This window comes from Anolis carolinensis, chromosome 1 (genome assembly GCF_035594765.1).
Source record: "Anolis carolinensis isolate JA03-04 chromosome 1, rAnoCar3.1.pri, whole genome shotgun sequence".
Taxonomy (NCBI): domain Eukaryota; kingdom Metazoa; phylum Chordata; class Lepidosauria; order Squamata; family Dactyloidae; genus Anolis; species Anolis carolinensis.
Window position 1 is genome coordinate 18,762,007 of NC_085841.1, and position 104,659 is coordinate 18,866,665.

At 42.1% G+C, this 104,659-nt stretch overlaps 1 protein-coding gene and 1 long non-coding RNA gene across 4 annotated transcripts; one reads left to right on the forward strand and one right to left on the reverse strand.

Moving 5' to 3' along the window:
• Window positions 1–495: 495 nt before the first annotated feature.
• atl2 (atlastin GTPase 2) lies at window positions 496–53,334 on the reverse strand. Of its 3 annotated transcripts, none has more exons than XM_008102697.3 (14): window positions 53,179–53,334; window positions 23,494–23,753; window positions 22,076–22,210; window positions 18,331–18,435; window positions 16,171–16,221; window positions 13,692–13,748; window positions 11,393–11,485; window positions 11,046–11,184; window positions 9,800–9,927; window positions 9,057–9,113; window positions 6,491–6,562; window positions 4,136–4,567; window positions 2,413–2,427; window positions 1,605–2,317 (listed from the first exon to the last, which is right to left on the reverse strand). In XM_008102697.3, the coding sequence occupies exons 1-14, from the start codon at window positions 53,246–53,248 to the stop codon at window positions 2,210–2,212; spliced, it is 1,722 nt and encodes a 573-aa protein (XP_008100904.1). In that variant the 5' UTR covers window positions 53,249–53,334; the 3' UTR covers window positions 1,605–2,209. The 3 variants fall into 3 exon arrangements, with proteins under 3 accessions (XP_003216161.1, XP_008100904.1, XP_062826597.1); XM_062970527.1 differs by lacking the exon at window positions 53,179–53,334 and adding an exon at window positions 50,771–51,870; XM_003216113.4 differs by lacking the exon at window positions 2,413–2,427 and having other exon boundaries at window positions 496–1,816; window positions 53,179–53,331.
• Window positions 53,335–53,353: 19 nt separating this feature from the next.
• LOC134296232 (uncharacterized) lies at window positions 53,354–85,057 on the forward strand. Its single transcript, XR_010002849.1, has 2 exons — window positions 53,354–53,748; window positions 84,021–85,057. It is a non-coding gene; the product is annotated as an uncharacterized LOC134296232 (long non-coding RNA).
• The last annotated feature ends 19,602 nt before the right edge of the window (window positions 85,058–104,659 follow it).

The following is a 104,659-nucleotide window of genomic DNA, read 5'->3' on the forward strand; positions in this document are numbered from 1 at the left end:
CTGATTGATTTCCTCCTCTTGTCGCTCTAATTTTTTACTCTACAGCACCCCATCCTCAAAAGTCACATATTAGTGGTCAACTAGCATAAGCGTAAACATCTGCACGCCTTTTGAAGGTGTATTATTCACACATCCTTTTTCAAAGACATATGGATTTACTTCTGTTGTAGATATCCTTCCACCAGTGCTACAAACCAAAACTTTCAGTTACTTCAATTTCCAAAAGTGATGGTAGGAGGCTAACAGAGCTGCTATATTAACCGCACAAATTCACTAGCTCCTGCAGCAGAATGTTATTAGTTCAGGAGTACCTTAGTACATTTAACTGAATTATTTCCAAGAAATTCCCTAGAAGGCTGTGATTAAGAAGCACAGAACAGTCTTGAGCATTACAGCATCCTGCCTTGCAAAGAAAAACAAGTGACTCGTTTCCAAGTCTATTCTGTCTCACCAATCACAAACAGCTATGGTTAATATAGTAAAATACATCAGCAGTTATCAATAAAAATCATGAGTTTAATTTCATATATACACAATTGATTTTAATAATGTACCGGAAAATAAATTACAGGAAATAACTTTAAAATGCAACTGAAGACAAAGTTTCACAACAAACATTCCCACTGATTTCCCATGGGGCGAGATTGCAGTGCTCAAGGCAGGTAAATATCACAAATATATCAAAAACTCCAAATTGTTTCGATGCATTCACACATTTACATGAGCCACAAACATTCCTTTACAGGGACTGTACTTAGCCTATCACAGAACCAGGTTTTGCCATAAACTACAAAACTTTGATACAAAATTGTATTTATATATTTATATTTTATACATGCCCTGTGGTTTCTTAAAAAATAACTACACACGCTGTACAGACAATCCTAACTCATTGCTTTGTAGCTGTAGGCAACGGTCTTTGTTTTTGGATGGATATTCTCCCCCAGTAAGAGTTAATGGCATATTATATATACATAAAGGCTAAAACTGCAGAGAAAAGAACAGCTCTTTCTCAATATGCATATCCTTGTAGGACAAAGTCTCCAGATTTAAAAAGGCAAGACAATGTACACTTGAAAATAGCTTCCTTAGTTACAGTTGTTACCTCTAAATGTAATTTGTGGTGAACGACAGACATGCATTAGGGTAATACTGGCAGAAAAGGCAGTAAAGCAAGGAAGAGCGTAAATGTGGTGGCTCAAACATGACTTCGCAGCCGACTGCTACTGTCGATAGGTCGACCGGATTCATGTCAGTGGTTTACACATGTTCAGAGATAGGGACACAAGTGTGGCTACATACATTCTGTTAAAAAGATGTCCTTGTATAGGATTGATAATTACTTCCCTGAAAAACCCTTTACAGTGGATATGTTTTTATAAGACAAGAGGTCGCACCATCTCCCTCTGGGCACACAGTGTGCCAGAAACGTCACGAAGAGCCCCCTTTTCCTATCTCCATGGCACCAGACTGCATCAAGGAGCAATCCTTACAAGCAGTATACTTATTTTCCTGAGCCCACCCCCTCCCCCCTCCCCATTGTCCTCCCACAATACGATGGCAGCAAGTTGGAAGCCAGTCAAGACTAAACTACTTCTCTACAGTCAAATGTAAACTTTGGTTTATTGAGTTCTCATTGTACAGCAAGCGAGTCTACAAATGGGTGGGCAGGCAGGCGAGAGGAGGAGATGAACTGTCAGTCTGTCTTTAGCCTGGCATGCTGAGACATCTGTTCAGTCAGGCCTGCTTTGATAGAGTTTGTAACCGATTGTCTCATGGTATCCTCAATCAAATTATCCCCAAGAGGTTTTATCACCTGCAGCATGAAACATGTACAAAACAAAGGAATGAGAAAAATAATAACAAACATGTTTGAAACAATAAAAAAGGAGAAATCATAAAAAAACCAAATTGAAATCATGAAGTATGAAATGGATCAAAAGTGCATCAGCATGGAGAAAAAAAAGATGATTCTGTCTACCAGAATAGTTATTAATTTACAGAGTAAGCGCTTTCCTCAACACAGTATTTGACTGAACTCAAATCACTTCGTTGTTCCTAGAAGACTGGATGCCGTATTATACTGCTGTATCAAACCTCAGATGTCTTAAGAGCATTTAAACAACATGGCCCAGAAGGTCTTGCTTACTGTCTATACATGTTAAGTGTGAACGCTTCGGGTAAAGAAAGGAAAAGGTAAAAATACTGGCTAATTTTTCTTCTTGTTATTGTTGGATGGGAGCCGCTGCCGTTGCACTGAGGTATGAGCGCGGCGAACCATTCGGCGTCTAAGAACTTCAAAGAATTTGGAACACACCTAAAACATGAAGTAAGTTGTTAGAAAAGCAGTTGGCAAAAAGCAGGGGCGAAATATAGCCGGGATTTTAAGATAGTCCCCATCGATATTCTCACCTTCTTGGGACTCCTCTGAAGCAGAAAAGGGAAGAACAGACAGGTAGATTTAAAGAAGGTCAGTAGCCAAGCAAGAAAGTTAGGACCTGGACAAGAGCATTTACTTTCGGCTGCAATTGTGCAGCAAGGCTTTTCTGTACAATCACAGCCAAATTCCAGACAGCCAGAAGGGGGCAACCTTGGAATATTCTTTTAGTGCACAGTGTGTTCCAACAGAGATATAAAAACTTCCACTTTGAGGTCCCTGCGTAAGACGCCTTTGCTTCCCTTAGTATCATAACATTCACTGAACTCAATCCAAAAAATATGAAATCACTAACATGCTGGCCAACTACTGGCATGAACGGTATAGACTAGTGGCATCAAGAACATTTTCACTGAGGACTACATGAGCTTTATGGTTGCCTTCAAAGGGTTGTTTATCAGTGTAAGACGGTATAAAGGCACATAAAATCATATGGTGGGCTGGATTTGGCCGGCAGGCCTTGTGTTTGACATGTGTGGTCTATCTCAGGCATGAGCAAACTTGAGCCCTCCAGGTGTTTTGGACTTCAAGCTGTTCCTAACAAGCTGTTAGGAATAGTGAGCGTTGAAGTCAAAAATACCTGGAGGGCCCAAGTTTGCCCATGCCTGCTCTCTATTAAAGCTGAAGTTCAATGGCATAAACATTATTAATCACACAGAATTGCAGTAGAAGAGCTTTATCTTCTTGTTAATGAAAAGATTCTTTCAGCACCTTGAAAAGGCAATGCTGCAATTTGAAATGATTTCTATCATGCTTTATTCAACTAAACTTTTTACGTAAATCTTTGACCAAAGAACAAGGAAGTCCTGTTTGAACTGCATGTGCCCTTGGTATGTGTCAACAAAGTAGCCACTAACTCCCTGGCTCTTCCCCTCCATAACGGGAGCGTCTATTAAAAAACCTCTGTCACAGTGCACAGAGTTGAGGTTTCTAGGACTCATGCTTCTTATCATTTCAACTGCAGATCTTCAACAGACATCATTAGGTACTGACGGGATTAGCTGCAGAATTCCTGTGATCAGAAATCTACTCATACAATGCCCTTTTGCCAGAGAAAAACATGGAGAAGAGTTATTTTCCCTCATTTGCCCTTTCTTTTGCAGTCCCTGAAAAGCGGTTATGGAGGAACACAACACTCTCTGTAACTGGAATTATTGGGAGCTCTAAGGGAAATTGGTGAAAATGATCTTCTCCTCTGCTTTCAGCAGCATCTTTAGCAGGACAGCATTAGAAGGAACTTTACATGTGAAGGAGGAACACTTGGGACCCTGTCCAGATTCAGTATAATAGTATTCTATAAGAAAAAAATGTTCTATATGCAAAGGCCTTCTGCTTTCTGCCAATCATAAACAGACTATGCTAAATCCAATCTTCCAACAGGTATTTGGCCCAATCATCTTTCAATTCAGTGTCACGATTAACACCATAACGTTAATGATACAGATTTGGAACAGAAAAGCCTTTCAACCTTACTTACCTTTGGATACTTCTGACTCATAAAAGTTTTCAAAATCACCTATATGATTACTTGAAGACGTCCTGGATTACTGACTTGAGTAGCTATATATTCACAGGTTTGTACTTCTGTAGTTCCCATTCTATTCATACAAACTATGTACCCAAGTCAACATATCCCCAAAAGATAAGCTGGAAAATTTCTTCATGAATGTAAATTCTCTTAGATAAGAAGATACCAACCTGTTCCCATAGTACTTCAGCCATCTGATCGATGAGTGTTCCAACTTCTCTGAATTCCCCAGAGTATTTAACATATGCCCAAGTACAAAGGGAGACCAGCGCTAACCCCATCACGAGGTTGCACAGAGTGGCTATGGAGTTCATGCCCAGGAAGCCAGTCAGTCCTGAGATTATATACATGGCAAACATGACGGCAAAAAGAGTGGCAGGAGTACGGGCAGCATAGAAGATGTTTTTGCCGTCGTTGTGCTTCACAAAGTTTGCATAGACTTCATCTAGCTCCTCTTCGAGTTGGTCTTGGTACCGGCGACAGAACTCTTCGCCTCCCATCTTCTTCACTGAACGGAACTGCTTTATAGCCAGTGCTTTCAGATCGTGATGCTTGTGCTCCAAGTCTGCGGGAGCTATGTAAGGCTTATCTCCACCACAAACCTGTAAAGGAAAAGCAAAATTGACATAGTGGCTTATATAAGTGAATGAGAAAAGGTAGAACTGCTACAGATGTTAGGCAGCACTAAAGGAAATCAGCACAGTACTAGCACTAGGATAGGCATGGGTAAACTTGGAGTCTCGAGGTGTTTTGGACTTCAACTCCCACCATTCCTAACAGCCTCAGGCCCCTTCCTTTTCCCACTTAGCCGCTTAAGCAAGGGGGCCTGAGGCTGTTAGGAATGGTGGGAGTTGAAGTCCAAAACACCTCAAGGCCCCAAGTTTGCCCATGTCTGCACTAGGAGGAACAATTTGAAATCTTCATAAACACCAAAAATACTAAGCAGCCTTGAATCAGTTATTGCCTCTCAGTTTAAGGGTAATCTATATCATCATCATCATCATCATCATCATCATCATCATCATCATCATCATCATCTAGCTTTATCTCCCCAAAGGGGATTCAAAGCAGTTTGACATAAAAGCATTAGTATAAAATTTAAAATATACAAAAACGCAAACATTAAAATACAATTAAACACATACAGCACTAAAAAATTCGGAGTTGAAAACCATCAAAACAGTTAAAACAGTCATACTGTGGTATTAATGCAGTTTGGCACCATATTTACTGCTGTGGCTCGATGCTATGGAATCCCAGTAATTCTAGTTTGATGAGGCACGTGCACTCTTTGTAAAAATACAACTTCCATAATTCCACAGCTTTCAGCCACAGCAACAAAGTGGTTTCATACTGCACTGATTCTACAGTGTAGATGCAACCTAGAGCTGTAGTGATAAAACTGAAGGCAGAAGCTTCGTATCCAATCCTTGGTTCTTTGGACAATGTGCAATAAATTAAAATAGAACTGGAATAAATTCCATTTGCCGTGCCTTAAAATGGCAAGTCTGCTTCTAGAAAGAAAACTCGCTTGCAGCTAAATCTGATGGGCACATGTGGAGCAAGGGCAACCAAAGGGCATGTGTTCATTTCATATCACCTTTATATTTAGCACTGATATAGTTAGTCAAGGTCCCTTTAGCCTGTTAGCTAAGTAATTTATCTTAGGCATGCAGCAGATATAATAATTAACAATAAGTGGTAGGTCAGCTGGAGAAGCACACTCTTTCCTATTAGCCTTCACCCGCATGGATGTATTCACTCATCTTCCCCTTCCTTGACTATTTTTAACTGTGACTAATTCTGTATTCATCATCATTAACCAAAATATGGGCAATCTAAGAGGAAAAAATCAAGTTTTCAAGCAAACCTGAATGGTATTCATATAGTTAAAATTAAAAATTTGGATGTCCAAAAGGTTCTGATGGTTTCATTCTGACACCAAGTTAAAGCTTGGTTTTTTTAAATTAAAATTTGATTTTGACCAAATTATAATCTTCTAATTATGAAGTTCTTTAATATCATTTAGATCAGGCATGGGCAAACATGGGCCCTGCAGGGGTTTTGGACTTCAACTCCCACAATTCCTAACAGTTCCTAAGAAAAGGGCCTGAGGCTGTTAGGAATTGTGGGAGTTGAAGTCCAAAACCCCCACAGAGCCCACGTTTGCCTGATTTAGATTGTTCTTTTTTCCTTTAAATTTTATATCATTTACACTGAGTTTATTGTGAACTATGCAGAGAACTTGTGGGCTGGGATCCTGTTGAGATCTCACACATACCCTAAATTCCCCCATAGAAGCAGTTGGACATCTCTGTCTGATGAGGAACGCCCCCATATTCAATTCAAAGCAGAGTTGTGCAAGGTCTACCACTGCACACAGATATGTGCTGTTGTGCATGCACATTTGGTTCCAAACTCATTTGCACAATGTTACAATTCAATAACAAAGCAATATCACACAACAGCCACATAACTTGGCTACAGGGTAGGAGACAAATATTTTAATACAGTAAGTGCTATACCTGCTCCATTCCTTTGTTGTAGGTATCCTTTGCTCCAGCTACTGCGGCAAGGTTGTTGGCTTCTGCTGTTGCCTTAAATAAAGAAAAGCACACCAAACCTTGAAATTTTTTAAAAACTTGAACTTTGTAGAATCTTCCTAGCATCACAGGAGAACCAATAAATGCATCTTCACATTTCTGTACACCTAAAATCTTCCTGCAATGATGATTCTATGAATTCCAATCAAGCCATGCCAATTTGGAGAGGAGGAGATTCTCAATGGTACTCTTAGAAATAATTTTATGGGCTTCGGTGCTATAATATAACAGCAAGGTAAAGGTAAAGGTTGTCCCCTGACATTAAGTCTAGCCTTGTCCGACTCTGGGGGTTGGTGCTCATGTCCATTTATAAGCCAAAGAACAGGCGTTGTCGGTAGACTCCTCCAAGGACACGTAGCCGGCATGACTACACGGAGCGCCGTTACCTTCCCACCAGAGCGGTACCTATTGATGTACTCACATTTGCATGTTTTCAAACTGCTAAGTTGTCAGAAGCTGGGGCTAAAAGTGGAATCTCACCCTGCTCCCCTGATTCAAACCGCCTACCTTTCAGTCAGAAAGTTCAGCAGCTCAGCAGTTTAACCCACTGTGCCACTGTGGGCTCCTACATAACACCAAAGCTTGGTTTGAAAACATAATTCTTTAAAGCACGCTTTTCCAACCTGGTATCTGCAGGAATGTTAAAACTACAATTCCAGGTTAGTGAAGGCAAACTTCAAACTTATGGGATCTATTTTTCAATTGAACTATAAGTTCCACCAGCTGCAGCCCTGTAAACTTCACCAAATTTCTATCAGAGATGGCCCACCATATACAGTTAAAGATGTTTTGAGCGAATATAGATCCAAGTTTTCAAGCCCAACTAATCCTATTGTTGCATTCTAGCCTTGAGAACACCTTTTCACCCAGCACCACACCAGAGTCCAGTAGTTCTAACAAAAAATGTTTATTGTAGAAAACAGGTAAAAAGGGGAAAAGGGCATTTCCACAAGGGACCAGCAGAATAGCGGATACAAAATAGCAGTAATCCAAAAATGCCAAAGTACATAAAATCAAGAGAACCAAAATCCATAGCAGTACTTCAAACAGAAATCCATAAACCAGAAAGCAAGAACTTTTCCAAGGTAAACTCTTCAAAGAAACCAAGGCATGAAACAGAATATGAAACCTGAGAATACTTGAATCATGAACTTGAGAGCAGAGACAGGAGAGCAATCCCTCTGGCAATGTTATCTCCTCTGAAAGGCCTGAAGTCAGAACTCCTTAATTTAAGTTTGCCCAAGTAGCCATGAGATCATGCTGAACACACCTGGGCCTCAAGGTCTTCTCACGAATTCTCTCAGAGCTTCTAATTAGTATATTTTTCCCTCCTTCCATTCTCAAGACTAATCTAGCTTCTTGTGAAAACTCCCCATCAGCCGAAAGTCATTTCCCAAGGGACTTTAACTTTTCCCTGTTGCTTGGGAACGAATACAGGAATCCAAAACATTGGTCTCATCTGGCTGCCTCTTCTTACACTGAAATACTCTTCACTTTGGAACCTATCAAATACTGTCCTCTGGCATGTCAAAAATATCAGAAAAATCCTCAGCTGCTTGCTGAGCTACAACACCTATTGTTAAACTGTATGGAAACAGACTCCTGCAAATCTCAGAACCATAGAAGTTCCTGTAAAATTTCCATTCCACCTTGTGCTTTATAAGAAAAGGAACATACTCTGAAGATGCTTCAAAGGACAGATTGGAAAGACCAACGATCTTGATGCAACTTTACAAGAGCAATCTCACTGTCTAGACTTGTTACAATGACATCTAAGTTGGAGATGGCTGAAGCTCAGTAGCTGCAAAACACATACAGCCTTAGTTGAAAACTGGGAGGAGGCCAGCTTGGAGAAATGTCTAGGCAATTCCCTAGAACAGGTTGGTACTGCCTAACCAAGCCATTGGTCTAAATTTGTCAAGAACACAAATAGCTACCTCTAGATGGCAGCTGTATCTAAAGGAACTAATTAGAAATAATGCCAAATTGTATGGTGAAGCTTTTGATACAGAAAAACTTATAAGGATGTAAGAACAAACACGCTGGATTAGACTTAAAAGTTTATCTAGGCCAGTTTTCTGATTCATACAGAGTAACATTGCATTTTCTGAAAAACCCACAAACAGAACTTCTCATATGTTGTTACTTGGTGAGTAGCATTCAGTAGCTACAGGAATGAAAACACAGTGCCATATAAATTCCAAGGTTTGGAAAGGGTTTTTTTTTTTTTTTTTTTGCAACTACAGTTCTCAACATTCGTCAACCAACAGTGCTAGTAATCTTTTTAAAAGGTAACTTTAGTCTCTTATACAACCTAGGTTCTACAAATAGATCTAAAGCCTATAAACAGGACTGAAACCTACTGAACAGGAAGACTGATTTCAATCCACAATTTGTGAGGTAAGGAAATGTCCCTCTTAATCTGTGTTGACATGACAATAATGAACTCTTGACATCATAATTCCCTTATATGCATATAAGACCTTACCTGAAGCATTGACTTAGGATGAGGTAGTTCCTCTCCTTGATAGATTTTAATATAAGCCTGAAAATGAATGCAATAAGTAAGTTAATTGATGGGATCAAATAAGCCCATTGGACAATATTACATATAATCACTTTTAGTAATGCAGATAATTAAATTCACTGAACAGTCATAAAACAGAAGGCAAGGAAAACAATAGTGTTTTTACTAAATCTAGAGAAATGCCTTTCTGTTCATCAATAACTAATTCCCATATGCAAAATCAGAAAGATCCTCTGCTGTACAATATTGCCTACTTTGTGTGTTTTTTTCCAATTCGAATGCCGTCTTTATGGGTGAAATCCTGCAACTGTCACAGCTAAAACAGGTCATTACGAGTTCTAGGGCAGCAACAAATGACCCAAGAGCTCAGCATTTCTGTGACAACATCTGGAAATGATTCACATCATAAAGAAGAGCATCAGAATTGGTATGTGTATTGTATGACCCCAAGCCATTTCCAACGTAATACAAACCTAAAGAGAACAACATTTTAAATGGTTGTTAATTTTATTGATTGTTTGGCATTGAATCTTGCCAGGTGTTGTAAGCTGCCTTGAGTCCCCTCGGGTGAGAAAGGCAAGGTAAAAATGTTGTAAATAAATAAAACAACATATCATGAGGTTTTCTTGGCAAGATTTGTTTGGAGGGGATTTGCCTAAAACCACTCTATTTTAAAATATCAATGAAAGGTTGTAATGACTTACCTTAAAATATTGCACAAGATCCCTACAGGTCACCTTCGAGCCACTGATTTCTTTTTCCACCAGATTTTCAGGAGAAAGCAGCAATGGAACCAAATTCCGTAGCTCTCTCTTAAAGTCATCATCAATGTCTAATAGAATTAGTCAGATAAAAGGAGTATGAAGTTAGCTGCAGCTGACATGAAACTCTTTCCCTTTGGGATCAGTAGCAGCTTAACATTATTTGAACTATCCTAAGACAATAAACTGGACATCAAAAAATTAAAAAGCTTAGCTAATGCTGTGGATTATTCTTACTTTTAAACAGAAAACTGTTAAGCATTTACTAAGAGGCCGCCCAGCAACAGAAGCCCCTATGCTTTCAATCTAAATAGCACTGTTTAGTTGAAATAATCTTTTGTGTCAATGCACCTGAAAATGTTGGAATTACTAAATTTCAATTCAATTACAGGAATTCAAAGAATAATGAAGACATTTCTGGTCTGTTGGCTACTTGGCTGAGAATTCTATTTTCAAAACAGGAGTGAAAAAAATGTTAAAACCAAGCTCTTTAAAATGTAGAGGAGGGTGGCATTTCAAGTCCTTCCTCAAAACATCAGTATTACAATATACCACAAATGAAGGCAGTCACTATTTTCAATGTCAAAGAAGATTCTGCTGAATCTAGTCATTTTACTAGGCATTTCACGCCCACAAGTGTTTTTTCAAAACAAGAGTTTGTTTTCTAGATTAAGAGGAAACCATGGTTCCTAATCCTCATATTCTGAAAGTGAACAACACAGTTTTCACATTCAAAATATGAGGACCAGACCAGTCTAGCTAAGGGATTCTAGGAATGATAATCTAAAAATTAACTTTTCCTAGGACAAGGTATTCTATTCTGCCCAAATTAAACAAAACGATAATTGTTCTCAAATTAACTAACAAAACAGAAGAAATAAAATGCCTTCTTTATTACTAGCTTGGTGACAAACACTAATTTCATTCTACGTAGTCAGTAGCACCAAAAATCAGTATGAAATCCTCTTCACTGGAACCCTACCACAAGCAGTAGACATGCATATATAGGAAATTGAATATCCTATGGTTCACCTACAATAAGCTTCCCAATGCATCTCATCATCTGTACTCAACATTAGAAATATGTACACTTAAATCTACATGACTCTCTGCCCTCAGCACTCATATCTTGACATAGATTCTCAGCGGTGAGTTATCAAAACTAGTAATATAAACAGAAAAGCCCTACCGTTTAGCCTCCCGTCAAAGTTTGGGTTAGTTGCAACTTTAAGACCAGGATGCGGCAACAGGAAACAGCCAAGATTACTGAAACATGAATGAATATGCTTCCTTACGTTCTGGAGCTCTTCGTGCTGATGCAGTTTTACCTAGGAGCAAAAACGACTTTTCAGGACATTATAGGAATTCTTTTGGAACTACAATTTTGTGTGATTTTATTATGCAGAATGCTAAAGCAGGCCAAATCCAAAAACAAGTACTTTTATATACTATATAGCTCAGCTCTCTAGGAACAAAGCTTTAGTGGTTCTTTCAGAAGGCTGCAAAGCAGGTATGTTACTGCAGACTATATCTTACCTGCAACCGCTTTTCTAGAAATTGTTGTCCTCCTTCTAAGCCATATGGATGTTCATAAGGATAGCTCCAATCTCTAATTAAGAACATAAGTGTCTATATAGAGAACACAGTAGGAACAGTTAATCATAATTCTAGCAACAAGAATGCATGCTTAAATGTTTCTAAAGGCAAAGTGCCTGTTAACACCAATGGTTCAACAAATAGACTCTATAATCAAAATATAAGTGGCTTGAAAATACCATTACCTAGCCTCAGAAGGAGCCTGCACTAGCATACTATAACATCTACATAGACTAGCATACCTAAAGTTTAGTTTCACAAATCCAAAGAAGCATTACTAAGCTAGTATTAGCCCAGTAGTTTTCAAACAGTGGCCTGGGGCCACCAGAGGCCCTCTGATACTGGCTCATGCTTCCTGACTTGCCTGGCCCACAGCTTTTTGGTTAAACTAATGTCAACAGCAAGAGCTCCCTGAACATACAATAGCCACACATGGGGATGGATTAGAAAGCAAGGCAGCAGCATGCTAAGTGAAATAGGAAGAAAGAAGACGTGAAGGAACAAGGAGAAAAAATGGGGAGGGAAGAGCAGAGATGAAGGGAAAGGAGCAGAAATTGGCTTGCTCATATGCCTCCTGACCACAGTCAGAGCCATCTCCTCCTGGTGAGAAGAACCACCTGGCAGTGAACAGCGGCACCAGAATTGGAGAAGCAGGAAGAAGGTAGAACTGAGGCTGCTTCTACAGTGCCATATAAAATCTAGAGTATCTGTTTCGAACTGGCAATGAAGACTCATATAATCCAGTTCAGAGCAGATCATGTGGATTATCTGATTTGATAATCTGGATTATATGCCAGCGTAGAAGGGGCCTGAGTGAATGTGTGAGGGGGCATCTCTGTGAAAAAAGGTCCATATGAGGTTTTCATAGAAACCACAAAAATTTATCATTATAAATAACATTATAATAACAACGAAGTCAAGAAGAGAATAAAGAAGGACAGCTTTTTAAAAGAAGCAAACGAATGCAAAAGCAACAACAGGAAGAAAAAAACTAACAAATTTGAAGGAGGGCAGGATACAAACTAAATGCAAAAAGGGAAAAGGTGACACTACTTTGAAGAGGAAGGTGGGAAGGAATATAAAACAAATTCTGCCTAAAATACCACCTATACTGTCAGCCCTTCATATTGACTGGGGCCCTTTCTACACTGCCATATAACCCAGATTATCGAAGCACATAATCCACATTATCTGCTTTGAACTGGATTGTATGAGTTTACACTACCATATAATCCAGTTCAAAGCAGATAATCTGGATTTCATATGGCAGTGTAGGAGGGGCCTGGGGTTAGGGATGCAGGGCCCATGTAAAAGTGGGGAAACTGCAAACAAACATGAGAAGACTAGGAATCTCTAGATCCTCCAGCACAACTCTATGGGCAGCTTCCTAGACATTTACCAAAGAGCTGCAATGGAAGCCCTATAAATATCTAGAAAAGGTTTCTCGGTTGGAATCTAGATCCTCCATCATGAGTTTATGGACAATTTCCATTGGTTGCTGAGATTCCAAGACAGAACATATTTATCAAATCTGTGAATAATCAAATCTGAAAAAGTGAAGCCTACAAATGTGGAGAGCCAACTGTATTTAATGTAAGGAAAGCGGGATTAGAAAATTTACCTGGAACTGCTAGATATTTATGACCAATTTTGCTGTCATATTTTATCATTTGTGACTGGCTCAGCCCTGGCTGATAGGTCTCAAAATTTGTGCATTCTCACAACTAGGCCCTGAGAAAACATTGTTTGGGGACCTCTATAATTGCTATGAAGACTTCTATCAAATGCCCAGCAGAAGAGTTCACTGCTTTCACCTCACCAGCCCCTCAATTACTTTTCCGTGAAGATTAAAAAAAAATTCTCCTTCCTCCATGGGTAGCCCAGAAATAAAGAAACCTAATAAAGCCAGAACCTAATTCTCGTCTGTCAGCCCATTTCCTCATCTACAGGGAATTCCTTGTTCTCTGTACCTATAACAGATGCATTTAATATGCCACTTTATTCTAAAGGAACTCCTACTGCTGTTCAAGCAGCCTTAACTTTTCACAGCACATGAATGCTGTGAAAGAAATATTGGAGACAAAGAAAATAACAATCCTCAGATGCAAATACCATACAACTATATAGCTCTCTTACATACTGGGCTGTTTACTAGTTTCTACAGTCATGTATGAAACTATCCTAAGATAAACATACATGCAATAAGTCACAATTGTGGCAATAATAATCATGCTATTACCTGAAATGGCTTTTGGTAAATTTCTTCCATAGCTAGCCTTCCATATTCTGTAAATAGCTATAAAATGAAACTATTAAGAATGCATATAGAGTACAAAAACAAAAAGCACTGCAATATATGTGTTACAATCTGAGAGATTAAAATGGTTCAATATTGGATTTCAAGCCTTTGTTTATAAAGTTAGGCAGTTAGACTGAGAGAGTTTACAAAAATCTGATATTCTAATCTTTTATTAAGGTCTGCAGGACATTTTCTTCTACATCCAGCATTTTATGATGCTCAATAGCACTACTGTACAGGAAGAGCCAATCTGGGTCTCCTGGCTGAATAATGAAATGATTGCTGTTCAAAACATTCCCAATCAACATCAGCTTGCACTTTAAGAAGCTATTGCAACTGTGCTCTAATATGAACACTGCTACTCTCCTAAGAGTAAATGAAAAGAGATGATTAGTTAAATCAAGAATCCTCAATCCACGGCCAATCCAGGGAGCTCTTTGGGCCTCTAACTCCCAACAGCCCTAGCCAGTTTCTTCAATGGTCGGGAATTCTGGCAGTTAGAGGCTCAAACAGTTGGTGGGCCAGAATTTGGGGATGCCTTTCTTAAACAGTGCTCAGTTCCTGAACAATTCTGTGTCAGAGACCTCTGTCGATGCCATTTGGCTGTTAATTATGTCATTTCAGAAAGCATCTGAAGATGCATTTTAATGGCCAGACCTGCTCTCTTCTAGTGTTTCCACACTCTTTTATTAAGCAGCTCTATCAGCCTAATATACTTATTTATTTAGGCTTTGAAATCCCTCGCTGTGATCCTAGTAATTCCCAGTAGGAGCCCAAATTTAGCAGAGCTCATTCGTGCCAAATTTCAACAGTTGCCTAGTTAAACTATACTCATTTCTGACATAGACTAGATCAGGCATGGGCAAACTTGGCCCCTCCAGGTGTTTTGGACTTCAACTCCCACAATTCCTAACAGCCTAAGGCCCTTTCCATTTCCCAGCTTAAGTGGCTGAGGAGGAAAAAGAAGGGGTGTGAGGCTGTTAGGAATTGTAGGAGTTGAAGTCCAAAACACCTGGAGGGGCCAAGTTTGCCCATGCCTGGACTAGATAGTTCAACATAACAGGAGAGACTGGGGAAAGCTATATGTAGGCAGGAACTCTAACTGCGGGGTAGAAGCAATAAACTAGAAAGGAGAGGGTTTACTAATAATGGCTATGGGAGACAACATACCATGTAGTTTAAGGGAAACAAATTCTGCCTTCACATTAAAACAGTCTTCAAAGCTTCAACCCATTAAAAATAATCTTTGACAGGAGTGCTGAGAATCTGACAGTTTTTGTTATTGCACTTATATACTGTATATGAAGATTCAAGAATACGGGTGGTGAAACATCTAGAGTTAGACCCGAGGCAAACGTAACAATGGAAATCCCATCCTTGTATCTTCACCATTCCATACCTTCTTCAAACATCACTGCTCTGCAGTGTTTCAAGCCCCTTCATTTTTTTTAATGAGGTGTCAATTTTTAATATATTTAGATCAGCCAGAACCCAATTAATGCAAGAAGGTGGAGGCAGAACAGAAATACAGGAAGCTCTCTTTTGCAGAATTATATAATAAAGTGAAGCCCAATTGTCAGTAACTGCTTTCCAGGATTCCAGACCTAGGTATTCCTGCGCCTGGGCTGTGGCGCAGGCTGGTGAGCAGCCAGCTGCAGCCAGCTGCAACAAATCACTCTGACCAAGAGGTCATGAGTTCGAGGCCAGCTCGGAGCCTGCGTTTGTCTTTGTTCTATGTTAAGGCATTGAATGTTTGCCTTATATGTGTAATGTGAGTCCCCTGAGTCCCCTTCGGGGTGAGAAGGGTGGAATATAAATACTGCAAGCAAATAAATAAATAAATAAATAAATTTCTTGTCGTCTAAGTACTAACTAGGCCCAATCATGCTTTACGTTCCAACACCAGATGAGACTGGTGTGCTCAGGATGGTAGAAAACTGGCCAATTGTAGTGAAAAGTCTCATTAGCATGTTTAAATCAGAATGGTCAATACATACTGAAAATTAAATAATGTTTATTTATACTAAATAGTGTTCACATTTTCTTGTCATGGGATGATTTTCAATTGCTTTATTAGAGTCAATCTAATCCCAGTATTATTAAAATAGATACTACAGTATTAAACCATATGTAATAGTAGGAAGAAAAATTTGGCTACCAGGATTTTTAATGATCCAGACCAAAACTACTATCCACATTTTCCACTTCTGCATCAGGACTTAATCCCTCTCGCCCTACTTCTAAATGCAGGCCCCTGCTCCTCACAAAGAGCTTTCCAACAATCAACAACCATTCAGAAAAGAACCCTTGACTCCAAAAGTCATTTGATATCTGTGATACACAGATGGCCTTTGAATGTGTAACGAAATATTTAAGTGATAGCAGAAAGCCTTCACTTATGGTATTTGCATATACATACCTGCAAATGCTGAAGATCATCTTCTTGGATGTTTTGTGATAAATTGTATACCTGAAAAAATATTACATTTTAACATTTTTGCAATATGGATTTTGTATATGTATTTGTTAAAAGATACTTCAGGCCAGGCAGCTTTCAGTCATTAACTAGTATACACAGGTTACGTTAATATATCCTAAACCATAGCTAGAACACTGGTGAAACACCAGATGGAACTTCAGGAAGAAAGCAAGTCAAGTCAACTCTATGACATTCTTCTATGAGCCAAAACTGAAAACACACTATGCCAGTACAGGTACAGCAAAGCAAAACTGCAGAACTGAGATCCCATCATTTTTTTCAAAGATGGACAGAATTGGGCCCAGCCTATATCAGACTAACTACAACATCTTGGGAGGCCAACTCAAATGCAAAAAAACCTACACAAAAGCGCATCCACAATCTGATACAACAAGGATAATGATATATAATTAAAGTTACATTCTGACAATACATTTTTAGTAAAAAAAATCACATTTAGCCATCTTTTTGGCCATACTGAAGAAGTTAAAAACCCTCACAGCAAAGCACTAAATAGCAAGAGTGTAAACAAACAACAATAAATCCACAAAATGTAGGCATGAATATTGAAATAGGAGGTTCTAAAGTTACCAAACGCTAAGATATCCTTTTCAAAGACATACAATATTGGATCTGCCCTTTCAGGCCTGACAAGCCAAGTTTTATTTACATGCATTTACTGCTCTCATGGGATGCCTTGGATTTCTTAGGCAAGGAATACTTAGAGGTGGTTTGCTATTGCAGTCCTCTGAAATACAGCCTATAGGACCTGTTATCTCTCAGCAGTTTCCCATATAAGTACTATCCAGACCTGATCCTGCTTAGCTTCCATGATCAGACAGGACCTGGTGTCTTCAAGATATTTAGGTCCTATGAATATTTAGGTCCTATGCTCCATAACATATTATTTCAATCTGTTTCTGGAAGTATAAAACTTTTCTGAAATTGGCTTAGATCAGTGAACTATTAAGCAATAGCATATTTATATTATACAGTCCTGAATATTAGAGATTTCAAGGGAGTAAATAGCAAAAGAAGTAACTTTTCACACTGTGGATTTTCTGAAGAGTGAATATTCCGTTCTAAAAGGGAAAACCTAATTCAACCTTCAATATGTGATTTTCTTATTAGAAGGGTACTATATCTTCTATACTGCAGGAAAAACAAACAACGAATTGTGTGTCTGTGTGTATGTATTAACTGAAGATAACATGTTTGCTCTCTGAAGGCGTTTACAACACAGAACCATAGAGTTGGAAGAGACCTCATGGGCTATCCAGTCCAATCCCCTGCCAAAAGCAGGAAAATTGCATTCAAAGCACCACTGACAGATTGCCATCCAACCTCTGCTTTTAAAAGCCTTCACCACACTCTGGGGCAGAGAGTTCTGCTGTTGAACAGCTCTCACTGTTAAGGAGTTCTTCCTAATGTTCAGGCGGAATCTCCTTTCCTGTAGTTTGAAGCGGTTTTTCTGAGTCCTAGTCTCCAGGGCAGCAGAAAACAAGCTTGTTCCTCCTCGCTATGACTTCCCCTCACGTATTAATACATGGTTATCATGTCTGCTCTCTGCCTTCTCTTCTGGAGGCTAAACATGCCCTCACTCCTCATAGGGCTTATTCTCCAGACCCTTGATCATTTTAGTCGCCCTCATCTGGGCACCTTCCAAATATTCTAGCTTGTCAACATCTCCCTTCAACTACGGTGCCCAGAATTGGACACAGTATTCCAGGTGTGGTTTGACCAAGGTACATTCTACCTCTTTGTGTCTTCCAATGAACTGTGCTGCTTTCGCTTATGCCCCATTCCTCATTTTTACCCTCACAATCCTGTGAAGTAGGTTAGGTTGACAGGTAATCTGAGGATGATTAGAGGTTCAAACTTATGCCCCTCAGTTTTTAATCAAAATCATGCTGGTTTTGGCTTTTAAGATCACACCTCAGGTGAGAAAAGCTTATTGTAGTGCCCTGCGGCATTACAGTTTAGCTGCAGAACACAAACCATGCAAATCACTTTTTTTCCAATTCAATTTCCAAACATGCATTTGAAGTAGCCTTCTGAGAATATATAAAAGCTGTCACCACTTAGCGCAGTGAGCCTCACCTGAACTGAACTTGTCATGGTGCTCAGAGCAAATACCGTTGCACAGTCTTTGATAGTGGATTGGCTATCAAAGGCACCTTGGGTATCCATTAGTAGTACAGCAACCTAGATAATTGTGAGAGTTGTCAAAATGAAAAGGAAGAGAACAGAATGAGTAAATTTGTATGATTTTCACCTTGAGGCTGAGTGTTTTCAGCCTTATTATAAGTGTTTTCTATTAAGTGGCACTGATTGGTACAACACATATGTTCATGTTGCCGTGCAGATTTACCTCTATTGGCAACTTACAGGAAATTTAACGATCAACCTAATAACCCAACCACTCTTCTCATTCAGCCTTGAGTTTTATCACTACCCACAGCAACAAAGTAGAAGCTATCTTACAATTCATTGTTTATTTAAAGCATTGCTAAATGTCTTCTCAGCCCAACAAGGCTCCTGTGATAATATAAAACAGATAAAAACATTTGAAACATTTAAAACAAACACATAAGAGATAAAAGTACTATTCATGAAAAAATAAAGTAATTTGTTTGGAAAACAGTTTTTAAAAGCCCCGGTATTTTAAGAACCGACGGCTATGTAAAACTGAGACTTGGTTGCCTCTATAACGCTCAAGAGGAATAAAGACAGACTAATTTCCTTTGGGAAAATGTTCCAAGGCTGGGATGTTGCTATAGAAAAAGCACTGTCATGTGTCAACAGTTCAGTCTCTTGGGGAAGAGAAGCATGCCACCTGATCCATGTGCATGACGTATTGATGGGACAATTCAGAAGACCACAAGTTTGTACAGAACACTGAATGTTTACTAGAGCAAAGGTAAATGGTTCAGGCCCCGCCTATTTGAGGGACCACATCTTTTCCTACAAACCCGCACGAGCCCTGAGATCATCAGGAAAGGCCATTTTCTCGGTCCCACCACTGTCACAAGTGCAGTTGGTGGGAACAAGAGAGAGGGCCTTCTCGGTGGTGTCCCTGCAGCTCTGGAACTTCCTTCCTAGAGGGGTGTCATTGGCCCCCTCCTTACTGGTCTTTTGGTCACAAATTGAGACTTTTTCTGGGACAAGGCCTTTTCTGATGACCTTGAATAGGCAGTAGCCACAGTTCTGGTAATGTACATTCTTAATAGTTACTTTAGATCTGGCAATATTCCCATGTGGCCAAAAAGAAATGGAGTTATCTAGGAGCTTAACATAACTGTTTTTAAGAACCTCAGTGGACTGAGGTTTAGAGTATTTTTAAATGATGCTCACTGTAATTTATTAATCTGTTTAACTTTGATAAGTATTGTTATTTGTTTATGTGGTTTATGATGTTTTGTTGAATTTTTATGCTATGTCATTTTGCTGTTTTAGCCATGTGCTTTGAGTCCCACCCATGGGAGAAAAATGGGATAAAAATTAAATAAACAATATGTTGGCTCCATTTTCTTTTTGAAAAAATTGTAAGCTTAAGAACTTAACACTTTTGTGCCAAAACCAAATTCAACATTAATCATGGAAGGGAGGACTGGACCAGAAACCATCTTCTGGTCAAATGCTCAAGAGCTGCATATTTGTTTGGGGGTTGTGGGTTTTCTTCTTTCTGGTTTCTCTTTTTTTAAAATGTTTTTTAATATTTACATTGTTGGGTTTGTTAAAACATAGGCAAATGAACTAAATATTGCACCTAGGAGAAAGGGAAGAAATAGTCTATATATATAAACTTCAGGAGAAAATGGGCAGAGAAAAAAAAACTAGCCTTACTGGAAAAGAAAGGGGATGAGGAAGAAAGGGACTGAAAGTGAAAGAAAGAAATAAACAAGCTGACTTCTAAGTAAACATGCACAAGATTTCTGCTGTTATTCCTTTACAGGAGGAAGGAGGGGAGAGAAGGGGCTGGCAGAGGACTGACAGAGTAAGGCCTGGGAAGAGGGAATCCCTTTGGAAAGCAGCAGATATCTTTTGGATCCAATGGATGGCTGCTCTACCCTCCTCCTAGCCTTGCTTCATCTTTCATGAGCCCCTCTGATGCAGCTTCTAATTGCAATAGGGGAAGGACAAGAGAGAGGATTGAAAGGAAGACAGCCGTCACTACGGAGAAATGAGTGTGCACATGACAGAACGTGCAACTTCCTACACGTACATTCAGACAGCATCTAGAAAAGGAACTACCAGTAACTACTACTTGATAATGTTTTACTCCTGATCATTCTGCGTTTATCACCAGAAGTCACAAACTTTGCAACCAGTATTGGTTTGCCAACCCAATCACTAGCAGAGCAGAATTTTCCCTCCACTTAGGGAGAGGCTTTCAAGGTACAAGAGATTTGTTTTCGTAACCATGTCAATGTATCTGAGTTACATGGAGTGCAACTCCTTTAATAAGACATCCTTTAATAGAAGCCATCTTCACCAAAACAAGAAAAAATCTGACTACTAGCCTCTTTACTCTCATGCAACAGAAGTCTCCACTAGATGCAAGTCATTTTTGTGAATGAAATGGGCCCTTCTATTGGTAGAACACACTCTTACATTTTTATTTTGTATTTTCAAGCTTTAGGTGACAGCACAGCCAAGCAAGGTCAACATGAGAAGGACATTTGGAATTTCATTCTTAGAATTTCCATGTAAAGCCAGGCCTCAATTGCATAAGGTGGACTGCCTTAAGGCTAAAATCTATATACAGTAGAGTCTCGCTTATCCAACGTAAACGGGCCAGCAGAACGTTGGATAAGTGAATATGTTGGATAATAAGGAGAGATTAAGAAAAAGCCCATTAAACATCAAAATACGTTATGATTTTACAAATTAAGCACCAAAACATCATGTTATACAACAAATTTGACAGAAAAAGTAGTTCAATATGAAATAATGCTATGTAGTAATTACTGTATTTACGAATTTAGCACCAAAATATCGTGATTTATTGAAAACATCGACTACAAAAATGCGTTGGATAATCCAGAACGTTGGATAAGCGAGTGTTGGATAAGTGAGACTCTACTGTAACTGTTTATTATTTTCAAAATTTAATATCTGTTACTCCTAAACAGAACATATCTGTTTACTCAATAACAACCTAGTTAAATCACCACTTATGCACATCCCACTGATTCAATGTGTCTATTCTACATGTCAATAATACTGAACCTAGATTCAAGGCTAGGGTACTTGTTTTTTTACACTTTTTTATAGAATATTCTTACCCATTAATGAAGGGATAATTATCATCCACTTCTTTTTTTTCCTCTTTTTTGCAGGAAATCCACAGATACTTAAGCATCTAAAATTTAACTGATATACTAGGTCTCATGTTTGTAAAATGTTTAAACCACCAAAATTCTAACCAAGCTTTTTTCCCTTCCTGAAGCTGCCTACACATACCCAAACTCAGAATTCAAATTACACTCTATATATGGTAAAAGTGTGAACACAGGGCTATGGTAATGCAGAACTTGCATAAATAGGAAGCTAAAAAGTTAGGTGAACATTGGAACTGCACATATTTCTTTCTGTACAAATCATAGGGCCATCTAATTAGTTGCCAATTTTATTTCCTATTTTTGCATTCCCTCTCTGCCAGTATCTTCAACCTAACATTGCACTATTATGTATATTTTTGCTGGGAGAAGCAGAAGTTGGCTATTATTTTTTAAAATCACAGATTACTGAAGGAAAGAATGAAGGTGTGTTAAAGTTACAAAATAACTTAATATATTCCAAAGGTCAAAGAGTAAATGTTGTTAGCTATTGAATGGCTTACCTTTGTCCCATCAGGCTTGGGAATTACAAACACCTCACTCCAGACCTGAATGCCAGTTGTTTCTCTCTCACAGCCTCCTCTCCATGTAAACCCAGTCAATGGCTCATGGCTTCCACCTATCCAAGCTGAAGATTCCTAAAACAAGAGTCACATATTTAGTCAGTAAGCTAAATGGACCTATAATCAATTATTGACTAAAATGAAAAATTCTTTAACCCTAAAATGGAAACCTCAATTTTAAAGAACTTTCAGTGTTAAAATTAATTACACATCTTCTTGTTTTTGTTCTGCCTATTTATAAGGCCCAGTCACGTGTAGTTAGAAAAGTCAATTTAGGAATAGCCCCATTTAACTTCATAACAAAGAAAGAAACTTTATAAAGGTGAAAGTACAGAATTTAAGTAAATTATCTGCATTATTTTATCGAGTATAATATAAGTATTCTCAACCATTCTTTACAGAGTCGTTAAAAATGTTTTGGTTGCTCATGGAAATTAGATCTCACGGGGAAATAAGCAAATACAGAATGTTTTCAGGCATATCCTTGATGAAATTACCATCTATACCAATAGGCCATGTTCCAAATGAAAAATACTGCCTTTTCTATGAAGGCTATTATTTCTCTCAACATATCTCAACATTTGTTAAGGCAGCTCAATAGAATATTGGAAGGAATGGGCAATATGCAAACACCTTCCATTGCTTTTACCTACCACCACATCCTGCCTTTCCATGATTTTTCTACACAAACGTGAAGGCAGAAATATGGTTTATATTGTAATATTTTAAGAACAATCACTGCACTCACAGTACAAGAGAATGACAAAAATTACCATCCTTTCACAAACATAATGCCTGCAATGGAAAATGTGCCCCAGTTATGCAATTCCAAGACAATTATAGCTTGACTGTGAAGATGCAATCCCTAAACACATTCGAAAGTAGAGGACAAATTAATGTTCATTTTTCTCCAGTGACAGTGAAAGTCATAAGAATAAGTAAGATACTATTCCTATGAAATTACATGTAATTATTTAGAATTCTCTAAGAAGCATATGGAGGCACCCATTTCTAACCTATACCCAATGTTTATCTTTGGCTTAGGTAGGGTCACTACATTCAATCACTAGTCCTGTTAAATCTATCAACGTACAGCTCAAAACTTCTGATGAAGGAAAGCAGGAACCACTCTTGAGATAAACCTCCACTTCTATCTACTGCAACCCTCATTCCATGTTCTAATAGATCCTATTCAATGTTAAAGAGTAAGAAAGAATATCCGATGGGCATAAAGAAAAAAAACAGCTTGCACAAGTGGATTGGTTTTTCACTAGCTCAGTAAAATTTTGGAACATATAAATCCTAAATGGGAAACATTTGTGTGTGTTTTTAACAATACTGTACTCTACGTGACTCACCTTATTGTACATATACCTAAGCATGAAGTCCAAAAGAAAAGATTTGCCTTTGCGGAATGCACCAGCTACAGAAACAACTACTATATTGAGATCTCTAATGTGCTCCTGCAATAAGATTCGCTCCAATGCTTCTTCATCCAGGTCAAATTTATGATCATCTTCATGAGCAAGAACAATCTGTATGGGGCATGGCTTCTCTGTAATCACGTCTTCTTCAGAATCAAAAACAGCATTCTCTTCGGCATCCACATAAGTTTCCCCTAGGAAACAAATTTTAAACATTAATTATATTTCCAAATTCTCTGGAAAGTATTCGGTTTACTTTTACATGCTTTAGTGAAATGTAACATAGGGTTCTTATCAAAAATGAAAAATAGGAGAGGGCATCTTAAAACAGTCACATAAACAAATTAGGCTCTTCATTTCAATAATATTCTCTTTTTCTTCCGTCTGTAAGAAGCCATCTACACAGTTTCTTTAGCCAAAGAAGCATTCACGTCTTTCTGAGCAAGTGAACCCATGGGCATGTTAGTTCTATAGAAAGACTGGGTAAATGACACAGAATGCCTACTGGCTTGGTTATCAATATTAGCTAGACTGTCTCATAAATGTATTAACAAACTACATAAGCCGAGGGTTGCAAACGAGATTCAAGCTTCACTATTAGCTTGCTTGCTTATTTATTTATTTATTTATTTATGTATTGCAGTATTTGTATCCCGCCCTTCTCACCCAATAGGGAACTCAGGGCGGCTTACAATAAAAGCACATATAAAAAAATAATACAGTACATTTCAATCAATTAAAATTAAATACGTTAGACATTCATAAAAATACATATATAAATATACAATTGGCGTGTTTCGAGTCTAAAAAACTGGGTCTGTCATTGAGTTCTAAAGCACATAGTAGTAATTGCTGCTGCTGTTATTGTTCGAAGGCCTGGATCAACAGTCAGGTCTTAACTTTTCTGCGGAAAGTTCATACATATTTGGTGACACCCCCCCCCCCCTTTATATACATATTAGATGGTGATAATGATGCTGCTGCTACAATCCATCTTAGGTTGGACTGACACACAAGAAGTTGGAAATATTTTCTGTATGCAAACATCAGATATTTTTGTATGTTTTTTCACCAAATTTAGAAGCAGAAGCTTATCTGTCAAGTGTTTCTTCCATTTCCTGGCCCTTGCTTCAATTTTTCCAGCCTTTTAAAAAAAAATGGAAATGAGAAACCAGTGGAGACAAAATTATGTTCTCTGTTTTATTAATATCAGTGTTTTCTTTGTAATCACCATTTGAAGACTCTGTACAAGATATCAAACATGATGAATTATATACCAAAGTTACATATAACCAATGTTATGTTCGAAAATAATACTGTAACATTCCGTCTATAAACATGAGCCAGCAATGTGTAGGAAGACCACCTGAGTCCCCTCGGGGAGAAGGGCAGGGTATAAATGCATGTAATAATGTGATGCGGCTGCTAAGAAAGCCAATGGGATTTTGGCCTGTATCAATAGGGGTATAGCATCTAGATCCAGGGAAGTCATGCTACCCCTCTATTCTGCCTTGGTCAGGCCACACCTGGAATACTGTGTCCAATTCTGGGCACCGCAGTTGAAGGGAGGTGTTGACAAGCCGGAAAGCGTCCAGAGGAGGGCAACTAAAATGATCAAAGGTCTGGAGAACAAGCCCTATGAGGAGCGGCTTAAAGAACTGGGCATGTTTAGCCTGCAGAAGAGAAGGCTAAGAGGAGACATGATTAGCCATGTACAAATATGTGAGGGGAAGTCATAGGGAGGAGGGAGCAAGCTTGTTTTCTGCTGCCCTGCAGACTAGGACGCGGAACAATGGCTTCAAACTACAGGAAAGGAGATTCCACCTGAACATCAAGAAGAACTTCCTCACTGTGAGAGCTGTTCGGCAGTGGAACTCTCTGCCCCGGACTGTGGTGGAGGCTCCTTCCTTGGAGGCTTTTAAGCAGAGGCTGGATGGCCATCTGTCGGGAGTGCTTTGAATGCGATTTCCTGCTTCTTGGCAGGGGGTTGGACTAGATGGCCCATGAGGTCTCTTCCAACTCTACTATTCTATGATTCTATGATTCTATAAAAGCTGCTAATACTGGCATTTTCTCAATTGCTTCAAGTTAGATGGCATTTGTACATCTCCAATCATGCTATTTGTCTGGAGCTCTGTTTAAGAAACAGTCACAGATTGAGTTTCCCTTATCTGAAATGTTTGGAAGCAGAAGTCTTTTGGATTTTGGAGCATTTTGAAAGACCAGCAGTTGCATGCAAGTACATAATGAGAAATCTTGGAGATGGGTCTCAAGTCTAAATACAATATTCATATTTGTTCCACATACACCTCAGACACATAAACTGCATCTAAATTTACAGCAGTTTGTGAATAAAACAACGTTTGTGCACACTGAACCACCAGAAAACCAAGGAGTCGCAATTTCAGCCACTCTATTTTGGAACATTTCAGAATTCCAGACAAAGGATGCTTGTCTTTTCCTTTAGCACTGTTGGATATTTTGTCAATCTATCAAATCACTTCAGTAACAAAATTAATGTGAAACATCAGTCACCATCATTAATGTTTCATCAACACTGTAGCGCTATTGAACTTTAATTCAGAAACGACTTTAATCTTAGAGGAATCAACCTTGCAGGCAGGATACATGTTAACATTTATGTCATCAGCTGAAAAGAGCAGATATTACTTGAACTTTCATTTTCAAAACATGAACTTCAATCAGAATTTTCTACTAAGGAACAATACAGAAAGGCCTTTGTTGTGAAAATGCTATGACTCTTAAGAGGACCACAATGAGATAATGTTGGATGTGGCACCATTCCAATCATTTGTGCCTCTGCCAAATGTTTACTCAGTCCTTCACTCCACAAAGGAAGTTATTCAGTATACATGATATCAAACTGGAGATTGTTTTGTGTGTACAAGAAAGCTCTTTGAAATGTAAGGAAAGCACTTGACCCCTTCTGCTGTATTAGTAGATGTTAGCTGTTTGTTTAATGGCTACCTCAGGAAGTTTCACTGAACTTAATGAAGCAATCTTTTTTCAACATCATAAGTAACAGCTAGCTTCTGATTGCTTTTTGGGATCAGTCAGGGATTTAATCATGCAACCTGCATACTATTTACGAACAAATGTAAGTCTGTGGAAACATCAGTCTGCATACACACGCAACCACTTTTCTTCCACCTTTCCCTGGAAATTTTGGATAACTATTTATGAAATATTTTGGAATGAGTGCAATATTGTTAAAGACAGCTTAATTATTCAAGTGTGTAGTAAAAATGTTTATACAGTGTAACAAAAACTTTCTCATTGGAGAGTAGTAAACCTACAGAAAAGTGTGTGTCTGTGCCTTCAAACTGCCTGTAAGCTAATGGCAACCCTATGTATCTCACAAGATTTTCTTAAATATACAACTCTCCAAATGCTTCTGCTGCATGTCATGATTTTCTACTACTCTAACAGCCTCCAATAAATCTGCTCCAGAAGGTCCACTTGCTATTTCACTGATAATAGCAGTTGGGTCTGTGGGAGAACTTATTTTTAAACCACCTAACGTAGTGAAGAATAACTTAAATCGGATACAAAATGTGAATGTACTTCTCTTTTGAATTTGAAGATAACAGGTTTATCCTCAACTGGGCAATCCTAAACAAGAGGGATTGGTTGGAATCAAATGTGGTCATGACTAATTTAATTAGGTATGTTCCAACTCAAAAGAGAAGAAATAGTGTTTTGTTCTGTAATTTTCAGAAATCTGCCAAATAGTACAATTACAAATGCTTACAAGTGATGCATTTTGTTCTTGAAACAAAAAAAAAGTTTAGGTGACGAGTATTTCAGTTTTTCCAAAAGGCTCATTGACCCATCCATCCAAATACTTAGGTTTTTGACCATGGCTCTAAAAACCACCTGTATTTCTCTATTTGTTGAAGCTAATCATGGCAGGATGCCATGTTACTTAAACACAGAGATAGGTCTTTCTTCACAGATTATAGGCTTTTTTCTGCTGCTTCACAGAAAAGAACGGGTTGCCTACTTTGAGACACTGGTCTGCCAGAAAAAGCCACTGGCCATTTTTGTGATGAAAGAGAAAAGTATTGATAACAAGGCAGGGAAGCAACAACACACAAGGAAAACCAAGCTGTCCAAATAGCTTGGGTGGCCATGACAACAGTTCCCCTGGTTCCAAAATGCTGCTCTTTAATATGGGGGTCAGTGAATGGTAAAACATTAACAGTGTGTTGTGCTTTCTGTTGATTTTATAAGATATTTTAATTAATGAATTTCAAATGGTGTTAATCCCATAGATTGTTTAATTTTAAATAGCATTTATGTTTATATTTCATTGATATTTTTGTAGTTTTTAATCTGTACTGTTTTTCACAAGTTGTGATCCACCTTGAATCTCATCATTACGAAAAGGATGAGTAATTTTTTTTCTTACTGTTAGGATAGTGACTAGAGTCTGGTAATCCACAGAGATCAAGGTGGTTTCAGATTAACCCATTTCCACAATGTAATTTTTGTGCAGGAGAAATGAACCATATGGTAGCTTCTAAAAAACAAACAAACAAGGTATTTTGGAATAAAGATAGCCAGTCATATCCACGGGAATTTTGTTCTGGGATCTGCTGCAGTTCTGAAAAAAAAAAAAAACAGATGACCATGTCCTATTTTATTAAATAACTAGCTTAGCCCAGCCACGCGTTGCTGTGGCGTTATCTGGTGGTGTTGGTGAGAACTTGTTGAGGCTGGATGGCCATCTGTCAGGAGTGGTTGGATTGTGTCCTCCTGCATGATATAAGGAAGTTGAACTGGATTATCCTTAGGGGTATCTGCTAACCTTAGCATTGTATTATTATTATTATTATTATTATTATTATTATTATTATTATTATTATTATTATTATTATTGAGAGGCTGGGTGGGCTGAGTAGGTTACTAGGAGACCAAGCGGGTGGAGCTTAGCCTTCTAACTGGCAGCAATTGGATAAAAACAATTATTCCTCTCCTTCTAATTAGGACTTCATTTTTCTTTTCTTTTTGTTGTATGAACGTAGAGGCCTGGATGAGGGGTTGTGCTGCCAAGTTTAGTGTTTCTGGGATGTGTAGTTTTATTGTTTTGTCCTAGGCCAAAATTTCATTACCCTTTTATATATATAGATGGTGACATGAACATGCAGGTTTGAGTCCGTGTTCATATCACCCCTATTTATTAATATGGGCACAACAATCTGCAGCAGCTATAAATTGAAGATCTGAATCCAGAGAGCTTACTGTATTTAATTAACTCTCACCCTGGTACCAGCACCTTTGCAGAGAAAGCTGAAGACCTTGTAAAACTATAACTCCCAAGATAAGATAGCATTGAGGCATGGCAGTTCAAATGGTGTCAGAGAATCATAGAGTTGAAAGAGACCGCATGGGCCATCCCCATGAAGGAAAAGCACAAACAAAGTACCCCTGACAGACAGCCATCCAGCCTCTGTTTAAAAGCCAAATTGTATCAGTTCTACAATGTAAATGCATCCTATATATTAGATCCAAGCTGCTAGCCAGAAGTGCAAGGTGGTTTAGAAGCTCACAGAGCACTTAGTTCAATGAAAGGTGAAAAAAAAAGTTTGATTATGGATTAGCTCTTTGCATCTTCCATTTTTCCCCAGCAGTCTCACTCTAGAACCCTGTAAACATGGAGCCATTTCAAACTTCTACGCATCACCGATTTCATATTGCAGAAGCACAAATTCTGCCAAGTAGCTCATGTTAAGGCCAAAAATAATTAAATGTTTTGACTACTTCAGCTATAAATAGGTATAGCAATGAAGCTCCATTACTGCGTAGCAGAAGAAAAGAGGGGAAATATTCTCACCTATTTTAACCAACAAGCTTCTTGTGCCCTTGGGGTGCTTTCATTTAGATGATTAAATTAGCCAGCCCTTATATTGGTAGTTAAATGCAAAATATCTGCTATTGCTCTATTTTCACAAGATATGAAAATAAAGATAAAACAAAAAGAAGCCAAATTAAGATAAAATCTATAATCCTTTACATTTAAAAAATTAAAATTTTTCTTTTTTAGGGTTCACTTTCGTATCTATTACACTGAGGCAATGAAAACCCTTTCAGTGAGGTCAAAATGCAGAAACAATTGAAAAATACCTGTTGTAAATGTAAACAAGCAACTGGATCATTTTTGCATATGTGGGGTCCTGCAAGAAGGCAAAAAAAAATTGGATTGAGATCCATATAAGTGTTAAAAGATACCTATGCATCCAGAGGCATTCTTACTAGAAGTAACAGATATATCACTTTTGAAGACATATGTCAAACTTTTCATTCTGATGACAACGGCACCAAGAATTGTGGATGCATGGATGTGGAAACTAGAAGAAAATGGAAGAATGAATAAAGGTAGCCAAAATGGCAGAAATTGACATTTTGACAAGATATTTTCAGAAAAAGACTGTTCAATATTCAAGAAACTGGGAATCTTTCAAAAAGTCCCTAAACAGAGCCACCTTTCTCACTTTGCTGTAATTTAACCATTCTTTCCTTGCAACTTGTGAGAATGCAAGATGACCAGTGAGGATCTGAAACCATAAGAGAGTGGAATACTAACTGAGAACCAACTTTAATTTGTAAAACTGCTTGGTTTCCAAGAATGTGGAAGCATATAAACGAGAAGAGAATTACAATGTATACATAAGATTTATTAAAAATTTTCAGTACTTGTACATTGGTAACAAAAATTATTTTTATCATGCCTGTTGTTGTGGATCTGCTTTCTGACAGAAGTGCTTCTGCTCAAAGTTCAGCTTGAAGACTGTTGCCTTTCCAGGTTAATATAATTTTTAAAAAAACTGGACTAAAAACTGCAGTGAGTAATACATGGGAGGCAGGCTATAAAGCATCCTAGCTTCATTCTCGGGCAAGAGTGTGCTGATATAGTAGATTAGGCCCTCCTACTAGCTGTTTTGTGGGAGTTAAAGTCCAAAACACCTGGAGGACCGAAGTTTGCCCATGCCTGATCTAGAGAGAAAAGCACTAACTCCACACATTTCTAAAATACACATACAGCATATATTTATAAAGGCAGCACAGGGACATTTTTGCCAATGTTGCTAATGTACAAAACTATGCACAAAATATATAAATTCCTGTGCAGGAATCAAGCTTGAAAAGATCAGGAGAGAGCAAGCTGCAAAATGCAGATTAATTGATTTCAGGAAGTCCAGGCTTTATAGATCACTACATCCCTAGTTCATTTTGAGTGTGAACAGCTGTCAAGAAAGGAGAAAGGAGGCACTAAAAGATCATGTGGAAGATACCAGATGGCTCACATCAGTTTCTAACTGCCCTTCCCTCACTTCTTAGTCCATTTTTCTTGCTTTCATTCCAAGGTCCTTTCTGTTTTGCATTCTTGACACTTTCTTCCCTTCTTCCTCATTCTTTTATCTCCTCCCTGCCTCTTTCCTTTGCTAGTTACACTGTCTTGAACCTGTTCTTTTTACTTCAGCTTTAAGTCCTCCAAACTCTTGCTTTTTCCTTTTGTACACATCGCAAACGGCCAGTAGAATCATTTGAGCTCAAGCAATGTGTAGCAGGGAGTGGGCAACTTTGGAATTCCCATTCCTTGCTCTCTCTTCTACGTGGCCTGACCAAATACGTGCTGGTTTCCTTTTTCTACTTTTGGGGTTTAAAGACAAGATGAAAAGGAGGTGGCACAGTAAATAAAGCTATATTGTACTTTTGCAGACTTTGTAGAGTTTTGAGCCCACATACCTTCTGCATGTGTGGTTCTGCTTTGGCCATATAAGGAAAGATACTTGTCCAAGAAAGAATGGAAACAAAAGGCGCAAGTGGAATATTTAACGAAGTGTTGCAATAGGGGCATGCTTCTGTTTAGTGTTGAACTTTCTTCCATGACATTATACCATTTCTCCATGGTTTTCACTCTTTCACCAGCAATAAATGTCCAGCTCATACTCATTGAATATGCCCAGCTTTCATTGAGTTATGAGAAATTTGCTCCTTATGTCTAGTTACTTCTTCATGATTTTTTTATACTTGTGTGATTGGCTTTGGCCATATAAAGGGCAGAACACGGCACTGAGATTAGTTTTAGGACAAATTGTGACATTCAGATCTTTTGTACTGCAACTCCCATGATCCCTTGCCACTGGCTATGGCTGATGGGAGTTGTAAACAAAATAAAAGCATACGGATGCCACTGTAGTTCATCCTGCACTACATGATTATTTGAAATCTTGAGTCCTTTTTTGATATTAAGAGATAAGAGTCTAGAAATGTCTACATTGTAAGAAAAACCTGAAGTGGAAAGAGCCTGGAAATCAAGATATACTTCAGTGGTGTAACAAATCTCTCAAATGATTCAGGGCTTAAGAGTGAAACATTCCCACATTAGAATGTCTATTAATATCCAAGAATACCTATTGCTGAAAATGAGCTTCTATTGCAAATTCCCTAAGGATTCATTGGAGTTATTTTCCAAATTCAAAAGCTGGAATAAACTGACATTTTTAGAAAGAGTCCTGCTTATAGCACTACACTGAGCTAGATCGTTCAGCTCTTTCTTACAGGCATACATGTACACAAACACACATACTTGGCGGCTTTTTACTTTGACACCAATATCACATTAGAAATGTATGTAGGCATTTTTTTGCAAAAGCTGTTTTACAACAAATATCTACTTACTTTTATTATTTGTGTTAAATCTGCTAAGCACAGAACTATGCATTTCAGAATTTGTTCAGATTAAAGAGTTTGCCTGTCTTAAAACAATGGCTTATTTTAAAAAAAAAGTTTTGTTGTTGTTTTTTGTTGGTGGTGAGAGCACAAATGCCTTATATTCTTTTTTATGCATTTAACTTTTTTAAAAATAGAACAGGATATGAGCCAAAGAATCATGAAGGTTGAAGAGTTTTAGTAATACTGGTTTAGTAGAGGTGGCTGAATATGTATGCAGCAAAATACAACAGCCACAAAAGGCAAGACCAACTAAAAACACAAAATACATCATGCAGGCTTTTGAAACTCCACTGGCTTTTTAAACATAACTTGTCTGATGAGGAATCCATTGGAGTTCCAAAAGCTTGCATGATATATTTGGTACTTTTTAACTATTTTCAAAAAAGTATTGTGGATATTGAAAAAAAATCCTTTTCTTTGTCTATATACTGTTGAGAAGCACAGAACAAGTCAAGTCCAGGGCCTGGACCCTGACCTAGTGTACCTATATACAGAATATACCTTCGACAACACATAGAACATACCCTTTCTATAAGAAATTCGGTTGTTGACAAAAATGCATACAGTCCAAGTGAACACTTCCACAAATAGGGAGCAGCAAATTTTTGCCAGTTCTACCTTTCATCTATAGCAAAGCCACATGTCACAGTCCACAACTTCATGCAAACTCTATTAATATTTTTGAAAAACAATTGTTGCAGACAGGCCTGCTGAGTTGGATATTGGATTGGTCTCTGTAAATTTAAGCCTGAACAGGTTGAGAAGTAGGATGCACACTTGCCATTCCCTCCTAAATGCAGCTCCTGCCGTCCTGGTGGAAAACAGAAGAGGACACTTGGAGCTTCTCACCTACCCTCCTCTTTTTCTCCACAGGCAAGTAAGAAATATGTCTAAGCAGGAACAGCTGCAACTCAAACTTTGCAAGACAAAACAGGTACCTGCTTCTCCCTCTATTAAGGCCAAAAGTTAGAAGAGCTCCATCCCATATGCAACCTGGCAACCCTAATTGTTAACAGAACAGAAGCTCAAACATTATCTTAAACAACATTTGGATAAGAAACATTTTTAATCCTAATTATGCATGATCAGCTGTCCTAAAAGATAATACATGAACTTACTTAGTGTAAGCTGAAGTGCCATAGCTTCTGCATTCCTATAAAGATTGTGAAATGTATTTTTATTGATGGACAAATAGTTTATACATCATAACACAGCAACAGTACATAGTGCATCCAAGAGCACAAAGTTATGTAAAGGCACCCAACTTACCCATTATTCAAACCACCAGCTATGAATTATATACCCTCGTCTCCCATTGGACTACAACTTCCAGAATCTCTCGTCATGGGCTATGGTGCCTGGGGCTTCTAGAAAAAATAATTCAGTAAAATCTGGAAGGCTGCCAGATCCTTTCGCCTTTTATAATCTCTGAACAAAATTTTAAAAAGTTAAAAATTGGACCTATGCAGCAAGAAAGTCATTCCAAAGAAGGCAGGTAATATATTTACTATTTAGCCTTATCAAAGGCCTGCTTAACTGATAAATGGGAAAACACATTTGCGCCAGTGGCTCAGCAGTCAAATACAGTCTCCACAAAATAGATTATGAGTGGGGATAACTTTGTGAGCATCAGTGGATCAAAACATTTCTTATGTCAGAATGAACTCAAATAAAGTCCAGGAACATTTCTACTATGTTTGGCAGCTCCTAGGGGTTAAATATTACAAATATTTACTTTTTTGCCCTGAAATACTTCAAAATGACCATTAAGAAACATGACATGCATTTCCACTACATTTTGTGGGGCATCTAGGCCAAATTCAGCCCAAGAGATACCTTTTATGAAAAACTAAACATGGTGAAAATGCCCCTATGCCTCTGAGAGGTGTTATTTTATTTTACATTTTGGCAGAGCAAGTGTGGCCCTCTGAGCTATACTATAGTGGTAATGAAAATGAGTGCTAGAATACCCTTACAGAAAAAGCAACTCTGGTCAAAATGCTACTAAAGCTGGTATAGAACATTACTTTAATCATTAAGAGTAACAAACTGGTTGGGGAGGGTTAATGTGGTGTAATGGTTTAAATGCTGGACTACAACTCTGGAGATCATGATTCAAATCCCTGTTCAAACCCACTAGGGGGCCTAAAGCAGGTCACATTCTCTCAGCCTCAGAGGAAGACAAAATCAAAATCCCTGTGAACAAACCTTGCCAAGAAAACCACATGACGGGTTCACCGAAGGATTGCCATAACTCAGGTATGACTTTAAGGTAAACAACAAAAAAACTGATTGAAGCAAAAGCAGTCATTGGCACACTAAAGGGTTTGGGGGGAGTGGGTTGGATATCCACTCATGAATGAAACCGGTAGTATTTTGAACAAAGTCAGACATTGATTTACCTGAATGCTTACAAAGCTTTCCTAAGAAGGCACATATATTATTTTTATCATACATCCTAAAAACAAATGGTGGAAAATCCCCTGAATGGGCTTTTCAGAACACAGGCACAGGTAGTGAAAAGTCCCCTTTAAGTGGGCTTTGGGGTAAACAAGAGGACATCAAAGGGCTTGAGAACGTCACCTTGTACAAGACAATGTATCTTTTCCGATTCTCTGTTTTCAAACTATTAGGAGTTTTAAAAATCACTATCAATTATTTGAATGGGATCAGAAACAAACTGGAAGTCACTGCCATTTATTTCATGAAGCATGTCACATGTTCTGAATCAGTAGCTATATTCAGCAGCCTATTGAAACTGAGATACTTTTCAAAAGAAGCCCTATGAAAAATGAAGTGCAGTGGTTCTGAACCTGTGGATCCCCAGATGTTTTGGCCTTCAACTCCCAAAAATCCTAACAGCTGGCAAAATGACTAGGATTTCTGGGAGTTATAGACTATTGACTGGCTTCGTAGAGATCACCATTCTTGGAACCGCTCCCTACGCCTCCTCATTGGACTGGAAGACAAATTATTATTGGAGGAACTGCTCTCGCTTGGGCCTAAATTACAACTGCTGGGCATCACTCTTAGAAGAGTATTAGTAGATCCAGTGATTCGCCCCTTGGTCAGCGGGCTGATCTCCGACACACAAGATTTAATAACCTCTAACAACGGGGTCGAACGCTCGCCGGTGCTGGCCCCCTTTTCAGAGTTCCACTTTGAGACTCCCTCCCCAATTTTAAACTATGCCGGTCCCACCTCTCAACCCTGCCCACAGACATTACCCTTGTTCAGCCCCCTGTCAATGTCAGATGACGTTAAGTCAGATGACTCCTTCTCTTTACCTCTAATGGAGATGGGTCCCTTCCTTAATCAAACAAATACCTCTGTGGGCCCCACATTTCAGAACAGCTGACTAACCCCCTTAAAAGGCAACCCTAATCAATTAACCCCCCAGGAGGTAGAGGGTTCCCACGGGTGGGGCACCATTGAGGTAGTGTGGGGGAGGAGGAGGAGGAAGAGCGGTCACTTGCGACCCAGGGAGAAGCGCAACAGAGTTTTTGCGACCCTGGGGAGGAATAGGTGTGGTAGTCTTCAGGACAGACCCCCCGGCCTTAAGGTTCTGCTTCTGAATGCCAGATCTGTCAATGGTAAGACAGCTGTTATTCAGGATTTAATCCTGGATGAGGGGGCGGATCTGGCATGCATCACCGAGACGTGGTTGGACGAGCTGGGTGGGGTGAATCTCACTCAGTTGTGTCCACCGGGTTTTGGGGTGCATCAGCAGGCCAGGGTTGGGGGGCGGGGAGGAGGAGTCGCGGTGATCTTTCGGCAGTCCATCGCCCTGATCAGATGTGCCGTTCCGCAAACTTCGAGGTTCGAGTGTGTCTTCCTGAGGGTGGGAGCCCGAGACAGTGTGGGGATTTTGCTGGTGTACCGTCCACCCCGCGACCCAGCAGTCTCCCTGTCCGAGCTAGCAGATGTGGTCTCTAATGTGGCCCTGGCCTCCCAACAACTTATAGTTTTGGGAGACTTTAACATTCATGCCGAGACCACATTGACAGGTGCAGCTCAGGATTTCATGGTTGCCATGACGACCATGGGGCTGTCTCAAGTTATATCTGGGCCCACACATCAGGCGGGACACATGTTGGACCTTGTTTTTATTGTGGACGGTGGAACAGTCAGAGTGGAAGAGCAAAATATTCTTCCATTGTCATGGTCTGACCATCATCTGATCTGTGTAAGTTTCGCCGTGTCTTCTAACCTCCGCAGGGGTGGTGGACCCACTAAGATGGTCCGCCCCAGGAGGCTGATGGATCCGGATGGACTCCTGAGGTCTCTTGGGGATCTTCCTGTTCTGGAGACTGGCGATCCTGTCGATGTCCTGGCTGATCGCTATAATAGTGAGCTGGCAAGGGCATTGGACATGATCGCTCCCGAACGTCCCCTCTCGTTGCGCAGAGCCACGTCGACCCCTTGGTTCACTGAGGAGCTGGCTGTGATGAAGCGTACGAGGAGGGGACTAGAGTGCATCTGGAGGAAATCTCAGGACGTGTCAGACCAAGCACGGGCTAAAGCCGCTATTAAGGCTTACTCCGTGGCTTTGCGAGCAGCCAGGAAAGCTTTCACGACTGCTCGCATAGCGTCTGCGGCCAATAGGCCAACTGAGCTGTTCCGAGTTGTGGGAGAGTTTCTGCGGCCTCCTGAGGCCCAGGGGCTCCCCGATGACTTGGCAGCCAGGTGCAGCGATTTCGCGCACCATTTTGCAGGCAAAGTTGCTCAGATACGCCGTGACTTGGACTCCAGTTTAATTGTAGTTCCAGCGGAGGTAACCGAGGTACCTGTCTGTTCGATCTTGTGGGATTCTTTCCGGCTTGTTCTTCCTGATGACGTGGAGGGGATTCTTGGGTCTGTGAGGGCGACCACTTGCGCTCTGGATCCTTGTCCCTCTTGGCTGGTTAAGCTGGCCAAAGAGGGGCTGTTGGATTGGTTTGTGGCTATAATTAATGCCTCTTTGTGCCAGGGGTCAGTTCCATCCTGCTTTAAGCAGGCGGTAGTAAAACCGCTACTTAAAAAGTCCTCGTTAGACCCATCCGTATGTAACAACTACAGACCAATTTCCAACCTCCCATTTTTGGGCAAGGTTCTGGAGCGGGTGGTTGCCACGCAGCTCCAGGGGTTCCTCGATGACACTGATTTTCTGGACCGCTCGCAGTCTGGCTTCAGGCCTGGGCACAGTACCGAGACGGCTTTGGTCGCCTTGGTGGATGACCTCCGCAGGGAACTGGATGGGGGGAGTGTGACCCTGCTGGTTCTCCTGGACATCTCAGCGGCTTTCGATACCATCGACCATGGTATCCTTCTGGGACGGCTGTCTGGGATGGGGCTTGGTGGCACTGTTTTGCAGTGGCTCCGGTCCTTCCTGGAGGGCCGTTCCCAGATGGTGAAGCTGGGGGACACCTGCTCGGACCCCTGGCCTTTGACCTGTGGGGTCCCGCAAGGGTCTATTCTTTCCCCCATGCTTTTCAACATCTACATGAAACCGCTGGGAGAGGTCATCCGGAGTTTTGGAGGGCGTTGCCATCTCTACGCAGATGACACGCAAATCCACTACTCGTTCCCATCTGACTCCAAGGAAGCCCCTCGGATGCTGAACCAGTGCCTGGCCGCTGTGGCGGACTGGATGAGGAGGAACAAGCTGAGGATCAATCCCGACAAGACAGAGGCCCTCCTGGTCAGTCGTTCGTCGGATCGGGGTATTGGGTGGCAACCTGTGCTGGACGGGGTTGCACTCCCCCTGAAATCACAGGTCCGCAGTTTGGGGGTCCTCCTGGATTCAGCGTTGACGCTTGAGGCTCAGGTGTCGGCGGTGGCCGGGAGGGCTTTTGCACAACTCAAACTTGTGCGCCAACTGCGACCATACCTCGTGAAGTCTGACTTGACCACGGTGGTGCAGGCCTTAGTTACCTCTAGACTGGACTACTGTAATGCACTCTACGTGGGGCTTCCCTTGAAGACGGCCCGGAAATTACAACTAGTCCAACGCTCGGCGGCCAGATTAGTAACGGGAGCGAGTTTCAGGGAGAGATCCACTCCCTTGTTTAAGGAGCTCCACTGGCTGCCGTTCATTTTCCGGTCCCAATTCAAGGTGCAGACCATCATTTATAAAGCCCTAAACGGTTTGGGACCCGCCTACCTTCGTGACCGCATCTCCTACTATAAACCTGCCCGAGCCCTTCGTTCATCTGGGGAGGCCCTCCTGTCTCCACTGCCTTTATCACAGGCCCGCCTTGTGGGAACAAGGGAGAGGGCCTTTTCTGCTGTGGCCCCCCGTTTGTGGAACTCACTGCCCATTGAGATCAGGCTAGCCCCCACTCTTTTAGCCTTTAGGAAAGTTTTAAAAACATGGCTCTTCCGGTGTGCTTTCGGAGAGTAATTGTATATACCTCCTGTGTTTCTCTCCCCAACATGTATTCTGTAGACCCTGTTCCCCATGGTTTTATTCTTATCTCTTCTTACCCCGAGTTTTTAACCTTGTGTCCATGCGGCCCGCCCTTGTTATGTTATGCTACGTTCTGCTTTTTTGTTCTGTATTGTGTAGTGTTATTGTTGCATTGTTTAATTGCATTCTGATATGTTGTTTTTATATTTTGTCTATTGTATTGTCTTGGGCATGGCCCCATGTGAGCCGCCCCGAGTCCCCGTTGGGGAGATGGTGGCGGGGTATAAATAAAGTTTTATTATTATTATTATTTATTATTATAGGCCAAAACACCTGGAGACCCACAGATTTAGAATCACTGATGTAGTGGATATGTACTGTATGTATATTTGATCAAACATGACAACTGTTACAACAACTAGATCTATAATCTCCAGAAAAAGCAGCATGGTTACACTAAGGTAAAGGAAAGCTACAGCTAGCCACAGCTGTCACATGAGAATCCTGGGCTAAAGGAGAAACCAGGAATGGAAAAAAATGTTCTTGAACTATTAAACAAAAACCAAATAAATATTTTTATTTGTCTTGCCATGATTGTTTTCCAATCACAAATGTTGTGATTAAGAAACTAGCCATGTGAATTACACACAATCTGAATACAACTTTGTTAGTCCATCAGGCTCATGAAATCTAGGATATGCATCCATAGCCAGCTAATCAAGGAATCAAATGTAAGGGAAAGACGTCTCTGAATTCAGTGGTGAACATTAGAAGACTCGAGGCTTTCATTTCTACTACTCAGTCTAATACTTTTATCAAAATAAGAACAGGAAAATCACTTTCTTGGTAGGGATTACAGGCCTGTGGGAAAGATTTTAACCTTCAAGATCGAAAGCTGAAATCACTGCTTCTCTGGAGAGCATTTTCAAGTGACACAGAAGGCTGACTCCTTATCAAGGTCAATTCTACAAACCATGGATCGTGTTTAAAATTAAATTTATTTATGCACATCAAGTGTATCACAAACCAAAGTATCACTGAAATATACCAGTAATTTAATAAAAATAACAATTAGCCAAATCCATGATTTCAAAACACATAAACACTGCTCTTACATATATGAAACAATCAATTTATACAAACTGCGATAAAGTATTAATGTAAATAAAACAAACCGTCATGGTTGTTTATTTGCTTTTCCTTGGATCTATAGATTAACAATCCTGTGGTTTATTTGAATTGTTGTATGAATCCACCTGAATGGCTTTACATTTCACTCTATGAATATGCTCATTACCAACATGCCTCTATGTGTGCTGACTGACAAGGTAAATACTATCAAGCGGAATGGGATTTCTTCCTAGTTAAAAAGAAGTCCAATTACATATTTCTATAACTTTATATTTAGCATTCAGCGAGTGGTTTTCTTCATGTCCTTGTCCATGTAGAGAGCTAGATAGTTATTCTTCTCTTGTCTAAACAGACTGAATATGCTGCGCAAAAGGTATGCAGACTACGTAACAGATCTTGGATTAAGTTCCAATCTTAGGGATAAACAATCAACTATCTAGCAGATGTTCTGGACAATTTTCCTCAGGTCAGATTAGGATGGTGAATTTTAAGGGATTATAAGAACTGAGTCCAGAATGTAATTTTAAAAACTCTTTGCAGGCAGTTCCCAAGTTACAAACAAGACAATTTATGTAGGCTTGTTCTTAAGTTGAATTTGTATGTAGGTTTAAACAGGTAAAGGTTTTCCTGATACTAAGTCTAGTCGTGTCCAACTCTGGATGGTGATGCTCATCTCCATTTCTAAGCCGTAGATTCCTCCAAGGTCATGTGGCTGGCATGACTGCATGGAGTGCCGTTACCTTCCTGCCAGAGCGGTGCCTATTGATCTACCCACGTTTGCATGTTTTCAAACTGCTAGATTGGCAGAAGCTGGGACTAATACCAGGAGCCCACCCCGCTCCTCAGATTCGAACTGCTGACCCATTCAGCAAGTTCAGAGGTTCAGTGGTTTAATCCGCAGCGCCACTGGAGGCGCAGTGGTATATTTTTAAAATGTAACTCCAGCCAAAATATATTTCCTTTAGCTTTGGATAGCATAAGGAAGGGTTAACACACCCGTGGTGTTTATTTTGCTGTCTGCCCCTGTTCAGAAGATTTCACCTCATTTTCTGTGACAACTGGATTTTGAAACATGGCTTGTTGTGGAAACATAGATTGGTGATAAAGATTCAGTGGAGACATCTTTTCCCCATGACAACTCTCTCATGAGTGAATTTTCCTTCCTAGGGGTAGACTTCTCTCACTTCCTGTTGTCCCACCCCCATTTATAACTATGAGTCGCTTATAACTCGGGGACTACCTGTATTGGGATTTGCAGAACTACGCCAATTACATCATACGATCCACTGTAAGAATTCCCATCCCATCACTCCCCCCTCCTATTTTTATCATTTAATAATCAATACAATACATTGTCAGTTCAAAATAATCTGGTTACCAATGCTATGTAATATACTGGTTTAGTAACAAATTAAGATTTTAATGTTTATAATAGCTATAACCACTTGCATACTTTTCCCAGAACCCGAATTCCTGAGATACAGCACTTGAAATATTATTTAACCCACTGACAGCAGATAAATTGTTCTGGGTGTGAATCAGACTCTCTGTTGGCCACCCCTAGTTGTAACTGACACCAAAAGTTAATAAGTTATTAGAAGGAACCTCCTAGCTAATGTTTTTCTAGCCTATGTCTCTGACTTACATAACAAGGATCAATTAACTGTTAATGACTGGCTTTTCCTAACAGCTGACAAACAAGAAAATATACATGATGCATTACTACAGGGCACAGTATAGAACTCTCTATTAAAATAAAAGTTTTAAGGAGAGATGATAGCAAATGATATACTGAATGCTGACTGGATACAAAAAAAGATTTAAAAGCTAACAAATCCTGGGAAGTTTTAAGAGAAGCAGGTCAGGAACTTGGATTCAAACAACACTAACTTTGTTGAACGTCACTTTGGTCCCTTTTCTGAAGAAAGGCAGGGTGTCAAATAAATAAATGTGACTTTGTATTCCTTTTTTATTATTATACCTCCCTATCCATTTTTATGATTTCTTTCATTTTACCAGAAACCATCAATTGAGTGCACCAAGTATACAGTAAGTATTATTACAGTAAAAGGTAAAGGTTTTCCCCTGACGTTAAGTCCAGTTGTGACCAACTCTGGGGGTTGTTGCTCATCTCCATTTCTAAGCTGAAGAGCTGGCGTTGTCCATAGACACCTCCAAGGTCATGTGGCCAGCATGACTGCATGGAGAGCCATTACCTTCCCGCCGGAGCGGTACCTAGTTATCTACTCACATTTTCATGTTTTGGAACTGCTAGGTTGGCAGGAGCTGGGGCTAACAGCGGGCACTCATTCCGCTCCCGGGATTTGAACCTGGGACCTTTCGATCTGCAAGTTCAGCAGCTCAGCGCTTTAACACACCACCAGGGGCCCCTATTATTACAATAAGGCTTATTATTTGCAAACATAGTTAATTGCTTACAAATATGAAGTGCTGCAGTGAAATGGAATTCAAACCCATCATACCAATACAACATGATTTATGGTATATTGACAAATCTGTATAAAAGCTACATTTTAATTATAAGTTTCTAGATTAATATTAGTATTTAGGATTAGTATTTTTCAGCAGAAAGCTATGTAATCAGACAATACATATATGCAGCATTGAGCACAACCAATGCTATTTCTAGCTTGCTGAACTCCTGAACTGACCCTAATTCATTTCTTCGTCGGTTGGCTTTAGTCTGTGTTTATTATTAGAAGCAGAAAGATGCCTGCACTGTAGGCAGGTGTATGAAGTCCAAAGCTGTTTCCCAAACCAGCCCCTCATGACATGTTAGGGTTGACAATGAAGCATTGAACTAACCACACAAACAGCACTGATCAGTATCTTAAAAACTTTATAGCAATTCACTAAACAAAGGACCCAGAAATTTAATTGAGAAATTCAAGAGACTATCAAGCTGACACTTTAACAGAATTTCCTGGGTAAAACATTTCATGAATACAGTATCACTTATTCTTAGAGTTACCAACTTTACTTTTAATGAGATCACTTATGCTAAGAAGGGTGTTCTTATCAAAACATGCTTTATAGCGTACTAGAGATCAGTACATTTGAATTTGCCCTGAAAATATACTGGTAATCCATAAAGCTCCTTCATACCAGGAATTTTAATACAAGTTCTGCCACTGAATTTAGTACAAATTTACTTCTTAATAGAAGAGAATAACGGAAGAGACCACAAGAGCCATCCAGTCCAACCCCATTCTGTCATGCAGGAAAATACAATCAATGGACTCAGGACAGATTGATATCCATCCTCTACTTTAAAAACCTCCAAAGGAGATTCCACTATATTCTAAGGCAGCATATTCCACTGCTGAACAGCTCTTACTGTCTGGAAGCCCTTCCTAATGTTTAGGTGTGTCCTCCTGCAATTTGAATCCCTTGTTTTGTGCCTTAGTATTTACAGCAGCAAAAAGTTTTCCCCTTCCTCAATGTGACATACTTTCAAATATTTAAACATGGCTATTGTTTCCCCAATCAACTTTCTCCAAGCCAAACATACATGACACCCTAAGCCGCTCCTCATAGGGCTTGGCTACCAAAACTTTGATCATTTTGGCCATCCTTCTCTGGCACGTTCCAGCTTGTCAATGTTCTTCTCGAATTGTGGCACCTAGACCTCACCTGCACAATATTGCAGGTGAGATCTGGCCAAAGCAGAATAGAGTGAGACTATGACACTATACTCCTACAGATGCAGCCTAGAATCATGTTGGTTTCTTTAGCTCCGCTTCACACTGTTGACTCATGTTCAGCTTGTGGTCTACTAAGACTTCTAAATCCCTTTGACGTGTACTGTTTTCAAACCAGGTGTCTCCTACCCTACATCTGTACATTTCATTTTTATTGCCTAATGTAGTATATAACTATAATTTTGGACCATCTTTAAATATAAAATCAGAGGTTACTGCAAAGCAAGCTTATTCTAAGTTACCATGTCTTGAATCAACAGCTAGATTCAGCATTCTAAAAAAAAAAAGTGGAACAAGCACACTGAATTAAAATGAGAAGGATTTCTGATCACAATAACTGGAGAATTTAATTCAGTTGTGCTTCCAGGAGGCTACCTAAGCAGTCAGTAATAAGTCCACTTCACTATTTCTAGCTAGCTAGCTTAAAGTATTATTTCCCTTGAACTTTGGTTCATCCTATAGGATTCCCACATCCATCTCCTATCCCTGTATTGTCAGTTATGATTCAAAATTACTACTATGCTAGCCTATTGCCAGGTTGCTAAAAAGTTGTCTCATACCTAGTCACTTTTCATCATTCCAACTAACCCAAACTGCCTGCACTGATTCATTCCAAATTTCCAGTTTCAAATATGGCTCTTTTCTCATATTTCCTGGAGATTTTACAGATTGAAAATGGGACCAAGAAGTGCAACTGAAACATGCAAACAAATATATGTGACTGAAACAATGAACTACTTTTCTTGTTTTCCTTTCCCTTCCTTTGTGACTCATTTCAAATTTTAGATAGTAAACAGGACATATCCTGTTGCACTCTAAGTCGTGATTGCATAGATCAATGATGGGCAAGCTTTTGCGCATGGTGTGTCAAAATTCACCAAAAAACCTAGCATGACTTGGGTGGTGTGTCACTTCGAGAAAAAACCCCGTAATTTCGCAATATGTATAATTTAAATAACAAAAATGTATAATTGTAATATATAGCTGTATTTAATAAATCAAAAACTATTTACTACCATTATTTCCATGTACAACAATCTATAGTACCTCTTGCAGTTTCCACGCTGATTTCTCTCTATTATAGTTTCAATGTAGTCATGAATAATAATATAATAATAATATGATAGTAATAATATGATAATATACTGCAATAATAGAATAGAATATTATACACACACACACACACACACACACACACATATATACAGTAGAGTCTCACTTATCCAACACTCGCTTATACAAGTTTCTAGATTATCCAAGCCATTTTTGTAGTCAATGTTTTCAATAGATTGTGATATTTTGGTGCTAAATTCGTAAATACAGTCATTACAACATAACATTCCTGCGTATTGAACTACTTTTTCTGCCAAATTTGTTGTCTAACATGATGTTTTGGTGCTTCACTTGTAAAATCATAACCTAATTTGATGTTTAATAGGCTTTTCCTTAATGCCTCCTTATTATCCAACATATTCACTTATCCAACATTCTGCCGGCCCATTTATGTTGGATAAGTGAGACTCTACTGTATGTATATGTGTGTGTGTGTATGTATGTATGTATGTATGTATGTATGTAATGTGCATAATTCCCATGGAGTAAACAACAAAAACACTGGATGAAATCACACCAAATTTGGCCACAGAAGATGTAATCATCCAATCAATCTGCATGCGGCAGTGTGTCAGCAAAAATGGCTAGGCGTGTCAGTGCTGACACGCGTGTCATAGGTTGGCCATCACTGGCACAGATGGAACTATATAAATATTACTAATAATGCATTCTACCAGCAAGTTACACTCCTTTTTAAATATCAGTTCTTTGAAATATGTCGCTTCCGAAAACTCATCTTTCCTTCACCAGTTTCCTTCACCACAGGACAAACAGGTTAAGAGAGTCACTGCCACAGGATATAGTTATGGTTGTCAAATAGGACTGATTTAAAAGGGATTACATAGTTTCCTGGAAGCTAGGATCACCAACAGCTATTAATTAGAATGGCTCCCATATCAGAGCAGATATACATACATATCAAAAGTTCATGATGACTACAGTCTTGGACAGCAATGGCTCCCAAAGTGACCCATTTAAAGTGGAATCAGCTGTCGAACAGGGATGTGTTATTGCCCCAACCTTATTTTCCATCTTCATTGCTATGATTCTGCACCATGTTGATGGGAAATTTCCAACTGGCATGAAAATCCTATTTCACAGATGGCAAGCTATTTAACCTCAGCAGACTGAAAACCAAAACCAAGGTCGCAACATCATTTGTTATAGAACTAGAACTCGAATATGCTGATGATAATGTAATCTGTGCTCATCCAGAAGAAAACCTATAAGTGACTCTAAACACCATTGCAGAAGCATACAAAAAGCTTGGCCTCTCACTGAACATCAAGAGAACCAAGCTGCTCTTTCAGCAGCCAATCCCTCAGCAATACTAGAAATACAGCTGAATGGTATAACGTTAGAAAATGTTGACAGTTTCCACTACCTTGGCAGCCATCTTTCCATAAAGTCAATATCGACACTGAAATACAACACCATCTGAGCTTTGCGAGTGCAGCATTTTTTCGAATGAAAGCGCGTGTATTTGAGGATCAGGACATTCACAGGGATACCAAGATGCTTGTTTATAAAAATATAGTCCTCCTAACCCTGTTATATGCCTGCGAAACATGGACTGTCTACAGACGCCACACGCAACTTCTGGAACGATTCCATCAGCATTACCTCCGAAAACTACTGCAAATCTCTTGGGAAGACAGGCAGACAAATGTCAATGTGTTGTCGAAGGCTTTCATGGCCGGGATCACAGGGTTGTTGTATGTCTTTCGGGCTGTGTGGCCATGTTCCAGAAGCATTCTCTCCTGACGTTTCGCCCACATCTATGGCAGGCATCCTCAGAGGTTGTGAGGTATGGAGAAAACTAGGGTTAACGACTCTAAACAAAGGATGCCCCAGAGGCAGGAAGAAGACAGCAGACAAGCTTTTCAATGCTAATTAAAGTGATTAACTACACAACATTCACACTGACCTCTCTCACCCTAGACTTTCCACAGATATATATTAACCTCTTTGCTTAGTTTTCTCCATACCTCACAACCTCTGAGGATGCCTGCCATAGATGTGGGCGAAACGTCAGGAGAGAATGCTTCTGGAACATGGCCACACAGCCCGAAAGACATACAACAACCCAGACAAATGTCAGCATTCTGGAAGAAGCAAAGACCACCAGCACTGAAGCAATGATCCTCCACCATCAACTTCGCTGGACTGGTCACATTAACCAAATAACCAGTTATTGTACTCTCAACTCAAGAACAGAAAACGGAATGTTGGCGATCAGGAAAGGAGTTTTAAAGATGGGCTTAAAGCTAACCTTAAAAACTGTGGCATAGACACCAAGAACTGAGAAACCATGGCCCTCGAGCGTTCTAACAGGAGTCAGCTGTTACCATCAGTGCTGTAGAATTTGAAGAGGGTCAAATGGAGGGTGAAAGGGCAAAACATGTGAAGAGGAAAGCACATCAAGTCAAACCATGTTAGATTGCCTTCTATCTGGAAATCAATGTCCTCACTGCGAAAAAACATGCAGATCAAGAATAGGTCTCTACAGTCACCTACGGACCCAGCACAAAGACCCTACACTTGAAAGGCAATCATATTCAGCCATGAGTGATCTCTTATGATGATGACATACATATATCATTTCCTATGGAATGTGGGAAGAGTGCAGCTTCATTCATACCTTGCTTGCAGGCCTCCAACAGACAATTAATTAGTCAAGATGTGGACAAAATACTGTACTAACTAGGTCTGAATCAACATGGGTCTTTTTAGGTTATATCTCATTTATGTAGAAAGGTGTGACAAACCGGTTGGTTTAATAACGATTTCCCTTTGACTTTTTTTAAATATTAGGCTTTCATTTTCCTTATTTTTTATATCTGGGAGAAAGGTAAAGTGTATCCAACAAATAAATATAATTTTAAGCCAGCCTCTTTGGATATCAACTAGTACACTTTTGGACGATGTGATAAAGTAGTGCTATGTATAGTTTTTGCTGGTCATAATAAGGAAGGTGCTGGGTGACTGTTATACTGCTAAATCCCAATGTTAATTCTCTATTCTGTTTATGATCAATCTGAGAACTGCTTACCCAGGGATTGGGATTCAGTATCATCAGTATGTTGTTGAACCCATATTTCCCATCAGAATCTAGAGAACCAATAACATTTAGAGTTCATGTATGACAAGGTGAAAGGCCGTAAGAGATCTTGATCAAGAATCTAGGTTACAGGCTGTATTTGAACAGTGTTATAGTGATTCTTTGTCTTAGCTAAACAGACCATGACAAATCAGGACTATAGGAGTGCTCTTGGATTCACTGTGAAGTGCAGCAGGGATCAGAAGTTCCTTTGGCCAATTTTTACTAGCACCAACTCCATTCCTCACAGACGATCTAGGTACACAGTCAATACCACTGTTAAGACCTTTGCCCTGCATCTACATGCACTTGCATTTCAAAAGGCATCTAGGGTTGCATCAGATGTATAATGCTAAGGGTGATGGCAAACAGTACAACTGGCATCTATTCTAACCCTGCTGATGCAGAAAATACACAACTAATGCATCACTTATACACCAGACAGTCCCTTTTACTGTCAAAAATGTGATTTTTGTTGCATACTGATCTGTTTAATGGCCATTTAAAGTAACAATCAGTACTGATTATCCAAAGTAGGTGAAGAAAATCTGTATAGAAAAATCTGTACTTTAATAAAAATACATTTTACTTCCTAGGTCAACTGAAGGAACTATCTCCTTGTGAAATGCAGTGTACACAGCAGCAACTTGTTTCATTGCTACTATTTTAACTAAACCATTATTCATATTTCACCAGCAGATTTAAGAATGCAAAATACATTACTGACACCTATTGGCCCAACCCATCCACAGTACTGGTTTCCAAGATTTGGCATGGCTATTAGGGACACATTCACCCTTTGTGTTAGGCCCCAACAAACAGGGCTGTATTACAAAAAAAAACTTCATAAAAGTTACTTAAATTGCCAGAATCTAATTCTGAAACAATAAAGTACTGCTAATATGTTCTAAAAAGGTTGTCCTGATTGCAGCTTTACAAAATAGGTGTAACATTTAAACTACTATAAGCAAAGAGTTTCTTGAAAAGGGCTTATTAGTCTACAAGATGCAATATTCACAGGGAAGTAAACCCTTCCTAACCCATGCTGTAAATGTAGAAAGTGACTGAAAGTACAGTTTCTGATTTTGTTTGCTTCAATTAATATGATCCTCAGATTCCTGAATCACTAATTTGTATCTAAATATTACTGTAAAACTTGCACACATAGAAGATTGCCATATTTACTTGACTCTGATGCCCATATTTTTGGCTAAGTTACACAGTCAAAAGTGGGGTACACATTACATTCAATGAACTGTTAGAATTGCATACATGCACCCACCTGCGCTCTTCCTCTCATTTTTGAAGGCCTTGTGAATTAGTTGGGAAGCTGCCTCGGCCTGCTGGAGGGGCACGGCTTCCCCTTATCTGTTGGCTATTCCAAGATGGGCTGCAGAATGACCAACACGTGAAGGGAAGCTGTGCATTACATTTGACAACTTTTTTTGCAATGCGCACCTTCAAACATGAGGTGCGCATTACAATCAATGGTGCAATAAGCTTAAGTAAATACGGTATATTGTGTGAACTGAGACTTACTCAAGTAAGTTGCACAGAGGCTTGCAAATGTTATTTGACTGGGCAGAAGGTTTTACACTCACAGTGAACTATAGAGAAAGCAGGGGGAGTTAGCTTATGGCCCAATTTCATTGGGAAGGATCTTGGGGAGGCGCATTCCAACAGTGGCTTAAAAAAGTAAAGAAGTTAGGGCCTGATATAACCTATACAATTTGACCATTTGTATACCAAGCATTTGAAACACTGCTGAGTTTTATATATGTCTGATTAAAAGCAACATTTTTCAGTCATTTAAAGAACATCTCAATTTTATAAATGACTACACAAAAATAGAACAAAAGCAAGCCATAGAAACACTTTTTTAAAACCAATGAATTCTACACCTTCTCTTTGCAGTAAACAGTTTAAATGTACTGTGCTCTTTACCTTTTTAGAATTTCCCATATTTTAACAGTTAAATTGTAAATCCCTTTTACCACTCAGCAAAACAAGAGGCACCACTTATCTCTGGTCACTGACTCAAGATGAGGGGAAAAAAACTCACCAAAAAGTACTAATATTACATAGTTTTTTACTTAATGTTAAAAGTCAAAATAAGCTAACCAGAACAGCGCTCATATATGCTTGAGTCATTAAAAAAATTACTTGCTTGGTTCAGCACATAAGTTTATCTGAAATTACCAATAGATTTGTTTAAACGTGTCAAAATTACAGGCACCAACACGTCAACTGTCTATCATTTGCCAAGTGTATTTGTGGAGCTGAGTTGAACAAGCATTATACAAGCATATTTCCCCTAGTGGTTTGGCAACAAACATGTAGACAAGTTTATCACATGGTATACCCAGAGGCAAGACTTCTTGGCTATTTGTCAATTTAGACCACGTTGGAGGAGAAAATAAGGTCATCAGGCATTAGTTTGAGTTCATGTTCCTCCCTCCTACCAGCCTACAAGCACCCTGGCATAGGCAAACAGCAATTAGAGGCACTAAAATATAATGATGGGAGTTTTCCTATGATGAGATAAACAGAAGAAACGTACTATTTGTGAAGTGTTTAGAACTGGGTCACAACACCCAAAATGCTTGTATTACATTCCAATGTGAATGCTTTCTATGTAACAGTACTGCCACCACTGTCATAACACCCAAATACTTACCAGGAGATCACCCACTAAAATGCATGACAGGATCAGAATCTTCAATGACTTTGGTGCAGTCAGTATCTTTCTTCCCCTTTACTTTAAAATATGCAATATGCCACAATAATTTAAACCTCACTCTACGTTCAGCCACATGAAACGATCTTAACATAACATAGGCAGTACTGTAACACACATCCTCCAAACATATTCTTATTCCCTTTCTTTCCTTGCATATTAAACACATCCCAAAAGATCCAGGCCTACACATAACCAAACCATCATCTCAGGATGCATCTACAATTCCAATTAATGCAGTTTGAAACCACTTTACCTACCATGACTCGACACTGAGGAATCATGGAAGTCGCCGTTTGGCAAGCCACCAGCACACTTTGTTAGAGGAGGTTAAAGATCTTCCAAAACTACAACTCCCATAATCCTTTAGCACTGAGCAGTGACAGTGGCAACGAGCATTAATTGCACAGTGCAGATTTACTCTCAGAAAGAAGAGAAAAAACTCAGTTTAGGAGATGATAATCCCTGATTCATTCCCAGCAGTTTCTGAATAATTCTGGAGAAGACCAGAGCTTGAAATCCTACAGCACTTCTGCCTGTGGGAGCAGGCAATATTAGGCTGCTAGAGCGACTAATGGCCCAACAGACAAATGATCCTATCAAGATGAATCCTGACCCTCCTCTCCCCTCTCCTCCTGCAGGCTACAAGGTTCACACGCCCCAGACACCAACCAGCCAAGCCTGACCACGTGGGACACCAACTCTATACATACACCAGTGGGAGCTTGCAACACCATTAGACCTGCAAGGCATTGCTAAGAAAACCTGCTTTTTCTCTCTCATGCACAGGCCCGAAACAGACCAAAAAGATAATCATGACTGGGGCCTAATCCACCCTTTGAAAGCTCTTCATATGCAAATACATAAGATTACAGTCTTTTCCTACCAAGACACATCTGGATAGTCATATATAAGCAGGAATTCTCGCTTCCTCCACCCCACAAAGTGGACCCGCCCTTAGTTAAGCATACCTCACAGTGACACCATCCACAGAAACAATCACACACATCCACATACAACACACACAACTTGAAAGGCTCTACAGCTGCAAAATCAAAAAATTATAGCCTCTTTCTACCAAGCCATATCGGAATAAGCACAAAACTAGCCATTCCTGGTTCCCTCTGCAGAGTGGGCCCCTACTAGTCAAGGACACATCACAAGTCACACAGGGACATCACTGACACACAAAAGCACAATAAAAACCACACACAAAACCCTTGAAAGGCTCTACAACTACAAATTCACAAGATTAGTTTTCTTCCTACCAAGCCACGCCTGGATAGACACATACAACCAGGTATTCCCACTTCCCTCACAAAGTATAATCCCACGAGCACAGCATACATTACAAATCACACAGACACCAATCCCACACAAGCCCTAAAGTCTCCAGAGAGGGACAACCAAAATGATCAAAGGTCTGGAGGTCAAGCCTTATGAGGAGCAGTTTAGAAAGCTAGGAATGTTTAGCTTTGAGAAAAGAAGATTGAGAGTAGATTTATCAGCCATGGTCAAATATTTGAAAGGATGTCACGTTGAGGGGGGGGGGTAAGCTTGTTTTCTGCTGCTCTGGAGACTAGGGCTCCTTCTACACTGCCAAATAACCCAGATTACCAGAGCAGATCACACACATTATCTGTTTTGAACTGGCTTATATGAGTCACAATGCCATATAATCCACTTCAAAGCAGATAATCTAGATTTCATATGGCAGTGTAGAAGGGGCCTAGGTCACAATGGAGCAATAGATTCAAATTGCAGAAAAAGAGATTCTTCTGAAACATTAGAAAGATCTTCCTGATTATAAGGTTTCATTCAACAGTGAAGTATTTTGCCTGGGAACATGGTGGAATCTCTTTCCCTGGAGATTTTTAAGCAACAGCTGGATAGCCATCTGTGGGGAGTGATTGTGTATTCCTCCAGGGCAGAATGGGATCAAACTGGGTGGTCCTTGGGGTCTCTTCCAACTCTTAGGTCTTTAAGTGGGCCTTGAAAGGCTCTACAGGTGAAAATCCACAAGATGACAACCTTTTCCTACCAAGCCAGGACTGAATGTCTGTTGGGAGTCCCTGGGGGTCCCTTTCCAACTGTAGGATTTAATGAAGACACCTTCTATGGAGGTGTTCAAAAAGAGGCTGGATGGCCATCTATCAGGAGTGCTTTGATTGGGCCTTAGTGGCAAAATAGAGTTGGACTGGGTGCCTGCTGAGATCCCTTCCAACCCTGGGATTTGATAAAGGCACCCTCTATAGAGCTGTTTAAACAGAGGCTGGATGGCCATCTGTGGGGAGTGCTTTGATTGGGTTTTCGTGGCAGAATGGGGTTGGACTGGATGGCCTTTGGGCTCCCTTCCCACTCTGGGATTTGATGAAGTCTCCTTCTCTGGGGCTTTTTAATGAGAGGCTGGATGGTTATCTGTGGGAAGTGCTTTGATTGGGCCTTCGTGGCAGAATGGTGTCGGACTGGATGGTCTTTGGGGTTCCCTTCCCACTCTGGGCTTGGAAAGCGGGCCTTGAGAGACGTTAGAGCTGCGAATTCGCAAGACCGCAGCCCTACAGCCAGGCCTTCCCGCTTCGCCTCGCAAGGCATGGCCCTCCGGCGGGGCTGTGGGCGAGCCGAGGCCCTTCTCCCCGCTCTCTTCTCCCTCTCCTAGGCCAACGGTTACCTGCCAGGTCGTGTTGGAGCCGCGGCGGCTCTACTCGCTGGCCGCGCCGCGCCGCGTCCCCTTCCGCCATCTTGTCCAGGTTTAAAATTAACTCCCCGTGACGTCAAACGCCGCCGCGAGCCCTTTATCGGCGCGCGCGCGAGCTCGAGCTCGCGCGCTATAGAGAGGCGGGTCGGAGGGAGGGAGGCAGGCAGGGAAAAGGAATGGGAAGGAAGGACGGAGGAAGGGAGGGTCCTAACGCCCAACGGTTTCCTGGCATTCCGACACTAGTACGCCTGCGCAGTACTTGAGCACTTTTTCCCGCCCGTTTGGTTTTGGTATGCTCTCTCTCACACACGTGACCAGTCACAAATTCTGAATAGTTCAACCAGAATCGCAGTGTCAGAACCCAACTGGATGCGTCTACACTGCACTACAAAATGAATACAGTTCGGTGTCATTTTAAGAGACCCCCAAGGGCCACCCAGTCCAATCCCATTCTGCCATGCAGGAATGCACACTCAAAGCACTCCCGACAGATGGCCATCCAGCCTCTGCTTCAAAACCTCCAGACAAGGAGACTCCACCAAGGTAATAAATTCTATTCCTAAACATGAATTTCTTCCTTGTGTTTAGCTGAAATCTTTTTTTTTCCTGTCACTCCAGACAAAGACTGACCAGAACAGAAGACTTATTTATTTATTTATTTACAGCATTTATATTCCGCCCTTCTCACCCCGAAGGGGACTCAGGGCAGATTACATTACACATATAGGCAAACATTCAATGCCTTTTAACATAGAACAAAGACAAGACAAACATGGCTCCGAGCGGGCCTCGAACTTATGACCTCCTGGTCAGAGTGAATCATTGCAGTGATTCATTGCAGCTGCTCTCCAGCCTGCGCCACAGCCCGAGCCCTCAGTCTGGACATTATACAGTAGAGTCTGAATTATCCAAGCTAAACAGGCCGGCAGAACCTTGGATAAGCGAATATCTTGGATAATAAGGAGGGATAAAGGAAAAGCCTATTAAACATCAAATTAGGTTATGATTTTACAAATTAAGCACCAAAACATCATGTTATACAACAAATCTGACAGAAAAAATAGTTCAATACGCAGTAATGTTATGTTGTAATTACTGTATTTACGAATTTAGCACCAAAATATCACAATATATTGAAAACATTGACTACAAAAATGCCTTGGATAATCCAGAACCTTGGATAAGCGAGTCTTAGATTAGTGAGACTCTACTCCCATACATCCAGCCTAGAATCACATTGTCTTTTCAGCTGCCGCATCACACTATTAACTCATGTTCAGCTTATGGTCTTCCAAGGCCCCTTCCACACAGCTGAATAAAATCCTGCGTTATCTGCTTTGAATTGAAATATATGGCAGTGTGGACTCAGGGCCCTTCCACACAGCCCTGTATCCCAGAATATCAAGGCAGAAAATCCCACAATATCTGCTTTGAATTGGGTTATCTGAGTCCGCACTGCCATGTACTGTATTCCAGTTCAAAGCAGATATTGTGGGATTTTCTGCCTTGATATTCTGTGTTATATGGCCATATAACACAGGGCCCTTCCAGACAGGCCCAGGATCTGATCCCATGTTTTCTGCTTTGAAGTGGATCAGAACCTGAGATATAGGCCTGTCGGGAAAGGCCCCCATGATGTCTTCTTTGAACTGGGTTACCCAAGTCCACGCTATCAAATAACCCAGTACAATGTGGATTGTATGCAGTGGGTGAAAGGGGCCTAAGACTCCTGGATCTTTTTCACATGGACTGTTTTCAAGCCAGGCGTCACCCATCCTATATCTGTGCATTTCATTTTTATTGCCAAAGTGTAGTACTATACAGTTCTCCCTTTTGAAATAGGAGTATAGCGTCTAGATCCAGGGAAGTCAAGCTACCCCTCTATTCTGCCTTGGTCAGACCACACCTAGAATACTGTGTCCAGTTCTGGGCACCACAATTGAAGGGAAATGTTGACAAGCTGGAATGTGTTCAGAGGAGGACGACTAAAATGATCAAAGATCTGGAGAGCAAGCCCTATGAGGAGTGGCTTAAAGAGCTGGGTATGTTTAGCCTGCAGAAGAGAAGGCTGAGAGGAGACATGATAGCCATGTACAGTAGAGTCTCACTTATCCAAGTTTCTGGATTATCCAAGCCATTTTTGTAGTCAATGTTTTCAATATATCATTATATTTTGGTGCTAAATTCGTAAATACAGTAATTACAACATAACTGCGTATTGAACTGCTTTTTTCTGTCAAATTTGTTGTAAAACATGATGTTTTGGTGCTTAATTTGTAAAATCATAACCTAATTTGATGTTTAATGGGCTTTTCCTTAATCCCTCCTTATTATCCAAGCTATTCGCTTATCCAAGCTTCTGCCAGCCCATTTAGCTTGGATAAATATGTGGGGAGAAGTCAGAGGGAGGAGGGAGCAAGCTTGTTTTCTGTTGCCCTGGAGACTAGGACGCACAACAATGGCTTCAAACTACAGGAAAGGAGATTCCACCAGAGCATTAGTAAGAACTTCCTCACTGTGAGAGCTGTCCAGCAGTGGCACTCTCTGCCCCGAACTGTGGTGGGGGCTCCTTCTTTGGAGGCTTTTAAACAGAGGCTGGATGACCATATATAGGGGGTGCTTTGAATGCAATTTCTTGCTTCTCAGCAGGGAGTTGGACTGGATGGCCCATGAGGTCTCTTCTAACTCTATGATTCTGTGAAGCTGCACCGAGCCTCAGGGAGAGGAGGGCAATAAATTATTATTATTATTATTATTATTATTATTATTATTATTATTATTATTATTATTATTATTTTGTACCCTATGAGTTAGTGTGACTTTTGCTGGACCTGAATGCCTTTTAACAATTCCAAGTAAATCCTAGCTAGGCTGAAAGATCCTTTGAGAGGTCTGTAGACGATTGCTTCTTTTTAAAATTTGAGATCAAAAATAATAATAGAGAGAATAGAGGAAACAAAATTCCAAAATAAATGTGCTCTTTTAAAAAAAACACATTATTTGCTTATTAAAACAAAATAAATAATCCCATATTGCTTGGAATTTGTCCAAAACTTTCTGCCTGACCACTCATTTATACTACTAGTCTCATCTTCATAATCTTGGCAGTGGCCCAAAACGTGTAATACTCCTTCATTAATTTCTGGGGCTTTGTTGGTCCTCTAATATCATGCAGTTCATGGGTGGGATCCAATGCAAACTCTCTCTGAAAGGAAGGAGAGCAACGCAGAAGAGGTCATTCTGTGACCACAACTATCATCCCATGAATGGAAATTCCAGAGTTTCAGAAAATAATTATGTTGGATCCTACCCAATAAAGTTTTTTTCAATTTCCAGTAGATTTTCTGCCAATTTCCACCCATTGTAACCATATTCATAAAACAATACACATATAATCCTTGGATCGCTTGCTAAATTTATTTCCATTATCCTGGTTATTGTTGTCGACCGCACTTTAGGGGATCGGGCCCTTTAGGAGAGACCCGACCCGGTCCTGAGGGAACGGACCTTGGCGAAGCCAAAAGGAGAATATAAGCCGCAATACAACCTGAAGCCTGAAATGAAGAAGGTCCGCCAAGGGTGAAGGAAAATCCGCCAAGGAGTCTTTATTGAGCAATTCAGCTGAAAAGGACGCTAATAGCGATCATTCAATCTACTAGCGTAACACATGTTTCAAATAAAGCCATATTTATACAATGTTTCGGTCTGACAGCCCTTTGAATTTCCCGCCCTGCTCCCCCGCCCATCTGATCGTGGATAGGCTGAGAGGTTGAGCGAGGCGGGCTTTCGTTTCCCGCCTTGCTCTGCTGGCCCAATGGGGAGCCGTTTTTTGTCCCCACTCGGGCCAATCAGAGAGGAGGAGGCGGGAGCTATTGAAACAATGAGGTGACCGGACAGGAAATATCAGATTAATCCTGGCCCAGCCGATTTCTAAAGGAATTAATGGCACCCATCAAGGATGTCCGGGGTCCTGTCACGTTCACAGATTTTAGATATGTCTTGGGGTGTCAGACGGGAAGTGAAGAAGGGTGGTGATGAGCCGTCATTGACGGGCTCCACAGGAGGTGCCCTGGCCTGGGATATGACAATGTTTGCCTTGGGGGCGAGTCACCTTCAGGAATCTGGTGACTCAAACCCTATATTGTCCATGCGATCGGAATGAGATTGGATTAAACGGTGGCAGATTATCCTTTTGTTTTTGGGAAGGGAGGTCTGGGTCATAGGGCTAGAGTTCACGTTGGGGTCATAATATTTCCCATTTGATTTCATGATTTGACAATTATATGGGATAGAATGAAAATTAAAATAAAGTTGGAACATAAACCCTGCTGGGAAAATACATATTTTCCGGGGATCCCAAAGAGTACAAATACATATAGGCAGATAGATAGATTTCAAGGAAATAAAGGAGAATCCATAAAGGTGGGTGACATTGCATAAAGGGGAATCATGAATGATATAAACAATAGAAAACATTTGATACAACATCTGGGGAACCCAATATGGAAAGTCATAGAAGTGGAGTTTTAGCAGCATGATTTTACAATTCATGAAGTTGTTATCTCTTGCCTCAGAATGCAGGGATAATCCACAGTAAACTCCAGTAAAAAGTCTCAATCACCTTCTACTATAAATATATGGAATATAGAACATAAAGTCTTGATTTTTGAACTATCTTTTACAAAGTCCTGGAGGGGAGGTCACCTCGATCACATTTTCCCCCCTTCGGGGCTTGGAAATGGCTATGAACATTTCCCAAAGCCCCGACATTTCACTGCATGCAGGGCCTCTGCCTTGGTAGATCAGATTGTGCCTTTTTGTTGGAGGGCAGGAGCTTGAAGAGGTGAAAGCTGAGGTTCAGTCAGTGGTGGGTGATCCCATGGTGTTGAAACAGATGTCCCTTGGTCTGGAGTCATGGGAAATGGAGCATGAAGGTGGAGGTGGTGAGGGCTGGGGATGATGGAGGCTGTGATGCAGTACTCCCATTTGGCTGCCTTTTCTTGGCTGCAGCTTGGGCCCCCCTTTGTAGTTGGCAGCTGGGGGCAACTGGGCACAGCTTCTGCGCCTTACAGCACGGCGCCTCCTGGTGACTGCAGGCAGGTCCAGCACTCCAACAGAGGAGACGGAAAGGAGAGAGTGCCTAGGGAAACTAAGGACAGATTATAAGCCCCCCCTCCCTCCCTCCCGTGGTGGGGTTAGTCAGGGAAGTCACTCATACCTTGTGAGGGCTCCAGCAGTCCTGGGGTCCTTCTTTGGCACAGCTCTGGTGAAAGTGGAACATCCTTCCCTCATGGTGGTCACTGGTAGAATCCTGTTCATTTCTTCTGGGACATCTTCTGCCATGGCGGCCAATTCTGTCCCCTGGTGATGTCATGAGGGCCTCCTTGGCAGCGTCAAAGGCAGACCTGCACTCAGTAGCCCTTTGCCAGGGCAGAACCAGGCCAGCTGGAGGGCACCATACGGTGGTCTGGCCATAAAAGCCCTCACAGGACCATCTCCAATGGCCTCTGGGTTCCAGCTGCTGCATGAAATCCACAGCGCACTCCGAGAGCCCCTACCCAGGTCTTAGAACTGTTCATGGTGGCAGGTATGGATTATGGGTCTTGCAGTCTGGTCTGATGTCCTCAGTCAGGTGGTTGGGTCCGGTCCTCTGGATCTCTTCAGCTGTGCCTGGAAGGTCCCCTGGACTCTGTACTGCCCCCCCTCATAATTAAAGGCAGTTAGAGGGATTTTTAAAACATTCACACGCATGCACTCAGGGAAAGGGAGGGAGAAGGACCCGAAAGGAAGAAAGGAGATTGTTGGGGAACTGTGGAGAGTGAAAGAGTGCCTTTACTATAAAAGTAAACCAGGATTTTGACTGAATGTTTATAAGGAGAAATGGGGATGCTGGGAAGGAAGGGGGGGGAGCTTTGAAAAAGGAGAATGTTGAAGTGCATTTTGGCCTAGGAAAACATGAAGTGGAAGAGAGAGAGAGAGAGAAAAAAACTCACATATAGAAAAATACATCAATTCTTCCATCCCCCCCCCTTTTCTCTCTAAGATAAGGGAGGCTTGAGGAGAGAGAGACAAGAAAAAGTTAAAACCACAGAAGCAGCAGGTTTTCTCTGGGGGGGGGGGTCACAAAATATTAGGGCTTGAACCTTTGAAAATAGGGAGGTGAGATGGCACAGAAGAAAAGGGAGAGAGAGAGAGAGAGCATAGCACTAAGCTAGTCCATTCCAGCCCTCCTTCCCAGAAAACTATATATCACTGGTGGCTTTTAAGGCAAAGGGATGAGTAGAGAAGAGTTTACAGCCCACACATTACATAAACACACAAAATTTAATCAACACTTTTCTGGGAGTCCCCTTCCCCCACCCAAATCCTTTGCCATGCTTCCCAGATGGGAAAGAAAGAAAAAGGGGAAATTAAGAAACAGAAGCGGCTAAAGGAATGGCCCCCCTCCCCCCTTTTGTAAGGACCAAAGGAAATATAAGACAACACTGAGGTAAAATCTTAGGGATAGTGTCTAGAAAATGGGAACAAAGGGAAATAAGGGATTTTAAAAGGTGAGAAGAGAGGAAGGAGAGGAGAAATGGATTTGAGATTTGAGGGAGAGAGAGAGATTTTCACTCAGGCCGGGGAAGAGAGAGAGAGAGAAAAGAAAAAAAAGGGTACAATTTGAGGGTAGGCAAGGCAGAATATCAAGTTGGAGAAGATTTGATTTGAAAGAAGGAAGCAATCCTTGGAGAACTATAGATCTTGGTGGCAGGCTTCAGGACTGAATCTTCTCCCCCCTTTGCCCCTCCAAAAACAGGAAGAGGAAAAAAGTGTCCTCTTTGCACAATCTCCCCGCGGCCCCTCCTTCTCCTCTCTCTCCAAGAGAGGAATGAGCGCAGAGAGAGAGAGAGAGAGAGAGAGAGAGAGAGAGAGAGCCTGGTGGGGGCAAGAGAAGGAGGGGGATGGTGGGGCGATTCTTCCCATCTGAGGAAAACTCAGAATGTGGCAGGAGTTGAGTGGCAGGGGCAGATACAATTTGGGGGGGGGGGGCATCAGGCTTCAAAGGAACGGCTGGGATGGGGGTGAGAGAGTGTGACTTGAGAAGAGGAACAGTGTTTTGGATCAGGTGTGTTTCGGGGTGAGAGGGGAGGGGGCTGGGAGCCCTCCTTCACGTTAGACTGGGCTGAACTCTCTGGAGGGGAATTTCTTGGGGGGGGGGATCCCTGAAGTAAGGGTTCCCTTGGAAGGCCAATTTGGGAGTCCTGGATCAGTGTAGGACTCAGGGTGAGGAGAAAAAGTAGGGATAGGGATTGGGGGAGAGGGCAAGCAAATGTGTCCAGAAAATCCTCTTCTGGTGGAGGCGGGAGGGGAAGTAGGTCTAGAGAGGAGCTTCTGAGGAGGGTAGGTTTGGAGCCCACGTCCCTGCATGGGAAGACTTGGACCCCCCTCCCCCCCTCCGATTCTCTCCCTGGCTTAGGGCCATGAACATTGCGGCATAAGCAAGCTGGAACCACCTGCCCTCCCCATGGTGAGTCACCTTAGGTCAACACTCCGAATTCGGCGACTCAAGCGGGGGGGGGGGGGCAAGCTGTTCCCCCTTCAAGGGCCCCGAGGGGCCACTTATGCGCGCTGAGTTAGCCCAACCTGGCCTGCACCATGTTTTTCGATGCAAAGCCCACCCCAATTGGCCAGGATCTTGCCCAATGGAGAATCCCTGGGGATGTCTACTGGGGTGGGACACCCTAGACGTGCTGAACAAACACCCATCCTTGGCTCAGCCCCTGCCCAGTACCTGACAGTTAATGGAGTAACGACTCACCCACCGGCCGGATGCAACTCGTCCTTTCAAGAGTTTCCCTACACCAAGGCTGAATGGCTGGCGTTCGTGGAATCCGCAGGTGCCCCGGGAACACAATCGTTCCCCTACCCCGCGATCCTTGAACCTGTAATCTTACAAGCCAGACTGTTCTCACACGCCCCCCGGGTGCCAGATGTTCCCGCGTTTCACCAGGAATTTGTTACCGAGCCCTGATCCGAAGTGCAATACCTCCAGAGCTCCGCCCACCTGGGTCTCAACAACGGGGCCGGTTCCCTTTTATTTTTTTCCAGGGCGTCCCCTGTTTCACGTTGGCGCCTTTCCTTCGAGGAGCTAAAAATCTGCTTCCTCCTATCTGGCTCCTTTGTTCAGTACCCTGAATCAGGTCTAGAGAGAGAAAGGGACTGCCAGAGAAATTTGGATGTGAAATGAGGTCAAATTGTTGGTCGGAGGGCCCTCCTTGCAGCCGTTTCTCTCCCCAACCTGTTCCAGAATATCTGGACCAAGGTCGCCGCTTGGAATTTTAGCCTAATAAATTGATTTTTGGAACTTCCAAGCAAGTCCCTTCGTGGTAAAGCCAAATTATGTTGTCGACCGCACTTTAGGGGATCGGGCCCTTTAGGAGAGACCCGACCCGGTCCTGAGGGAACGGACCTTGGCGAAGCCAAAAGGAGAATATAAGCCGCAATACAACCTGAAGCCTGAAATGAAGAAGGTCCGCCAAGGGTGAAGGAAAATCCGCCAAGGAGTCTTTATTGAGCAATTCAGCTGAAAAGGACGCTAATAGCGATCATTCAATCTACTAGCGTAACACATGTTTCAAATAAAGCCATATTTATACAATGTTTCGGTCTGACAGCCCTTTGAATTTCCCGCCCTGCTCCCCCGCCCATCTGATCGTGGATAGGCTGAGAGGTTGAGCGAGGCGGGCTTTCGTTTCCCGCCTTGCTCTGCTGGCCCAATGGGGAGCCGTTTTTTGTCCCCACTCGGGCCAATCAGAGAGGAGGAGGCGGGAGCTATTGAAACAATGAGGTGACCGGACAGGAAATATCAGATTAATCCTGGCCCGGCCGATTTCTAAAGGAATTAATGGCACCCATCAAGGATGTCCGGGGTCCTGTCACGTTCACAGATTTTAGATATGTCTTGGGGTGTCAGACGGGAAGTGAAGAAGGGTGGTGATGAGCCGTCATTGACGGGCTCCACAGGAGGTGCCCTGGCCTGGGATATGACAATGTTTGCATTGGGGGCGAGTCACCTTCAGGAATCTGGTGACTCAAACCCTATATTGTCCATGCGATCGGAATGAGATTGGATTAAACGGTGGCAGATTATCCTTTTGTTTTTGGGAAGGGAGGTCTGGGTCATAGGGCTAGAGTTCACGTTGGGGTCATAATATTTCCCATTTGATTTCATGATTTGACAATTATATGGGATAGAATGAAAATTAAAATAAAGTTGGAACATAAACCCTGCTGGGAAAATACATATTTTCCGGGGATCCCAAAGAGTACAAATACATATAGGCAGATAGATAGATTTCAAGGAAATAAAGGAGAATCCATAAAGGTGGGTGACATTGCATAAAGGGGAATCATGAATGATATAAACAATAGAAAACATTTGATACAACATCTGGGGAACCCAATATGGAAAGTCATAGAAGTGGAGTTTTAGCAGCATGATTTTACAATTCATGAAGTTGTTATCTCTTGCCTCAGAATGCAGGGATAATCCACAGTAAACTCCAGTAAAAAGTCTCAATCACCTTCTACTATAAATATATGGAATATAGAACATAAAGTCTTGATTTTTGAACTATCTTTTACAAAGTCCTGGAGGGGAGGTCACCTCGATCACAGTTATGAAAGCAGGAATGTATTCCAGAAACACAGCAACACTGATGGGATAAAGCCAAGCTCAAATTAGTAGTCCCTTAGGAATCGCAAAATCAGATTTTTTTAAACCTTTAACTTGAATGCTTTAATGAAATGCTAGAATTAGAAGCTTGAGATTGAGTAATATGCTTTTGGTAGAACATGAGGTTACCAATAAATAGACTATTGAGTCTAAAGCTATGTGGTTATGTGTTGTTATTTGCCTTCAAATCACCTTTAGTTTACAGTGAGTCTAGGCTAGGGTTTTCGTTATAAGAGTTATTTAAAGTAAGTTTCAAGTTTGCTATTACTTTCCTCTAAGGCTGAGAGATTCGCCCAAGATCATCCAGTGCATTTACATGGCTGAATAAGGGATTGGAAACCTATGATACATCTGCACTGTAGAATTAATGCAGTTTGATACACTAACTGCCATGATTCAATGCTATGGAATTGTGGGATTTATTACTTTACAAGGTTATGGTCAGATTTCAGCTATCTGTGAAATTTGTGTGTTGAAGTCCAGTACATGGCATGTTCCACTACTCCAATGGCCAAATCAAGACATGAACTGGATTTGAAGGCAACGGGACCAGGTTTATTTATACCAGGCCTGAAAGGATGTCAGATACAGAGTCTATGCTCTCAAAAGGTCTAACACAGTGTTGTGTGTTTTCCGGGCAGTATGGCCATGCTCCTAAAGTATTCTCTCCTGACATTTTGCCCACATCAATGGCAGGCATCCTGTGTATACCTCACAACCTCAGAGAATGCCTGCCATAGATATGGGCGAAATGTCAGGAGAGAATACTTCTGGAACATGGCCATGCTGCCTGGAAAACACACAACAACACAGTGATCCCGGCCATGAAAGCCTTCGATAACACATCTGACACATTGGTTCTCAACCTGTGGGTCCCCAGGTGTTTTGGCCTACAACTCTCAGAAATCCCAACCATAAAGCAGCAGAGAACAGAGCATTTTATTCACTTTGATAGTGATTCAAAATACTCGCATCCTCCTCTGATTGGCTGAAAAGTCAGCCCAGCTAGAAACCAGGTGTACATTGACAGCAGATTCCTCCTGATATCACCAGCGGTTGGGGTTTCCTCCATGGCAGGAAAAATAAACAAGACTTATGGAATGCGGTGGGGCAATATGCAAAGTAGTCTGTGATGAGATTAATTGCCCTGTCCATTTTACACGAAGGGTGAGCTCCTTTGTGTAAACTTTCGAAGGGCTTTTATGCAAATATAAACAGTTGAATGAAAAGTATACAAAGGTAATCTGTGCATTGATGTCTGGCAGCTACTCATCTCTGGATCCCCTTGGAAAGCTGGACAACCATTTTACATGCTGGCATTACCTTCACATACGGGCATTGTCCCTTCCTGATTGCCATAGTCTCACAATAGCTGGGAAGCTGGAAAAATACCTCATGTTCCGTCCCCCAGAGGTTTGGTTTGCATTTTTATAGTTGTAGGAATAGCATCTGTTTGCATTTGCTCCAGGGTTGCTGCAGATTCTGCAGCAGTCTGATAGTTTAGCCTTTTTGCAAGTCTTTGCTGCTTTTTCTTTCGTGTCAGGAGCAACCGGAGTTGCTTCTGGAGTGAGAGAATTGGCCGTCTGCAAGGACATTGCCCAGGGGACGCCCGGATGGTTTTTTTTTTGATGTTTTTACCATCCTTGTGGGAGGCTTCTCTCATGTCCCCACATGGAGCTGGAGCTGATAGAGGGAGCTCATCCACACTCTCCCCAGGTGGGATTCGAACCTGGCAGCTTTCAGGTCAGCAACCCAACCTTCAAGTCACTACGCCATCTGGGGGCTCCTTGTCTTTGCTGCTTACAGCCTGCAAATGTATCAGTTTGTTCTGGAGCCCGCCCCTTTTCCTGGGGATAGAAGGCTCCATTTTGAGAAGCCTATTCTGCCTTCTAGACTGAAGGAGAAACATCATAGATGTGCTTGTGTGGCCAAGCCAGGCCAACTCTGAAAAGGCCATCGTAAGTACAAACAAATGACCTGCCTTTAAAACCAGTGCCAAGCATAGATAGGGGAAAGACCTGTTCTTTCTAATAGCTTTGGCACTGAGGCAGAGAACATCTTTTGATTTCTTTGCCACTGGAGGAAGCTCTACCAACTTCACCTCAAAAACTACCTTTGAGCTTAGATAGTTATAGATCTTTTGAAAGCAGCTCAGAGCTAGGGTGAAGAGGATCTCTGGACCTCTTTGCTTTTGGTGGAAGTTAACCCAGCAACCTAAAGGGGGAAAGCAAGCAAGGAACATCTGCAAGGTTTTATAAGTGGACTGTTTTTATTTGCAACTTTAATTACATGTGCCAAGTCTTCCAAGGACTTTGTGTAAATAAAATTTTGTTGGATTGTTCTACTTGAAGTGCCTTTGGTTACTGGGATTTCCAGAGCTTCTAAGTAAGGCCCCCGCAGTTCATCTGGGCAAAGGAAGAAGCACATCCTAAAGTGTTAAAAAGGGTGCCTGGATGTGACAGCATACCTCAGGTATGCACATAAGCACATCATATTACTTTAGTTTACCAAGTGATAAGCACTGGACTGTATGAACTTAGATATGGTTACCACGCTTCAGTACATGCAGTTATCTTTATTAATAAACATTGAGATCACAAGGAATTATGATGGGGACTGTGTGAGTTTCATAAGTGATTCTTAAGGATGATAGGTGTGTTGCTCTGAAAATGTGGACAAGCTCCTTCTGTTAAAGGGCTTTTAGTGTAGACATAGGAAAGGTTTCAGCCTGAGGTTAATAGATGCGCATTTCCTGTCTAGCTCTCTTGAGGTGATCTGTTTATGAAAGGTGAGTTAATCTTGTTTGGAATGTGTAGTCTCCCTGCAGCTCCTGGCAAGGTTCCTGGAAATAGGGCAAAAGGCGAGGGCGAGGAATGGCACTTTTTTGGAATTACACAGTTCTATAAAATGTAAAATGAAATAAATGCCATATTTGACTTTGGAATTCATGTCATTCATCTTTTCAGAGAGGGGTTCGATTTTCAAATAGCACGGTCTTTAGCCTTCTCTGTCCTGGTTCACCTAAGATCAATATGGCACATGAGGTTTTAAAGGAAAGTTTTTCTTGCGTTGTTAAGGCCAAAAAAATCACATATTGGATCTCCCAGGTTTTCTAAATTTGAATTTAAAAGAATTGTGAAAAGAGGGGACTCGCAAGTTATGAGAAGGAGAATGAAACAAAGGTTTCTGATCATCTGGTACAGGTTGAACATCTTTTATCTCAAAATCCAAAATATCCTGATACCCAAAATTGTTCACATGGCTAGCTGGGCTAAGGCATGCAGCTTTCTGGTGGTTCAATGTATATAAACTTTGTCTCATGTATAAAATTATCTTCTGGCTAGGTGTATAAGATTCATATGAAACATAAGTACATTTTGTGTTTCAACCTGGGTCCCATTTCCATGACACCTCATTATGTGCATATATACTCCAGGTGTCCCAAATCTGAAAAATCTGAAATCTAAACCACTTCTGGATCCAAGCATTTTGGATTAGAGATACTTGGACTGTACTGCAAATGGAAACAAAACTAGACTATCATGGCTGGAACTGCTTTACAGTTTTTTAAAAAAAATCAAGATCCGATTAATCATTGGCTACTTCCATGTCACAAACAAGAGTTTAATTTTCAAGCAAGACTTCATCTCCTGTCAAGTCACATTCATAGCCTACTTCTCAAATAAGTTTGTGAATACATTTTCAATAAATTGAAGTACTCATTCATCCCATTATGGTATGTCAATAAATACAAAAACATTACCAGTCCATCAAAGCATATAGAAGTGTGGCCTCTCTATCTCTATTTAAATAGCAGTATGTCGTGTATGCCTCCGCTAATATCCATAGTAAATGAATGACATACATGTGATATTTTAAAGGCAAAATGGTAAAACCCAAATCCTTGCTACAATCTTATTAGTTGATATCATATATACACAATGAAGTTCTGATACATATATGGGTACAACTTTTGGCCATTGCATAATTAAGATATTCAATTAATTGTTTTTGGGGTGGATGCTCCACATGTTTAACCATTTCACATGCAGATGCACATTATTGGATGATGTGAACATAGTTGCATAAACTTTGATTCACTGGGATTGTGGAAGCAACTATTGCATATTCCCCTTGACATAATGGAAGGAAAAATATTATATGCTGCCTGGGATAAAAGACAGGTTATAAATACAATGCTAATGTCAAAGACAGAACGCCACAAGATAAAAGATAACAGAGTTTATTGGAGTTACAGAACCAAAAATGCCCGTAAAAGACAAGGGCTAGGCAAACACTGGCCTTAAAAGTAAAAAGAGACAAGAAAAACGTTCAAAAGATAAACCGAATTAAACCGGAGTTTAATTCGGACTAAATCAAAACAGCTTGCTTCAGCCTGGAATTAAACAAACAGAAGCTGGTGAACAAAAGGTTCAAAAGAATGCAACTAATTGGCAGCAGATGCTTCTCTGCTGCCAAAAACTATGTTTGAGTAACTTAGAAGTTACTCCTCCACACAGCAGGCAAATTCCCAATACAAACACAGCAGGCGAGGGTTGAAGCAGTCAGCGTAGTCCCAGTCCGTTCCGAAGGTCGTAAGGCAGATGCAGACGTTTGTAGTTCACCAGTTCCAACGACAGATACAGGTAGGAGAATCCGAGGCCGTAGTCAGTTCAGTCCGTAAATCCAGAGTAGCAGATGGCGTCCGTCAAGAAGACGACGGAAGGTCAAAGGTAGTCAGCAAACGAATCACACCCGTCTTCAGGAAAACTTCCCACTGTGATGAACCATGGGCCTTGTAGTCCTGCTCAGGACATTGTAATCCCTGATGAAGATGAAAACTTGGGTTTTTTACCTTCCCAGTCTGAACTGGATTCCTCTCAGCCAGATCCTTCCCAGGCAGATCTGGAAACCTTGCACCTGCAAGAAAGTTGTGCCCCAGAAGTATGTCAAACAACCCCAGAGCCTACTTCTCCCGTGTTCTTGCGCCGGGAGTTTTGTAAACAACAGAGAAGTTTGGATTCAGCTTCGCGCAGGAGTGCGAGGATAGCAGCTAAGAATGTTGCCAATTAACATTGGTTCTCGTGAGAATCTTTAAGGAGTTTAACATCTGGTCTCAGAGTTTAGCTTTCGTTTCTGATTCCCAGAGAACCGCTTTGGTGAGAAAGTTGGACTCTATATAGGTGTTTTGCCCGCGTAGCAACTTCGCGGAGTCAATTCGTCAGCCTACGGAGCGAGTTGTGTCTGGACAGCGCGCTCCGATTCAAGCCTCGCTTCAGCTCAAGCCTTGCCTTGCTATCCAGCCTTCGCCTTGCTTCCCAGCCTTTGTTTACCTACGGACTTTGCCTTGTTTCCCAGGACTAATCCTTGCCTTGTTTCACGGATTTTACCAAGTTATTCCACGGACCTTGTTCTTGTTCTTAGTTACCTTGTTCCACGTTCAAGCCTTGTTTCAAGTATCAAGTTATTTCCTAGCCACGCTCAAGTTTTATGGACTAAGGACCTTGTCATCTCCCCTCACTTTGCTTGGCAAAGTGAGTGTTTCGGTTATTGGATTACAACTTTGGACCTTAATATTTCTTATTGGACATTGCTTTTTTGGACTAATTCTGACCTTTCCTGAAGGGTCTAATTCTGGACTATTTTCTATACTTGTTTTTATTAACTTTATATATTCCTTCAATAAAGATATTAGTTAGATTCTGGCCTCTGTGTATGGTTATTGGTGCCTCTGCCGCCTGGGTCGTGACAGTTTGACTCCGCCACCCATAAGCACCAACTAACCGAGGCCAGGATGTCTACCGGAGCCGCGCCGGCTGGACAGCCGCTCAGCTACACCATCAGCAAGGACGAAGTGGACCGCATCCGTGACAGACTCAACGCGCAGGATGGAGAAATAAAAGGGTTGAGGGAGCGCGGAGTTCGCCTCCCGGCCATGGCGTTGCCTACCAAGTTTTCTGGAGAAGCTGCTAAGGTTCATGTTTTCCGCCGCCAATGTCAAGCTTATCTAGAGGCCCGTGATGCCGAGTTTCCCCAAGAAGACATCAAGGTGGCGTGGGTCTACAGTCTTCTAGACGGACCAGCGGCTAGCTGGGCGACGGCCCTGTTTGATCAAGCCTCCCCCCACCTAAGTTCAGCACAACGCTTCTTGGATCACCTTAAGGAGACCTGGGGAATCGAGGACAATTTGGAGGCAGCCGGTCACAAACTCCGGCGCCTCCTTCAAGGAGACAGACCCATGTCTCAGTACATAGCCGAGTTCCGCGTGCTGGCCCACAACACCGGCTGGAACGATGTAGCCCTCAGAGGACAATTTCGGGAGGGTCTCAACATTGAAATGCTGGAAGAAATCTCCAAGGTGGATCCTCCCCAGACCCTCGAGGCACTCATTGATCAATGTTTACGGGCTGAAGTCATGATTGCCAACAGGAAACAATGGGTTCGAGGCCAGGGCGGTAGAGCCGGGGCAAAACCCCCCGCTCCCGCCAGTGTTCAGCCACGTCCGGTGTGGAGACCCCCGCCGCCAACCCCATACCCCAGAGGAGGCGAGGAGGTGCCGATGCAGTTGGGCAATGTGCGTCCCAGACTAGATGCCGCCGAGAAGGCCCGTCGTCAACGCTTGAACCTCTGCTGGTACTGCGGGAACGGGGGCCACTTCGCCAGAGAGTGCCCAGCCAAAGGGAAGCCTGCCGCCCGGCTTGCGGCGGCGTCCTCCACGGAGTCGAAGGCGTCTGAGCCGACTGGCACACAGCCGGCGGGGGAAGCCAACGACCGGGTGTAGAGAGGCTCGCCAACCCGGTCAAAAAATCCATCCAAGAGCCGCCAACCGGGGTCCTGTTCCTTCTCGTGGTCACATTATGGTCAGCAAAAAGGGGACCCGTCATGATCCACGCCATGATAGACTCTGGAGCTACCAACAATTTCATCGATAGAGAGTATGCCGACTCTCTGGGATTACAATATCATGATTTCAAGAATGCCCGTGTGGTGCAAGCCATAGACGGCCGTCCCCTCAAGACGGGCCCCGTAAGCCAGTGGTCGGAACCCACCAGGATGTGGATAAGGGAACATATGGAAGAGATTTCCTTCCTTGTTACCGAGGTTCCCCATTTCCCTGTGATTTTGGGAATTCCATGGCTGACACTCCACGACCCTAACATCTCCTGGTCCAACAGAGAACTGCAGTTTGCTTCACCGTACTGCCAAAACCATTGCCTCGTAGCCAAGGTATGCCATGCCACAGACTCCGAGCCCATCATCACCTTGCCAAAGAAGTACTCCGAGTATTGGGATGTATTCAATGAGAAAGAAGCCGAAAAATTACCCCCACATAGACCTTATGACTGTGCCATTGACTTGGTGGAGGGGGCCCCGATCCCGCGAGGGCATCTCTACTCCCTGACTGAACCAGAGCAAGAAGCTCTCAGGGAATTCTTAGAGACAAACCTTCGCAAGGGGTTCATCAGACCCTCTCAATCCCCAGCCGCCTCCCCAGTGATGTTTGTGAAGAAGAAGTCAGGGGAATTACGCTTGGTGGTGGACTACAGAGCATTGAACAATATCACCAAGCGGAACAGCTATCCCCTGCCCTTAATCTCGGATCTACTGGACCGACTTCGAGGAGCCAAGGTCTACACCAAGCTGGATCTTCGGGGGGCTTATAATCTAGTTCGCATCAGAGAAGGGGACGAGTGGAAGACCGCCTTCCAGACTAAATTCGGATTATTCGAGTCCCGAGTTATGAATTTCGGTTTATGCGGAGCTCCCGCAACGTTCCAGCATTTTGTCAACGATATTTTTCAGGACTATCTAGACAGATTCTTGATAATCTACCTGGACGATTTTTTGGTGTTTTCCAGATCACAATCAGAACATGAGAACCACGTCAAAATGGTGTTGCAACGACTGCGGGATCATGGACTTTATGCCAAGCTAGAAAAATGCGCTTTTGATCTACAAGAGGTAGATTTCCTTGGCTACCGCATCTCGCCTCTAGGGCTTTCCATGGATCCAGCCAAAGTTTCAGCAGTATTGGAATGGCGGGCGCCAACTAACAAGAAAGAGGTGCAGCGTTTCTTGGGGTTCGCGAACTACTACCGCAAGTTCATTCCAGATTTTGCCCGCTGGTCCGACCCCATCACTAGCTGCATCCGTGGAAAGCAGCCTTTCCGCTGGACTGATCAAGCAGAGAAAGGGTTCCAGCAACTGAAGAAACTATTCACCTCCCAGCCAATTCTACAGCACCCAAATCCTGGAACCCCTTTTGTGGTGCAAGCGGACGCCTCTGATGTGGCAATTGGGGCTGTACTCTTACAACCGGTGGGAGATCACCTCCACCCCTGTGCCTTTTATTCTCGTCAACTAACCACACCAGAGAGGAATTACACCATTTGGGAAAAAGAACTACTGGCCATAAAGGCAGCCTTTGAAACTTGGAGACATTGGCTAGAAGGGGCCAAATTCCCCATTGAAGTCCACACTGATCATCGTAATCTAGAACATCTAAGAACTGCCCGCAAACTAAATCAGAGGCAGCAACGTTGGGCTTTATTCTTTGAACGTTTCAACTTCCAGATCCATTATGTGACCCCAGCTCAAACCAAGCAAGCAGACGCCCTGTCACGTAAACCGGAATACGCTGCAGGACGCAAGGAGACCTTTGAATCCCAACTGCTACAACCTGAGAACTTTGCCACGCTCACAGTGGGGAACACCAAATCCAGTCCCATTGGTTCAACTTCCCCTACTCCAGGACCCATCTGTGCTCAAGAAATCAGGGCTAGTCAGCAAGCAGATGCCTGGGCGCAGGACCAACTTCGCCAAGGTCTGCATTTTCCCTTTTCGCTTAGAGATGGGCTGCTCTGCTATAGAAATCATGTTTATATCCCACCCGGACCGGGCAGGGAAAAAGCGCTTCGTCTGTGTCATGACTGCAAACCAGCAGGACACTTCGGACTATTTAAAACCATGCATTTGATCCTAAGAGATTTTTGGTGGCCCAAGATCCGCAAGGATGTGGAAAAATATGTCAACACCTGCCCAGTATGCCAGCGCTCCAAGATACGAAGGGAGAAGCCCTCAGGGCTTTTGCACCCCCTTCCTACCCCATCTCGCCCATGGGAAATAATTTCCGCGGATTTCATCACTGACCTACCACCTTCCTGTGGATTCACCACGATCTTAGTGGTGGTGGACCTATTCACCAAGTTAGCCCATTTCATTCCCTGCGAAGGCCTCCCCACGGCCAAAGAAACTGCGGATCTATTTCTTCAGCATGTTTTCAGACTACATGGATTGCCCAAGAGTTTAGTCACAGACCGTGGATCTCAATTCACCTCTCGTTTTTGGAAGGCACTACAAAAACTACTGGGCATAGACTCTCGCTTATCTTCAGCTCATCATCCCCAAACAGATGGGCAAACGGAGCGCACCAATGCCACTTTGGAGCAGTATCTTCGCTGTTATGTAAACTACCAACAGGACAATTGGGCTTCTCTGTTACCACTGTCTGAGTTTGCCTACAATAATGGAGTTCAAGCTTCTACAAAAGAAACGCCGTTCTTTGCAAACTACGGTTTCCATCCACGTTTCTTTCCCCCTGTCATTGAAACTTCAGAAGTTCCCGCAGCAGAGGATTGGCTGCAGGAACTCACAGCGGTGCAACAACTTTTGCTCCAGCAACTGGACCAAGCCAAGGAGGACTATAAACGCCACGCTGACAAACACCGCCAGCCGGGCCCCGAAATCAAGGTAGGAGATCGGGTTTTTCTGTCCACTCGCTTTCTGCCCTCCCACCGCCCATGCCGGAAGTTAGATGCCCGCTTCATTGGCCCCTATCCAGTGGTGGCGCAATTAAACCCCGTGACTTTCAAACTCCAACTTCCGCGTTCAATGCGCATTCACCCAGTGTTTCACCGTTCCCTGCTCCTTCCGGCGGATGGTATGCGTCCTGATACAGACCAACCGGCCCCCCCTCCTGTTTTGATGAATGGGGAGGAGGAGTTCGAGGTTGAGGACATTTTGGATTCTCGCTTTCATCGCCGCCGCCTACAATATCTCATTGACTGGGTGGGTTTTGGGCCTGAGGAACGCTCTTGGGAAGACGCCTCCACAGTCCATGCTCCTGATCTAACCCGTCGCTTCCATCTGACCTATCCCACCAAACCGCGACCTCGCGCCTCGGGGAGAGGACCCCAGTTTGGGAGGGGCCCTGAGGAGGGGGATAGTGTGATGAACCATGGGCCTTGTAGTCCTGCTCAGGACATTGTAATCCCTGATGAAGATGAAAACTTGGGTTTTTTACCTTCCCAGTCTGAACTGGATTCCTCTCAGCCAGATCCTTCCCAGGCAGATCTGGAAACCTTGCACCTGCAAGAAAGTTGTGCCCCAGAAGTATGTCAAACAACCCCAGAGCCTACTTCTCCCGTGTTCTTGCGCCGGGAGTTTTGTAAACAACAGAGAAGTTTGGATTCAGCTTCGCGCAGGAGTGCGAGGATAGCAGCTAAGAATGTTGCCAATTAACATTGGTTCTCGTGAGAATCTTTAAGGAGTTTAACATCTGGTCTCAGAGTTTAGCTTTCGTTTCTGATTCCCAGAGAACCGCTTTGGTGAGAAAGTTGGACTCTATATAGGTGTTTTGCCCGCGTAGCAACTTCGCGGAGTCAATTCGTCAGCCTACGGAGCGAGTTGTGTCTGGACAGCGCGCTCCGATTCAAGCCTCGCTTCAGCTCAAGCCTTGCCTTGCTATCCAGCCTTCGCCTTGCTTCCCAGCCTTTGTTTACCTACGGACTTTGCCTTGTTTCCCAGGACTAATCCTTGCCTTGTTTCACGGATTTTACCAAGTTATTCCACGGACCTTGTTCTTGTTCTTAGTTACCTTGTTCCACGTTCAAGCCTTGTTTCAAGTATCAAGTTATTTCCTAGCCACGCTCAAGTTTTATGGACTAAGGACCTTGTCATCTCCCCTCACTTTGCTTGGCAAAGTGAGTGTTTCGGTTATTGGATTACAACTTTGGACCTTAATATTTCTTATTGGACATTGCTTTTTTGGACTAATTCTGACCTTTCCTGAAGGGTCTAATTCTGGACTATTTTCTATACTTGTTTTTATTAACTTTATATATTCCTTCAATAAAGATATTAGTTAGATTCTGGCCTCTGTGTATGGTTATTGGTGCCTCTGCCGCCTGGGTCGTGACACCCACACAGATCCCAAGCGTTCGTCCAGATTACCTTGCCCAACGCAATTTGCTATTGCTCCCAAACCCCATTTTATGCCAGTTACAAGTCCTCATCGCTATCAGCTGTTCTCCTTAGCCCGGGCGTTTCCTCATCACTTTCCTCATCAGAACTGGAACACCTCTGACTACGCCCCACAGCATCCCCAGCTGTGGATCCCGTCCCATCCCTCCAGCTTGTCCACGGGTCTAATCCTGAAGGTCCCCAATCGTCTTCCATAGTATCATTGCCAGTGGCACCCAAATCCTCCCTTACCCGAGTCCATTCCATATCATCTTCTTCCGAGCTAACCACCTCTTCCTCCATTCTCTCAGTAAACCCCTCAAAAGAATCTTCGTCAGATGGTTCTGCAAAGATATCTCGCAGCCGCTTCCTTTCTCGCTCCTCGAGAGTATCTGACTCTCGAGGAGTCTTACGCCCACGTCTCCCAGTAGTAGAGCCATGAGGCTCAACCATAACAGCTAATGGCATGTGTCTTGGTAAATGCAATTGGCAGCACAATGTTAATATTCTGTAGCAGAAACATATAGTGCACCTATGCATAGCTATGTCAGTGTAGAATTGCATTACAATGTAGAATCTTGGCCTGTAAGTCTTTGACCTTAATATTGTAGACTTATCTTTTGGGGTAAATGACACTGGCTGTGTTCACATGTAACATTATGCCATGATGGATTTGGAAGCAAAGTTGTTAGTTCACATGTGTTATACACTCTCAAAAGTCTTCAGTGTTAATTTTCCCAGAAGAAAATTAACTTCAGCTATAAAAATGGGAGAAAATTAATCTACTACTGGACACTCTTGGATGAAAATCCACATTAGAACAAATAAATGGCTTGCTATTTTAGTCACACATACATTATGAAAATTCAAAGAACCCAATGCTAAGGAATTTAAGAACAGATATTAAAAATTAAAAGTTGCTCCTCTGGCTAAGAAATAGCTTTTCCACTCAACCCTGTACATATTTGCTTGATCGGGTTTTAGAACAATGACCAAGATAAGCAGGTTAACTCAATTAAGAAAGCCATGATTTTTGGCTCTGCTTGAACATTGCAGGTACAGTTCTCTTGCTGCTACTTAGAAATTCATAAGCTGGCATCCAATTACAATGGGCTCTTGGTATCCACTGAGGTTTGGTTCCAGAACACCTATGGATACCAGAATCAATGGCTACTCAAGTCCATTATACGGTGTATAATGATTTATAAAATCCCATCCATTATATGAAGTGGCGAAATATATTGCTGGGATCTTTAAAAGGGCTTAACCTACATTATGCTGGCATATTTAGAAAAGGCAGAGAAATTATTCATTGTAAACAAAAGATGTTTGCTAACTTTCTAACATTGTTGATACTGTTGGAAACAGGACATGATGAGTTTTTAAAAAATATTTACCAACTGAAAGCAGTTCATAAAGAATTTTCTGAGTGATAATAATGGTCAGGTTGAATATTGAAAGCCGGTGCTACTCATATAGTATCTGTTCATGGACAAAGGCATTCCATTTTCATTTTAGTTCTGAGGTTGCTTTGGCAGGAAGAATATAGGAATAACATTTTTGTTCTCATGCTGTGACTTGATGAGTGTTGCTAGGCATCAGGTTCTGCAAAGGCCATAGTGGTGCACAATTCTGTTCCTATCAGATTATGCTCACTTGTTGGTCTTTCAGTATTTCACTTTTTAAAAGAACAAAACACATTGTTTTAAACCAGGCATCAGCAAACTTTGGCTCTCCAGGTGTTTTGGACTCCAACTCCCACAATTCCTGACAGCCTCAGGCCCCTTGCTTTTCCCCCTTAAGCGACTACGAGGGAAAAGGAAAGGGCCTGAGGCTGTTAGGAATTGTGGGAGTTGGAGTCCAAAACACCTGAAGGGAAGTTTGCCCATGCCTAGTTTAAACTAATGGAATTAAATGCATAGGCATCACCACAAATGTGGGTTGAAAGGTACATAAATTATGACAACGAAGCCTTATATCTAGCACAGATAGACTAATTGATCACTTGGAATATAACAATAATGCTTTACATTTCTTAAACATCCATGCCATTCATTTATGTCATCCTTAGTCTAGTTGGCTCTCTGTATCCACAGATTCTACATCCACAGTTTCAACCAATCACTTTTTTTTTACTTCCCAAAAGCAAACTTTTATTTTGTTGTGTATGGAGGACTATATTGATGTGTAAGCATTCCCACTGTTGTAGCCTGGCAAGGGCCAGACGATTATGATGAGGATGATGGGATTGCAAAATGAAGTGTTTAAGCATTCAGGGAGATTTGCAGTCAGGCCAGTCTGAGACAGGTCAGCCTAACCCTGAACCAGCAGATGTTATGCATACCTGGGGAAAGTGAAACTAAACTAAAGAATAGGCCTTGGGAAGATGCAGAGGGCACAAACGTCTCAAGGAAGTGTAGATTAGATCTCAGAACTCAAGGTGTGAAAAGCAGGCAATTAAGACATTCCCAGTGAATTAGAGAAAGGAGTTTCAGGTCCAGATGTGGAAAGGATGATGTCACGAATGCCTTGGTGGGTTTAAATTAGGTATTTAGTTCTCAGCAATTTAGAGAAGACAACTTTTCAACTACGCTCTTCTGTTTATGTTACCAAGCTTTCAGGTCTTTGGTTCTTGAAATATCAAGATTATTGTTTCAGATTCATGTCTTCTGCCTTTGTACCTTGGGAGAGTTTTTGCCTGGATTAAGGCTCCTGTGTTCATGTTCCTGTTTTACCTTGGATTATTGCTATGTTTTTGGATTTCTAGTTCCTGTGAAGTTTCCATTGACTTCTTAGAGACATTTAGTGAACTCTGATTGCTTTTGTATATTGTTGTTTATATCCTAACTGCTACTTTTGGATATAACCTTTTATTATTGTTTAGTCAATAAACTCTTTATTGCTGGACTATTGGCCTCTGGTGTGCTACTGGGTGAAGAGGTGCCTCAAGGCCAGGCTGCAACACCCTGCTGTAGTCTCTTGCCATTTCTCAGATCCTCAAGCTCTCTCTGGCACTCGTTTGAGTTATTTGTCATATTATATAAGGAACATCTTTTTACCTTGTCACTGTATAGCATTGAACTTGAACATCCATGGATTTTGGTCCTCAAACCAAATTCCAGTGGATTCTGGGGAACCGTTGTATTGCATTGGGACTTGTTCAAAAGAGGATTATTGTCAACATTTCCCAAATCAAAAACCAAGTTGTCTATTTACTAGAAACCAAACAACCAGGTGGTCAAACTTTGGCAAAATGTATCACAGTAAATGCATGTTAAATTAATATCATCCTCTTTTTAGCAATAAAATCAATCATGGCTAAGATATATTGGACCCTGAAAAGCGGTAGAAAAGGAGACTTCCCCAACCCAACCAAAACTCATGGAATTCAAAGACAATTGAGTAATTTTGCCACATGCAAAAGAAAATCCTACTAGCACCTGTTGCCATTCCTGGTGGCAAAAAGGCAGCATAACAATAGTGAAAGAATTAACCACTTGCTGACTTGTCATGACACAGAAAATGTTTTGCTTCGTTCTGCTTAGTGGTATGTAACATAACAGCTATAACCTAGCTTGCATGCCATTTTTATAAATGCTTTAAAAGTCTTCCAAGTGGTGCATTGTCCATTATTCTGATGTAACACACCAGCAGCTGCTTTTGAGTTATTCCAGGCAGGCAGCGTCAAAAAATTTTCAACTTTCTAGCTGCAGCTGTCGCTCCCTTCATTCAACGAATGAATTTTGCAGAGATTATTGTAATGATGAGCATTTCTATCGCTCTTTTTCCTAAGTTTCAGAGTCCTTCACTTGAATATTGTACCAGCAATTCGTACAGTATGGATGGGGAATGTATGGCCCTTGATATGTCCTTGGACTGCACCTTCCATCATCCTTGATCATTGGCCATGGTGAATGAGGGATAGGAGTTAAGAGTCCAAAATATCTGGAGAGGTACAGGTTCCTAATTTTTCTTTAACAACTCTGCAATACTGTAGGTTAATACAGGCTGAGCATCCTTTATCTGTATTTGCACATAGGCACACAATAAGATATCTTGGAGATGAGACCCAAGCCTTAATATGATACTCATTTCTGTTTTCATATATACCAGGCATGGGCCAACTTGGGCCCTCCAGATGTTTTGAACTCCAACTCCCACCATTCCTAACAGCCTCAGGCCCCTTCCTTTTCCCCCTCAGCCGCTTAAGCGGGGGAAAAGGAAGGGGCCTGAGGCTGTTAGGAATGGTGGGAGTTGGAGTTCAAAACATCTGGAGGGCCCAAGAGTCATAATATATGAAACGGAAATGAATACCATATTTAGACTTTTGGGGTTTCCTTTCACGCTAGGAGAACAGAATGAAGCAATCGAGAATTAATGAGCAAGCCAGTAACAATCTGACAGCTAAGGAAGATAACAGCCTTGCTAGTGAAGGGACTTCAAAGGAAAACTTTAATAAGGTTGAAATTCCTTTCCCAGAACTAGCACAGACTAGTTTAAAATCCATCGAAAGCCAAGAATGTTTGGGAAAAAAATTATGAAACTAGGTTAAATGTATTCATTTACACTGAACTTTTCATGCCTCCTTTTGAATAATGAGATTTAAATGTCATTTGTTACTGTAGTATTTGTTTTTGATACGTATGCATACATATATCTGTTATGCTTATTAGAAGTATTATATTCATCCATTCATAGTTTATTATGTGTCGTCGAAGGCTTTCATGGCTGGAATCACTGGGTTGCTGTGAGTTTTCCGGGCTGTATGGCCATTTTCCAGAAGCATTCCCTCCTGACGTTTCGCCCACATCTATAGCAGGTATCCTCAGAGGTTGTGAGGTCTGTTGGAAACTAGGCAAGTGGGGTTTATATATCTGTGGAATGCCCAGATTGGGAGAAAGAACTTTTGTTTGCTTGAGGCAAGTGTGAATGTTGCTGTTAGCCACCTTGATCAGCATTGATTGACCTTGCAGCTTCAAAGCCTAGCTGCTTCCTTCCTGGGGAATTCTTTGTTGGGAGTGTTAACAGACCTCACAACCTCTGAGGATGCCTGCCATAGATGTGGATGAAACGTCAGGAGAGAATGTTTCTGGAACATGGCCATATAGCCCAGAAAACTCATACCAACCTATAGTTTATTATCTTAATAAATAGATGTTCTGACAATATAAAGTTGCTGTTTGAACTGAAATATTTTGCCAGGCAAAGGGCCCTTTCAGATGGGCCCTATATCCCAGGATCTGATCTCAGGTTTTCCGTTTATCCCAGATTATATGGTAGTTCAGACTCATATAATCCAGTTTAAAGCAGAAAACCTAGGATCAGATCCTAGGATATAGAGCCGGTCTGGAAGGGCCCTAGGAGAATGACAGTTCACCAGTGTGGTCCGTTGCTGCTGAACAATCAATAGCAGATGGGGTGACTTACTTTTGGTGTTGTCATTTTATGAGCACTGCAATTGGTCTATATCGCACCTAAAAAAGATTGCACCTAAATGTTATGAGAAACTTCCTGACAGTAAGAGCTGTTTAACAGTGAAATATGCTACACTTGAGTATGGCAGAGTTTCTTTCTCTGGAGGTTTTTAAGCAGAAGATGAATGGCCATCTGTCAGGGGTGTTTTGATTGTGTGTTTCTGCAAGGCAGATTGGGGTTGGACTGGGTGGTCCTTGAGGTTTCTTGCAAATCTATGATTCTGTAATCGTGGAGGGCTGGCTGTCCTTCTGTTTATCTGAAATGAATTTCCTAGCAATGAATTGCAGTCCATGTCCCTGGAGCTTACTATTAGCAAAGAGAAAGAAAAACATCTCCTTTCCACAGCAGATATAATATTATACACAACTATCCTATCCTCAGCATGCTTACCTCCCCCGCTCCCGCCCTCCCATTAGGAACCCTTAACAGCTGCAAACATTGTACCTTTCCTCACAGGGGAGTGTGGATTATTGATTGCCCTTGTCTGCAAAATATATCTTTTTTCAGATGCACTGGCCTGGACACAGTATTCCAAGCCTGGTCAGAACACGGTTTGTATAAGTACAGGATGACCTTGACCCAATACACAACGTTTTCCTTTCTCCAAACAGCATTGGGTCAATATTTTCTTCCTCCTGTCTACTGCAGCCCCCAAATCCTTTTCTCAGATGATTTCTATGGGCTCAAATTACACATCAAACTGATATTTATTCCTGTTTTTGACCTCAATAAGCCTCACTTTGTGTATACTAATCTGCTTTGCTATTTTGAATCATTGTCCCAAATTCCCAGAGGGGTTGGTCAACAGTTTTGACATTGGCTGCAGTAACTTGGACTGATGGAATTTTTGGTCCAAAAGTTTCTAAACTTGCTTTTAAAACTAATTAAAACAATTATGTTTGAACAACGATATTCCAGACAAGAAACAAAAGATTCCCACAGGCAGGAAACAGCCAGGCTTTGAAGCTGCCAGGCTATTCAGTGCTAATCAAGATGGCCAATTGCAACATTCACACTTGCCTTAGGTAGACAAGAGTTATTTCTCTCACCCTGAACATTTCACAGACATATAAACCCCACTTGCCTAGTTTCCAACAGACCTCACAACTTCTGAGGATACCTGCCGTAGCTGTGGACGAAACGTCAGGAAATAATGCTTCTGGGACATGGCCATACAGCCTGGAAAACTTACAGCAACCCAGTGATTCTAACTTCAGGGCCAGGAATAGTTTCAGTGTGTTGACTTTTTTCTATTTATTTGGTGACTGATTTCAGTGGGTGATTGTGCTTTTATTATCCTATTAGGCCGTTGCATTTAAACAGCATGAAGTCCAATAAATAATTGCTCTCCTCATCTTTTCTCCATCCTAACCAGACAAATAGATCAGCTGATAAATTTCGCTTGAGGGTAGGATGGCGGAACCATATATAGCAGACAGATTAGACGCTTACATGCACATGGTTGGTAGGGATGACATTTACACAGGAAAAAAGGAAGAAGGGCCTCAAGTCAACATGAACTGACTTTGACAGTTTTGTGTCTTTTAGTGGTATTTCCCCCTTGCAAACAGGAAAATAAATGTGCCTCATTGTGCTGGTGCTACAGCCAAGAAAACACACTTTTTAACCTCTTCAGGATTTTTTCCTATGCCGATCAACTATTAATTAATAAGAACATCAGCCCTGGCCTTGTCTTACTCAATTGCTGAGTATGCCTGCCTCATATGGCATAAATGTGCCCACGTGAAACAGATGAATATAGCACTGAATGAGACATGTAGAATAATCACAGGATGTCTTAAACCTATACCTGTTAATAGACTATAAGCTAGTTGGCACTGCCCCTCCTGATGTGCAATGTGAAGTTGCTGCCAATTGTGAGAGAAATAAGGTTCAACACTGAAAGCCACCCACTGTACAGCTATCAGCCTCCTCCCAGTAGACTTAAATCAAGAAAAAGTTTCATGAGAACCACCACTCCTCTTAATGTTCCTCCAGCAACAGCAAGAATATCCCTGTGGGCAGCAAAATCAGGCAATGCCAACTGGATAGGCCTCCATGAAGTTCTTCCTCCAGGGGCAAACCAAGAACGGAAGTCCCTGAACAGACTCAGAAGTGGAGTGGGCAGATCAAAAGATAATCTGGCAAAATTGCATTACCTAGAATAATCCTCCACCTTGTGCCACTGGAGTACAACAAACAACTCAGCATCTGTATGCTTGCCCATAATGCCCTGCCTCATGCACAGAGGAAAAACTGTTTCAAGCTACAGACAATGCAGTTGCTGTTGCCCGTTTTTGGTCTAAAAATATTTAGCTACTTGTGATTCCTTTATTTTATCAGTTTTAAACTTATTTTATGCAATGCTTTTCACATGCAATAAATAAATAAAACTATTATGGCATCAGTGTAGCAACAGCAATAGTAAAAATATGATCTCTGCATATATTCAGTCAGCCAAATCTTTAGTGCATAAGAAAAAGACTCATCAATTATTATTAGAACTGGCTGATGCATTCAGTTCTAATACTTTATGACTCTTTTTCTTTCCTTTCCTTTTAATAGAAAGAGTAGAGCCAACCCTTGAGTACATTTGTTTTGTTTTTTTTCAAGTAACACGTCACACTTCAAACCTCACCGTTGGTAGATTTTACTTTATATAACACAAGAGGAATTATGAATTAAAAATACAAGTAGTACACATGTTGTTTTGGAAATGGGAGTGGAATCAGTACAGTAGACAACAATGCAATTATTTCCTTTTTCTCCCCCTTTCCCCTGGTGGTAATAATTAACAAGAAAAAGAAAGGACAACAGGTTCATTGAAAGTTTTCAGGCTGCCTCTGTCCTGAATGTTACACAACCACTGAGAGGATTTAAAGCCAGCATTGGCAGGACGACAGGAACAGAATGAGACATACGGGAATGTTTCTTGCTCTGGCGGCACCAGCAGCCAAAATCAAGGAAACGGCTCAAGCGACTCAATGCCTAAGGGACGGACTCACCCCACTTGTTTCACCCTCATTTCAATCCTCAACAGGACTAGTTTTGAGATATCTCATGTTCTTAAAGATAGCCTTATGTGAGTTTTGTTGTTTATTCATTCAGTTGCTTCCGACTCTTTGTGACCTCATAGACCAGCCCACCCCAGAGCTCCCTGTCGGCCGTCGCCATCCCAGTCCCTTCAAGGATACCATCTATCCATCTTGCCCTTGGTTGGCCCCTCTTCCTTTTTCCTTCCATTTTCCCCAGCATCATTGTCTTCTCCAAGCTTTCCTGTCTTCTCATTATGTGGCCAAAGTACTTCATCTTTGACTCTAATATCCTTCCCTCCAGTGAACAGTCGGGTATATTAACTCCAGCCTTATGTGAGTGGTAGTTACAAAACGGAAATGGATACTGGCTTCAAAACATTGGTATGTTCACATGACAAACGGAAAAAGGGACCTTTGGAGACGATATCAAATCCGTCTCCAAATACTTTAATTAGCACAACCTTTACATATGAATTCAGACTGGATGAACACACAAGGGAGCTTGCGTTATGTGATGGGACCCTGGGGAAACCATAGGCAAAGGATGCCGGAAACAGAATAAATCAGTATGTGATCAGGTCCTCTGTGTTGTAGCACTCATATGGAATTATGTTGCAATAGACAGTAGAATTCCTTAAGACACATCGTCTATGAGCTTTCCCTAAGAGGAGTTCACAAGACAGTAATAACATACAAAGGAAAACAGCAGACTGGGATTGGGGTGATGGTAGATCAAGCAGCTACGTTGAGTTTAAATCAGGCATTTGCAAAGTTCGGCCCTCCAGGTATTTTGGACTCCAACTCCCATCATTCCTAACAGCCAGTAGGTTTACATAAATCTCAAAAATGTTGCTAGATTCCTCTTCCCTCTTTCCCCTCTATTTATATTAAAAGATATTCAAACATTTATCCCCTTGAAAACCAGTTAGGTATTGCTCACCAGTTAGGTCTACTCTTTTTGGGACTGCCAGATGGATTTAGGCTTTGGGGAGATAAAGCGGGGTATAAATAAATATAATAATTTACTGTTGGAGTTATATTTGCCACTTTGATCATTTTTGGAGAGAGGCAATATACAAATGTGTGGCAGGGGCATCAGGCTGGAAACCTTCTTCTACTCCTAGGTTTTATTTTTATTATTGCTTTTACTATTTAGGTTTTGTGCTAGCTCTTCGCATTCCAGTGCTTTAATGTTTCAATACAAATGTAGTGGATTTGTTTTTATTGTAAAACATGTAGTTCTTTTTTTAAAAAATTAAATAAATAAATAAATTTTATTTCTACCAATATCCCTCTGAATGCAGCACTGACATCTCTGCCTTTTTGTCACCTTCACATTTCTACAGCTGGGCTTCTTCAAGAGTGCCAACCGCAAGCAAGAGGCAGATCAGAGCCAGAACAGCAAGGACTTGGACTAAGGCCTCCACTTCTCAACCAAGGGACTTTGTGACACCTCGCTGTCCAGTGTGGTTCTGCACCGAGGCCATCCTTGGTGTCGGTTTGCCCTCCCATCATTGATAGCAACTATATCGCCCATAGGAGCAGGGAGGTGATGTCAGGCAAAGGCTCTTCAAACTGGGTTTCACCATTTCCTTCTGCTTAAGACACTGGACGCACACAGAGCAGACTCCAAAGGGAGATCCGTCCTTCACCAAAGTGACCAGTCTTGGCTCTTCAAGGTGCCAGAAAAGGAATGAGATGGCGCCTAAAACCCCTTTACCTCTCAGCAATGCAAAGATACCTCCTGCCTGGGAATACACTCCTTTTCAGAGGAAGACGGCACATCTTTTTTTTTTACGAGGGACATAGTGAAAAGCCTTCCTTCTCGGCGCCTCCTGTGGACCCCAAACCCCAGGCGGGCAGAGGAAGCCAAGGAAAAAAGGGCCTCAATCAGGGCCTGGCAAGCGAGAACCGGGCAGGACCAAGAAGCCCCCCACCTGGTCCAGGCCTGCTTATTCCCCGCTCTCGGGGCCAGCCTGGGTGAGGGTAGGCCCAGGCCCCAGGCGAGGAAAATGCCTCCCCCTTGCTCACAGAAGCAGGGCCCGCTCCAGCCCCTCCTGAGGAGGCAAAAGCCAGTAGGGGCGCTGCCGGGCCTGGAAGTGGCAGAGGTGCACCCGGGCAGGGTCAGGCCCAGGCCTCAGGGAAGGGCGAGGCCACTGAGGCAGGGAGCGTTCCGGCCGTTGCGGGCGAGGAGGGGGGCCGAGAGGGCACTGCCCACCTTAGACCTGCCCCCGCCCGCCCTTCCTCGCCAGGCCGCCCTGATGTATAATCATCATCTGTGCCTCAATCTGGTTCCAGGATTTTCTATGTGATCATCTGCCCTGTAAAACCACTTTCTTTAATATCTATTTGAACCTGCATTAAAGTATCAGTGTAGATGGGGCCTGCCGCATCAGCCTTCTTTTCTGGCAATTATACCCAGGTCTAGTCAAACCAGGCACAGCCTTCTAGACAATGTCGAATCACATCTCCACTTATTTAGTTAGCACTTCTGTTTTATCCATTTATCTTTGCCTTCTGGTATTCTGTAGGATATAAACATAACAGCCAACAAACCCTCTGGCAAAGAAGCTCCTTTTTCCGATCTCTTTTCATTCTGTCCAGTCCTCCTATTCCTTCTCATCCTGTGTCAAGGGACGTTTTAGAAGCATTTCCATTAATAATGGAGGGCTGGAGGAACACACAATTTCAGTATTGCAGTACAGCAACCTGCCTGCAGTAAACATTCTAACGAGCTTGGAAATAATGGGTTTCTAGTCTAGTCGCTCCTGCTGTAGTGGCCTGTGCCTGCCTACAACAGGCAAGGTAAACAGAAGCCGCCGCCAAATTCCTTGCTGAGAATAAATGAACAACTAATCTGAGGGAACAGAGGGAAACAAATATGCCTAACTCAATTACCACCAACACAATAAACATATATAAGTTAGATTACCAAAATGGAAATCATAACAGTGGAAGCTGGAGAAATAAGGTTGTTCCTGTATGCATCTGTAGAAGCATATTTCAAGTGGTCTCTAGAAGCTTAAAAATACAGGCAAGTTCTGTAGGGTTGTTCTAAAGTTTAATTAGTTTGTAAGTTGGTAAAGGTACATTTTTTAAGTGTAACACTAGCCATATATATATATAGCTTTGGATAGCATAGGGAAGAGTTAACACCCCCATGGTGTTTGTTTTGCTATCTGCATCCCTCTTCAGAAGATTTCACCTCACTTTCTGTCCCTGTGAGAATTGGATTTTGAAAAATGTGACTTGCTGTGGAAGCAAGATTTGGTAAGAACACTTCAGTGGAGACCCATTTCCCCCATGATAACTCTTCCAGAAGTGGATTTCCCTTCCAAAGGGTTGATAACTACTTGGTCCTCTGATTCTATATGCCATAATTTACAAAAGGAACTTTTCCAAGATCCAACTTTGCTGTTAACATGTCAGTGATCTCCCTCCCCCCAACTAGGAATCACTATATAATAGTCTTGTAAATAAAATGAAAAAATTACATTCCTTCCACCGCATATACATAAGGTTCAATGGGGGGAAAACCCCTTAAATCTCCTGAAGGTAATCCCATGCTTCTGCTAAACCTTCTGCTGGCCTTGGACCTAATTGTACCATTCCCTTTCACTGCTGCTCTTGGGTGACCTACATATGCCTAAAAACTAAGCATGGGATTGTTTGCAAATCTTGGGAGGAGGGAGGAGGAAGGACTTTCCCAGCTCAGCCTTGACAAATAGAGGCTCACTTTCTCAGCATTTAGTAGAGAAAATGCTTTCTGATCTTTGCTGAGCACTGAGCAAAGGAGCCTTGTGTATAATATAGTCCCAGTAAACTCATTTTCATACCCACCATCTTTCATTGATGAAAACTGGGGCTTGTGGTCAAGCAATATCAGAGTGTAGTCAAGATGGCAAATCATTATTAATGAGGAAGAACAGACAAACAGTCTGCGGCAATTTGTTTTTGCCTGAGTCTACAGGGAAGGGGCAGATTTTACTCAGCTACTCTCTTTTCTCCCTGCTGAGTTAGTTGAGTGTAAACTATTTTTGCACTTTTACCTCAGTTGGAAGCAATGTTAATACGTTGACAGCAATGGGGAAAACTTGGATGAGACGAAATAAACTGGGACATTTTAAAAACAACTGGAAAATTGGGACGACAGCAGACTCTCCCAACTAAATTGAGACATTTGGAGGACATGCATTATTCCCACCCATATGGAGCTTAAAGCCACTCCATCACTCTCTTAACAAGCTGAAGGTCTTGGCCAGTTTTGGAAAGCCAAACACTCGTAAAAAAAAAATTCAGGGTTTAATTAATTAATGAGGACTGAGCATGTTACGTAGGCACTGGAGGATGCTGGCTGGTAGGATGGAATTAAAGGGTCTCCATGAACTAAAAACATGGCTGGCTAGAATATGCCACACCCTCAGTCTCACACCAGTATACATCCAGTTATTTGTCCCAATGAGATTAGGCCCATTGAATCCACATTCTTGTTCTCACGCCAGAGATCACACTTCACCTCCTACATTATCGTAGTGCTGAAGGGTTTTTATTTGCAGGTAATCAGTCCTGAACCAACCTCTATAAGCAGTCTTACTGGTGGAAAGGAGCAACTACTCCTTTTGTCATCCCGTAACCTGAGGTTTTTAAGCCAAAAGATGAGACCTGTAACCTTATCTGACACATTCTGGGCTCTGCTTCCATGAGCTTTGGAAACGTAGTCCTACAGATGCCATCAAATGACATAAAGGTATTTCTGGTGGGACTCCATGGGATTCTATTTCTGCAGTGCATGAAAACAGAACCCAGAATGCATTTTCAGGAATCAGGTGCTATCTGATTCCACACGGCTGAAGATGGGGAAAGGACATGGGATGGCTGGCCATCCCAGAAGACCAACATCAATGGTAGGGAATGAAGTAAGGTTCTCTCCGCTTTCCCCCACTTTCCTCCTGCTCATGTGATGAAGCCTCTAAGGTAAAGGTAAAGGTTTTCCCTGACGTTAAGTCCATTCGAGTCCGACTCTGGGGGTTGGTGCTCATCTCCATTTCTAAGCCGAATAGCCGGCGTTGTCCGTAGACACCTCCAAGGTCATGTGGCCAGCATGACTGCATGGAGCGCCGTTACCTTCCCACCAGAGCGGTACCTATTGATCTACTCACATTTGCATGTTTTCAAACTGAAAGGTTGGCAGAAGCTGGAGCTAACAGTGGGCGCTCATTCCAGTCCCCGAATTCGAACCTGCAACCTTTTGGTCCACAAGTTCAGCAGCTCAGCGCTTTAGCAGACTGCGCCACTGGAGGCCTCTAGTGATGCCATTAAGCATGATGCACTTAGAACCCTTTTACATGTGCCACAAACCATGAAGAATGATCTGAAGTGGGGTACTTTGGATCAGTGCCACCAATCAGTACTCTGGATCAATTCATGTTCAGCTGCTGATCCAGTTCAGTGGCTGGCAGGTGTCTGTACTCTTCAACACTGAGCTGGCTGAATGGCATCCTCACGGCTCAGATGTGCTGAACCTGGTTCAATGCCCATCAGACTTCCACCCTTACCTTCCCTCTGTTATCCTGCGCTTAGAGGCAATCACCCAGCACGAAACTGGTGATGACATTTGCTAGAGTGACAAAGTGATGTAAAGAAGGGGAGGAGGAAAAGGAGGAATCACTCCCTTCTATGATTGCTTTGTTGCTCCAAGGCAGGGGTCCCTAAACTAAGGCCCGGGGGCCGGATGCAGCCCTCCAAGGTCATTTACCTGGCCCCCGCCCTCAGTTTTATAATATAATATATTGTATATACATATAATATTGAAAATAATATTATAATGTAATACAATATAACACTAATAATAATACCTTATAATAATATTAATTATATATTCTATATTACACATAATATTACTAATAATATTACAGTATAGTGGTATAGTTCAATGTAGTAATATATAATGCTGATATTGTGCTATGCTAATCTATATATATAAAAGAGTGATGGCATCACGGCAGTGGACAAAACAACAAAAGTAAACACCACACAACCTCAAAAATTGACAGCACAACCCCTCATCCATGCCTCTAGGTTGATACAACAGAAAAAAAAGGGGGAAAAAAGTCCTAATTAGAGGGAGAGGAATAATTGTTTTTATCCAATTGCTGCCAGTTAGAAGGCTAAGCTCCGCTCACTTGGTCACCTAGCAACCCACTCAGCCCAGGGGACCCTTTACCTTAACTAGCACCAATTCCTCAATACTTTATTTCCCATACCACCATACTTCGCCACAGCAACGCGTGGCCGGGCACAGCTAGTAATATAATATATTGTATGTACATATAATTTGTAAGCCACTCTGAGTCCCCTTTGGGGTGAGAAGGGTATGATACAAATGTAGTAAATAAATGCAGTAAAGAATAAATAAATAAATAAATAAATAAATTTTAGACTTAGGCTCACCCAAAGTCTGAAATGACTTGAAGGCACACAACAACAACAACCACCCTAATTAACTTGACTGTCTCATTGGCCAGAAGCAGGAGCACACTTCCCATTGAAATCCTGATAAATGTATGTTGGTTAAATTTGTTTTTATTTTTAAATATTGTATTGTTATTTCATTGTTCTTGTTGTTGTTGTTTTTGCACTGTAAATAAGACATATGCAGTGTGCATCAGAATTTGTTTGTATTTTCTTTCAAATGATAATCCGGCCCCTCAACAGTCAAAAGGATTGTGGCCCTCGGCTTAAAAAGTTTGAGGACCCCTGCTCCAAGGTATCTTGAACTATTTCACTGTCTTCATCATCTGCTTTAAAGTTAGGCAAACTATCTACAGTTCTGTAGCCTCGACCCATAGCAGTTAAAGTGACATCAAACGTCATCAATTCTTCAGTGTAGGTGCACCCTAAGCACTCACTTGTTGTTACTCAACCCAAGAAAAGGGGATAGATCAAATATGGGCAAGCATCGTCCCTCCAGGTGTTTTGGACTCCAACTCCCACAATTCCTAATAGCCTCAGGCCCTTTCCTTTCCCCCCTCAGCCGCTGAAGTTACAGCATATCTTATAATGAACAGATTTGTATCTGCAAAGCACCTGAAATTGAGGATATAACACACATATTATTTGATTGCAAATTGTATCAACAACAACAACAACAATGCGTAAGTGTGTACGTATTGTATGTTTTACATGTTTTCATATGGTCAAAAGTGACTAATCAATAAAGAATTGTTGTTGTTGTTGTTGTTGTTGCAAATTGTATCAGAAGGTTAGACACCTGTACCTTGGTCCATATTTTGTGTGCAGCCAAGACCCAAAAATAACTTACAAAACAGCTCTGTGTTTAAGCAAAACAATACGTTTGAGAACCACATATATGGGGCTGATTTATTTACTGTATTGTTATAAGCGTCTTATTTTACTACATAGAATGTAACCAAGTCTTATCAAGCCTTGTTGTGTGGTTTGGTATTGTGCTGCCCTAAGGACTAATTATTAAAGTGTATTATTATCTACAGTTATGTATTTAACTCAGTAATATTTTTGTCAAGTCCCCAGTCAAATCATGTCAGGCTGCTGAGTATAATCCTCTCTTTAACAGCTAGAACCTCTTTTGAGCAATGAAAGGCCAGACATGCCCAAAAGAGAAATCTTATTTAACCATATTATACCATAGCCAAGTCTCAAAACACGAACTATCCCTGAAAAACAAGTTTCCTGTTGAGCAAAGTACAGGCAGTTCCTAAGTTACAAACAAGATAGGTTATTTGAGTTTCTTCTTAATTTGAATCTGTATGTACATCAGAACAAGTCCATTTTGTAAGTGTAACTCCGGCTAAATATATACAAGCTTTGGATAGCATAGGGAAGGGTAAAGACTCCTGTGGTGTGTTGTCAAAGCTTTCATGGCTGGAATCTCTGAGTTGCTGTGAGTTTTCCAGGCTTCATGGCCATGTTCCAGAAGCATTCACTCCTGACGTTTTGCCCACATCTATGGCAAGCATCTTCAGAGCTTGTGAGGTCTGTTGGAAACTAAGGAAGGAAGGTTTGTATATCTGTAGAATGTCCAGGGTGGGAGAAAGAACTCTTGTCTCTTGGAGGCAAGTGTGGGCAAAACATCAGGAGTGAATGCTTCTGGAACATGGCCATGCAGCCTGGAAAACTCATAGTAACTCCTGTGGTGTTTGTTTTGCAGTCTGTGCCCCTGTTCAGAAGACTTTCTGGCCCTGTGATAACTGGATTTAAAAAAAATGGCTTGTTGTGGAAACAAGGACGGGTGATAAAGCTTCAGTGGAGACACCTTCTCCCCATGAGAACTCTCTCAGGACTGAATTTCCCTTCTTAGGGTCGATTTCTCTCACTTACTGTTGTCTCACCCCCATTTGTAACTATGAGTCATTTGTTAATCCAACCTTCCAACCTTCTTGCCAATTTCTTTTAGCCATCGAAGTGCGGTTTCTGCCAGCAGAGACGAAGGTTGACTGTCGGCACAATCTATCTCAGTGTATATAGATTGGAAATAATCACGCCTCGGGCTGCAGAGGGTCAGTCTGCTCCAGTTTTTCTGTAGCACAAAATGAGTTTTCATGCCTGTCACAACCAAGCTCGGGAACATTGTTCCTGTTCCCATTAAGCAAAAAAAAAAAGAAGAAGAAGAAGAAGAAGTAGGTACTAACAGGCAAGTACAAAATACTTTGGGGATTTGGGATGGAGAAAGTGCTCCCGTTCATTTTCCTCACCACGTTTTAATAGAAAGGATGAGGGTTTCTTCAAAGAGCAATCATATTATGAGAAGCCAGCACATAAGGGCTCATCAAAATAATTTCCTTGCACTCGCTACAGCACCCCATTCAGTGACATATTCATTGAGGCTTATCCTGCCTATTTTCTCTGAGATAGAGAATAAGCATGTCTGGAAAGGTATTTCGTATCATCCATAGTTTTCAACTAGTTCCTCTATACCAGCTCAGCAAAGATCAGTCAACTAAAATAGTGTTTACCCTATATAGATCAGGCATACACAAACTTTGGCCTTCCGGGTATTTTGGACTCCAACTCCCACCATTTCTTAGAGCCTCAGGCCATTTCCTTTTCCCCCTCAGCTGCTTAAGTGACAAAGTTTGCCCATGCCTGATCTATTCCCTTCTTTTGGGCAAAGTAACAAAAAGTGAGTGCACCTACACTGAAGAAATAATGATGTTTCATGCCACTTTAACTGCCATAGCTCAAGGCAACAGAATCCTGGGATTTGTAGTTTGGTGACATGCCAGCCCTCTTTGGCAGAGAATAACAAAGACCTTGCCAAACTACAACTCCTGGGGTTCCATAGGATTGAGCCATGGCAGTTAAAGGGGTGTCAAACTGCATTCACCCCAGGATGACATCCTTTCTTTTTCTCCTTCAGTTGGCAATTTAAAACATTTTGTGCCACAAAGCTTTTAGAAATGGAATGAAATGGGCTTTGAATACATGTTGTGCTTTTGTAATGGTTTCTGTAATCTTTTGGGAGCGTGGCTTTAACATTGGAGCATGAAATCCACAGGCATGTGGACAACAGAAAGGAGGAAACCATGAAAATGAACAGTATTAAAATAAACTCTAAATAAAGAACAACAGTCAGAAAACGGTAATTCCAGACAAGAAACAGCCAGGGCCAGTTAACACCTCCCAACAAAGGATTCCCCCAGGCAGGAAGCAGTCAGGCTTTGAAGCCGCAAGGCCGTTCAATACTAATCAAAGTGGCCAGCTGCAACATTCATACTTGCCTCAAACAAGCAAGAGTTCTTTTTCCCACCCTGGACCTTCCACAAATATATAAATCTCCCTTGCCTAGTTTCCAACAGACCTCACAACCTTTGAGGATGCCTGCCATAGATGCAGGCGAAACGTCAGGAGAGAATGCCTATGGAACATGGCCATACAGTCCGAAAAACTCACAGAAACCTATTGGACTATGATTTTGGAGAATTCCTGTACAGCCACCGAAACAAGCTGGATGACCTTGGACAAGTCTCAAATTCCAAGGAAGCAAAGGCAAAATCTGCTTTGAACAAATCTTATCAGGAAAATCCTAGGATAAGTTTGCCTTTTTAACATTTATTTGTTCTGGGAGTGATGACCATCACCCCAGCTTTCAAATTGATTTGAAAACGCCGCAGAAAGTTCCATAGATTGCTCACCAAAGGAACGGAACGGGACCGCAGCAGACTATTATTAAAAGACTTTTTTCTCTTCATTTTCCCCTTCCCTGAACTATGTAACAAATCCCCCCAATAAAAGTAGCATTTATTTTAACAATAACACTCTCTATCTGGTTATTTTGTATCTCTCTCTGACTCCTTCCCTTGCATGCATTTTCTCTCCCTCCCGTCCCTTTAAACTCCGGTTGAGGTTTCTCTGCCATAGATTAACATGGCGGTCGATATAAATTGGCTCATATCTCTATCAAAATTACCCCTAGAACGCTCCTCTTTTAGTCTTAACCCTTTCTAAGGCTCCTGACTCGAAGACAACCAGCAGACCCGGAATCGGTCCAGTTTTCGGCATCTCAACAGCTGACTGTCAAACGGAACCGCGTTTCTTTCCAAGCCAAGTTGCTGCTTTATCCCGGGTTTTTCTCTCCCCGCGACTCGCGGAATGGTTCTCCCTGGCCCCTTTCTGTGAAATGGGGATGGGGGGATCGCTCTCTCGCGGGGGAGACATAGTTCTCCAAGGACCCTCACCCTCTACAGCTGCCAGGAGATGCCCGGACGGGGGCCCTCCACGTTTCATTCATAATTTCATGGTTTTATGAAAGAGAAGAACATTCTTCCCCACACCTACCCCTGGAACTTATGAAATCCTATACTTCCAAAGACTACAGCATACATGTGTCCCTTCCCCATGCCATCTCTATGAATTCCTTATGAACTCTTTCTCCTCATGTATTTGTGAATTTTCATATTCTATGTACATGACTCACTGTTGTATGAATTTCAAATCGTTGGGCTAACTTCATGGATTGTGAAATCATGCTGCTTGAACCCCACTTCTATATTGGATTCCCCAGATGTTGTCTTATCAAATGTTTTCTATTGCTTATTTCTATTGTTTATATCATTCATGATTCCCCTTTATGCAATGTCACCCACCTTTATGGATTCTCCTTTATCTACCTATCTACCTATATGTATTTACACTCTTTGGGATCCCCGGAAAATATGTATTCTTCCCAGCAGGGTTTATGTTCCAACTTTATTTTAATTTTCATTTTATCCCATATAATTGTCAGGTCATGAAATCAAATGGGAAATATTATGACCCCAACCTGAACTCTAGCCCCATGACTCAGACCTCCCTTCCCAAAAACAAAAGGATAATCTGCCACAGTTTAATCCAATCTCATTCCGATCGCATGGACAATATAGGGCGAGTCACCAAATTCCTAAAGGTGACTCGCCCCCAAGGCAAACATTGTCATATCGCAGGCCAGGACGCCGCAGGAAGGCACCCTGTGGGGCCGTCAATGATGGCTCATCACCACCCATCACCACTTCCCGTCTGACACCCCAAAGACATATCTAAAATCTGTGAACGTGACAGGACCCCGGACATCCTTGATGGGTGTCATTAATTCCTTTAGAAATCGGCTGGGCCAGAATTAATCAGATATTTCCTGTCCGGTCACCCCATTGTCTCAATAGCTCCCGCCTCCTCCTCTCTGATTGGCCCGAGAGGGGACAAAAAGCGGCTCCCCATTGGGCCAGCAGAGCAAGGCGGGAAACGAAAGCCCGCCTCGTACAACCTCTCAGCCTATCCGCGATCAGATGGGCAGGGAAGCGGGGCGGGAAATTCAAGGGGCTGTCAGACCAAAACATTGTATAAATATGACTTTATTTGAAACATATGTTACGCTAGTAGATTGAATGATCACTATTAGCGTCCTTTTCAGCTGAATTGCTCAATAAAAAACTCCTTGGCGGATTTTCCTTCAACTTGGCGGACCTTCTTCATTTCAGGCTTCAGGTTGTATTGCGGCTTATATTCCTCTTTTGGCTTCGCCAAGGTCCGTTCCCTCAGGACCGGATCGGCTTCCTTCTAAAGGGGCCCGATCCCCCAAACGCGGTCGACAACATAATTTGGCTTTACCACGAAGGGACTCGCTTGGAAGTTCCAAAAATCAATTTTTTAGGCTAAAATTCCAAGCGGCGACCTTGGTCCAGATATTCTGGGACAGGTTGGGGAGAGAAACGGCTGCAAGGAGGGCCCTCCGACCAACAATTTGACCTCATTTCACATCCAAATTTCTCTGGCAGCCCCTTTCTCTCTCTAGATCTGATTCAGGGTACTGAACAAAGGAGCCAGATAGGAGGAAGCAGATTTTTAGCTCCTCGAAGGAAAGGCGCCAACGTGAAACAGGGGACGCCCTGTAAAAATAAAAGGGAACCGGCCCCGTTGTTGAGACCCAGGTGGGCGGAGCCTTGGAGGTATTGCACTTCGGATCAGGGCTCGGTAACAAATTCCTGGTGAAACGCGGGAACATCTGGCGCCCGGTGGTGTGTGAGAACAGTCTGGCTTGTAAGATTACAGGTTCTAGGATCGTGGGGTAGGGGAACGATTGTGTTCCCGGGGCACCTGCGGATTCTACGAACGCCAGCCATTCAGCCTTGGTGTAGGGAGAACTCTTGAAAGGACGAGTGCATCCCGCCGGTGGGTGAGTCGTTACTCCATTAACTGTCAGGTACTGGGCAGGGGCTGAGCCAAGGATGGGTGTTTGTTCAAGCACGTCTAGGGTGTCCCACCCCAGCAGACATCCCCAGGGATTCTCCATTGGGAAAGATCCTGGCCAATTGGGGTGGGCTTTGCATCGAAAAACATGGTGCAGGCCAGGTTGGGCTAACTCAGAGCACATAAGTGGCCCCTTGGGGCCCTTGAAGGGGGAACAGCTTGCCCCCCCCCCCCCCGTTTGAATCACCGAATTCGGAGTGTTGACCTAAAGGTGACTCACCATGGGGAGGGCAAGTGGTCCCAACTTGCTTATGCTGCGATGTTCATAGCCTCAAGCCAGAGGGAGAGTGGAAGGAGGGAGGGGGGGTCCAAGTCTTCCCATGCAGGGACGTGGGCTCCAAAACCTACCCTCAGAAGCTCCTCTCTAGACCTACTTCCCTTCCCGCCTCCACCAGAAGAGGAACTTCTGGAGACATTTGCTTACCCCCACCTTACCAAACCCGACCCCCATCCCTTGCCTCACCTCATCCCCCGTTTTCCCCCTTGTTCTGAGTCTTGCACCGACCCAGAACCCCCAAATCGACCCTTCAAGGGAACCTCTGCATCCCGGGATCCCACTCTCCCAGACTCACTCTCCCAATTCCCATTTCCCCCCGTCTCCCTTCCGTTCCCCAGCCCTCTATTCTCTCTCAGCCCCCCTCCCTTAATCTCTCCCTCTCTTCCTCTCGCTCGTCCTTTTTGACCAGAGGAACAGGGGGAAAGGAGGGGCCATGGGGGGGATGAGACCTCAGAGGAAGGAGGAATTGACTGTTCAGAGACCAAAGAACATGCATTGCCATCCTCTGTTTCATCTAAAGCCTGAATATTGGGTCAATAGTTCTCCAAGGAATTATTTTCCCCTCTCTCCCTCCTTTTCAAAGCAATCTGCTTCTGAATTTTTGAGTCACAGTTCAATCCCCTTTTTCCTTCTTCTTTTCTGTTTGCTTTCAAAACGTTACCCAAAATCTCTGGAAACTCCCCAAAGATCCCAGAGGAACATAAATTTTTAGACTGTCAATTTGCATTTTTGTTGGTTACAATTTGCAAGTGGGACCTTTGATCTGGCATTCTTTCCAAATCATCAGGTCACACCTTGAAATTTGCTCAAACTAAAGGATCCTGTGTCCTCAGAGACTCCTTTCCCTTTTTCTTTTTTCTTCACCCAATCCCTTTGGGCAACCTTGCAAAACCCCTCCCCTTTTTTTTTTTTTTGAATCTCCCTCTCAGCCCCCCCCCCCCTTCTCTCTGGGGGATATTGTGTATCTTTGGAAAACCTTCCATCTTCAGAGACTGGCTGAGTCCTGCCTGGGGCTTCCCTGTTCTCTGAGTAGTATTCTTTGTTTGTTGTCTTAACTTTGGAGCTTCTGTCTGTCCTTTAAATGTGGGGAACCAAGTTTTGTTCCTCTTCCTCATGGTTTTCTTCCTTGAGCTATCCTTTCTGTTTCTCTCTCTCTCTCTCTCTTGTTTGCTATTTCTTGAATGACTGTGTATACAATGGGTTAGGGATTTTACTAACACTCTCTCAGTATAAAAGGGACCGTTGGGAATTGTAGAATGGGGATCCTGGCACCCCACATAGAAGGCACCCCACTCCGACCTGGACTACCAGGACCATCATCCGCTCCTGTGGCTATAAAGGGACTCTGAGAAACCTAGCTCAGATAAGGCGAGAGCAACCAGTGGGGTGCCATCACGGTGATGAGGCCCCCACCCACAAGCTGGCTCCAACCCCTGGCAGGGGTCGTAAGGCTGACCCTGAGCAGAAGAACATCCCCTTCAACTGCAGGGAGGAAAGGGCGCCCCCACGAGACCAGGAGAAGGCTGGCAGGTAAGGGCGACCCCTCCTCACCTGAAGAAGAGGTGGCAGAGGCTAAAGGCGCGTCCCCATGGAGTCACAAACAGGACCCACGCTGTTGGTCGCTGGGTCAGGCGCGAGTGGGGAGCCCAAACATGGCTGCGAGGGTGCCAGAGGAACCTTCAGTATTGAAAATGTCCCAGAAGGTATGAATGATTTATTTCCATTTTTTTTCCCTCCTTTATTCTTCCTTATAAAATTAACCCTCCACTCTTAGGGTCTTGGGGGAAGGGGAGTGGGGAGGGGACACGTGATCTCTTTTCTTTGCTGTCTTGAGGCATTCTCTATCCCTTGGACCTCCTCCCGGGTGGAGGTGCTGGACCTGGCTGTGGACACTAGGAGGCGCCTGGTGGAGATGGCATCACAACCTCCTCGAAGCCCTCCTGACCTCCTACATCGCTTGCAAGGTGCTGGAATCCATGCCAGGATCCATCAAGAGTGCTCCTGAACCAGAACCAGCCCCCACCAGCGGTGAGGAAGACAAAGATCTGTGGACAGCTGAGCTGGGAGACGACCTGAAGGTGTTGTTCCGGAAAACACCTCCTCAGGGCCTGCCGCCCGCAAGTTGTCCTGACCCACACCCTCCCGAGGCCCGGGGAAAGACCAAAAGCCAGAGACCAAAGCACAAGACCCTCTCCAAGGACCTCTCCAAATTCCATCCTTCTAGCACCACGGGAACACCCCCATTTGGACCTACAAACATTTGACAGCTCGCTTTGACAGCTGTCAAATCGGCCCTCACCTCAACCCCCCCCCCCCCCCCCCGCTCGGAAGAACTAACGCTGCGATCCCACTAGGAGCTGTCCGGCGTGCTGAATCAGGAGCCGTGAGTTCTAATTTCCCTTCTATTTTTTTTCTCCCTGTTCTTTCCCTATCTTTTCCACTAAGAGCTGTCCAAGGTACTACCCTAACCCTAACCCTAACCCTAGAAGATGCTAAAGGAAAGGTTTTCTCCTCTTTCTAGCTGTCATCCTTCTCCTTCTAATAATAAGCTGCTGTTGGTCACATTTGCCCGCTCTGTTCCAAATTTGTCGCAAAAAGAACCATTCAAACCCCTCTCAGCAGATGGCCATGCTGCCGCTAAGAGGTTATAATGCTTATGCGGTAGGGCAGGGGCGAAGTGGGCTCCTCCCATCTTCGCCCCGCCCTTACCGAGTGGGGAATATGATGACCATCACCCCAGCTTTCAAATTGATTTGAAAACGCCGCAGAAAGTTCCATAGATTGCTCACCAAAGGAACGGAACGGGACCGCAGCAGACTATTATTAAAAGACTTTTTTCTCTTCATTTTCCCCTTCCCTGAACTATGTAACAAATCCCCCCAATAAAAGTAGCATTTATTTTAACAATAACACTCTCTATCTGGTTATTTTGTATCTCTCTCTGACTCCTTCCCTTGCATGCATTTTCTCTCCCTCCCGTCCCTTTAAACTCCGGTTGAGGTTTCTCTGCCATAGATTAACATGGCGGTCGATATAAATTGGCTCATATCTCTATCAAAATTACCCCTAGAACGCTCCTCTTTTAGTCTTAACCCTTTCTAAGGCTCCTGACTCGAAGACAACCAGCAGACCCGGAATCGGTCCAGTTTTCGGCATCTCAACAGCTGACTGTCAAACGGAACCGCGTTTCTTTCCAAGCCAAGTTGCTGCTTTATCCCGGGTTTTTCTCTCCCCGCGACTCGCGGAATGGTTCTCCCTGGCCCCTTTCTGTGAAATGGGGATGGGGGGATCGCTCTCTCGCGGGGGAGACATAGTTCTCCAAGGACCCTCACCCTCTACAGCTGCCAGGAGATGCCCGGACGGGGGCCCTCCACGTTTCATTCATAATTTCATGGTTTTATGAAAGAGAAGAACATTCTTCCCCACACCTACCCCTGGAACTTATGAAATCCTATACTTCCAAAGACTACAGCATACATGTGTCCCTTCCCCATGCCATCTCTATGAATTCCTTATGAACTCTTTCTCCTCATGTATTTGTGAATTTTCATATTCTATGTACATGACTCACTGTTGTATGAATTTCAAATCGTTGGGCTAACTTCATGGATTGTGAAATCATGCTGCTTGAACCCCACTTCTATATTGGATTCCCCAGATGTTGTCTTATCAAATGTTTTCTATTGCTTATTTCTATTGTTTATATCATTCATGATTCCCCTTTATGCAATGTCACCCACCTTTATGGATTCTCCTTTATCTACCTATCTACCTATATGTATTTACACTCTTTGGGATCCCCGGAAAATATGTATTCTTCCCAGCAGGGTTTATGTTCCAACTTTATTTTAATTTTCATTTTATCCCATATAATTGTCAGGTCATGAAATCAAATGGGAAATATTATGACCCCAACCTGAACTCTAGCCCCATGACTCAGACCTCCCTTCCCAAAAACAAAAGGATAATCTGCCACAGTTTAATCCAATCTCATTCCGATCGCATGGACAATATAGGGCGAGTCACCAAATTCCTAAAGGTGACTCGCCCCCAAGGCAAACATTGTCATATCGCAGGCCAGGACGCCGCAGGAAGGCACCCTGTGGGGCCGTCAATGATGGCTCATCACCACCCATCACCACTTCCCGTCTGACACCCCAAAGACATATCTAAAATCTGTGAACGTGACAGGACCCCGGACATCCTTGATGGGTGTCATTAATTCCTTTAGAAATCGGCTGGGCCAGAATTAATCAGATATTTCCTGTCCGGTCACCCCATTGTCTCAATAGCTCCTGCCTCCTCCTCTCTGATTGGCCCGAGAGGGGACAAAAAGCGGCTCCCCATTGGGCCAGCAGAGCAAGGCGGGAAACGAAAGCCCGCCTCGTACAACCTCTCAGCCTATCCGCGATCAGATGGGCAGGGAAGCGGGGCGGGAAATTCAAGGGGCTGTCAGACCAAAACATTGTATAAATATGACTTTATTTGAAACATATGTTACGCTAGTAGATTGAATGATCACTATTAGCGTCCTTTTCAGCTGAATTGCTCAATAAAAAACTCCTTGGCGGATTTTCCTTCAACTTGGCGGACCTTCTTCATTTCAGGCTTCAGGTTGTATTGCGGCTTATATTCCTCTTTTGGCTTCGCCAAGGTCCGTTCCCTCAGGACCGGATCGGCTTCCTTCTAAAGGGGCCCGATCCCCCAAACGCGGTCGACAACAGGAGGATGTCTTGGGTCCCACTCTGGGAGAAAGGCAACATACAAATAGAGCAATACATTTAAAAAAATAATCCCCCTCAATTCATCTTGATCAGGGAATGCATGCTTTAGTTAAGCCTAATGGCCAAAAAGAAAATTATGTTGCCTGAACTGGCAATCCTAAGTCACAAAGGCTGGGCTGTAGTTATCAGGGAATGCAGAGTTAATATTTTGCAGTGATTGCGACATCCTAAATCCTCTTCCAAGTTCCCCAACTAAAACTGGGGGATGGTATCAAGAATGCAAAGCCACCTTTGTTCCTTTGGCTGTAAAGACTGTTGACCGAACACCATTGGAGATCTTAGTCCAGAGTTTCCAGAAATGGGTGAAGGGGGAAGTTAGTTCCGAATTGGTTAGATATACTTTGCAGAAACTGAGTTTCTCTGAATTTTAAAAAAACACATGTCTCATATATGGCATTTGATAGGTTTGCAAAAAAAATGCCTATGTATTAAAATTGTCAATAAGAAAGAATAAGACCATACAGGTATGGTGTTCACATAAATTACCAACATTTGAGGTTAGGGAGCCCACAAGACGCAAGATAATGCCTTTCTCTCTCATGGCTGCTAACTGCTTATGTCTCCATCCACACAATATCTGCTGAACAACTCTCCGCAGAGCATTTTGTGGAAAATGACCTAAAGACTTGATAAGCCTAGGGAACTTTAGCCCCAGTTTATCTGTAATTGCTGGACTGTGTTATTAACCAGGTCAGACCAGATTTTTTTCTTTTTGATCACAACTCCCAGAGTATTACCTTTAATGGTTGGGGGTCTCGGAGAGCATATTCCAGAGAATGTAATAATAATAATAATAATAATAATAATAATAATAATAATAATAATAATGACAACAACAACAACAACACTTTATTTGTATTCTGCCCTATCTCCCTGACGGGACTCAGAGCAGATTCCAGCATACACAAGGCAAACATTCAGTGTCTAGAAACACAGGTAAGGTAAAGGCTTCCCTTTCTGGCTCTGGGAGTGGTGCTCATCTCAATTTCTAAGCCAAAGAGCCTGGGTTGTCCATAGACACCTCCTAAGTCATGTGGCCAGCATGCATGACTGCATGGAGTGCCATTTACCTTCCCACCAAGGCAGTACTTATTGATCTACTCACATTTGCATGTTTTCGAACTGCTTGGTTGGCAGAAGCTAGGGCTAACAGCAGGAGCTCAGCCCGTCCTGCGGATTCGAACCACCAACCTTCTGGTCAGCAAGTTCAGCAGCTCAGCAGTTTAACCTGTTGCGCCATTGCTTTCCAAAGCTATGCTACAACCTGTCATCCTGCTCAGGAACCAAAAGAATTGGTTCCTGGGCAGGATGGGATAGCTAATACCTCAGAGGACAGGATCAGGATCCATGATAATCTGTACATGCAGTGAGCAATGAAATCTCAATGAGAAGCCCTCAACCAGGGTATGAACACAATAGCATGATCCTACTCATGTTGATAAAGGCATGCCATCAGTTGAAACCATTTTTATTCCTTGTGACTAGTAATGAATTACTTATAGCTTTGTTCTCCAAGAATTTGTCTAATCTCTTTCTAAAGCCATCCAGTGCATGGCTCTGTAGCAGCAAAATCCATGTTCATTTGCATTCTCGTCATCCTGTGGAAATTTGGAAAAGCTAATATTCCTTAGAACTGGATGAGCAAGCTCTGGGAAGGTGGAATATGAGAGAGAAAGGTTTATACTTCCAAACATGTTTAGGCTGGTTGTTGAGTAACACTAGATTATTCTGAGAAGAGGGGAATAATCTAAAGGAAATGCAGAGGGCAAGATATTAATTAGGAGACTGCCATTATTATAAGTGTCTATACTATCTCATTTGACTATTTATAAATATTCTAATTGGGCATAAACATGAATAGGAAATACCACTTCAAAACTCTGCAAGAGACAGCTCTTTGGAAAGTTAATTGGTATAAGTTAGTGTGACCCAGATATTAGAATTTGTAGTTTCACGAGAAACTAGTACTCTTTGGCAAAGAAGGTTAAAATCTTGTAAAATCAAAACTCCAGTCATTCAATAACATTGGATCATGACAGTTAAAGTGGTGTCAAACTGCATTAATTCTACAGTGTAGATACACTCTAGGATCACAGTTTGAAAAAAGTTAGTCCTGAGCACTAAACCCAATGGCTGTTCCCAACTAACAGACCCAATGAATCAGTTCCTAAATCACTAAAGATGTAAATCTATCCATTTATAAATCCCATTGATTTAGTGAGTCTCCACATGTTGGAACTAAATGTTGGTTTTAGCCTCCCAAAAGGAGACGTAAAACAATAAGTTTACGCTTAGTACTCAATGTGTCTTGCTGAAATCCGAGGCAGTCTGAATCCTATAGTGCAATAGCTGTGGCTTCATGTGCCAACGACAAATGTTGCCAACCCAGCAATGCCAGCCCACACTGCCACTTGATGTGCTTGTGCAAGCCATAACTTGTCATAGTTGCCTTCCTCCTAGGCTATACTACTGGATTCCTCCTATCCTAGTAAAATAGAGTGGATTTATTGGGGCTACCCAGCAGCCAAGATGGCCAGCAGATCATACAACGATTCTGCTAGCGGTGGTTGGTTATCTCATTGAATCCTAGAATCATAGAGCTGGAGAGACCCCAAAAGCCATCCAATCCAACCTCATTCTGCCATGAAGGAACACGTAATCAAAGCATCCTGACAGATGCTTAAAAATCTCCCACCAGATTCCAAAGTGGTGCTTTAGATTCTGAATTAACCGGCACCCATGTGGATAGTTAAATGCCGAAGAAATGAAGTTTCTAGTTGTTTGAGATTTGCTATTTAAAATAGGCTTAACTATGCAGCATTATACTCCATACTATACCATACCATTAACTCTGTAATGACTTGATGTTAATATTGAAATGCAGCCATTACAAGAAAATTAAGACCAATAAAGACAAACTTAATGTAACATTGTTTACTGTATTATAAAACAGCTTTGTTGAATTATTATTCAGAGTTCCGGTTAACTGAGAGTCTGCTGTATATTCCATTGATGAATAGCTCTTACCAGTTCTATGACTGTGTTGTCAAAAGTTTTCATGACCCGAATCATTGGATTGTTGTGCATTTTCCAGGCTGTATGGCCATGTTCCAGAAGCATTCTCTCCTGACGTTTTACCCACACATCTATGGCAGACATCCTCAGAGGTTGTCTGCCATAGATGTGGGCGAAATATCAGGAGAGAATGCTTCTGGAACATGGCCATACAGCCCAGAAAATGCACAACAACCGAGTTCTATGACTCTGATTCTTTGATCTCTGGAAGCAAACAAGGTTTTCTTGCAGAATTGGAAACATACAAATATTTCCCACTTTCTTGGGGTTCCTATGCACCCAATACCTGCAAATGTGGATGGCCAAATGCAGTAGAAATTATGTTAAGTAGAAGCACAAGTTATCTAGTTTAATAAATACAGTAACAAAACTAATAGCTAAGCTTTGAAGCTGCAAGGCTATTCAATGTTAATCAAGGTGATCAGTTGCAACATTCACACTTGCCTCAAACAGACAAGAGTTCTTTCTCCCACCCTGGATATTATTCCACAGATATATAAACCCCACTTGCCTAGTTTCCAACAAACCTCACAACCTCTGAGGATGCCTGCCATTGATGTGGGTGAAACATCAGGAGAGAAGGCTTCTGGAACATGGCTATACAGCCGGGAAAACTCACAGCAACCCACTAATATAGTTGGCTTTAGAAGTCACAGGATTCATAACCACAGCTGGGAAGGTTTGGAAAGCAAGCCCTGTTCAATCCCTTGTTTTGTTTTGTTTTGTTTTGTTTTGTGGGAGGGTTGTATTGTTTATGTAATATAGGATAATACAGAAAATGATTTCTTAGCATTTACCTTATTACATTGCTCTTTTTTATGGTTTATGTGTCCTTGTGTTTCATAAAGGCATTTACATAATGAATAAAAATTCAGCAGTTAATAAGTCAAAAGCAAGATATGAACATCAGCCAAACTATTGTATCAGAACGGTGCTTTTCATGTCATTTTTTGCGGATCTTTGGTCTTCCCGAGACATCATTTGCTTGACTCATCTTCTGCATTGTACTCCAAAATAGGTTGATATACATACAATGGAGTTAAAGGAATTCAATGGGAGATCATTTTCATTATCTGCTGGAAACACTTCA

Coding starts and splice junctions, on each gene's coding strand:
- atl2 (XM_008102697.3), bottom strand. CDS start 53,248: ATGGCGGAAGGGGACGCGGCGCGGCGCGGCCAGCGAGTAGAGCCGCCG. Junction 16,222..18,330: donor CCATGACAAGTTCAGTTCAG/GTGAGGCTCACT, acceptor ATATTTTTTCAG/GTATACAATTTATCACAAAA. Junction 4,568..6,490: donor ACAACAAAGGAATGGAGCAG/GTATAGCACTTA, acceptor TTTCCTTTACAG/GTTTGTGGTGGAGATAAGCC.